Raw genomic sequence first — 144,179 nt, 5'->3', positions numbered from 1 at the left:
TCCTGTTTTCTCCTAACAGTTTCATAGTTTCAGGCCTTTACCTTCAGGTCTGTGATCCATTTTGAGTTGATTTTCATATATGGTGAGAGAGAGTGATCAAGAGCGTGTAGTTATACAATTTTCCCAGCGCCATTTATTAAAAGGCTGCCCTTGGAAAAATGTATGTTTGTCACAATTCTCTTGAGAATCTGATGGCTGTAGGTATGTGGATTTTTTTTTCTAGATTCTCCATCCTGTTCACTGGTCTATGTGTTCACTTTTTGCCAGCTTTACACTCTGGCTTCTGTACACTTACAGTGTATCTCTAGATCAAGTATTGTGATACCTCCAGCTTGCTGCTTTTGCTCAAGGTTGCCTTGACTATTTAAGGTCTTTTGTGGTTCCATGCAAATTTTAAGATCTTTTTCTCTTGTTTCTGTGAAGGGTGGGATCACTCTTACTCTTTATGACAACTTGCTTACAAGAACTAACCAGGTACTTACAAGAACTACAATAATCCCTCTTGAGAATTAGGTCTTGAGGCCCTCCAAGACCTAATTACCTTGCACTAGGATCCACCTCTTAAAAATTCCACACCATCTCACACTGGAAACCAAACCTCCAATCCATGCCTTAGAACACGCTCAAACTGTATCTTAGCAGGCATCTTAGCAAGAACAGTAATTTTTGTAGGGAAGTGACAAAACAAAGGAAAAGGACTAAGAGCTTCCAGGAGGACATTATGGAAAGGCAAACATATGGGAAACTAGTGGGAGAGAAGGACTAGTTTTAGCAAAGGTCATTATGTAGATCACTCTGGGGTAAGGGTCTAGAGTTGTCTCCAGTATTATCTTCCATCCCTTCTAGCAGAGAAGGGAGAGGGGAAATCTTCACAAATATATATGTTGTCTTTAGGCGAATAGGGCAGGGTAGAGAGATTTTCTTGTATCTGCTTCTTTTTGATTGTCTTCAGCTGAAAGAAATCCTTATGCCAAAGTGGCATATTTTAGAGTGGCGTGTTCTGCTGCCCTTCACAGCCATAATGCCATCAGTGTAGACTGCAGCAGGGTTTTCAACCCCCACATTCTAGATATTACACACCTACTAATACCATGCTTTTAAGGATGAGCGTGTGCACAATGTCAGAAGCAATTATTGACTGATGCCAAATGTAGGTACTGGAAGGAAAAAAAGAAGAGGAAATTAGTTGTCTTTAAAAAAGCAAAAGCTATTACAACCATTTTTGTGAAATGTTTATTATTGATGCCTGGTTGTCATGCAGCACAATAACAATTGATGTCAAAACCTGAAGGGCTGCCAAACAAATGAGGGATTTGTCAGATTACATTTGCCATGCGTTTGATTTGACAGCAGCAGTTAACTCTGGATAAGTGGTCTCAGTCTTCATAGTGTGTGGGCTCATTGTGTTAGTAACAGATAAACTCTGAAGGCTCAGTGATTTAACACAATGAAAGTTTATTTCTTGTCTCTTTCTATCCAATGTGAGACTCCTGCCTGGGTGGCTGTCTCCTAAGCAGAGTTTTGGGAATCCAGCCTCCTTCTCTGCCATTGTCAACAGGCAGTTCCCAAGGTTTCCCTGGGGTGAGGATTGGCCCTGGGGCCCACTCTCCATAACCAGCCAGAGGGAGACAGAACATGGCCAATCACCCATGGGAGGATTTCAGGGTCAGGTGTAGCTGTGAAAGATATCCTACCTATAATGTATTGGCCAGTAATCAGTAACAGGGCCAACCTAACCACAGGGAAACTAGGAAATGTAGGTGTTTGAGCTTAGAAAATTATACCCCAAAGTATGTCGTTTTGACAAGCTGAGTGATTTGAATTAAAGGTAATTTGAAGGCCTCATAACTGCCTTAGAATCAAGGTCTCTGGCTTTTCCCTGTTTCTACCTCCAAAGCATGGGGGTCAGTGGGGAGTTCTCTCTGAAGTTCCCTTATCTGACTAAAGGAAATTCTTCTATTAAAAAAAAATGCAATTATCTTGAACTTCCTAGATTCCTAAAATCTCATTAACCACAAAAGATTAACTCAGAAAAGAAGACTAAAAGTTCTCCACCTTCTATAGAAAATACATTATCTATCCTTTTAAGTACTGCCACCTGAGAGACTTCATCTGCATAAGACAACCCTTGTTTGTAGCAGGTAACTTGTCACCACCTCCCCAGAGCCCTGAGGAACTGTGTTCCTGGCTATCATCTGTTCTCCAGTCCCATTCTTTCTCCTGAAAATTATTTACTACCCTTCTAAAATTGCCTACAGTCTCCACGTCTCTCTCTTAAATACAAGGTATTTAAGCTTCAGGCATCTCCCCCTTTGAGTTTTATATTTTGAAACTCATTTCATATCCAAGTATGGCGCCTGTGCACATGTGCCAGTTAACAAATTTATTTGCCTTTTCTCCTGTTAATCTATTTTCAGATTATTACAGCAGAATCAAACCTTCAGAGAAGGAGAGGAAATTCTTTTCATTCCTATGTAGTCTATGTATGCAGTCAAGAAAAAGAACCTATTTCTTGGCTCTTAATAACCCAAGGAGGAAGTTCTTATGTGGGAAGCAAAATTAACATTTTAATATTATTGTGAAAATGACTTCAACCTCATGTTTTAAATCTGAAAAGGACCGAGGGACATCCAGGGGTCTCTGGACCACACTTTGAGACCATCACTCCAGAACATCGGACGACCTTGGGTGAGCCTAAATCACAACACTCCAGTTTGACATTAAAAGAACATTTTTGTCTTCTAAATATTTTCCATTCGGGGTTAAAATGCCCTTCTTCAGTTATCTTCCTTCCCTAGGCTCCATCCTAAATTCTAAGGGATGTGGATAACTGCCTCTTCTCCATGTTGGGGACTCTAGAGCTGGCAGTGAAGAAAGGTAGGCCTGCTTCTCAGTCCTGGGTCCTCCTCCCTGCTGTGCTTATCTGTGGAATGTGGTCTCTTTCCACCTATTTCTTTCAGCTCAAATTTATGCCCCTCTCTGGGTCATTTCTCAGCTCCCTGTCCCCCCTTGACCATGACAACCCAAAAAGAAGCAGCTATGTTCTTCTCTGACTCCTAGCAGGAAGTCCACCCACCACCCCTTAGTCCAGCATCCCTTCTCCTGGGATTTTCTGAAAAGTACTGCCCTTCTGCTCAGTCCCAACAAATTATGGCAGTCCCCTCCCTCACCATTCAGTGGCCTGGGAAGTTACATGCCTCCTAGTCCATGTAGCCCTTTCTACCCCTCCTCATGCCCAGATGTACATACGTCTTACAACTTCCAAACAGGAAACTCCCTGGTGCCAAGTCCATTCCATGTCCCTCTAACTCCTTCTGTTGGGGGAATAAAGATAGGGATGGTAGTCACTATAGCTCTTGTACTGTTCTTAGAACTCACAGAACTCTCTTCCTGCATCCTCTGCCAATGCTTTCTCTAGGTCCATGTCTGCGCTGAAGAGAAAACCTGTTCTAGAGAGACATCTGTTCTGTTGGTTTGGACTTCCTTTCAAATCTCTTCTGTCTCACTAGATGTGATGCCTCTTGAATTCTGAAGTCAAGAATTCAGGGCAAATTCTTCACAGGTTTAGTCCTTGCCCCAAACTCTCCCCTCCCCCAGGGAAAATGGCAGCTTCATCTCTTCATGTTCAGGAGCCAATGATGGTGGAAGACAAAACTAAAACACCCTAGTTAAAGTCTCAAATTATTAGTCTGCTATGTACTAAAATGAGTGTAAAAGGGTTAAGGCAACAATTATACCTTAAGGCACTTTTGAAAGAGAAAAACTTTTTCCAAAGGACAGCTTTAATGTGGGTATTTTTGGATGGCTGTACCATTTGGGGGCAGTCCATGGAGCTGGTAGGCATTGTATTTGGAGAAGACTAGGGGAGAAGTAAGCAGTACCTAAACATGTCCTGTGAAGGGAGATAAGAAGAGATAAGCCACTGCCAGGCCCCTTTTACCTGGAAAGGTATTTTCTTCCAGTCCTCGCTCCTGCCCTCAGCTTCCCATTTTGCTAAGCAGTGCTCTGTCTCTGGGTTCGTCTCTCATCTTGACAGTACTATCAGGTGGAAGAAACCCAGGCAGCAGGAACAGCTAGTGTAAAAGTAGGAAAAAGTTCCACTCTGCCTTCTGAAGGGTCACTGAAGTTAATCAACAATAAGTAGACTAACAGGAGAAAAAGACACACAAATTAATTAACATGCATGGGCTCATCACCAGTGATAATTACCCAGTCAGATTCAGAAATGAGAGATTTTAGACAATTTTGAGGAGTAGTTCATGATTTTTAGAGAATTAAATGGACTCAAGAACAGACAATGATCTTGGATAAGATTCCTCTCATACTAGGGGAAACAGTGGCAAGCTAAAGGAATATGAGGAACAGACTTTGACTCTTAGGTAGCTGTGAAGTCCTTCCAATTTCCTTTAATTCTCATTGCTCAGCATGTTAAAGTGTCATACTAGGAAGGAGAGATGAGGCCTGATTTCCTCTTTGCTCAACCAGCATCTCTGTTAGTCACAAGGACTTAGGTCAATGACCAGCAGAAATGACAGGTCATGTTTTGTGTGATATCCTGATTTCTGAACACTTGTTGATATCTTCTACCAAATCCAAAGGCTCCCACATAGGAATGCTGAGCCTGGGAGGCTTCTAAGGACTCCCAGGGAACATGTAGGTTAGCTCAATATCAACTGTGTCTGAGGAAGCAGGTTGACCAGCATCACCTCTCCAGGATACAGGTAACTCTTCTGTATCTAATGGAAAATTTCAACCCTGTCCACAAGGGAGGACATTGGCATTGCCTTGCAAGCCCCAGGGCCAGTGCAGAGCACAGCCACAGGAAACAGTCTAACAGTCTATGGAGAGGCAGGCAGTCACAAAAATTGGCAGAAAATATACAGAGTAGAACATGTGGACACCATTGCTGTGTGATCTACACAGAAGCAGATTTTAAACAAGGAGGACAGAAATTTCTACCCCTAGGCCAAAGACCCTGGGGTTCCACATACCCTTGACAGCTGTATCATCAAATGCAGATCAGTGTGTACATCTTGGTTCTGAAACCATCAATGACATGTTCTGTAATAAGAGTCAGGAGGCCTGTTGAACTGAGCATGCAGTGGTGTGAAGCATAGTTGAACCACAATTTGCTGCAAAAATAGGAGGAGGGAAATGCTGGAAAAAGCATTTCTTCTTTTGACTAGAACAATAGAGAATATTACCTCCTAGGGATATGAGTGTACAGCCAAGGCAGGAAACAGTTGTATTCAAATAGTGACCCATGAGTAAAAGACATCCAAAAGACCAGGGAGTGATAGTTGATATAATTGAATTTCCTTCTATGTGCCAATAAAAATTCTAGTGTTTAAAAGTGTGCCAAGATTGCTGACTTGATATTAAAATATTGAAATAATACAGATAAGATAATTATGGACACTGAAACAGATGGCTTGCAACTCCATGAAGTACTCCATATTTGGGAGCAGTTTTGCATAATTGAATAATTTATAATAAATACATAATATTTTTCAGTTTTTCATAAGCAATCAACAGAGTGGTTTTAAGAAAAAGAGACTGGGCATAAATAAGTCTAGACATTAATGCGGCAATTCCCTGTTGTAAGAATGTGAAAGATTGTTCTTTTATTTTTTATACTTTATATTTTTTAAGTTTCTAAAAATAGAATGAAAATGCATACAAGTTACTCAGGAGACATGAGGAATGGCCAGGGCTTGTCCATGAACTTGGGGAATCCATAGATCAGAGCTAAGGAGTTGGCCCTATTTTTAATTCTCCTCTGCAGATTACCTATAAACCATGGGTCTGCCCATAATCTTGATTTGTCACCTGTGTAAGAAAGGCTTTTGTGAACTTTATTCTAATTATTATTGCTGAAGTACAAATTAGCACAAAACTTAACACCTTAAAACAACCATATCAGTTAACTCATGATTTTATGAGTCCACAGTTGAAGAAGGGCATGGCTGTTCTCACGTTGGGTCTTTCTTGTGTTAACAGACAGAAGTTAGCTGGAGCTGGAGTTATCTGAAGGCTCAACTGGGCTGAATGTTCCAGAATGTCCCATTCACATGATTGGCAGCTGATGTGGGATGAATACACTGTCAACTAGGAACCCAGCCATGGCTCTCTAGAGAGTTGAACTTGGATCCATACCTAGGATCTAGCTTCCTCAGGAAAAGCATCTCAAAGGAACCAGGCAGTAGCTGCAGACCTGTCCCAACCTGCCTGGCTTGTCACATGTCTCTCTTCTATTGTATATCACACAGTCTAGATTCAAGGGAAAGGGGTTTAGCCTACATCTCCTGATAGAGAAGTGCCATGGTCACATTGTAAAAGAGCACATGGGGTGAGGAACATTGTTTCAGTCACCTCTGGAAGATAAAATCTATCTCTAGCATCCATCCCAATGCTTCTCAACCTTTGTGATCTCACTGCACTCACTGAAAGCATTAATGTGTCCAGCTCATGACACACCAATTGGGAAACTCTGACAGGTTAACTATGATCAAGAAAGCTTCCTTTCTTTCCTTTTCTCTACAGCTAGGGTGCATTCAAGAGTGAGAGTTCTCGATTTTACTTCTTGCACTTTAGGAGTCTTGTTGAGCAAGTCAGTTCCTAAGCTGACATGATGGAGAGTTGGGTCTACTTTTTCTTCTAGTAGGCGTAGGGTCTCTGGTCTAATGCCTCTGGTCTAATGTCCTTGATTCACTTTGAGTGGAGTTTTGTGCAGGGTGAGAGATGCAAGTTCAATTTCATTTTGCTGCATATGGATTTCCAATTTTCCCAGCACCATTTGTTGAAAAAGCTATCTTTTCTTCAATGTATATTTTGAGCACCTTTGTCTAGTATGAGATAACTGTATTTATGTGGGTTTGTCTTTGTGACTTCTATTCTATAGAAGTCTTTGTGTGGTCTTTGTGTCTGTTTTGGTGCCAATACCATGCTATTTTTGTTACTATAGTTCTGTAGTATAGTTTAAGGTCTGGTACTTTGATGCCTCCTGCTTCATTTTTCTCACTAAAGATTGCTTTGGCTATTGTGTGAGCCCTATTTTTACAACTTAATTTGAAGTAAAATCAAGAATCAATAAAAGGCGTGATATTAAACTAAAAAGCTTCTTCGCAGCAAAGGAAACAATCAAGAAGGTGAAGAGAGAGTCTACAGAATGGGAGAAAAATCTTTGCTACCTAAATCTCAGCTATAACTAAAGTTAAGGATATATAAAGAACTCAAAAAACCTAACACCAAAAAAACCAACCAAACAAACAAATAACCCAATCAATAAATGGGCAAAGGAACTGAACAGGCACTTCACTGAATAAGAAATATGAACAGTCAACAAATATATGAAAAAATGTTCAAAATCTCTAGCAATTAGAAAAATGCAAATTAAAACTACACTGAGATTCCATCTCACTCCACTCAGAATGGCAATTATCAGGAATACAAGTAACAATAAATGTTGGTAAGGATGTGGGAAAAAAGTACACTCATACATTGCTAGTGGGACTGCAAGTTGGTACAACCACTCTGGAAAGCAGTATGTCAATTCCTCAGAAAATTTGGAATGGAACCACCATTTGATCCAGTTATCCTACCCATTCCTCAGCATATATCCAAAGACTTAAAATCAGCATACTACAGTGATGTAGCCACATCAATCTTTATAGCAGCTCAATTCATAATGGAACCAATCTAGGTGCCCTACAACAGATGAATGGATAAACAAAATGTGGTATATACACATAATGGAATATTACTCAGCCATAAAGAAGAATGAAATTATGGCATTTGCTGGTAAATGGTTGGAGTTGGAGACTACCATGCTAAGTGAAATAAACCAGTTTCCCAAAACCAAAGGCTGAATGATCTCTCTGATTTGTATTATTTATAATAAGGATCGGGGAGGGAAGAATAGAAGTTCATTGGAGTAGACAAAGGGGAAGCAGGGAAGGGACAGGGATGGGAATAGAAAAAAACAGTAGAATGAATTAGACATAACTTTCCTACATTCACATGTGAATACACTCACCAATGTAACTCCACATCATGTACAACCACAAGAATGGGAAGTTATATTCCATGTACATATAATTTGTAAAAATACAATCTACTGTCATGTGTATCTAAAAAGGATAAAAAATATTTTAAAAAGAGAAAGATATCTCATATTCCAGGGTAATTCTTGAGTCAACAGAAAAGAACTCACCAGTTCTGGATCCCTCTGTGCTTTAGATATCTCTGCTATAAGGACTTTTGTGTCCAAAAGTTTCTAGGTAGTTTTTCATCTTATCTCCCCTAAACATTAAAGCAGAGAAAACATGCATTCTTCATGCATTGGATCAGAACAAAATATATGTTACCAATCAAACAGAATAATAACTGCAATGAATTGAACATTTCAAATATGTTAAAATTCATGAGTTCATAATGACTTCAAAACAACAATGACAAGAGAAATCATTATAGTAATCTTTGGAGATTTCCAGGGCACTAACTCATTCAGAAAACTGAAATATAAAAGGAAAGGACCAAGCATTTATCCTGCTTTTCCTATATGCACCACACTTCATGGTATTCCAATTATCAATGTGTTGCTCTTGGCTCCAAATCCACCCTTTTTTGCTCTACTTTGTGATTCTGGTGCTGGGTCTTGTAAACATTTCTCTGATGGCCAGCTGGCATAACATTAAACTTTTGTCAGCAAAAGGTGCTGGTGAACATTTCAGGAGGGAGTTGCTCTTTCTGGCTCCAGTGTGCTTTTCCTCCTTGATCCTGAGGTACACAGTGGCCAAGAGCATGGAGGATGTCCCAGTGAGTTGGAGCAGCACTCTTGGGAGCAGCTTTCTATCAAGCTGTGTCCGACTCCTACGGTGGGTAGTTTCCTGCCTGCCAGCCCTAGCCTAAAGTACTTCAGTGAACTTCTACACTGTCCAAGTACACTCTGTCCATCCTTGAGATTGGCGAGACCCTCTTCCTGTTGGTCATTTCCTTGAGTGCTCTGACTCAGCTCTAGAAGTAGAAACTGTTACTTCCACAGTAGAGCTGTTAAGTAGAGGCCAATATCTATGATTCCTACATCTTCTAGAGTTTCTTATTCTCTAGTTAATAATTTCTCACATTAAAATTGTCCTATTCTGTGTTCCTATTCAGTATTCTGTCTCCTGTTTGAACATTGACTGATTCATATAATAACTGAATGAGTCTATTTTTCCTTGCTATAATAAAATTAGTGAGACCAGATAGTGTATGAAGAAAGTTAGTTTATTTAACTGAAACTTTTTAGAGGCTGAAAATCCAAAATCAGTTGTCTCCCTTTGTTTGGCCTCTGATAAGGACTTCATGGTGGATGGCATCATGATGGCATGAGTGGATGGTGAGACAGAAAGTGGGAGGATAAAAAGGGGCTGCCTTATTCTTTCCTAACAACCTTCTCAAGGTCCCATGAGAACTGCATAAATTCCTTCCAAGGGCACTTCCCCTAATGACCTAATTACTTCTCACTAGGCCCATCCCTTAAAGTTTCCATCACCTCCTGCATTCACAATGAGGACCAAGCTTCCAACAGGTAAACCTTTGGGAGACATAGTTACACCATATCCAAACCAACATTGAATGTGATTGATGGGGGGATGGTATACAAGAACACCAGATAAAATGTGCAGGAATGAATTAAAATTTTTACAGGGGAAGAAAAATAAATTAAGGCAAAGATCACCAACGGACACTAAAGCAGTTAGTCAAAGGACTGATGGAGAATGTGATAATGGATGCATCAGACTTGATTCACCTGCATCCAGAGGCAGATTTGCCATGAGCTGAACCAGTGTAATCTTCAGTGCCACTCATTCATGTGGACCCCTTCCAAGGCCTAGAACCTAGTTTGATGTTTGCATTTTGATTTCTCTTTTAAAGAAAACCTCTCAAAATTGCGTAAACTTTAGTCTCCATGAAACCTGCAATGCCACCTGAACCCCCTTATAAGTATGAAGATCATAAAAGAGAGAAAACTACAAGTCTCTTGATATCATGCAATAGAAATTAGCCCCAGTTTTTTCAAGATGGCGGACTAGAGGGTGGCTGCATGTCATGTTGCTCCAGGACTCAGGACTCAAAAGAGGAGATAGTGAGAGACTTGGGATCAACTCAAAGCCGCCGGGTGAGTCTCTCCCATTGGGGAGGCGTCCCGGATGGGGCGGTAGTCCCGGAACGCAGGGAACTTTGTGAAGTAGAGTTGCCCGGTGAGACGCCCCTCCCCCTGCTGGAGCAGTGAACTCGGACAACTGGGAGCACCATAAAGGAGGCCGCTCAGCACAATGCTTGGACTCGGAGCAACCACTGGGGCTCTGGGTGGCTGCCCAGAGGAGGAGCTGTGTGGCGAGCTGTTTGGACTCAGAGTGACCACTCCTGAACACCGGGGGGCTGCCTGGAGGAGGAGTGCGGTGGGTCGCTTGGTCTCAGAGCGACCACTCCTGAACACTTGGGGGCTACCTGGAGGAGGAGGAGGAATGGGGCGGGTCACTTGGACTCGGAGTGACTTCCTAGGGCTACGGGAGGTTGGCGGGAGGAGGAGATGCGAAGTGAGTTGCTTGGACTCCTAGTGACTGTGTCGGAACACCGGGCGGCTGTCCGGAGGAAGAGGTGTGTGGCGGGTCTCTGGGACTCCAAGCGATTGTACGGGGCTCCAGGTGGCGGCTCAGAGGAGGGGCAGCATAACCAGGTGATTAGGTGCAGAGCAGGGTCCCAGGACATAGGCGGCTTCTTGGTGGAAGAGTAGCACAGAGACACGCTTAGGGCGGAGCGAAGTTTCCAGGACTGCGGGCAGATTCTCTGAGGAGAGGCAGCCTAAGGAGACTCGTCTGCGAAGGGTGAGGCTCCCAGACCCAGGAGGTAGGTCCGGGCCCCTGGGAACGTTGCAGAGGAAGGCAGCCCAGCCCAGGTGGTAGTTGTGTATTGAGGGGAACCTCTAGGAGGGGAACTGACCAGCGAGACCTCCCCACCAGGTGAGTCTTCCCTGCCGGGTGAGGTTTTCCAACAAGGACGGTAAAACCAGAGACACAGGCACAAACAGGCCTTGCCTCAGCCCGCAGCCTAGTTCCCCTTTGGATGACCATTGGTCAACACGTGGAGGCACCTCTGCCCACTAGCAGGGAATATACCCCACCTGAGGGTCACCAACCCTAGAGAGGCAGCTTCCTTGTGGAGCACCGCATTATCAACTTCCTCCAAGACTTCAGGCTACTGAAGGATAAGAGGGGATATACTAGCAATCTTCAGGGACATTATAAGTCAATAGAGGAAATCTGCAATATCTTAAGGACCCACTGATTCCTGAACAATATGAGAAAACAAGGGAAGAAAATGCCCCCAAACAAATCTAGATGTTACATCAATAAAATCCAACGACAGTATGGCAGAAGAAATGACAGAAAGGAAGTTCAGAATGTACATAATTAAAATGATCAGGGAAGCAAACGATGAGATGAAAGTGCAAATGCAGGCATTGAATGATGAGATGAAAGAGCAAATGCAGGCATTGAATGATCACACCAATCAACAGTTAAAAGAGCAAATACAGGAAGCAAAAGACCATTTCAATAAAGAGTTAGAGATATTGAAAAAAAAAAAAAAAAACAAACAGAAATCCTTGAAATGAAGGAAACAATAAACCAAATTAAGAACTCCATAGAAAGCATAACCAATAGGATAGAACACCTGGAAGACAGAACTTCAGATATTGAAGACAAAATATTTAACCTTGAAAACAAAGTTGAACAAACAGAGAAGATGGTAAGAAATCATGAACAGAATCTCCAAGAACTATGGGATATCATGAAAAGGCCAAATTTAAGAATTATTGGGATTGAGGAAGGCTTAGAGAAATAAAGCAAAGGAATGAACAATCTATTCAATGAAATAATATCAGAAAATTTCCCAAATCTGAAGAATGAAATGGAAAATCAAGTTCAAGAGGCTTATAGGACTCCAAATACACAAAATTACAACAGACCCACACCAAGGCACATTATAATGAAAATAGCGAACATACAAAATAAAGACAGAATTTTAAAGGCTGTGAGAGAAAAGAACCAAATTACATTCAGAGGGAAACCAATATGGATATCAGCAGATTTTTCAATCCAGACCCTAAAAGCTAGAAGGGCCTAGAACAACATTTTTCAAGCCCTGAAAGAAAATGGATGCCAACCAAGAATCTTATATCCAGCAAAACTTACCTTCAAATTTGACGAAGAAATAAAATCCTTCCATGATAAACAAAAGCTAAAAGAATTTACAAAAAGAAACCCAGCATTACAGAACATTCTCAGCAAAATATTCCATGAGGAAGAGATGAAAAACAAAGAAGCAAATCAGCAAAGGGAGGAATTATCCTAAAGGAATTGTCAAATAAAGGAGGAACCAAGTCGTGTCAAAAATAAATAAATAAATAAAACAAAATAAATGAACCAAATGACCAGGAATACAAATCATATCTCACTAATAACCCTGAATGTTAATGGCCTGAATTCATCAATCAAAAGACATAGACTGGCAGATTGGATTAAAAAGAAAGATCCAACAATATGTTGCCTGCAAGAGACTCACCTCATAGAAAGAGATACCCATAGACTAAAGGTGAAAGGATGGGGAAAAACATACCATGCACATGGACTCAGCAATCATTTCAGATAATTTGGACTTCAAGTACCCATCCTCATTTCAGATAATTTGGACTTCAAGCCAAAGTTAGTCAGAAGGGATAAAGAAGGACATTTCATAATGCTTAAGAGAAGCATAAATCAGCAAGATATAACAATCATAAACATCTATGCCCCAAACAGTGCCTCATCTGTGTATGTCAAAATTTCAAAAACCAAATAGACCATAACACAATAATTTTAACACACCTCTCTCACCACTGGACAGATCTTCCAAACAAAAATTGAACAAAGAAACCATAGATCTCAATAACACAATCAATAATTTAGACTTAACAGACATTTATAGAATATACCATCCAACCAAGAGCGAATACACTTTCTTCTCAGCAGCACATGAATCCTTCTCTAAAATAGACCATATATTATGCCACAAAGCTAATGTTAGCAAATACAAGAAGATAGAGACACTACCTTGTATTCTATCAGATCATAATGAATTGAAGTTAGAAATAAATGAAAGAGTAAAAAACAGAAACTACTCCAACACCTGGAGATTAAACAATATGCTATTATATGATGAATGGATAACAGAAGATATTAGGAAGGAAATTAAAAAATTCTTAGAGGTAAATGAGAACAAAGAAACATCATATCAAAATCTCTGGGACACTATGAAAGCAGTACTTAGAGGAAGATTTATTTCATGGGGCGCATTCAACAAAAGAAGTAAAAATCAACAAATAAATGACTTAATACAGCTCAAAGCCCTAGTAAAAGAAGAGCAGACCAACACCAAAAGTAGTAGAAGACAGGAAATAGTTAAACTCAGAGCTGAAATCAACGAAATTGAAACAAAAGAAAAAATACAAAAAATTGACAAAATAAGTAGTTGGTTCTTCGAAAAAATAAACAAAATTGATAAACCTTTAGCCACACTAACAAAGAGAAGATGAGAGAAAACCCAAATCACTAAAATTCGGAATGAACAAGGAAATATCACAAAAGACATGAGTGAAATACAAAACATAATTAGAAGCTATTTTGAAAATCTATACTCCAACAAAATAGAAAATTTCGAAGACATCAAGAGGTTTCTAGAGACATATGAATTGCCTAAACTGAACGAGGAGGACATAGACAATTTAAATAGACCAATTTCAAGTAATGAAATAGAAGAAGTCATCAAAAGCCTACCAATAAAGAAAAGTCCGGGACCAGATGGGTTCTCAGCCGAGTTCTACAAAACCTTTAAAGAAGAGCTCATTCCAATACTTCTCAAAGTATTCCATAAAATAGAAGAGGAGAGAACCCTCTCAAACTCATTCTATGAAGTCAATATTACCCTGATACCTAAACCAGACAGAGACACATCGAGGAAAGAAAATTTCAGACCAATATCCTTAATGAACATTGATGCAAAAATTCTCAACAAAATTTTAGCAAATTGCATACAAAAACATATTAAAAAGATAGTGCACCACGATCAAGTGGGTTTCATCCCAGGGATGCAAGGTTGGTTCAACATCAGGAAATCAATAAATGTCATTCACCATATCAATAGACTTAAAGTTAAGAATCACATGAGTATTTTGATAGATACAGAAAAAGTATTTGATAAAATTCAGCATCCCTTCATGCTCAAAACACTAGAAAAAATTGGGATAGTGGGAACATTCCTTAACATTGTAAAGGCCATCTATGCTAAGCCCATGGCTAATATCATTCTAAATGGTGAAAAACTGAAAGCATTCCCCCTAAAAACTGGAACAAGGCAGGGATGCCCTCTTTCACTACTTCTATTCAATATCGTCCTTGAAACTCTAGCCAGAGCAATTAGACAGACCAAAGAAATTAAAGGGATACGAATAGGAAAAGAAGAACTCAAACTATCCCTATTTGCTGATGATATGATTATATTCATAGAGGAACTAGGAAATTCCACCAGAAAACTTTTAGAACTCATAAATGAATTCAGTAAAGTAGCAGGATATAAGATCAATGCACATAAATCTAATGCATTTTTATACATAAGTGATGAATCTTCAGAAAGAGAAATTAGGAAAACTACCCCATTCACAATAGCATTGAAAAAAATAAAATACTTGGGAATCAATCTCACAAAAGAGGTGAAAGACCTCTACAATAAGAACTACAGAACACTAAAGAAAGAAATTAAAGAAAACCTTAGAAGATGGAAAGATCTCCCATGTTCTTGGATAGGAAGAATTAATATTGTCAAAATGAGCATACTACCAAAAGTGCTTTGCGGATTCAATGCAATTCCAATTAAAATCCCAATGATGTACCTTACAGAAATAGAGCAAGCAATTATGAAATTCATCTGGAAGAATAAGAAACCCAGAATAGCTAAAGCAATCCTTAGCAGAAAGAGTGAAGCAGTGGGTATCGCAATACCAGATCTTCAACTCTACTACAAAGCAATAGTAACAAAAACGGCATGGTATTGGTACCAAAATAGAAAGGTGGATCAATGGTACAGAATAGAGGACACGGACACAAACCAAATAAATACAATTTTCTCATACTAGACAAAGGGTCCAAAAATATGCAATGGAGAAAAGATAGCCTCTTCAACAAATGGTGCTGGGAGAATTGGAAATCCATATGCAACAGAATGAAACTAAACCCATATCTCTCACCATGCATGAAACTAAACTCAAAATGGATTAAGGACCTCGGAATCAGACCAGAGACTTTGCATTATAGAAGAAAAAGTAGGTACAGATCTTCAACATGTCGGCTTAGGACCAGAGTTCCTCAACAGGACTCCCATAGCACAAAAAATAAAAGCAAGAATCAGTAACTGGGATAGATTCAAACTAAAAAGCCTTCTCTCAGCAAAGGAAACTATCAGCAATGCAAAGAAAGAGCCTACAGAGTGGGAGAAAATCTTTGCCAATCATACTTCAGATAGAGCACTAATCTCCAGAATCTATAAAGAACTCAAAAAAACTCTACACCAAGAATGCAAATAATCCAATCGACAAATGGGCTAAGGAAATGAATAGACACTTCACAGAAGAAAATCTACGAGCAATCAACAAACATATGGAAAAATGTTCAACATCTCTAGTAATAAGAGAAATGCAAATCAAAACTACCCTAAGATTCCATCTCACCCCAATTAGAATGGCGATTATCAAGAATACAAGCAACAACAGGTGTTGAAGAGGATGTGGGGAGAAAGGTACACTCATACATTGCTCGTGGGGTTGCATTAGTGCAGTCACTCTGGAAAGCAGTGTTGAGATTCCTTAGAAAACTTGGAATGGAACCACCACTTGACCCAGCTATCCCACTCCTTGGCCTATACCCAAAGGACTTAAAATCAGCATACTATAGAGATATAGCCACATCAATGTTCATAGCTGCTCAATTCACAATAGCCAGTTTGTGGAACCAACCCAGATGTCCTTCAATTGATGAATGGATAAAGAAACTGTGGTATATATATACAATGGAATATTACTCAGCCATAAAGAATGATAAAATTATGGCATTTGCAGGCAAATGGATGAAATTGGAGAATATCCTGCTAGGTGAGATAAGCCAATCTCAAAAAACCAAAGGACAAATGATATCGCTGATAAGTGGATGATGACACATAATGGGGGGTGGGAGGGGTTAGTGTTAGGGTTAGAGTTAGGGTTAGGGAGGGGGGCAAGAATGGAGGAAGGAAGGACTGTATAGAGGGAAAAGAGTGATGGGAGGGGTGGGGGGAAGGGAAAAAATAACAGAATGAATCCAACAACATTACCCTATGTAAATTTATGATTACACAAATGGTATGCCTTTATGCCATGTACAGAGAAACAACATGTATCCCATTTGTATACAATAATAAAAAAAAAGAAAAAGAAATTAGCCCCAGTCATGAAATACTTTTGCTCAAAGTTTCATCTCAAATCCATCTAGTTTCTAGATATAATCACTGGTTCACATAGACCTTGGGGATAGAACATGTTAAAGATATTGCCAGAGTGTAGTAGCCAAGTCCAAAAGATGGGAGACGTGTAGAACAAATTACCCAGTGTTTTCAACAAATAAAGAACAAGTAAAACAACAACACAAAGGGCAGGGCAGGGAACTATCATGCAAATGTTGAGACTTGAGAAGCATCACCACAAGCAGCACGTGTACCATATTTGGATCTGACTCAGGTAAAAGAAGTGTTTATGTGATAATTTGAATTCTAACACTGACTGGATACTAAATGGAATTAGTGTTAATTTCTTTTAGATATAATAACTGGTATTGTGAATGCACTTTTTAAAGAGTCCTTATTTCTTAGAGATCTATATTTAAGTACTTTGGAATGAAACAAAATATAAAGTTTGGAATTTTAGGTGGGTCTACTTTCTAATCTCTTCATGTGACCTTGGGCCAGTATCTGAGGTAGGTTTAGTGGGATCGGAGCCAGAATCACAGCTCTGGGGAACTGGTGGTTCTGCTTTCATAGGCACCCATTAAATGGTACACATGTCAAAAATAATAATAATGTAGCAAAGGCTGAGTACTATGGTTTGGATATGAGGTGCGCCCTGGAAAGCTCATGATTAGATTGCAGACCTGTAACCTAGTCAGTGGATTAATGCATTTGATGAATTCATAATTTGAAAGGGTTACTGTACTGGGTGATAACTAAAGGCAGGTAGGATGTGGCTAGAGGAAGTAGGTCATTCAGGCATGCCTTTTAGGCTTTTATTTTGTCCCTGGCACCTCACTCTCTGTTTCCCAGCTGCCATGACCTGACCAGTTTTCCTCTGCCAACCCCTTTGGCCATGATGTTCTGCCTTTCCTCAGGCCCAGAGGGATGGAGTCGATTGATCATGGACCGAAAGCCTGAAACCATTAGTCAAAATAAACTCTTCCTCCTCTAAGTTGTTCTTGTCAGGTATTTTGGTCACAGTTATGAAAAGCTAACTAACACATTTGGGTGGTAAGGGTTATAGGTCAAGTGAGATTGGCATAAGGTTGATAGGTAGTGAAGCTGAGCAATGGGTACACAGGGGATCATTGTAAATAAATTCATTGTATTCATGTACACTTTGGTGCACGTTTAAAATGTAACAACAAAAAGTTTAATGAAATAAAATATATGCTACCACAGGTAGCATATTGTCTGCATATTAATAACCACCAAATTCATATATTATATTGCATTTTACAGAGCACTTTTCATATATAATTTAATGTAATTCTAACCTCAAGCCTACAAGGTAGATTTTATTATCTTCATTTCACAGGGAACAATTTCAGAGTGGTTAAGTCAGTGGCTCAGAGGCCAGGCACCAGGAGGAGGCCAGCATAGGAATCAGATCCAAGTCTTTGATTTCCAAATCCCATGCTGCACCTGGTGAGATAGAAGAAAAGATGGATGATGCTGGTAAAGTCATTTAACTTCTCAGCCTCAGACACAGAAGAGTAAGAACACTTAGCCTGCCTTCTTCTTAGTTGTGGAGAAACTCATTTCTAGAAAAGTTCTTAGCAAATTGTAAAGTGCCTTCTGAATTTAGATCCATGTGCATAGACTAATTTTCCAGTAAGGGAGGCTACAAAAATGGGAGAGGGTGGAGAGCTCTGGAGGCCGGGGTCGGGAGAGCAACCTTTGTATCTTCTTCCTGTAGAGCTCCTCACCTTCCAAGCTCCATCCCTTACATCAACACCAACTGATAATGCTTAAGACGTTTTCCTATGGTATCTGAACACTTGCCACGGTCCCCGGTGCACTCCATTGTTATGGAGTGTGTGAGAACAGTGGCTCCACAACAGCTGTTGATACCAGGAAGTTTCATGGCTTGTTTTCAGGGTGATAAAATGAGTATGAAACGGCATGGTATGTTCTATTGTTGTCCAGAATTCTCTATTAGATTATTTATACCAAGTCATTGGTACTCATGAATTTTCATCAAGCAACTCAGGAAAACAAATGAGACACTTTTGATTCTCTGGGGGATGGGGAGCTGTGAAGTGGTACAGTTAAAATGACTGATATTAAACAATTACTAACAAAAACAAAAGCTGAAACCTCTTTGGGGACTGGGGATATGACATCTAAAAAGCCGTGTCAAAATGGCAGCATTCCCAACAACCCCGCCCAACACCTTGTTCAGAAGCATGTGTTCCAGGAGGGCAATAGAATTCTGTCAGTGTAAATTTAAATACTAACTGAAATAGAACGATCTATTTTGTTTTAAGATGTCTCATTTGTAATTATTTCTTTCATAGTAATAGTCTTAGCCATGAATGACTTTGGAAGTTGCTTTACCTGAGTCTCAATCTTCTTAACCATTAGTTGGTAACAGTAATAATAACTATCTCATAGATTAAAAATTAAATAAGATCATATATGTAAAAGTATTGTGCCTTGCTTAGGGCCTGGCTCAAAGCAGATAGAAAATATTAATCTCTTTGAACATAAGTACAGTTAGCCCCTTGTCATCTGTAGAGGATTGATTTCGGGACCCCTACAGATACCAAAATCAGCAGATACTCAACTCCTTTATATAAAGTGGCATACTGGGTTGTGGGAAGGGAGCTTGCCTAGCAGGTGTGATGCCCTAGATTTGATCCCCAGCACCACAAAAAAAACAAACACCAATAAAATAAAATGGCATACTATTTACAATACATATAACCTACACACATACTTCCATATTCTTTAAATCATCTCTAGATTACTTGTAATACCCAATACAATGTAATGCTGCATGAATAGTTGTTACATTCTTTCGTTTAGGGAATAATGACAAGGAAAAAGTCTGTACATGTTCAGTACCAGTGCAATATTTTGTTGTTGTTATTATTCAATCTGCAGTTGGTTGAGTCCACTATGTAGACCCCAAGGTATGGAAGGCCAAGGGTGGGCTATACTTATTAAATTGTGCATTTAAGTCTGTAATTGCCATAGACACCCAGAGGAAGGGACTGGCAAAGCTGATGAAGTAGGGGGAGTTTTGTGGATTCTGCAGAACCGTGATGTAGTTTTTGAGCACCCAAGACACTGGAAAGAAGAGGCTTCACGACAGTGCCTGGGATGAGACAGAGCAGAACATCAGCTTGAGAATCTTGGAACTGAGTATGTATATGAGTATTTATTGCACATTTTTCAACTTTTCTGAATGTTTGGTATTTGTTATCATAAAGTGTTATGATAAATAAAGTTGAAAATAAATCTTGTGGCCTTTTGAGCTGCATGGCCCTGGTTAGTCTCTCCAGAAGAGATGGAAATCAACAAAACAGATCTATGAATGTGTTTAATGGGCACTGGGCACTGGGGAGGCAGAAATGAAGTGGGTGTGCTGGCAGGGACAGGGACAGACACCCTCTCCTCACGTGGTGGGCACGGGACTGGAAGCCTGCTTAGAGAGAACCACTCTGTGGCCAGGAAAGTGTGCTTCTCTCGGAACACGGGTGCAGACAGGCAGTGATCATTTCCAGTTCTGCTTCCAGGTTGCCTGGGGGAGCAGCCTTACTCTTGCTTTGCTCCCAAACTGAAAAATTTTCAGCCCTAGGATTTCAAAGGACCTTCTAGATTTTGTGACAGATCCCTCACTCCTTGAGAGAGTAGAATTAAATGATACAATTTCAGAATTACTCTAAAAGTGAATGTCCTGAAACTCGCATGTCTGTGACTACTAAGAGTTGTGTGGGTGGCTCATTGGAATGTGCCTGTTTTGATTTAACGGTTCACTCAGGGCATGGGATAAAAGGGAATGGTGCATTACTTACCTCCGACACAGAGTAGCCTCTTGCTATATACAGGAGCAGATCACAGTTAATCAAGCGACAGTTCCCTTAAAATTTAGTCAAATGAGAGCGTACATGGATAGCTGAACTCTGGACAAAGGTTTACTTGCCTCCTCTCCTCACTACTGGGGTTTGAGCCCAGGGATGCTCCACCAGAGTTACATCACTGACCTTTTATTTTTTTATTTTGAGACAGGGTCTTGCTAAGTTGTCCAGGCTGTTCTCAAACTTGCCAACCTCCTGCCTCAGCCTCCTGAGTAACTAGGGTTTACATACTTTAAATATTACTGAAACCAATACATATCTATATTGAGTACCAACTATCTACAATGTGAATACATAGAAGTACATATAGCAGTTAATACTTTACTGTAATGAGTGAATTATGTAATTCCAGAAACATATCCTATCTAAACCTTTGGCAAGCACAATCTCTTCTCCTAGACCTCTCTTCAAGAATCATTGTCACTAGGCTGTTTGTACATACCTACAATCCCAGCTACTTGGGAGGCTGGGGCAGGAGGATTGCAAGTTTGAGACCAGCATCAGCAACTTAGTGAGACACCCGCCCCCCATCTCTAAATAAAAATTTGGAAAGGGTTGGAGATATAGTGTAGTTTGGTAGTGGAGTGCTTGCCCAGCATGTACAAGGCTTTGGATTCAATTTCCTCCCCACCCCATAAAAGAATCAATGCAGCCTTCATAGCCATGTGAGTATCAAATCTGGGCTAAAGTTAGGAGTCATCACTATTCTCCAAGTATATTGTCTGTAGCATGTAATTTTAAAAAAAATAGTTTCAAAAGTAAAATTGTCAATGGTTTGCAAGGTATAAACTAAAAAACCAAAGTCCACCTCTATGCAACACCCCTAGTTCTTACCCAGAGGCAACCCTGCTAATAGATTTTCACATTCTCTTCAAGAGAATTTTTATGCATACACCAGCATATGTGACCCAGATGTTGGCTGTCCATCTCATCTGCTTGGATGACTTTCTTTTGGCCCCATACCAAGCTTGACACAAAACTCAGACCCTTGACCAGCACTTACAAGAAATCCAATCACACTAAATATATCCTGATTTTTAAAATATTATTAAAGATTGATGGAGTTGGAAAGGTCACATTGCACAGCATCAACATCTATCTCAAACAAAACAAAACATAACAAAACTGTGTTGAACATGTCTTTCCCTAGTGTTTTTTCCAGCCCACACCAAAAACTGGGCATGCTCCTTCCTGGCTTCTGTTTAGCCACTTTTGATATACACAGCCCTAGTCATTACTGTCACACCTGTTCCAAGTCCCCTACATCTCCATTGCAGCCCCTACTCTCTCCCAACCACCCTGCTTGGAAAGATGCCAATAGTTTATTTTAACAGTCCTCTTTTGGTGGACATTTAGATTGCTTCTGGTTTTCTTTTGCAATGTTAAACCATGTTCTATAGCATTTAGAGGATACAGACATCTTTGTACTTTTGTGAGGTTATCACTGGGCAAATTCTTAGGAGTGCAAAATCTGGATCAAGAACATATGCATTCCCGATATGAATATATTGTGACAATTTGATCTGTACGAAAAGGCATAAATGTACATTTCAATAAGGCATGGGAGTGAACATGAGCTTCCTCCACATTTTGACCAACGTTGGATATTACTAGACTTGGTCATCTTTATCAAACTAATGGTGAAAGGTAGTAAGTGCCTCATTGTTATTTTAATTTGCATTTCAAATTTTAATTTGAGGAAGATTTAGTATCTTTTCATCAATTTATTTGTCATCCGTGTGTGTGTGTGTGTGTGTGTGTGTGTGTGTGTATGTGTTGCTTTGAACGTAGGGCCTTGTAAATGCTAAGCAAATGCTCTACCACTGAGCTACATCCCCAGCCCACTATTCATATTTCTTTCTCAGTAAGAATCTTATCTTTTCCTAGTTCTTTTTCTCAGTGTTGATACCAGCAAACACCCTCTGTTCTAGAATGATCATTCCCCTTGGCCTCCAGGACACTTCATCTTCTGATTCTCTGGCACCTCTTTCTTGTCCCTTTGCTGTCTTCTTTTTATCTGCTTCTAGAATAACTCTGTTCCCCAGGGTTCCAGCCTCAATCTCCTTCCTTTCCCCATACACACTCCCTAGCAGTGATCTCATCCACTTGCCTGACAACAGTTCCATCTTATTGACCACTTTAATGTTCTAGAATTCTACTGGGTGTTCTAAATGCTTATTATGATAATTAATGAGGTCAGTATTATCATCCCCAATTTTCCAAATGAGGAAAATGAGGTCACAGAGTAGTCTGCCTACGGTTGCACCATTAGTAAATGGCAGAGTTGGGATTTTACATGAGGGTTGTACCTCTCCAATGTCTAAATTCTTTCTATTATTGTCAGGTCCTCATTCACCACTTAAGGAGAGAGAACTCCAAATCTGTAAGGCCACCCTAGGCCTTTCCTCTGGCCTCCATACCTATATATTCAGTACTTCCATGAAAATTGCTGCCTGGACATCTGCAGGAATCTCCATGTAGCATGCTTCCCATGAGTCTACCTTAACCTGTCCCTCCAGAGAAGTCCCCAAGCCTCAACCAGTCAGCCACCAATTCCCATAGAAACAGCTCAGGCATCTGAGCCCTCTCTCTTCTCTGCTACTCCATTGGCACAGAGCCTGGTCATTTCTTGCCCAGAACATCACGCACCTCTGTACTGTTCTCTCTACCATCAGTCTCTGTATCCTCTAGTTCATCCCCAACTCTGCTGCCAGAGGTAGCTTCTCCAATAAATGTAATAATCCCAAAGACTTTATCTTATAAAGGTTTTATCTTTAAGGCTCTTAAAGGAATAAGCAAAATAATCTATGTAAAATAGTCAGCTCACACTAATTCCTCAATAAATGTTAGGGCTCTTATCTTCCTCCTAAAAAGTCAGTCTGTAACCTAAGTCCCTACAACCTGCACAGTATCGTCTACAGTTCCAACGGCTTCCAAGGCCCTCACCTGCTTGCTGGTTCTTGCCTCACCCCCTTGGCTCTGCCAGCCAGATTCCTCCCTGTGTTTGCACAGACTCTGCTCTGCTTGGACTTCCCCTCCCCTACTTATCCCACCAGTGATCACCTTTAACTCCTTTAAGAGCTAACTCAAATGGCACTTTCCCCATGGTGCTGACCCTGAATTCCTCTGTTCAAGTTCCCAGGCCCCTTTTCTGACCTCCTTTGTTTATTCTTACAACATCGTATTGCAATTCTTTGTTTACTTGCCTATCTCTACAAGGCTGGGAACAGGGACTATTTTTCATCCATCATCATACCCTCAACTTGTGGCACTCATAAAGTACTCTACAAATGTGTGTGGAATTAGCGTGTTCTATGAGCTAACAATTACCCATCATGCCCTCACCTCTTCCTTACCGATAGCCATGGAGAGAAGGAATGAAGGCCCTCCAGCACAGTGGCGGTGCATGCAGCCTCAAGGGCCTATTCCCCATCTTTGCATTCTGGCCTGAATTGGGAAGTTAGCTTAGTCACTTAGACCCTGCAAAGTTGGTCCCAGTCATCTCGTGGACAATTAAGATCAAAAGATAATGTGAGCATCTAAAACACAGCCAAGATGCAAACAGGTATTAAATTGTTCTGTTAACTGTGGGGGCAGAAAAGTGTGAAATCTTTCCTCAGTCATCATAAGGATCATGGCTGACCCCTCTATAACAAAGGCAGGTTAACGAGAGAAAAACATAACAAATTTAATCAAAGCTTTATGCAACTTGAGTCTTCAGAAATGAAAACTCAAAGACGCTGAGAAAGCTGTCTTTTTCTTTTAGGTTTGATGAAGAGTGGACAGCTGTGCAGAAATGTGGACAAAATGTTATGATCTAATGTAACAGATTCAGGTGGTCCCTGTCTGCTCAGATTCCTCTTGGCTTCTGTATAGCCTTCCTCCTTCCCAGGTATAGGGCAGGAACCTCTGGAAGGAGGTCTCCAAGGAAGAAGGGAAAGCATGAACTTTCTAGGTGTCACAACTGACTTTGTGGAGAGAGGGACTCTAATTTCTAGGACGCACCATGGGAAGGAAGCATGAAGGTTTCCGATTCACTTTGGGGGAGAAAAGGGGGAAGGAGACAGGAGGACAGGTCAGAGAGAGACTTTGTTTCTGGAGACTTACTGTGTCCTTTAGTTCAAAGTACTTAGCAAGACAAAGCATCATACTTTAGAGTATCATTTTCCAAACTCCAACATAGTCAGGGCCAAAGGAGGAATAATCATTTTCAGGAAGTGGAGTGATAATTGGAAAGAATTCAGGTTTTAGAGTCAAGTTTAAATTCACCATGTTGTGCTGTCCTAACAAATTAACCCTGAAATATCATTGACGTGCCATCAAAAAGGGGGCTAGTTTCGATCACAGGACATGCCCATCATGGGAGATATGGATCTTACCCTACTTGGTACTCAGGGACTCACATCTATGGACTGTGGCAGATTGAGGTCTCTGATAAGCAGACTCTGAAAGGAAATTAACATGCAGAATGTTAGTTTAGGAGTACCCTTGGGATCAGCACCTGTGAAAAAGAGCTGTAGGAAACTAAAATGTACAGAGCTGGGCTGACATACCCACCCAGCAACAGCCTTGGCCCAACCCCTGGGTCTCTGGAGCCTGGATAACCATATGAATCTGTCCTGACTTGGGCCAAGAGACTATGCCCTTATACCTCCTTGTCAATCAGAGCAGACCTTGGGTGGGGAGGCTCTCTGCAGCTGAGGCTGCCCTGCAGACATTGACAGCTGAAGACTATCTGCATACAATACTCCTGGTCCCTAAGGCCACACATCTTTCATGGAAAGGGACAAGAGCCCACACGTGGAGATACCTTATCATGTAGCATCTGCATCCCGGGAACACATGCCAAACATCTTAGCTTGGGTGCTCCCAGAGGTCAACTCTGAGGCTGGAATGTGAGCCCAAGTCATCTATTTGGGAATGTGGAAGTGAGATGGGAAGGAAAGGCAATCAGCATAGAGCTCTTTAAAGAACAGGAAACTGCTGGAGACTGAGACAGAGCAGAACATGCCCCAGAGTGGTCCCATTCAAGGGGTCAAGAAGAAGTGGTATTTATCACCAAATCCTGTGGGACATTACTCATGGCCACTCCCAGAGGGAGTCATTCTCTGGCAGTTCTGATCTGCCTTGACCACTTGAACAAAAAGGCACAGGTGACTGGAGAAACATGCCATTGATGTGAAGGGGCACTAGGGGCACCAAGGGGACATGCTGAGCACTAACAGTGTCTGCCACACCAGAGGGACAGAGCCTGCACCAGCTTTAGTGACATTATGACACCTCAAGCCAGAAGTGATATGTTCACATGTGACAAACCTGTCTCAATACTGGGCTGGGACAAAGAACTAGCCTTGCCTCCAGAGGGGAATGAGAAAGGATGCTGCTGAGTACTGATGTCTACCACAGCTCCTCTCCCACCTACTAACTGTGTGAGGGAGAGGAGCTGCTTAGCTTTATGAGCCTCAAGCTACCAATCTGTAAAGTGGGAAAAATAGCACATCTCACATGTGAGAGATGGGAATAATGAATCTACCATCATGACACAGAACTGGTGACATTCTGGTTCTAACCTTGAGTCAAATGGATGAAAAGGACCTATTATGGTTCATCTTATTGTTATACTTTATAACCTGAATGTGTTACATACATATATATATATATATATATATATATATATATATATATATGTTATTTTTCTTTTGTGGTACTGTGGATTGAACTACTTAGGGGCACTTTACCACTGAGTTACATCCTCAGCCTTTTCTTTATGTCTTTTTTCTTTAATTTTTAAATTTTGAAAGAGAGTCTCACTAAATTGACCAGGTTGGCCTTAAACTTGTGATCCTGGTGCCTCAACCTCCTCAGTAGCTGGGATTACAGGTGTACACTACCATGCCCAGGCTTATTATCTATATTACTTTTGTGTATCAAATATAACATTAAAATAATAAATAAGCGATGCTCATTTGAAATGAGTTGTTCTTGACTTTGTAAGACTGATTCAAATATGTAAATAAATCAAACTATGAAGACATTTTTAAATAGTCTACCTCGGTGCCTAGCATACCATGGATGCTCAGTAAATGGTAACCATCACTATTATTGTGGTACTAGTAAACATCGATCTCACTAATCACAGTCCAAAGTGGATTTGGAATGCGAGTTGCTCAGATAGATGATCAGCTGCAGGGTCTACTTGGGGAGAAGGAACTGACCTAGGTCTGTGGCACGCCATGTAAACACAAGTCGTGGTAATTTACTAACAGCAAGACCTATTTCCTGCTGAGTACTTCCAGTCCAGCCTCCAGAGCTAGACACAGGGGAAGAGGTCACATACATTCACGAGGAACCAGTTTTCTTTCCCACCAACTTCTGAAGGCTGCCCTGTTGCAATGTCATCAGAATGACATGTGGAAATTCCTCACCTGCCATAAACTAGACAGAGCTTTCCAGATGCCAACCATATCCGTACTCAGAGGAGAGGATGGAAACTGAAGAGAAAAGTCACTTTCAAAGCAGCATCCCCCTCCCCCTGCCCTGCCTCCCCTCCTGCTTCTATACACACGCTAAGCACACATTGCTCTTCAATCTGCTACGAAAACAGAATTTTAAAATAAACCCTAGTCTACTCTCTCAAGTCAGAATTTAGAAGAGGATGGATTTATGTAAGTTGAATTTGTTCTCTCAAATTAGTTCCAATCACACACATGTGCACACACACCCCAACCACACATACATACCCATAAAACGCAGCTCTCATTATCAGGCCAGATATAAGCCCTCAGCGAGAGAGAGACATAGGATAATTTTGAGGACAGGCTTGAAGCTGCATAAAAATAAAACACACAAAAGCCAGCAGATGGCACTTAATCATAATTTTTCCTATGATTTCCATTAATTGTCAAAGATTCTTCATTCTGTCTTCCCAATAAGACAAATCATATGCTAATATGGCATAGTAAGTAATATTTTCCCTTTGAGATATTAAATAAGCTTGTTACATAAAACTTCCCCACCTACAGAACTAGCCCAAGACCTATTTTCTCATGCATATATTTATCATATCACACCATGCATATGCATGCCCATATATCTGTGTGCTTCCGAGCATGCAGCACACTTGATAAATGCACAAAGTAAAAGCTAACACCTTCATTTATCTCCAGAAGCAAGTCCAAATCAAGGAACTGTTGTTCCTAAAACAGTTACAAAAAACCATTTAAACCACATTGTCTGCCAGAAATAGAAATGCAGAAATACCTTAGGGAGGCTACTCTGGCAATTTCCTTCAAGGCTCCTATTACAAGCATTAACAAGGTGCATGACCCCTTCCAGGCTGTTCTGCCTCACCTGCCAATTCCTTTACTTTCTCCCCCTGCATTCCTCTCTCCTTCTCCCCACACTTCCACAAGGCCTCAGCCTTTTCTGTTTTCTAACTCCTTTTCTTTATTCCACTCATTTTCTTTCATCTCCCATTCTCCCTCTTAAGCACTGGCCTCGGTTACCTAAGTCTTGAAGGGACAGATGCTGTACTAGGCAGGACTCCTGGTTTCTGACACCAGAAATTGACTCTGTTAAGCAGAAAAAAAAATTACTGGAAAGTATTCAAATAGTTCACAGAATCGACAGGAAGCCTGGAAAATCTGGCCCAGTGAGCAGGCAAGAACCAAAGGAGTTGGCACCAAAGAGCACAGCCAAGGTCACACTGCTGAAAACCACTCGGCTGAGACAGTCACCAGCGGCCCATGCACCAGCCACTGACAGCCACCGTTGCCTCTTGCTTCTACTGAATAATCATGCACTTGCTTCATGTCCTCCACATTTCCAGGGCAGGCTGGAAGCCCAGTGCCAGGCTACCAGGGCGGGCCTCATGAGTTGCTCTCCAAAAGCAGAGCTGTGGTTCCAGCTCACACCACAGCAGGGTGGAGGCACAGAGCCGAGGTGCTGAGCAGGTCTGGCGAGAACACAGGAGAAAGTGGATCTCAAGGAACTCTGCAGATTAGGCAGCACCAGATGTCACAGTCACTACCCTTTTAAAACTGGTCCTTTCCTATGCATGGATGAAGAGGGCCCGACTTCCCAGGGGAGTGGGAACAACTTTGGGGAAAGGAAAGATATTGGATGGTTTACAGATCAATGATGCCAGTTCTGGAAAGGTAAACTACGAAGTGAAATTCGGCTGAAGCTGTTGCCCTGCACAGTTCCCTCAATTATTTCTTTCATTTTGTCCCAAACTGAGCGAGGGGCTGTCGTTGCTGATGTGAATACTCTTTGTTTCCAGGTTCTATTTAGCCAGTTTACATTCCAGTTCCTAAGCACTATTCCTTTGACCTCCCACATCTTAACCCTTAATGGAGACTACTCTTTCTAGGGACGAAATTTGTAATCTGATTCCTAGCCCAGTGCAGGGGCCTTCCTCTCTCCTGCCAGCTGGTCCCAATTATGAGCTGGTTTGGGTAATTTGAGAGTGTGCTGGTGCCTGTGTAGTAGGAGGAGCACTTCCTAAGCTCTTAGTTTCCCTTAGGATTCAGCTGAGAACTAATGGATCCTTGAACATCCTGAATTACGAGGTGAGTTTTGCTGGTTTTTCAAGAAAAGGAAATAAAATATATAAATAAAATCCCTCAGTGGCATGCCTGATAACCTCTACCAATGCAGAGTAAGACATTGAAGGCAGCTCTATGATTCTGGCCAAATTTCGACTTTGCCTACATTTCTTGGGCAACTACCTCAATTTTCCTATGTTTAACAGAGGGGCTCTGTGTTGCTGCAAGTTTCCTTTTTGATAAGTGACAACCAGGAAGGTCTTTCAGGGAGCCCCAGCACAGATTTAAAGGGCTGCACATATACCTGTGTTCAATTCTACAGTTTTTCCAACTTCAGGTTTATTGAGCATCTAGTGTATAGAAGACCCTGCATGGTCTGGGAATGCAAAACTGGATAAAGTCCACAATTTAGGAAGATGGATCTCTTCCAACCAGTGACATTCTGAAGTGGGTAAAGGGTGGAAGAGTTAGCCCTTGGCTGGGAGGAGCATTTTCTCACTGACATTGTTTAGAATTGCCAAGACGCATGGTGATTATACAAACCAGATGGCCTTTCATTGGTTTTATTATTATTTTTAAACTCTCTATAGACTAACACACCCCTTATTGCCTGCACCTGGGCTGACTTCTCCCACTGGCTCCCACCCCATGCTCCACTTCCTCCAATCACTCCTCCCAGTTTATGTCATCATATACACTCTGGGTAAGAGAGGGAGAAAAACTAAGTTGCATTTGAAGACATAAATGTCACTGGAAGACAAGTACTCATAGTTAAGTGGGTGTGTTTTCCTTGGTTGTTAATGCCACTCTTAGTTACTTAGACTGTTTTATTTTTGGTGGGAGGTATGATGGGGGCTATCTGAGACTCTCTCCACCCATATAAACTGTTCCCCTTAATAAGGTTCAGATTGACACTCTGGAGACAGTGCATTGTCCTGGAGACACTCACATGTCCTGTATCACATTATCTTTGTAAGCCAATTCCTTTTTCTCATTCAGTTATTTAGTATCTTTGGACCTAAGCATCTTTATTGGTAGAGGAAATGTAGGAACAGGCTTTCCTGCAAGAATTGTTGCATGGATTAAATGAGAGAATACACATAAAAGCACCTGGCATATGGCAAGTGCTCAATGAATGTTAACTGTTACTATATCATTATTCTATTAAAAGATATTATAATACCATGCTTCATTTCAAGGAGTTGCTTTAAAACCCTTTCTGTAAAATTCTATTCACACTCATGAATTATCTCAGGAGCAATAATGAGACAGAACCTGAGAGATGGACAGGGTCGGGCACCCAGGTCAGCTATGAGGGCAACAGGTACAATCTGAGGGACATCTCCCATGCTGATGTGGAAATGCCGGGAAGGTGGGACCAGTGGGCCTGGGCCTCATTGGTCCACGTCCGCCATCATTCACTGGCCTCATCATTCTTGCCTGAATTGATTACTGCAATGAGGGCTGCTGAATGGGGGTTTTCTCCTACCCCTGTTTATTCTGTATTTGTTAGTTGACTTTCTGCTATAAGAAATAACCTTTGCATTTATTAATTCAGTTGTCTAACTGTATCTACATGAATATCTGGGCTTTTGTTTTGTTCAGTGGATCAGTATTATTCGTATCAATTCTCACGTTGTTCCACATTTGGTCAGTAGACATTCCTGCAAGCTGGCTTCACTGTCTTTTGACAGTCCCCATCATTTTTTTTTCTAGCACTGGGGAGTGAAACCAGGGGTGCTCTACCACTGAGCTACATCCCCAGCCCCTTTTTATTTTTAATTTTTTTTAAATTTTGAGATGGGGTCTTGCAAACTTTCCCAGGTTGGCCTCAAATTTGTGATCCTCCTATCTCAGTCCCCTGAATCCCTGGGATTACAGGCATGCACCATGGTGCCCAACAAGTCCTCACCATTCTTGGAAAAATTCCTTACAATCTGGTATGATAAGACATTCCAGGCTTGGGCTGAGGGTGTAGCTCAGTGGTAGGGCGCTTCTCTAGCATGCATGAGGTTCTGGGTTTTATCACCAGTACCCCCCCAAAAAATCTGGGCTCATAATATTGTTTCCTTCCTGGTTCCAGCCCTGCAATCAGTCATTTAAAAAATATATATATATATATTCCTTGTAATACAGAACAGTACTGGGAACCAAGATCTGTATGATCGCCCACCGCCCCCGGGGACAATCACAACACGTACGCTCTTGAGCACAGGAACCAAAAAGCCCAAAGCCCTTTATTCCACAAGTCTCAGACTTATATTGAGAACATCAGCCAATCAGAGAGTAGACTACCAGGAAAGTCAACCTATCAAGGAACAGCCTCCAGGCAGATACCAGGATCGCCTCACGTACAACAGCCAATCAGAGTTACTTCCTAAAACTTGTTTACGAGTGCAGCTATGTTTGGCAAGCTGCCAGGCGCCATCTTAGAGATCAGGCCACAGTGCGGCTCTGGGGCCCTCAGAGCCCGCCCCTGACAATCTGAGTACTACATGTGTACTCAGTACTCATTGCTTTTGGGGTTCTCATTTCTTTTTCTGAAAAGAACCATAAAACACATATGTGTATATGTACACAGGCACAAATACATTTCTTTGCATTTCTGTATCTATCCATCTCCATTTCTTTCCATCTATCATCTAGCTATCTATCTCTTAGTTTATACTAGTAGTTCCAGGTTCAATCCAACACTACAAGGTTTATTTTGGCTCCTCCTTCCATATTTTTCCCTTCCAATGGTGGGAACCCTAGCTCTCTCATCTTACTCTACTTGTTTTAGCTAATCTCCCAACACCACTGGGCCACACCCCCTGGCTTACCCCTTTGCAAGCAGCATCCTCACAACTGGCTACCTACTTTGTTCAGGTTTTTTGAAGAAGAAAGCAAGCTAATAAGTACATTTTAAAGACATGAAAAGAAGGGAAGGGAACAGAAGGGAATGAGAGGGAAGAGCATAGAGGGAAAGACAAAGAAAAGGAGGAGGGGAGAATAGACTTACATTTTAATTTGTGTTTTTAAGGAGCACCCAGGTGGAATTGTAGGGAAGGAATTGAAGGGGAACAAGAGTGAATTCACCTTTTACTTATCTAGACATTCCTAGAACTTGTGTTGCATGTTTTAAAGAAGGCACATTATAAATGTTTAGAGAAGGAAGAAAGAAAGGGGTATTGCAGGAAGGAGGGAAGCCAGAGGGTTCCTCAGATAAATGTATTTAGAGTACACTTATGCTTTGCTTTTCTGTAGTGGGAGTTCCTTTTCTCTATAGTCAAGAACAGAAACCACACAGAATTGTCTCCTTGCTCTGTGGAGAGGCTTCCTGTTGCTTATATAAATGGAGTCGAATTGGATCTATTGTCCTGTATAAGGATACATCATCCTGAAGCAGATACTCCTTGTCAGTGACACATCAATCACAGTCCCTTTCAGTTATATAAATGTAGGTCAAGTAGGACCTTTGTCCTGGGAGAAGTTGTGACCAGAGGTTTTCCCCCTTTTCTTCCTCTCTCTCAATCCATTCCCAATTAAAACTTTTCCCATGATTTCATATGCAGATCTGGATATTCTGAAAGTGCAGGACCTATTTTTCCAAGAGCCCAGAGACTCCTTGGAGGGAAGGGATTGAAGTTCAAGTCCCTGCTCCCTGAATTCAAAGTGAGAAGTAGATAACATGGTAGCCTGACTCATTCTGAGGTTAGAGAGCAGCTGAACCAGTGGGCCAGGTCCTCATTGAGTCAAATGGGCCAACCAGGTGGCAAAGGCTGGCATAGTTCCTGAACCCACCGTTCTGGGCCACCCTGAGATCAGAAATGTGACTTTGTGTGTAGATCAAAGATATGACTACTAAGATCTATAAACCAACAGTGCTCTGGAGTTGACTAATACTGGCTGGCAAGATCTGATGGTTAATTTTTAGGAATTCTTCTACCCAGTTGTTAAACATAGCCATTAATAAATATTCAATTATGTAAAGTTTTGGTTAAATAATTATATTTTAAACAAATGCGATAATTTATTCATTAGACATCACTTACTAATTATTTTACCACTTTTGATTATCTTTTTTTTTTTTTTTTTTTGCGGTGCTGGGGGTTGAACCCAGGGTTTTGTGCTTGCAAGGCAAGCACTCTACCAACTGAGCTATCTCTCCAGCCCTTGACTATCTTATCAATGCTCTTGAAGTTATTTGCATCTTTTATGACTGGTGGAAATTGCATATGCAGTGGTGAGCTATGGTGCATTCTCAACTCTGCATGCAGCAATGCCACATTGGTAGCTTGAAGTCAGTCATGGTGGGATTATACACAGCAAGACAATTGGAAAACTCCTTCAGTCAGAGGTCCCCACCCATCTCCCAAGGGGGCCAGTTGTTAGACATTCATCAGTACCTTTCTAGTGGTTACCCTAAAGATTTAGTCAATCATTCAGTATTTTACTGACTGAGACCAGCTAGGCTGTGAGGGCCTCATAACTGCATATTAAAAGTGCAAAACACAGAAGGATTCCCTTGAAGATCTAGTGGGAGGTGATGGGCTCAGGTCACTTACGTGCTGCCTCTATCCTCCAGGATTGAATGATTTTGAAATCGTTTCAACTTCCTAAAATTTTTCCTTCTATCAGAAAGCCTCAGTGACTTGGAAATTTCTGATCCAACTTGTCTTCCACCAAGTTTCTAAATCATCTTGTTAAAAATATTGCTCCTCAACCCAAATCTTTGCTGCTGTGTGTCCATGAGATAGTTGACATTCCTTGGGGAAAAAACAGAATGCAGGAATCCAGGGATCTTTTTCTCCTGAATAGTCCTGGGAATGTGGTTGAGAGTATTTGTCACTGAGCATGACTGGTGAGTGGGCCAGCCCTCAGAAGGAAGCTCCACCAAGGCAAGGCACATCACACTAGTATCAGAGGCTCTTACCAAAGGAGCAGAATTCCACACTTTTCATGTTTTGAACTTGACCCATGTTGGCCAACTTCTATTCAGGATCCAGCATCTCTGCCCAGTGAGTATACTAAGATAGGAACAGACTGGATAAACATTTTGTTTGCACTCTGCAATCACTGACATAATGGTGGTTATGGAATGGGTGCAGGACAGTCTGGCTTCCCTCTTTGAACTTCTTATTAATAATATGTGGAGTCCTGAATAATGTGCTCTGGAAACTGACTGAGAAGATGGAGATCCCATTTCAATGGGAGGAAAAGCGGGAAGCAAGGAGGAATGGGGAAAAGGGACGGGGCGGGGAGACAAATTAGAAAATGAGGAATGAGCACCAGCTATTCTGCCTCAGACCACTGCTTCCACCTGGTCTCCATCTAGATTAATGTCATCTTCATTTTCTCGTTGCTCAGATCTTGGTATTATTCTCTGCTTCCCTCTCTTCTAACCCACATTCAGTCCACCTTCACAATGTACCCAGAATGTAACCTCTCCCTTACCACTTACCCGTCACCACCCAGACCCAATCACCATCATCTCTCCCCTGCACTGTTACAAAGCTCCTGAGGAGCACCTGCTTCTGCCCTCTCCTCCTCTTGCTTCAGCAGACCAATCAGATGGATCTTGTTATATCATCAGTCAAATGACATCACTCCTCAGCCTAAAGTCTTCTAGTGCCTCTGATCTCACCCAGAACAAAGGTCATGGTCCTTCCTCAGATTTGCTGATCTGCATCCCCAAACATTGTATCCTCACTGCCAATGACCTCACTCTCTCGACCCCTGCTGGGCTGGCCTCTTGGTTGTCCTTGTCTACACCAGACCTGCTCCAACAGGAACTTTGAGTGACAGTTTGCTCCCCTGAGACCCTCTTTCCCAGACAGTCATGTGACTAACTTCCCACTTCTCTTAGCCCTTCCCTGACTGCCCAACCCCAACGACCCATCTCTCTCACCATATTTCATATTCCCTACTTTATCTTCATTTTCTCTCCTCGACTTTCATTGTGTGTGCCTGTGTGCACGTACGTGCGCATGCCATGTGCGTGCACACACACACACTATATGTACACAAACATTTTATATGTATACACACAGCATATTAAACACACACACATATTGACTGTCTCTCCCCCTAGCGTGTGGGTTCATTAGGACACTGGCGGGTGTTGGTTTTGCTCGCTCTCCGGGTTCTAGAACAGCTCTGTCTCATAGTAAGTGTGCCTTTCAATCGTGAACCATCCTAAAACAGTGACTTAAAACAATAGCTTTCCATGATCTCATAACTCTACAGTTGGACTAGGATCCCCCGGGGAATTGTTCCTTGAAAATCTCCATGTGGATGGAGGCCAACAGTAGCTGGGATTGAGTCACCTGGAGGACAAGACTGGCACAGGATGCTGGACTGCTGGCTAGAGTCCTTCTGGGGCCATGGTCTGCAGGGCCTGAATGTAACCCCAAGTTCATGGGGGCACCATCTCTAAAGACTAGCTACCTCAATACTCATTAAGTATTTGTGGGAGGAAAGAAGGAAGGAAGGGAGGGAAGGGATATGGAAGGAAAGAAGGACTTGGAAAATTTAGAAAGAAGGAAAAGAGGAAGGGAAGTAGGGGTCCTGAAAGAAGGGAGAAATGGATAGTGGGTACAAGAGGAGGTGATAGTGCTGGAATAAAACTCACCCTTTTCCTGCCTGATTCTCCTTTCCCATCTCTCTGGAGTTGCACAATGACCTGGCTTCAAAGGAGAAATTCATCTAATGCTGCACATATCAGAACTGGAGTACTCTTGGCAGAATCTTTTACAATTTATACCCCAAGTTCAAATCTGAGCCAAGGCATAATTCCAAGGGAAGAACAACACAGCACTTTATCTTGATGTTGCTATTTCCCCTTGGTAATTTCAAAGCAGTTTTATAAACAAGTGTTATCATTGTACAAGAGAGGAAACGGAAGAGAACTAGCAATATTTAGGTAACCAATAACAAAATCTTTGAGCCAATATTATACTGATGTGATTGAAGTAATTATGTGGAATTGGAGGCAGACTGCAACTGCATCAAATTAATAAAATGTAATTTGGAAGAAATAAAATGTAAAAATTTCCGCATAAAAACTGAAGCCAGTGAGGGATGGAAGGAGCTAGAAAGTAAAAATAGACTTATACCAAACTAGGTAGAATAAAACTTAAACAGTTGCTGGGATATTAAAAATGGATTAACTTTTAAAACAGTTTGGAATAGTTTAGTCATTTTCCAGAGCCTCAGCTATGCTGTGCCAGTTGGGCACTTCTTCCTAAACCAACCTGGCAGACGGTTGTCTAAAAAGGGTTTGCAGGCCAGCTTCTTGGCTAGAACCCAGAGAAGTAAATGCACTTGATTTTCTGAAGTTCCAGAGTCTCAATACAAAAAGGGATAGGGACATGATTTTTCTTAGGGACACTGATGATGATATAAATTGTGTTGTAGCAGATATTAATTCTCTCAGCTTGGGATTCTCCTCCTCTGAATGATGTATCATAAGGTGGCATTATGTTTGCTTCAATTTGTGGCCTTTCCAAACCACCTTTTGTCCTAAGTTTTCCAAATATGCTCATTTTAGGGAAACTGGTGTACCCAACTTCTCAAGTGTTAGGATTAGATTTAGCAGCATGAAATTGAACTCCCCCTACCCCCAACCCATTCCCCCACAAAACACCAGTGGATTAAACATCGAGGAAGTTTATTTCTCTTTCACAGAAACCTGGATAGGTAGTTCACAGATTGCAAAGGGTTTCACTGTGTCAAGAACTCAGAATTTTTTTTTTTTTGTATTTTTCTGCCAATAACTGCATAATCTCCATTTCCTAAATCATCTCATGGTCAAAATAACTGCTTTAGCTCCAGCCTTCATGTCCCCATTCAATGCAAGAGAAAGAAGGAAAAGGCAAAGAGAAGGGAATACATCCTCCCTTTAGGAACACTTCTTAAAGTTGCTCACACTATTTTTACTTACACCCAGCTGACCAAACCTTAATCACATAAACATACCTGACTGGAAAGGGGTCTAAGCGGAGCTTTTCTGATTGCATGTGCCTGGCTAAACATTGAGGATTCTAATTCTATAGAACAGAGAAAAGTGAAAGCTATTGGACAATTTAACAGTCTCTGTCTTAGTTTACCCCCTTTGATCTCCCAAAAATATTTGTGCTCTTCTCCTTCCTATAGGACACATACCTCCCCAAGGGAAGAAACCATAAAATCTTATCAAGGGACAGTCTCCAACTCAAATTCAAGATTTCTAGATCAAAGTGCCAACCAATTTGGTGTCTGGTGAGGGCTCTCTGCTTCAACAATGGCACCTCTCGCTATGTCCTCACATGGCAGAAGGAGGAAAAAATGCCCAGACTCACTGGAGATCTTTTATAAAGGTCCTGATCCCATGCATGAGGGTAGTGTTCTCATGACATCATTACCTCCTAAATGACCCCTGCCCTTAATACTATTGCATTGAGAATTGAATTCCATCATGAATTTTGGAGAAGACACTGTCAAACCCTAGCCCACACCATAAACTAGAAGACGGGTTATCTTCCACCCAGCCTACTCTGTGTGCTGTGATGGTGTAAGAACAGGAAAACCACAATTAAAACTACCCGGTAGAAAATGTGAAACCCCCAGAAGTCACAGCCTCTAGTAATGATCAAAACGTGTTAAATAAGAATACAGGGAACTCTCCTCCAACAGAAAGGATCAGAGGACTGTTCTATAGAAGATGCTTCCTCAGTGGCCATGTCCAAGGCAGGATGCAGTGAATAAATCCTTTGAAGGACTGCAAAACTTTCAGAGCTTGATTCCTGATAGTGCAGATCTGCAGGCACAGGGCTGATTTAAGTATTGGAAAGTCAGAGGCTGTGGCTGGTTAGACACATGGAATTGGGGCAATGCAATTTCCTCAAAACTCAGTAGACATCTCTTCTATTTGCTTATTATCCATTCCATGAATAAATGACAGCAGGCAAAAGTCTTGTCTAGAAAACAGTTTTTAAACTTAGAGACTCAGGTCTTATAAACCTTTGCCCTTGGTCCACTCCTTCCCCTGATTTAATAGCAGGTAGTTGGTACTATCTGAAACAATGGTTTTGGAAGGGAAGCAATAGACTGATTTGGATAATAATCATCCACTGTCACCAGAAAGCTTTTAATGGCACTTGAACAAAACTTACTCAACTTTGGAGCCACTGAATGGGTTAGAACATTTGTTTGTTTGTTTTTACTTTTAAGCTCCCAGATTACTAAACTGTTAGTCAATCTAAATGGAAGACCAAACAAAGGCACAGAGTATAGCCTGTGTAACTCCCCTAATATCTTAAAAAATGGATAAACTTAGCTTTAGTTTGCTACTCTCCTGCTGATGGTGGATTTTGGATTTTACAAATGGTGCTTGTCCACCCTACTCCTAGTACCACTTTCTGTTTATTCGGGGTAGGCTACATTGCTACCAATAACAGAACTAGGAATGAAGTCACTCTACCACAATAGAATAGCATTTCCCGTTCATGTAACTGTCAAGAACAGGTGCTCCCTTCCCAGACTGCCTGAGTCAATGTCCTCATAAGCACATCACCCACCCTAGTAGCTAGTGGGATGAAGGCTTCCTCTCTTAGCCTTTTGTCTGTTGAGGTGTAGAGCCATGATCTGCACAGCAGGCAAATTTTGCTAGGTAGTCCAAACTCAGAGTTTTTGACAAATAGTTTTGTGTATGTGACAATAGGGCAACTGTTTTAGAGAATGCCCATTTAAGGTTTTTCTCAGTCCCCCAATCTGAGCCTACAGCAATGTGGCAGTCCTATGAACTTTGCACAGACCCGAATTCAAATATCCCCCACTGCACCACTCGCTGACTATCACTTTGGGCAAGTTACTTGATGATTGTGAACCTTAGTTCTTAACTAAGGCAGAATGCATATTTAAAAACAAATCTACTCACTGTGTAGATTTGGCATAATATATATCAAATAGATATGTAATGCTTAGCATTTCATAAGCGTATAATGAATGGTAGCTACACTCATTCAGGAACCTCATAGTTAGGATAATAGCACTTGAATTTGAATTTGCACAGATCTGTTTGGATCCTTGCTAGGTGGGCGGCTGTGAACAAACTCTGTCCTTGTCAGTTGCCTCCTGTGTTAAATGGGGATCCTGCTACCTATCTCGGAGAGCAGTTGTGACGATTATATATAAAGCTCTCCTAGCATAGCAATGAGCACATAATAGTAACTCAGTGGGAGATTTTTGCTCCAGTTTTTATTTTTTTATTATGTTCTTTCCTGATTAAGAAGAAAATATATGCTCAATTAAGTTTAGAAAACATGCAAAGTTATGATGGAGAAAAAATGTACCGAAAATGCACTACTTGGATGACACAGTTGGTACTATATTTTGATGGCTTCATTCTAGTTTTTCTATTATGCTATTATTTTTAAAGCTGAGGACCATGGGATACTCTTTAGTTCTAGGCACAGGGAGTTCCTCACTGTGTTATAAATGAGAAGTCAGAAGTCTCTGCCAACGTGAAAATAAGAACCAAAGGCTCCAGTTAATATACACTGAGTTTCAAGAGAAGAGAGAATAGCCCTTCTTCAGTGAGTTTGGATTTGCTGCCATTTTAAAGAAAAAGGAACTAGATCCTGTTTCTTTTTAAGTTTAGAAAACATACAAACATTCCCTCCTGGGAAGAGGAGGCACTGGAAAGATCCGGGGCGTGTTGTGAGTCTGGGGCTCCTAAAGCCAGACACTTGGCCAATGTACAGCCTTGCCTTGGGCTAGTTCTGCTAGGGGAACATCTAGTGCTCATTCCAGTCAATAGGGTATTCTAGTCACAGAGGGATTGTGAGATTTGGCAAAGATTACAAAGGAAGAAATACAGACAAGTATACTTAAAAATTGCCACTTGGGATGGGGCAAAAATAAAACTCACAATTCTGATTCACTTATTCTGCCATTCCCAATCTGGAGTAAAGATCAAAAATTTAAATTGGACAGTTACCAGTCAGGACTTATTTCTTCCCCAATGGGCTATGTAGTATTGGTACTCAAGGAATATTTTTGTAATAATCAGTGATAATCTGATAACAGAATAGCAAATGAGTTTGTCATTTTCATTTCTATACCTCCCTTACCATTATCAGGCCCTCGACATTTTGCATTAGTCTTTAAAATGTAAATTTACCTACAGCTACTCATTCTGCCTATTCTAATGCCTGTCAAACCAAGATGAAAGAAAGCTGTGCCAACGCAAGTCTGAGATCTTCATCTCAATCAGTTAAATCTTCGGTGGAACCTTGCATTACTCAAGCAAGGCAGATCTGCACTCCTGATACAGTAAGAAGATGTGACCTACTTTAAAACCCAGCAGTGTGTGTGTGTGATGAAATGAAAGTGAATTGTTTTGCTGAAATCTGACACTAAAAATAGGGCACTGGATCCTTCCCCTGCTGGAAAAAAAAAAAAAAAAGGCATTAAAATGAGTGTGTCTGTATGTCTGGGAATATGTCTCCATAGCAACCATTGTCCCACCTCCTCCATCAACAGCGTTACCCCTCTCTATGGAAAGAGGGCACATGAACGCCTTTCCCAGCACCCCTCCCAATCCCTTACTCCATGAAATCTAATTAAAGAGTGAAATGAATTTTAGTGATGGTTCTAGAGGCTGGGAGAAGTCCAAGGTTGTGGGGAGGGGGTGAAGAGAGGAGAGCTGGGGGGAGGGACAGGGAGACCTGCCCTTCCATGTTGGAGCAGCAGCACACAACTCTGTTCTCATTTTTAAAGAGAGCCACAGCTCCCAGGCTGAGGAGCTGCAAGGGAGTGATAAACCCGCCATGCACTGATGTTATTACTTTAATGGATACAGGACTGGTTGAACACTTTATTTCCACCAGGGCTTTTTACTTTGCATCTTCTTCCCTTTTTACAACATCCAGTTTTCCTCAGACCCACCTCCCCTTTGTTAATGAACGTTGTCCCCATTTCTCATCTGGCTCGTGGTGGCGGGGAGGGAGTGTCATAGCAGATAATAGGTCTGTCTCTAGGGTGAGGTGAGTCCCTCACACTTATGGAACCACCCCACCCCACAACCTCAACGCCCTTTTTTCTGTAGTTTAGAAGAATGGAGTGTCGTGATGAGGAAGACACTCTGGGGAGTAGAAGCTGATTTGGGGAATGAGCTCCAGGGTTTTTTTAGTATCTGCTGGGGACCTTCCTTTTGCCTTTGCAGCAGCTGCCTCTACCCCTCCCTGCTTCCCGAACCTTCAGTGTCTAGTCAGCAACAGCCTCAGGCCCTCCCTCTCTCTCTTGTCTGGCCATCCCTGCCATAGCTCTCTGGGCATCTGCTCCTCATTCCTGCATCCAAATGTTTTCTCCAGGTTGGCCATCAATCTGGTTTTGTGCTGCATGGGGTCCCAGTGGGAGCAGAATTGCCCTCACGTGAGCATTCGGTCAGGTCTGGGCTTGTGCCTCTGACAAGCAGAAGGTGGTGGCAGGAAGGCAGTGGGGTCTCCTGGGAAAGAGGGAAGAGTTAGTGATACGCAGTCTCCAAGCTGGCAAGTTTCAGTGGCAGAGGAGGGCAGTATGAAGAGCAACTGGGTGTGTGCCACTCGGCTTCATCTTCTGTCCTGGTGGACTGAGTGGGGTGGGCTGCTCCCCAGTGAAAAGTCAAAAATGTGCTCTCACCAGGGACAAGGTGGCAGAACCCAGAGTCAATTGGCACAGGCCAGTCAGCATGTGACTCTGGACATCCACAGGAGGCCAAGCCAGCTGTGGCATCTGCAGTAGCAGCCTCTCGCCTGCCAGCCATGCAGCTGCAGCAGCAGACGCCTCTGTGTCCTTGGAAGGAATAACCAGCCTCCCTGCTGTGACTGGTGAGTCTCCAGGAGGCGGGCAGGCCTCCCTCATTGCCAGCTAGCTAAGTTAGTGAAAGTTACTGGCTTCCCAGGTATCCAGCCCTGCTGCCTCCTGGAAAAAAATCACAGAAGACTCACAAGAATGGGGTCACTATCCAGCCAGAGAGATTCCTAGGACTTGAGTGTTTTTACCCAGGCTGATGTGGCATAAGGCACCTGGCTTATCCACAGTGTAATCACAAGAACTAATATTGACTGAGTGCTCACTCTGGGCCAGGAGTTTTTCTAAGCACTGTATGCATACTAACTCACCTAGGTGTATAAAGCCTAGGAAATAGGTATTCTTATCTTTGATTGGCAAGGTCAGTCTGTTCTCAAGGTCATATAACTTAAAAAGTGGCAAAATCAGGATCTTAACCTACACAGTTGGAACCCAGAGCCCCCATGCTGGGATCTGGGCATTCACTGGACAGCAAGAAATCTTCAGTCTTCATCAGAACTCCATTTTTCTTTTTTTTAAGTGCCTAGGAACTTTTTAAACACAAAAAAATTCATTATATAATCATTATGTAAATAACATAATTAAAGGAGTGTTTAAATGAGAAAAAGAAGTCGCTGCTAAGTTCATCACCCCAAAGCAATGGGTTTTATATATGCATGGTTTTTTTGGTCCATGCACTCATATGTTTCATGTAGTGAAATAAAATTCTGTATTCTGGCTTTTTTTTCCTGATTTTATAACATTATATTATAAGCATACTTTCATAAGGTTATTTTCTTACTTGCTTTAATTGTTGCAGAGCATTCCTTCAAGTTGATGTACCATAATGGGCTTAGCTAGTCCTCTATTTTAGACATTTAGATTGTTTCCAGGTTGACACCACTTAAAAAGTAGGAAAAACAAAATCTTTACTTCCATTTTTCTCTTTTATGGACTCTTTCCAGACAGAAAAGAGTCACTTAACCTGTGCATTCAGAAGGCTCTTTTGATAACCTTTGACCTACAGTCAAGGTTTACTCAAAGGTTAGGAGTGTGTGAGCTGGAGGGGTTTCATTAGGTGCTATTCATTGCTGAAGGACTTGGAAGGAAGGGAGGGAGAATGGAATTACGCTCAACATTTGACTGCCAATGTGCTAGAAATGGCCACGAACAAGACTGACCCTGGGGGCTGAGCAGCAAACTTGCAGAGCAATATTCAACTTGGTAATAGATGACCCACCAGCCAGAGCTCGAAAGGTCAGGGCTCCTTAAACCAATAGGACACGGTATATGATTCAGATCCTCTCAACAGCCAGAGGAACTGCCATTATCCACTTGCCAAGGGCTGTGATGACGTGTGAATCTGCAAGGGATGGTGAGTTATTTCTCCTCCCCTAACCTCTACTGTATCTTTTTCCAAACCTCAGAGAGAGGCTTTTAAAACTCTGAATCACCACTGACTGCATCTCAACTCCATCTGGGCTCAGCCTCCCTGGCCTAATGGAAAACCTCAGAATTTGGTATATGCTTAGATCAGATGAGTTTCAGCTTCAACCCTGGTAAAAAGAATCCATCTCCTTATATCCTGACATCTCAGTCCAGGGCACTAAGTCAATCTAGAGAGGCAAAGAGGGTCAGGCAAAGCCAGGACCGGGGGGAGGTAAGTGAGATCTCTGGAGGGCAAAATTTAAAGAGACCTCATCCTCAGATGCTGACCCTACTCTTGGTCAGGTGACCTGGGGAAGACCTCCTTAAGTGTTGTGTCCTCAGCAACGTCCTTGCCTCACCCTAGTTCTGGCCCTGTCCAAAGTGACAGCAAGGTTCTGACTTGATGGCTGCTGCCCCCAGGAAGTCCCTGTTGTATTAGATTCTCGAATAACCAGTTAAACCTGGGTTCCTGACATAAGTGGGTGAAAAATAAAAATGGACCATGTCCTATAAAAGGTAGCAGTAATGCAAAGGGAGAGGCTGACCTTCCTCCCAGGACCAGTTGGTAAAGGAAACCTGTGTGCTCTACTCAAGCGCCAGCCCAGGCTTATTGACAAAAGGCCCAGACGACCCAAAGCATGACTTCAGTACAGACTGGCACTTGTGTTCTTAAGCCTGCCGAGAGAATTAACATTCAACAGCTGTGCGTATTCACACTTGCTGAATGCGTATTACACAATATTATCAGACATTCTCCTACGCAGAGCAGCAGTGTTGGCCCATCGGGTGATTCACGGGGTTCCAACACAAACCGCCAGAGAAAGGGAGCTATCAAGATTTAGGTGATGAGAGAAATTGTAGCACAAGGTAACAGAGGAAGGCAGACCAGATATCCTTTCAGGCTGGATCAAGAAAAAGCTTTGACAGAATGAGACATGATTTTCCTTTATTTGAAGTGTTGCGGGTCTACAGATCTGCAATTTGTTCAGAGTGTGGAACAATGCAAGGAGTATTCCTACCCTCCATGACTGGGAAAGGAGAGAGATGTGAAAAGCAAGGAGGGAGCCAGGTGAGTTCATGCTTGAATAATAAATTCTCTTGGTAACAAAACCACAGAGAGGACTGCAGACTGCCCCAGTTACCACTAGCTCAGATTTCCTTACAGGCCACCATTGGTAAGGCTGTTACAGGGGCTAGGCCCCTCAAAGTCTTCCAGGTGTCCCAGCCAGTGGCCTTCAAAGTGGGATGTGTGCACAAACCTACTGTAACACAGAAAAACAATTAGGATTATCTTATCAATTATTTGTCTTCTTCTGCCTTAATTTCTATCCTTGAATAAATTTTATAGTATATGTCATATATATTATTAGTATAGCAGGGAAAAGAATTCATTTTGACAGGAAGTACTCAAACAACTCCAGACACTGGTTGCCAGATCAAAAGTGTTTGGAAGACGTGGGTTTAAGTAGAAAGAAAAATCCTGAAAAATAAAATAAAATAATAAAGTATAAGAAAACCTGATAGTGAAAGTCCTTTACAATTTACCTATTCAATCTCCTCTCTCTTTTACCTGTTGGATCACCCACTGCAATAAAATGGATCTGGTTATTCTTCAATCTCTCTCTCTCTCTCTCTCTCTCTCTCTCTCTCTCTCTCTCTCTCTGTGCGTGTGTGTGTGTGTCTTGGCTAGTGTTCCACCAGCAAATGAGGAGAGAAAATGAGGTCACATCTACTGGGATACAGAGAACCTCCAACCACTTGCAGATATTCCTATCCTGCCTGGGATGCCCCTTCTCAGATAAGCTCTCCATGGGTAACACCATGTTCTCATGAAACACAGTCTACTGTTGTCTGCTAGGGAGAGGTGGTGACTGTCATGTAATCAACTGCAATTCACAAACATCACAACTACTGCCTCCCCCACTAGCAGCTGCCCTACTGCTCAGTAGACTGGAGGCCATCAATGCCATTAAATTAATACTAACTGTGCATCCAACTACACCAGCATTGGTGTAAAGACCTTGACAATACAAGGTAAAAATGATTCCAGCAAATACAGTATGGGAATCTAGAAAACAGTCCCTGCATCTATAATTCATTCAGGCATCTCCCAAAGCAAAATTACTGGGGCCGGAGTGCTGTGTGTTTCTGCAGTTTGTGCTGTACACAAAGGTGCCCAGGAAGGCAGCGCATCAAGCCTTCTATCTATTGGCCTTTCCCCAAGGTCCCTGAAGGCAGACTACACTTTCCAAAGATGGCATCCACAATATTTCCCATCCCTCAAGCTCTTCTGACAATGTGACCTTGACACTCCTCCCATGGAGTGATGAGTTCAAATATCCCTTCTCTTTCAACTTGTGAGGATCTTGGTGACTTCTTTCATCAACAGAATTTGGCAGAAATGAAGGCCTGTGACTTCTGAGTCTAGGTCACAAAAATGTCATGACTTCTACAAGAATGTCCTGTGGATGCTTCATTATCTGCAGCGTGTAGCACAATGTGCACTGAATGAGCCATGTGACTGTGTGTAAGCTGCCTAAGTTCTTGGACCCTCCTCCATTTCCTCATCTATGGATGAGTTATGACCCAGGGATAATGTTGATCCCTACTTCACAAGGATTAAATAAAGCAATCCATGCCAGTGTGTATCGTAATGCCTGGCATAAGGTAAGCACTTGATGTTAGCAATTATCATTAGTATTATCACCCGGCATTTGGTAGGTGACTAATTAATATTTGTCCTTTGGGCAAATTATGTGCACATAGACTGAAAAGAAGATGAAGATCCAATCTGTACCCAACAGCGTAGAAGGCTCTTTATGTCCAGGCTTGGTTCAGATCTCCCATCTCAAGCCTGTGTGTACCAGCTACCCTGCATGACCCCCGCAAAGGATGCCTCTCACCCTTGGCATCTCTGTGTTTCCGCTCTAACTCTTGGCATTCGCTTTTGCAATTTCCTCTCCCCAGTGGTTCCTTTCAACTCTTGATTTCCCTTTCAAGTAATTTTCCCCGGGCTTCAGTCCTCAGTCTGGAGGGCACCCTCTGGAAGCATTTCCAGACCTCAAGATTAGACAGAATGTCTCTCAGTTTACCCTATCACAGCAGTAACTCACCATAAGGGGAATTGCCTGCTAATCTCTCTGTCTTCCCCACCATCTGGAAGCTCCTAGAGGGAAGGATTTACAAAATTTTCACCATAGTTAGAAATATACTGCCAATAATAGTTACTAAATAAATATATGTTGAACAAATGGTTGCAAATCAACAGTTACCCTGTAACATTAAAGAAAAGTAAGATTGTATGGAACTCTCCCTTTAAGAAACAGAAAACTGTGTAATACATTTTGAAAAGATTTCCATCTATACCGATTCAAATATGATCTTGGCACTTAATGGAGTAAACTTTAGTTATCTGGAAAAATAATTTGCTTGCAATGCTTTAGCAGAAGATGTTAAATGAATGAAAATGTTGTTCTTTAGGTTTTTCATGGCCTTTCAGATAGGCTCTTGGGAGGACAGGGACAGGGAGAAAAAACTGTGTTTCCTTCATGTGCCAAGGATTGTGCCTTGAATCTTTAGTAGCTTGATGAATATTTGATGACAGTCTCATGAATTTAGAGCTGAAAGGAACCTTGATGACTGACTGAAGATTGATTGAAAACTGAACCATTGGTACCCTGGGGAATGGGCCACAAAACAGCTCTCACGGGCCTGCAGAAGGGGGAATATCTCCCGCTACTCCAAGGAGCTGGCCCCAGGTGTCTACACTGGATGACTTTCCAGGAACCCAGCAGTCCCTGCCAAGATCACATTTTCTGGTTTAACTCCTAAGGCTTTCTTATGGAACAAAAAAATATCTGCAATGCTTTTTGCCCAAATGTGTTTAGCATAGCATCCCTTTCCAAGGGAATCACATCACAGTGCAGCTGGGAAAACACCCAAAATTTCCATTGTGATAGGATCCACCAGGATGAGGCTAACAGCAATTTTGAACATAACCAAGATGACTTTAATTGCCCACTGAAGGGTTTCTGGCACCCAAAGCTCCACCTTGGTTTGTGTGGTCAGAACCAGTTGGAGCACCGCATGCTGTAACCTGTGCTTCCTGCTTGTTCTATTAACGAAAATCCCAAGGCTATGACATAATGGCAATAACCTTCAGAATGAAGAGTGGGTTTTCTCCCTTCCTGGGAAAGCCCTGTTCTTGATAGGATATGGAAACCTGGTCTGGGAGAGCTTAGGTTAGATACTTTTTCTGCCACTACTAAGGGTATTATGGAGGCTAGAATGTATACTTGCAGACAATGCCTGTCATTTCTAAACCTTCCTTTCCCAAGTCAGTACCTCCAATGAGTCTCACCCAATGCAGTCTAGCACAGGTGATTCAACCACATAATCAAGCTTGAGTACAATGTAAACAGATGTGAGGTTCCAAAGGACCTGAGCTGCTGTGATCCACAAGTCCAGGGGCACCATCCACACATGGCTGGTCTGCAAGTAACCTAGAGTTGGTTGGCTCACATGGTTTCCTGGTTCTCTTGGCACAAACACTAGACCCTGAACATCAATCAGATTCCTAATGATCTTTCTCAATTTAGCCTACAGCCCTTTCTAGAATCTGACCCTGGGCGTGGACATTTCTTCTGGTTAAAATAACATTATCTTATTTTCACTTATAGTTAACAAAAAGTTTTCAAGTTCTTTATATCATATGAAACTCAACAATCTTGTGAAGGGCTGGGGATATAGCTCAGTTGGTAGAGTGTTTGCCTTGCATGCACAAGGCCCTGGGTTCAAGCCCCAGCACCAATAATAATAATAATAATAATCTTGTGAAGAGGAGGGCAGTTATGGCTACTCTATTTTATCAAGGAGGGAACCAATGTCCAGAGAGATCACTGATTTGCCAGTGGTCATCCAACTAGTAGCCAGCTGTGGTCCTGAGTTCTGATGTCCTGTTTATTCCATCAGAAAACATGAGCTTCAGGATATAAACAGAATAACCTTAATAGTGCTTTGCTGGCTCTCCCTCAGCCCCAGTCTCTCCTACTCATTTCCAAGCCCCCAGGAAGTCCCATGTGTACTCATGAACAAGACCTTGCAGCTGCCACATCACATGCTCCATTCTCCTCCTCTTCTTCTCTGGTCCCCATCAGTCTCCTGATGTCCTGCTGCTGGCACCTGCAGCCAGGAAAATGGAGCTACCTCTAGAGCCAGAGCCACTTCTAGGTGAAGCCAACTGTGTTAGAGGACGAAGGGGAAGGGGAGGAAGCCGGGAAATCCCCCAATTCCTCCTGTTGGTGGAGGGCAGGTAGAGGTGCTACTAAAGAATGGGAGGTAAGTGCTGAGACAAGTGCTGACTCTCTCTCTAGGAATACTCCTTTTCTAGAAGCTTCTTCCACAATTTTCCTTGGTCCTTCGTGTAAATAGTCTCCTAGTGGTCTTGCCATTTAATCCTCCAGATATGCCTGGAGGCACCTGAATTTCAATCAGAGCTTAATCAGAGATTAAGAGACTCAGCTATGTAACTGCTCAGGGTACAAGAACACCACTGATGTAAACAGAATAACTGCCACTTAATTCAGGTTTCCTCTGAGTCATATGAATATTGGTTTCTTTTCCAGTAGTACACAGTACACTTGAGTGATAATTTAACAACACTCTTTGCCAGGCTTGATCTATCTTTGTGGGTTATACGCAGGGTGCCATATACCTATGCAAGTAACTTGCTACAACCATACCTGAAGCTGATATTACAATTAGACACATTTTGATACTGAATAGGGACCACATACTGTTACTTAGTGAGATCAAATAATTTAATCTTTTTGTTTGCATTTTAAGCCCTTTATATATTCATGAAGTTATCTTATTTAGAAAATTGTAAAAGAAAACTGAATCAAGAACATCAGAAAAGAGGACATTATTTTGACAAGTTTCAACATACCCGGACTATTTGGGCCAGTGAATGTAAATTAATAGAGGACTCTCTTTCTTTTTTTTTTTTTTTTTTTTTTTTTCTTCTTTTTCTCGAGGACTCTCTTTCTAGATAGAAATTTTATTAATAGAAAATTAGTTTATACCTGGAATCACTGAATAAATATTGAACAAATTTTTTAAAAAATATCAGTTTGAAGAAGTATCAATCCTTTAGCCTTCCAGGGTGCTTACAATTTTGATCCACTCCTGACCTTGGAGGACAAATCAGAGTAGGTTTTTGCTTTGTTCTTCTATGAAATGAAAGAATGAAAGTGGAAGCTTAACAAACATTTGTTAACTGAGTACCTTTAAAATTATATGAATCACTGAAGTTCTTCATGAAAGAAGACAGTCAGCTGGAACTTGGAAACCTGTTATTCGGGGGATTTTGCCATGGCAATGTTGCTGTGGTAATAAGATTTGATCTGAGGAAGCAGCAACTATTCCATTGCCCCACCCAGGCAAGCTGGAATCCTCTCTTTATTCCAGCTCATTTTCCTCACTTCTTACATAAGTCTAGTTCAGCCACTGTTTTGGAGGAAAGCTGTGGTCAAGACACGAGCCAAAGTAAGTGATCAGAGAGGATGTTGCCAAAGGTTGCCATTTCAGGCCTCCTCTGGGGGTGGTCAGACTTTATAAAAAGCAAGCATGACTATGTATACCTAAACACATGCTCATCATCCACCTGAACAAGTCTCAAACCCAGGGCTTCTCAAATTGTAATGGGTACCCAGATTGGCTGGTTAAAATAAAAAGATTCTCATCAAATAGGACTAGGAGAGAGTCTGAAAGTCTGCATTGCAAATAAGCTTCCAGGTGAGGCTAGTGCTGCTTGTCTCAGAACATACTTTGAGTAAAGAGGCTCTTTTCTGCATGTTCCATCTGACACAGGAACACACCATTCATAGTATTAGAGTCTAGGGATAGGGTGAATCAGGAAGATCAGAATCTAGAAGGAGATAAATACAGAGCCCAGTGATTATAATGTTCTAAGTGTTCATTAAGGTACACAAATATGTGTACATCTGGGGAGAAAGGGATCAAGTAGAGGGTCCAGGGATAAAAATGAAAAAAAAACAAAAAAACAAAAAAACAAGAGGTCTGGTAAAAGTCATGGGATTTCCATCTATGAATCCTCTTGACAGAAACTAGAAATAAAATGATGGAAGTTGGACAAGGCTATATTTAGCACTTTGGATAATGTGTTAGTCAGCTTGCTGTCCCTATAACAAAATAACTGAGGTAATCAACTTATAAAAGGAAAGGTTTATGGCTTATAATTTTGGACATTACAGTTTATGTTTGATTAACTTCATTAATTATGGACCCGTGGAAAGATGGCATACCATGGTGGGGGCACATGGTGGACCTAAACTGTTTATCTCATGAACAGGAAGCAAGAGACAGTGAGGAAGGGCTGGAGTCTTCAAGGGCAAGTTCCCCATGACCTAAAGACCTCATACTAGTCCTCACCTCTTAAAAGTTCCACTACTTCCCAGTATTGCCACTCTGGAGACCAAGACGTTGGGTCAGCACAGGAGCCTTTGGAGAGTATTTGAGACTCAAACAATAGCAGATGGCAACCTCCCTGGGAGCAGTAATATTGTTTACTCACTTTTTTTATTCTCTACCTAGTATAGTGCTGGCATGTAAGTTCTCCATAAATGAGTATTGACTGCACTAATCAATTACTTATTACATTTCATTTAATGTTTTATTGTGGTAAAATATACATAACATAAATTTATTATTTTAAACATTTTAAATTGGATAATTCAGTGGCATTAAGTATATTCACATTGTATAGCCAACACTACATCTACCCTCAGAACTTCATCATCCCAAGCTGATGCTCTGAACTCATTAAACAATAGCTCCTATTCTCCACTACTCCCAGTCCCTAGTAATCATTATTCTATTTTCTGTCTCCATAAATCTGACTATTCCAGGTACATGATACAAGTTGATTCATACAATATTTGTTCTTTTTTATGTTTGGCACACTCCACCTGGCATGTCTTCAGGTTTCATCTGTGCTATAGCATGCATCAGAATTTCATTCCTTTTTCAGGTTGAATACTCTTCCACCGTATGTATGCACCACATTATCTATTCATCCACTGAATTCTTGAGTTGCTTCTACCTTTTGACTATTGTGAAGTAAGCCACTATGAACATGGATGTATGTATATTTACTCAGGTCCTTGGTTTTAGGCCTTTCAATTGTAATCCTGGAGCTGGAACTACTGGATCATGTGGTAATTATATCTTTAATTTTCCTTAATTTTAAATTTGAAAAGGTCAATCATGTGGGCTGGGGTTGTGGCTCAGTGGTAGAGCACTTGCCTAGCTTGTGTGGGGCACTGGGTTTGATCCTCAGCATATAAATAAATGAATAAAATAAAATGAATAAATGAATAAAATAAATGAATAAAATAAAGGTCCATCAACAACAAAAAAAATTTTTTTTAAAAGTCAATCACATGAGTAGTACAGGAGAGAAGAAGACTCTTAGCACCTAGGCTCTCCTGGCTTGGAGGACAGGGGAGTGACCTTGGAGTCTAGTGATTTATCCAATGTGTTATCCTTGCTGTAATTCCCTTTGAGATGCCGTGATGCTGAAGAGGAGGGAGGCTGCACATTGCATCATTTTGTCCATGCTGGATGAGCCATAGACAGGATTGTCATCAAATATCTGGGCAGACCAGGCCAGCCTCTCAGTAAAGTCTCTCCACTGAGCTGCAGCTGCAGAAGCCCCCACCCCCATGCCCCAGCCAGTGTTGTATGGGTATTCTCCCCACAGAACACCGGTAAAGCAAAGCCAGCAAAGCTCCCTGTGCCAAAGGCAGAATGGTTTCTGCAAATGGTGATACTGGCAGTAACATTTTCCAGGGGGCTGATCTAACTCAGAGTCAGCCAAACCTCGGGAAGCACAGACTGCCCCAAAGCAGAGCGCTGGGAGGGTGTGGCTAAGGTTCTGGGAGGGAAGGGCTGGTCCACAGCTGGAGGCCATTAAAATGTGGCCAAGTCTCCCTTCTTTGTTCTCAGGATCAGTTTAAAATGCTACCAGCCTGTAGGGCAAGGACTGAGATTCCAGGAATGGGAGACTCAGGAATATTCAGACAGGATCTGGACTTAGAATATCATTTAAAAAACAAAACAAAACAAAAAAGCTATTTATTGAAATAACAGACATTTAAAATATACACAATCCCATCCCACTAGCAAATTTACAATTTTCTTTTTTCCATGTTCTGGTTCATTGCCTTGTTTTCTCCCCCAGTGCTGAGGGTTGGACCCAGTGCTTCAAGCAGGCTAGGCAAGTGTTCTACCACTGAACCACCCCACTAGCCCCTATTGCTCTTTTCACTCCATCAGTAGTGTTTACATTTCTCTTGCCTTTTCCTCACTTCTGAAGGTTGCTATACTCAAATTAATGTCATTTTCAGATTTCTGGGATTGGAGGCAGGAAGTGTGTATCCTTTCTAATCTACACCCCTGGGACACACACACACACACACACACACACACACACACACACCCTCCTGGTGCCTTTCTCTTGGTTGGCAAGGTGGTTTCACTCACCCAATCACTCCACTTTATTGCCAAACGACTATGGGAAAGGCACCAGGTAAGAATGGAAAGTGCCTGTTTGGTCTTCTGCCTGTTCTGGCCTTGAGCTTGACTTGAGTCAATTGCAAAAGGAGGCATAGGTGATGTTTCCTGATAGAGCTCTGACCCTGCGCAGTTGGTCCTTCCTCAGTATAGCCCTCCTCTTCCTGCTCCTGAGTTCTCTCCCTCCCTTCCTCTCCACTGGTAATAGCTCTCAGAAGATTCATTTATACTGAGTGACAAAGATTTTAATAGATGTATAGTGTTTGTACACCATAATGTGTTCCATACCCTGTGTTTTTCAAAGTCTTACAACTATGTTTTTGGCATTCCTAGCAGAAACAGGATAAGATTTAGGGACCATGGATTCTTTCTAGAACCAGCATCATGTAGGTTTTGGCCCATAATGGAACCAGAACATGGATCTTGGGTCTTTCCTCCATCTCCTGTATCACTGACTCTGACCTGAAAACATCCTCGGTCAGGTGGCACAGGACAAGTCCCTGGCTACAAGTCTCACCCAATCATGCATCCAGATGCCTTGTTTTGGGAACTTAACTCCAGTTCCCAGTTACCTGCTAGTTCAGGTTTTCTGTTAACCTGCTCTGTAGGATTAGGCTCACTGCCCTGACTTAGCAGAAAGCACACAGACCTGTCACCTCAGAAACAGGCAGGCAGGAGAAGTTACGGCACAGAGCCCAGCTTAGAACTTTCTCTTTTCTGTTAACTCTAGGCTGACATTCTGGTGTCCTCGACCCCCACTCATGAGATACCTTTTCCATGGATCAGCTTCTTCTTTAAAGTGAAAAACAAAACAAAACTGGCCTTTAGCCAGTTCTGGGTTTTGAAAACCATTATTAGGAAAACTAAATGATAGTATAATTGTGAAGGTAGCGAGGCCTGGAATTGGATCCTGGCTGCGCCATACTTCTTAACAATTACTGAGTAACCATTGTTATTATATTAGCCCATGAATTTATATTAATTAGGTTGATTTTGATTACAAATAACAAAAACCCAACCCAGTTGGCTTAAAGCTTTAGCAGACCTTTTTCTCACGCAGTGTGATTTTCCAAGGTGGGATGCCTCCAGGATTGGCTAACACAGTGACTCCTCAGTGTCTTTAAGGACGCAGGAAATCTCTATCTTTGTTTCCTGCCCTGTTTGTCATAGTGATTGGTCTACAGGCTGGTTCCCTTCTTGTCTATAATTTGGCCTACACACAACCAACATCACAACCACATCCAGAAAGAAGAGACTGATATGTAAGCATCTCTCTTAAGAAGAGACTTCCATTTCTGACCATGAAAGAGTAACTGGTATCAAACGTGCCCTCTTGCCAAAAGCAACGAAGAAACTAGACAAAATATACGAGACAACTGTTTTCTGACCTTGTTCACAGGCAGTGCAGGGTAAGCCCCGAGTGAAGGACAACAAATTAGATGAGCTCTACAACCACAGGCATTTTCAGGACCACAGAGCAGTAGGGAGACCCAAGCAGAGCACAGTGGGTTCTCTGAGTTTAAGAGACAGTGATCAGAGTTTGGGGAGGTAGAGGTTGGAATCTGTAGGGTAGAGTACTGGAGAAGAGAAAGCAACACAGAGAAAGAACCTCTAGAAATAGATATTAAGGGAAACTTGGAGTGTTTAGGTGACTACAAAGATTTAAAGACTGGGATTAAACCCACAAAAGGTCAAACAACAAAACAACTCTTGAAGATCTGTGAGCCAAGCAATTCCCACCATTCACACAGGAATGGGAATCTTTTATATTTTGGCCAGAAAGACCTGGGCATTCAGCACAGTCCCCAGAAGGGTCATGCCTAGTAGTAGGATTGAGTTAAACCTGGAGTAAAGACTGTCGACCTCCACAACCCTTAAAACACCATCCTGAAAAGAATCAAGCTGACCTGCAGGTAACATAACTGCCCACTCATACAAAGTCCATCACACTTTAAAGGAAGACAACAAAATTTAGATATTCAACAATATAACAGTTGCAACACTTAGCATCTATATATGCAAAGAAGCAGAAAAATGTGATCCATGCCAGGGGAAAAATTAGTCAACAGAAACAGACTTAAAAGTGACAAGTCAGTCAGGTGTGGTGGCACACTCCTATAATCCCAGTGGCTCAGGAGGCTGAGGAAGGAGGATTTCAAGTTCCAAGCCAGCCTCAGCCACGTAGTGAGGCACTGAGCAACTTAGTGAGACCCTGCTTCAAAATAAAAAGTAAAAAAGGGCTGGGTATGTAACTTGGTGGTCAAATGCTGCTGGGTTCAATCTCTGTTATTAAAAACAAATGAACAAAAAGTAACAGTCATGGTAGAATTTCCCTGAAAGGAATTTAAAAAGTTATTATAAATATGTTCAAGAGTTCATCATAAAGGTAGTGAAGATAGAAATGGAAATTATAAGAAATATGAAACAGAACCTGTAGTTCTGAAGGTAGATGCAATATCTGAAATGAAAATGTCACTGGGTGAGCTTAACAGCATCATCCACATTGCAGAAGAGAGGATCGATGAACTTGAAGACGTAGCAATAAAAGTTGTCCAAATGGAAGCACAAAAGGAAACCTTCTGAAAAACAACAGAGTTGTAGTGATCTATAGGATAATATCAAGTGACTAATGCACATAATTGAAGTCTAGGAAGAGAAGAGGTTGTTTTCAACCTCCAAGAAACAACCACCAAGAAAAGTTGAAGAAATAATTGCCACTTTTTCTCATAAGTTGATGAAAACTACAAACAAAGATCTTAAAATACTAGCCCAGACAGGATAAACACACAACCATAGCAAAATGTACCATAATAAAGTAGATGAAAACCAGTGATAGGGAGGAAACCTGAAAAGTAGCGAGAGAAGAGAAACACTGTACACAGAAGAACAAAGGTGAGAATAATGACTGCCTTATAGAAAAAACTGCAAGTCCTAAGACAATGAAATGATGCCTTTAATGTCCTGAAGGGAAAAGAAAGAAAGAAAAAAAGAAAAAAGAAACCTTCCATGCTACAGTTCTAGGTTCAGGGGAAGTAGTCTCTTTTAAAAATAAAGACAAAATAATGACATACTCAGGCAAACAAAAGCTGAGAGAATTTATCACCGCGAACATACCAAGAAATGTTAAGGAAGTTCTTCAAGTGGGAAGAAAATATTGCCAGATTGAATTCGGGAACTAAACAAAGAAATAAAGAGCTCTGCAAATGTACACAAGTGAATTAATATTAAAAGACTTTTCCCTGTTTAAAAAAAAAATTTCTTTAAAACCTAATTGACTATTTAAAACAAAAATAACAACAATGAGGTCAGATTTATAACATATGTAGAAGAAAACTGGTTGAAAACAATAGCTCCAAGAAGGGGAAGGAGAAATGGAAGCAGAGCCTGTGAGGCTGGCATTACCCATGGCCCAGTAGGATCTGAGGCAGAGGTAGACCTTGGGAAGTTAAAGCTCACGTGGCAAACACAGAAACCACTTTAAAAAATAGCAAAGATACAGCTAAAAGCCAAAGGGAGAGAGAAAACAAAATGGAGTGCTAAGACATAAAACAAAACTCAATCCAGATAAAGGCAGAAGAAGAAAGAAGAGATGAGACAAATAGAAAATAAATAGTAGAATCATAGACCTAAACATTCAATCATATTAAAATAACATTAAATGTAAATACTTCAAACACCTTAACTGTAAATCAGATATTGTTAGGGGGAAAAAAAGCAAAATTCAACTCTATGTTGTCTACTAAAATTGCATTTTAAATATAAAGTCACAGATAGGTAAAGGCAAAGGTAGTCATGCAAACATAAATCTAATAAAAATATCTGCAAAACCTGCATCTGATAAATGGTGTGTTTTGTTTTGCTGTGCTAGGGATGGAACCCTAGGCCTTACAGACACTAGGTATAAACTCTACCAAAGAGCTATACTTCCTGCCCCCTGGTAAATTAAAAATATATATTGAATTCTTATCACTCTCATAAGTTAAAAGTGGTAAACATTCTAATAGACATTTCACACAAGAAATTACATGGATGGCAAATAAGCACATGAAAAAATGCTATACGTAATTACTCACTGGGGAGATGCAAATAAAAACCACAAGGAGATACCACAACCCACCCAGCAGGATATCTTAAATCAAAGACATCTGACAATAGCAAGTATTGACAGGGTGTAGAGGGACAGAAACTTTCATCTATTTCTGATGAAATTGCCAAGTAATATATTCCAAACTGCTCCTTTGAAGAACAGTTGGGCAATTTCTTATAAAACATAAACCTGCTATATGGTCCAATAATCCAATTCCTAAAGAATTTTCCTAAGAGAAAGACAATGTAGGCTGGGCACAGTTTCACGTGCCTGCAATCCCAGTGACTCCAGAGGCTAATGCAGGAGGACTGAGAGTTTGAGGCCAGACTCAGCAACCTAGTGAAGCCCTAAGCAACATAGTGAGATCCTGTCTCAAAATAAGAAATAAAAAGGGCTGGGGTTAAGTGCCCTGGGTTCCATCACCAGTACCCTCCCACAAAACCCTCCAAAAATACATATTTATCCACACAAAAACTTGCTTGCAAGTGTTCACAGTATTTTGATTTATAATAAGCTATAACTAGAAAGAACCTAAGTATGCATCAGCTGGTGAATGGATAAACAAACTGTGTTATAGTTACACCATAGAATGCTGCTCAGCACTGAACAGGAATGACCTACGGCCACATACAACAACACACGCGAATCTCAAGGGCATTGTGGTATGTGGAAAGAGTCATATATAATATGAGTTAATTTACACGAGATATTAGAAGAGGCAAAACCGTAGCTATAGAGAGCAGATCAGGGGTTGACAGGGCCTGGGTGTGGAGGGAGGGATCAACTATGAATGGACACAAGGGATTTGGGGGGGAAATGAAAATATTCTTTATCACTATTATGGTGGAGGGTGTATGACTATCTGCATTTGTCAAAATTCATCATACTGTACACTTAAATTGATGACTTTCATTATATGTAAATTATACTCTGATAAAGATCAAAAATAAAAAAGAAAAGAAACAAAAATACCCACCCCCCCCATCAGTAATCCTAAGAAAACTGAAGTGGGTATGATAATATAAGATAAAGAAGACATTTCTATGATCCTTTAAGACTTCTCAAATTCTATTGGCCAGAATTTCCTCATATGTCCATGCTTAAACCAATCATTGACACAGAATGAAATTTAGGAAGATCAGAGTTTTAGGATTAGGTTACTCAGAACCATCAGGGATCCCCTGCAGGGACTGGGGATGGAGCCAGTCTCCCTCAAAGGATATGTATGGCTTAATGGAGATGAGGGGACTCCTCAAAACGTGGAGGTTCTGTTATAAAAGAAGGAGGTGTGTCACTTAAGGCAACCACAGTAAGACCCCACATTTCAGTTCCTAACACCATCGGAACTTATTTATCCCCAGTAACAGAACAATGTGGGTGTTTCTGATAGGCAGCAGCTTTCCTCCAGGAGGATACTGGGGACTCATTTATCTTCCTTCTTGTGGTCCTGTCACCTCAGGTCTCTATTCCACCAAGTAGACAGTGGGAAGAGAGTAAGAAGAAGCCACACAACTGCTTCTTCACCAGCCCCTCTTGAAGTTAATCCTGGCAGGCGAGCCGATGTCCAGCAGCAACTGCACACTGAGGAACGGGATGCAGATTTTGGGGGACAGTTTGTCTGCCATGCAATGAGTGATTCTGGAAGCTGGAAGTGACAGTCCACAGCTCCTATTACTGACTCTTTCCTTTCTCGATTATCCCCAAACAGTCCTTTGACATATATGTTATATGTCATATATGTTATATGTCCTGATTTTACAGATGTGGGGCCTGAGACCCAGAAAAACTAAGTAACTTATTCCAGGTCAGATAGATTTTGCAATTTATAGAACTGGAATGTTCCCTACACTGAGTGACTCCACATCTGATTCTCTTAACCTCTACTCTATATTGCTTGATGGAAAACTCCACCATTTCTCTTCATCATCTGACTTCACCATTTGGCTCACACAAATGCCAGAAGGGAAACTTCTTTCTTCTTTGTGGTACTGGGGATTAAACCTAGACCTTTACCACTGAGTTACATCCCCGCCCTTTTTTGTTTTATTTCGAGACAAGGTCTTGCTAAGCAGCTGAGAATCTTGCTAAGTTGCTGAGGCTAGCCTCAAACTTTCAATCCTCCTGCCTCAGCCTCCTGAGTCACTGACATTACAGGCGTGCCACCCAGAAGGAAAACTTTTGAGAATGGGCCACATGGATGAGGGGGTAGGTGTCTGCCTCACACTCACCAAGTACTTTTCCCTCCTGGTATCATGGACTGTGGAAATGCTACACCAGTCCCTCTTTTCTACAGTAACGTTGACCCATGTCTGGGCAAATAACAAAAGTTCAGTATGTGTATGTCTGTTCAAATAAATCCTAACTCTCTCACTTGGCAGGAATGAACGGTTCCCATGACTCACAGAACCCCTTCCCCCAAATAGCAAGTGTTTTGCTGCCTTTTTGTGCTAGCGTGCAGTGAGACATTGCAACTCTTGTTTTTTGTCATAATCCTTGACTGTCCCTGGAATGCTGTAACTCACTCATGTGCCAGAGGCTGCAGCAGAAGGCCTGTATGGAGGTAGGAAGGGAGCACAGGAAAAGTGGAGTGCTGGCAGGGGGTTTTTACAATTTACTGAGATGGTGGCGTAATCCAGACCTCATATTTTGCTTTGTTTTTGGTTTTGGTGTCAGGGCCTCTCACAACCTAGGTAGTGCTGTACCACAGAGCCACGTCTCCAGCCCCAGACTTCATTTATTTATTACAAACAAAAATGCCATTCTCTCTGTAGTTGTCATTGTCAGCTGGAGGAAAAGAAAGCTAAATGAATTCACTCTGACTCAAAGTTCTTGGTACATTATCTGAAATGTGTTTACAGAGGGTGAATTTCTTTCCCTGGAAGAGAAAGCATCACTCAAACCATTCACCTCTTTAATCAGAGCTCAGGAACTTTCCAAGTTAATTTATTTTAAGCAATTTCCTGTTGGAAATCCAGCACAGAAGTGGTCGTACCCTGCATTGGAAGTGCTAATAATTCACATTGTAATTCCAGGTGTCTCCCTTGTCTGCATTTGGGGTACTTTGTGGAATCATTTTAATATTCCATAATCACTTTAATGTACTGTGTAATCTTGGACAAGTAACTTAGGTTCTCTGAGTCTCAGTTGCCTCATCTGTAACATGAAGAGGTTCGGCTAGATCAGTGGTTTGAGATTATTTTCTCCCCAAATAAAGTTTTGCATGGCATTCCAACATATAAAAAGAGATGAAAGCAGAATAACCCCTAATTGGGGCTGAAGCATTTACTGAGCAGATCTACTGTGTGCTGTGCTGGGTGCCTGGAATAGAAGGTTGAGCAGAACAGGTCTCTTCTCTCACTCTAAGAGACAGGCTTGTCTGCCTCAGTGTTCTGGGCTCGGATGGGTGCCCACTAGAGACCGGAGGAGTTAACACCCCTAGGGGCCAACCCCAGGTGTTGGGGAGGAGAACCAGGGAACAAATACCTGAACTCCTGTCCCTGAGGGACAACTCTAAGCTGGTTCTATGCACAGAAGTACTCACCTCAACAACACCACTGCATTGACTTTCTCTTGTCCCCTGATTTGCTGTTCCTATGACCTCATTGCTGCTTTCTGAGATCATTTCCCACATAAAGGACTCACTGCCAAATCAGTGTCTCAAACTCTGCTTTTTGTGGAACCTCACCTAATGGAGTGGCCACGTGAAGAAGTGCAAAAAGCATTTCCAAGGGAGACAGCAGAGGGGACAGGGGAGCAGTAAGCCCCTCAGTGCTGACTGGACCACTCTGATTCAATGCAGTCAATAGTAAAATCAGGGTTGACCACTATCCATCTGTCCTAGACACACTCAGACCACTCCAGCCCTCAACCACTATGTGCTTAGAGAGAGCAAATTAATATTTGTTTAACCAGTGCAGACAGATGAACAGGGCACATTCCTAGTGTTGAGGAGAGGAGAGTCCACTGTCTGCTGCTCCTGGAAACAACGCCCTTTGTCAGGAGCTCCTGGGCCTCTGTGGTCACTGTGCTCTCCCTCCTCACATGGGTCCCTTCACATTGAAACCTGTCCCAAGAGCAGAGCTCATGGTGATTATTACTTCATTGTATTTAATCTGCAAATGAGGAGTTCAAATTTAAAAACATCTCTTGTAGGGCAGGAGATGTGGACTAGAATCTCACAATAAGGAGAATAGGAAAACGGCACCAATACAAGAAAGGACATGAAAATGAGAAAAAGTGAAATGAGTGAAAGGGAAAATAATGGTGACAAGGTAAGAAGGAACTGAAGAGAGGTTATACAAAATTCATAACAAAAGTCCTATTTGCATGCTATAGGAAGCCAAGACTTCAACCATAAACTTTCTAACCCTGCACCCTGAGAAGGAAAATACCAACAACTACAATGTTTACAGGGTCCATCAGGTGAAAAGAAACGGTCCCTAAGGAAAAGCGTAACTATTCGTGGCACTGAGATCAGAATAAAATCTCTCCATGGGTCTTAAGCAGAGAGGCTGCTGCCTGACGTAATGGAGAGCGTCTGTAAACCTGTCCTGCGGGAAACACAATGACAAAGTGCACTGGGCTGTTTCTGAGGACATCCTTCAATACCGGCTGATGGCATCGTGACAAAATGCAATTCAGTAAAAGCAACTTTATGGGGTGCCAACGTGATATATCCAGGTATTAAGCTCACTGACGGTCTACTTAATTCATAACTCGAGGTGGATCTTAGGGTTTCTAGAAGAATGTACAGGCTGCATTTTCTTCAGGTAATCTTCCATAAATATTGTTTTCTCAGTTGAGCTTTTAAAAAATATTGAGAGACAGTATGTTTGAAATCATCTGGATGGTGGCTGTTCTCGTGGTTGGTTGAGCACAAAATCACCTGCTCTGCCCATCCATCAGCCAACTGGGGCAAACCTGATGTCCTCTAGTGAAGATGTGGGGGCCACCCCAGGACAGCCTGCCTTAGCTCAGAAGTGAAACTCCCGTGTTTCCGGGGAGAGGGCATCCAAGAGTCTCCTCAGAAAGTAACCTTGCACTCTAATGCAGAGGTCAATGGATGATCAAGACCTCGGAAGCTCTGTGTCATAAAGCAGAGATCCAATAATTTTAGGCTGGCAAAAATATGAGGGCTGGGACAATTCTGATGCTTCTGCTGGGGATGAAAACCTGTTCAGTCAAGTATCCATGAAGTAGATGATGGTGAAAAATGGCATCCTTTTTCATCCTTTAAGATAAAGTTGCCGGGGGGTCAGCGCTACCAAAAAGAAAAAGGATAAAGTTGCAAAATATGTCAGGCAGGATGGCATACACCAGTAATCCCAGCTACTTTGGAAGTTAGGCAGGTGGATCACAAGTTCAAGGCCAACCTCAGCAACTGACACCCAGAGCAACTTAAGGAGACTTTGTCTGGGGATGTGGTTCAGTGGAAGAAAGCTTGCCTAGCATTTCAGCCCCCAGTACTGAAATGATATATAAGCTGAAGCTAAGTGACTTGAAGAAGGGTTATGGGCTACAAAGTGGATAAAAATGGGAAGATGCTACTGAAAATGATGGTTTGGTTTTAGAATAGTAGTTGATCTGTGAGTTCTCTCCAGTAGAGAGGAGATAGGTTTACAGGGTAGTAAGCCTAGTTTTCCACAATGAAACAGGGACATCTACACATGAGCTTCTCTGTCCTCTAATGCTGCAGAGCCAACTTCCAACCCAGCCCTAAGGGGAAAAGGACATGTAACAAGGTCAAAGACAATGTGAGGACAAAATCAGTTGGTTGTAGCTGGATGAAGGGCACAGTCTTGAGGTTGGAAAGGATACCCCCCAGGTTAACTTGTCTGTGGCCTCGCTTAATGCAGTTACCCCTAAATGCTCCCCTTATCAGTAGGTATTTAACCTGTGACTGAATGGGTTTTAGGGAAAAGAAGATACCACCATATACTACAGCTCCCTTCAGGATTGAGCTAGCTCTGCTTATTACAAACTAGGCCAAACTCTCTCTTGTGGCAATTTTTACCCAATGACTCAACAGAATATCCCTTAGCAAAGTTTGTTCCTTCTTTCAAATGCAAACTTCGAAACAATCTGACAATAGCTTACTCAGAGTTCCATATTGTCTTCTCCAGAGTCTTCCAGAAAAACCTATTTCCATATAAGACCAGTCTTCTCTGGATAAGGGTTGCTAGGTTTAGCAAATAAAAATATAGGATGCTCAGTTGAATTTGAGTTTCAGACAAGCAAGGAATATCTTTTTCACTATAAGTATACCCCATGGAATATTTGGGACACATACTAAGAAAGTACTCCTTGTTTATCTGAAATTTAAATTTTACTAGGCATTCTGTATTTTAGCCAGCAACCCTACTCACAGTGCTCTTTAGTTAATAGATATCATTTTTAAAATGCAGGACTTAGAACTTATAGTTCCAGGTGAACTGAGAAGTATGGTTCAAATGTGATGAGAAGGAATGGGGTGGGAGGTAAAGGGAAGAGCAGAGGACAGGCCTACACTCCCCCCGCACCCCACTCTTCTGTGTGAAGGCTAAGGCCAAGACTTTCCCAAAAGGAGAAAAAGTCCCCTCCCTGGCACACCAGCTGGGCTCAGGGCACAAGGCAGGCTAGACTGGACACAGTACGGCACCACCATGCTTGGCAGCCATGGCCTTGGGTAAAGAATCTGTTCCAACATCGGGCAGTTCCCTACAGTTATGTCTAACTTCCTGGATGTGGCAGTACTTTCTTTTCACCATTGATTCTACTACCTCTGTTCATTCTAGGAGCGACTTCAATCCTGATGATAGCATATGTGCAGAATATTCCACAATATGGCATGCACCTCTTTTATCTACCTAACTTCCTTTCGATTTCCTTTGCTCTTCCTGTACCATTATTCTTCCATCCTTAGCAGCATCCCAGGTCTTTTGACACATTAAATGAGATGAGAAGATCTGCCAGGGCCAGGACCCTGTGTACTCTTAATAACATACTTTTGTTGCAAAAGGATCCTCTCATTCCATTTCCTCGTTTTCTCCTCATTCTTCCACCCCAGTGTCCCAGTGGGACTAACACTATGTGGGCAAGTGTTTGCTCTGGGGGTGGTGCTTGGGAGACATTTTTGGCTTGGCGGAGGTGGAATCAGGGGCAGTTCTAAGTCACCTAAGAACATTTTCTCTATCTCTCCCACTTCAGTCTTTTAGAACTGAAGAAAGGATGGCAAGGATGGATAGTTGGGAGGGGACACAGAGCAAGATCAGCCCGGGAGAACTATGCTTACCCTATTCTCTTGCTGTTTTGAAGGTTGTCTCAGATGACATTCCACACTTCCTACACGGTTTGCCAAAATCCAAAATCAAATGATACTCATCATCAGGAAATGAAGGCTTCCTATCCCCGCCCCTCCCTTTTAAATTCTTATTTCCGTTCTCTAATTCTATAATTAAATCTTATATTTCTTTTAATTAGTAGTCCCTGTTTAACTTCAATTGGGGAAATACACACCTGGACACAGAACAAGAACTATTTTGAATGAAAATAATGGGTAGAATGAAAAGGAGCCATGGAACACACTCCTTCCCCTGAGACCCTGCTGAAGTAGGGGTCAGATCATTAGGAGACTGAGTGTGGGTTGGTGGCAGCAGTAGGGTTAACGTACCAAGACTGGGTGAATCTTCGAACAATCGGGAAATTCCTTCCTTGGGAATTTTTAACATTTCATTTTCAAAGTTAAATAATATAGTGCTTTTGCCTGATCTCAACAGGGAAACCTGTTTGAGGGGAGAGAGTATGAGGATTCTTGTGAGGTTTCCAGGGACAATACCTGCAGACAGATAGGAGTAATCAAGAGAGAATACTGGCTGGTTGTGGCCAGTGTCCCAAGGGTCAGTGTAATGGGACAAAGGACACCCAAGTTAGGATTCATCCTCATTGGTGGTGGGAATGGGTTAGTTAGAATTAGTGGGTATGAGCCCTCCTACCCCTGGCAAGTCTATGCACTAATCAAACTGAGAACAATTGGTTGGGGCAAAAGATTTACCTGTACAGAAGATTACTCACTAAGGCAAATAAATGTCTGCCATAATAACAGTATCATCAGATTCCAGAGTCATGAATTAACAGATTGTGCTTGTCTGCTGTAGGTGCTGCACTTCTTTAGTTGGTAACACTTTATCTGCGTGCGGTCAGGGTCATGCAAACAGTGTGGTGGTTGTGACCAAATGTCTGGAGGTATTAATTTGTGCTCATTTTCTGCTACCAAAATGGCTCTTTGGTTGATTCTTGTGACACAGTTGACTGCCTGTCACCTAGGGGCTGTCTACTTAGTCCCCATTCTACTTTCCTTACCTGGACAGTCTAATGTATTCTTCACATTTCAACTGTTCACTATGGTTATTTCGTGATTGTAAGATGCACCATTAATTTCCTAACACCTGGGGTAGAATGGGAGGAGAGAAGAATCCCTACCGCATTAAGAATACAACATCTATTGTAGGTTCATCCCCTCAAGGACCTCACAACTGAATACCTACTGATACTTCAAGACTCACTGCACAGTCACCCCATATGTGAATTTTTTTTTTCCCTGCAAATCTTCCCCAGGACAGGCCACTCCCTGATTGTGTCATGACTGAACTTTGTACACACTGCCGCACCTACAGTCCATCATGCATGAACCATAAGCACTGCTAGGACAGGAACTGTCTGACTCATTCCTGTAGTTTCAGGATCTAGTTGGCATTCACTCACTCTATCAATACATATTGAGGACTTGCTATGTTGTAGGCCACTCCAGACTTGCATTTGTTTGTTAAACAAGAGGAATTTATTTATTTTCATTTTTTTAGCAAAAATCGATTCTGCAGTAATGTGGGGGACACAAGATGAGGATGTGCCAGTCTTTTAGGTTCTTGTATTATTAGACAGAGATGGGAGCAGTACACATGTTGTGCTAAACTGAACGTGATCAAGTGCTAAAATGTGCAGTCCAGACGTTAAGCATTCTGGGTGGTAAAGAAGGGAAAAGATTGATGCGTAGAAATCTGAGCTTCTGGAGGAGCCAGGCCTTACACTTCTCTGTAGTTTCAACATCTTCAAGACTTAAACATTAGGCTTGTTTTCAAGGTTGATTGAATGAAATAATAATAATAAACTGCCCCTAGAATTACCAGGGAAGGATTGAGATGGGGAGGGAGAGGAGTAAGAGGGTGGGCAAACAATATGGGAAAGGATCAGTTGTAGGAAGAAAGTAAAAAAAATTTTTACAGTGGTAAAATAGACATAACACCAAAATAACCATTTTAATCATGTTTAAATGGACTGTTCAGAGGCATTAAATACATTCATATTATTGCATCACCAGGAATGAATTTGTCAGTCTCTTTTGAAGGGATCATACCTGGCTAATCACACATTGGTTAATGGAAATAAGAAACGCTTGTTGATGGAAATAATAATGTATCAGAATAAAAGCAGTTTTCTTCCCCAGCTTGGGCAGTTTCCCCAAGAACATCTGTGATTTGTTTTGCATATATTAATGAAAGGCTGTGGTGAGGGGGCAGTGGGTTACCAGTGCTGCTCCTTGTATGTCTGAATCATCCTTGTGAAGTTTCAAACAGGGAACACGAAAAATATTCCCAGTAGGAAAAGTAGAGCCTTTTGTATTCAAATCAGAAGCACAGGAACTCTATTGTGGGGTGAAAAAAGAGTCTTTATTGATAACCAGTTGTGTTCACTTACAGCAATGAATATTAAGTCTTACGAGTACATTCCATATGAGTACTCTAGCTATTAATACGCTTTTTTTTTTTTTTTTTTAAGCGGGTATCTTTGTGGAAAGTTGTTCTGGTCAATGCCGTGGGCACTCAGGAGAGGAGGGAGGGGTCAGGAGGAAGGCAAGCAACAGGATAGTTGTCAAAGTTCGGTTCTGATCTTGCCCCTTTGCTTGAGTCATTGGATAAGTCAAACACTGCACGTCTCTATTCCATAGAGTTTGGATTCCATGGCCCTTAAAGTCCTTACAACTCTTTCAGTCTTATGTGAATAATGTTATCTAAGGGCCAAGCAGTAGGCTGGTGGGGTGCTTAGCTCCGGAGGAGGGTAAACGTAAGCGTCGTTGGCTGAGGGAATAGCAGGCACGCGTGGGTGACTCCTAAGTGGAGAAACTCGGGGCGTCCCGGGATAGGGCTAAACCGATGGAATTTCCAGATGAGTCTTCCCAGTCCAACTTTAAAAGGTCGGAGGAAAGTTTCTCATGAGGAGGGGGCCCGAGGGGAGGGCTGGGTGGGCTCCGCCATCGCCTCCCCTTTAAGCGGGTGGCCCCGGCGCCTCCTCCGTTACCTGGAGCGGGGAGGGGCTTGGGAAAGTTTGTGTTTGTTGCTGGCAAAGGGCCGGGTGGGAGGCGCGGGCGGGCGCTGCGGTCCTTCCCTTTTGCTTTCGGGAAGCGGTCGGGGCTGCACACTGGGATCGGCGGGGCCAGCTCCCGGGGCCGGCCGTCTGGCGGAGGGAGGGAAGGAAGGAGGCGGGAGGGAGCGAGCGGAGCCCGGGGCGCACGTACGCCCCAGCGCTGGGATTTCTCGGCTCGCGAGGAGAGCAGAGCAGGCGCGCGGCCCAGCGGAGGAGCGCTGACTCTGGAGCAGCCGGAGCTGGAGGAGGAGGAGGAGGAGAGGCGGCGGGGAAGGAGGAGGAGGGGGAGAGTCTCTCCCGCCCTGCGAGCATGGGGCGCCTGGCGCCGAGGCCGCTGCTGCTGGCGCTCCTGTCGCTGGGTAAGTGCGCGTGGGGCTCCGCGGGACGCGGGGCACCGGCGGAGCCCCGTGGGGCTCGGCGGGGCGCGGCTGCAGCGCGCGGCCTGGGGCGCGGAGGGTGCCCTGGTGGCTCCCGGGAGACCCGGCCCTGGTGCACGGGCGGCCCGGCCGGGCGGGGAGCGGCTGCCGGGCCGCCCCGAGCCCGGTGCAAAGCGGCTCGGCCCCGCGCGGGGTGCAAGTAGCCTCTCCGCCAGGCCGAGCCTCGCCCCCAACATGTGCCGGGGGAGTGGCCGGTGGCCCGCTTTCCCCCAGCTCTCTCTACCTGTTGGCCGCCGGGAGCCGGTCTCACCTTGAACTCCCGGCCCCGGAAGGTGCCTGCGGTCCCGGCCTTAGCTTGAGAGCGGAAATATGAGCCTTTGATACGCCCCGCCATAGCCGCCACCGGCCGATCGCTCTTCGCACACGCGTGCCCTCGCTGGGTCGCCTTTCCAGGGAAGCGAGAGAATCCAGCAACTTCCTTCCACGAAGGTCACGGGATGGCCCAGAGCGTTATAATGACAATCGGTGTACCGTCCCTTCCGTCATTTTTGTCTTGGCTAGATCTCCTGCCTCAGTCTTGTCTTTTAGCTTTTCTTCAAGCAGCCTAGCCTCACATTTATACACAAAGACCCAAGTGCCAAGCATTTCCAACTTTTTCTACCTGTTACTTTCCCCCCCTTACTGTCCCTTGCCTTTCACCCTCTGGAAACCTGGGGTTCTCTTGATGGACCAGCGCCCTCCCCCAACTCAAGGAATCATTCATGGATTTTTTTTTTCTCTCCATTTTCCATTCACTCCATACACAGTCACCATCTCCACATAGATACACACGATGATCTTAATCAGCTAAGGAAATATGTTTGTTAAATGCCCACCATGGTACTGGAGGACTGATCCTTAAATGCTTTGATATTTTGGGCTCCCTGTAATAAGTGTCAACCATGACAAGCTGAATCCTGAGACCTGGTCACAGGTTCTCTTCCAATCCCCTAGAGAAGTCAGATCTGAATCTTGGCAGAGCACGTGGTGCTATGGTGTCTATCCCAGCCAGGCCCCAGCTGCACCGCAGGGTAAATAACTACTGTGTATTTTATGCCAAAGGGTCCCAGTGATGGCCTTCCACACGACTTCCCTTCTGCCTGCCCCAGGGCCACACTGTCCCAGCCCCCTGACTTCTGCAACCAGCAAGCCAGCCTTTCTAGCTGCCTTACTGTGTTCTTCCTCCACTGGGAGGTGATGTCTGAAACTCATTCCCTTAGAGAGCTCATCCAGCTACATTGCTTCAGATGCAGCCCACGTGCAGAAAGCTTCTGGATCTTCCTCTTAGTTTTGTAGCATCTCCCCTGTGGTTTACCATCCTAGTGCTTTTAATCTTTCCCTTACACTCTGAGTCCCTTGTAAATTCTGTATTTGCTGCACATTGCTGGCCGTAGTTCACACAGTTTAATTGACTTATGTGTCTGTTGTCAAGCAGGGCCGTGACCCATGGTTGCACGTACGATGCACTGCACAACTCTAGGAGCTGCTGTTCATCGTAGTTTATGTGAATGACTCTCTCTAGAGTCGGGCAGTTCAGAGCCTGTACATCAGTCAAAAGGGTGCGGTGAGAAAGTTTGAAAAGAATGCCTTTGAGTAACTAGGGTCTGGGAGAAAAAGGGAGCGGGGGGCAGAAAGAGACTGGTAAAAATGAAATGTAAGTGGGAAAGCACAGCTTGGGGAAATCTTGAGTGTACACCAGTGTATCCTGCCCTGCCTAGGTGTCTCATGTTAACTACAGCAAGAATTTATGGTGTCTCCAGCCAATGCCTTTTCACCAATGGTTCTCTGAAGTGTTGCTGTTCCACCTGTCAGCTCTGACTCCCAGTATCTCCTGTGCTTTGGTTTCAGCTTGACCTCTGGAAAGGCCTCCCTGTTTTTACACCTTTCTAGCCCTTTACTGATTCCTCAAACTTAATACATTGATAAGCACAATCATCTTTCCTCCAGTGTTGCAGCCTTCATAGAATCTTGTGTCACTGCTCTCTGTGACCTTCACCTTCACACAGTCTCTCTTTATTTGACTTTTCCTGTAGCACAGGCTCAAGTTGCTTCCCATCCTTCTGGTTTCTACAGCTACTGTTTTAGCCCAGGTCCTGGAGGTTCCCACATAGGTAACTTCTGACATCTTTATCTTTTCCTCCAGCCTCCCTTTTAAGCTCATCCTTTTCCTAAAGGATCATTTTTGATCCACTTTTTCCTCTTCGTTTCCTTATGATTTTCCTCTAGGGAGGTGCTCACCCTTGTGTTCTCTCCCCTCCAGTCTTATTTCTGGTTCAGACATGTTATTCCAAGTGACTCATTTGCTCTTCTTTACATAGGATATATAGATATCTTGCTTGTGTATCTCCTTTTTTTTTCTAAAACTCACTTTCTCCATGAAGCTTTCCCAGCTAAGCCTACCTTACCAGAATCTCACCAGCACCACTCAGCTTCCTGTGGCAGCTGTTCACTTCTCTTGACTGTGTCTGACTTGTCTTGTCCATCCATCCAGCTTGGCATCTCTTGAGTGCTCCCTTTGTCCATAACAGTGAGTTCAGTTCTGGGTGTTCCAGACAAATAACCAAGACAGCTTCTCACTGAGTGGTTGGTGGGGGCGAGTGGACAGATGATAAAACAACTAACTACCAGACAGAATGAGATTCCCCAGTAGAAACCAAGTGCTGGTAGGAAGCAAGGAAGAGGATGATTAATTTTGACTTGGGGGTTGGGGTTGCTTTTGCTGAAGAGGTGACATTTGAGCTGAGCCTTGAGGATAATTAGAATTTTGAAAGAAAGAGTAGAAGAGCATTCTGGGCTCTGGGGAAAAGCCTAAAGTGTGGATGAGTGAAAGTGCATGATTCACTCAGAAATGGCACATGAGTTCCATGTAATGAGGTTCTGGAGGAGGAGGAAATAAAGGGGGAGTAAACCGAAATGTGGGTTTGGGGTAGATGCTGGAGGCTTTGCTTGCTATGCTGAGAAGTCTGGGTTGTGATGGGTGGATTTGTTGGCTTCTGGGTGCTGCCAGGCAACCTGTGCTTCTCTTATCATGGCACCTATTTATTTCACTGGGTGTAACTGTCTGTCCCCTCGTCTAAATCCCTACCCTAATTATATGGGGGCAGGGCCCTTGTGGTCTTGCTCACTATTCTATCCTATTAATAATAGGACATATAACACATAGTGGGTTCTTGATAAATGTTGACCAACTGAATATATATGAATAGATATGTCTTTTTATCTGTGGATATGAGTAGCCATTAAAAGTTTGCAGGACGAGATTAACACGACAGGGGGATGGTGTTTGAGGAGGATAAATCCTCAAGTAGTGTACAGTGTGAATCGGAGGGTGGAAGGCCTGGCGATTGTGGAGAGGGATTAACACATTCTCTTCATGTCTATTTAAATTTTCTTTTTGTTTCCAGCAAATCCATTGAAATAGTTTTTAAATGACAAAGCATTACATCTATATTTTAAAATTCAAACACTACAAAAGGGTATTATATTAATTAGGGAGGCTAAACTACTCTAACAAATAGACTCAAAGAATAGAGGCTCAAACAGTGAAGTGTCTTCTCTAACAGTGTCCTCGGGATGCTTCAGGGGGAAGGCTTAGGTGGGACCCTGTTCTACACAGTTGTTCTGGCTCCCAGGCTGGTGGCAGTTCTGCTATCTTCAGTCCATGATTTCATCGCTACTCTAGTCCCACAAAGGAAACAACATGTAGTAGTAGAATATGTGGATACTTCCTGGGCCAAGCTTGGAAGAGACACCATCATTTCTGCATATACTCTGTGGGAAGGAATTTGGTTCCATCTCACACTAGCTGCAAGGGAAGCTGGGAGATGCAGAGAAACCTGGCAGCCATGTGCCAGCTCCTGTGGGAGAAAGGAAGAACGAACTTGGGGAGATAGCTAGCTCTCTGTGTCAGTTATAAGGGATATAAAATGAAAAATGCATCACCCACCTGCCTAGCCATAGAACTCCTTTATAATGTGTGTATCTTATGTCTGTACACTGATTTTTTTTTTTTTTCAGTACTGAGGATTGAACCCAGGCCCTTGTACATGCTATGCAAGCACTCTACTATTGAGCCACATCCCCAACCTTTTTCTTCTCACATAGCTTCTGTTTAGGACTGAACCTAGGAGGCCCCAAATCATAATAGATAAGTTATAAATTACATGTCAAATGTCAGGCTTATACATACATTCTGTCATTTATTTTTTCACGGCAACATTTTGTAAAAGGTGACCATTACTTTCTCCCTATTATAGATGATGAAACCAATTAAATAACTTGGCCAATTGTATAAAACTGTATGGCAGAGCCAGAATTTGATCTCAGGACTCTATTCTATCTTAAGGAGAAGCTGACTGATGTTCACATAACCTGTGTTGTGTACTGCTACAGATTAATTTCAGCAAAAAAGGATGATAGTGGTTTGCAAGCAACTAAAAATAAGATCTGGGGTGAGTGTGGCCCAGGCACAGTTCCTGAAGGAAGTGGCAGGGCCAGCATGCACCTCTCGGATGCCCCAACCTGCAACCTCTGCAGGTTACTACACCTGCCCTGAGGGAAGGAAGCATGGAAGGAGGAAAAGGACTAGCAGGAGAACCCTAGTGAATGCATACAGCTTTCTCAGTCTTTGAAGTGCTGTGGCCTTCAGAGATTCCTTGGCACTCATTTTAGCCTTGTTAACAGAATTCCTGTATCTGCCAAGCTGATTAATGCCTGCCCTGGCTATAATTATTCTTTTTAGCCTGCTGAATAGGATCTCTGGTTGTCAGTGATCATTCCTTACAAGGCAGTTGGGCTAGTCGGCGTTTATATGGCTATTTTGTTTTAGTGATGAGCTGCTGGGCTGATTTCCCCCCGTAGATTGAATGTACATTTTCATATTGGCGCTGTGTCTGGCAGTTAAATAAGGTGTGGGCTTGTCTGTTGGTGTGTGTCTGTGTCTCACTTTATCAAATGAAGTTGGGGGGAAGCTGTCAGGGGCAGTTCATAGCTATTCAGTTTAATTGCATTGGTTTCTTAAGGCAGGGTTGCAAGGCCATTTGACTCTGCTTTGGGAAAATAACTTGCACTGGCAAAAATATCTTCATAATTTATCTTCTGGAAAAGGCAAAGTGCTGCAGTTGGCACAGTCAGTGGTTTTTTAGATTTTGGAATATTTCTCTCCATACCAACTGTAGTCTTTGGGAAGCAACAAAATTAGACCCAGTGGTTAATGCTGTCGCCTACCAGCAGTGTGATTTCCAATAGATGGGAGATAATGGCACAGTGTATGTATTTGTTCTTTGAATGCTGATTTCTCCAAGTGTTTGTGATAGATTGTAGAGTTACTAAATGGCATGATTCAAGTTTAAGTATGACATTCTGGGCTTTAACTGCATCCGGTTTCACACCTTTTTAAGCAATTAGTTTACAAGAGCGTTTTCATCACTTGAAATATTTCAGGGGAGTAGAAAGGGATAGTGTAGCTATTGCTGTTCTGTCCTGGACAAATTTGGTTTCAAACAGTGAGAAGCAGAATTGTGCTTAAGAGTTCAGGGCCCATTTCAGAATGTGTGTTACCTTTGAATCCTAATGAAATAGAGGCAGTTTTCAGACAGACGGGTTTCTTCTTAGACCTTAAAAGTGACACCAAGCCAAGGACGTTCTAGGAATGGCTCTTCCTTGTTCTTATTTAGAGCTGGCCTCAGCCAGCACTTCCCTGCTTGTTGGCCATGGTAAAGGATGCTGCATAGGTTTCACGGAGGTTGCAGGTGTAGCATTATACTCTACCCTCAGCCCCCAGGCCCAAGAGTCAGAGGCAGCCTCTAAATCTGAAAGCCAGTTACCTGGCAGCTGTACAGGTATTATCACTTCCTGCATGTGCTGTGATTGACAAAGGTTGGCAGTTATCTCTTTCACTTGGAGAACCAGAGCCTTTCACCCCTACCTTGGGATGAACTGTTTGAAGGTAGAAACTGAGAAGCTTGGTGGCATGGTATCCATTCAGCAGATACTGGGCCGGCCAGTGCCTACTGTTATGGGCCAAGCATTGTTCTGAGTGCTGGGAATTCTTCAGTGAACACAGCAGAGCAGAGCAGACTCAGATCTGAAGGGTGCTAGATGTGTACTGGGGGCCATCTCCAGAAAGAGGATGATTGAAACCAGGTTTCAGGGTAGAGTGTTAGGAATGCCTGTCATTAGGAGACAGGAACTGGGTGGGAAAGTTCTACAAGGAGTAGTCACTGGGGTGGGAAGAGAGTTAGGAGAGCACCCTGTAGGAGGCCACACAGATGGGAGAGAGTGGACTTCCTAAAGAGAGACTGGCTAAATGCTGCTGAAAAACCGAAGGATAAAGACAAAGAAGACCACTTGAATTTGGGCACTGAAGTTTGACCAAACAGTACAGAAGGAAGGAAATCACACAAGTTGAGGAATAAGTGAGGTGGGGATGGAACTCTGAGTCAGACTGTTGCCCACTTCTCAAGTGCTGCAAGTAGAAGACTATGGCGAGGGTGGTAGCTTGGAGCAGGAGCAGACTGACTTGACAGGGTCCAAGAGACTCCAGCATGAGGAAAGGCCACACAGGTGGAGTGGGAGACTGTAGTGGAAGGACAGGCTGGGTGACTGCTGGACATGGGTGCACTCCAGAGAAAGGGGACAGTGGGACGGGGCTTTGGCCTTGGAAGATCTGAGAAGAGGGAAGGGAGAGGTAGAGGGGTAACTCGGGAGCAGTATGGTATGGAATGCCCATCCCTCAGTGCTGTCAGCCCTGTGGCCCCACAGTCCTTCAACATGCTTGGTAGTGGTCATCTGTATGTCTACTTTCCTCTTGGCACGTCTTTAAAGTTTACCCCATGACCTTCCTGGATGTCATCTTCCATGTGGATTAGTGGAATTAACTTACTCCCTGATAGCTGCTTTTAGTTCTCCACTGTTGGGTCAAGTCTCTAGCACCAGGACTCTGTCCTATTTTATAATCCATCTTCTTCCCATTCACATCAGCTAGGAAGATTTATTAATTTGTATTACAGATAAATGATTATATGTGTGTTTAAAAAAAATTTCTGTTCTTTTTTCAAAAAGTGTTTGTGCTCTTTATGTCCTTCCCACCCCCATCCCAGCTCTTCAATGAAATATATAAAGAAAAAATAGGGCTTAGGTTCTGGAATCAGCCCTCTGCTTGAATCGTGCCTCTCAGCAGTGTGAACCTTGGACCAGTTTCTTCACCTCTTTGAACCTCACTTACTACCTCTGTGAAATCTCTTGCAGGACTGTCATGAAGATTAAAAATAATATTTCTAGACAAATACAAACATTAAACAATGTATGTAAATTCCTAGTGTGATCTGGGGACCAACAGCATCACAGTCCCTAGGGGGTTCAAATGCATGCTAAAGTTTAAGGCTCCCCAGATGTACTGGGGAGCAGCTGTGCTGGGAGGAACCATATATACAAACCTAATCTGCAATGGTGCTTGGCACACAGATTACTTGGTGGCCTCGGCTTTCTCAGTAAGTGTGGATGCAAAGGCCATGGTACAGGCAGAGCTAGAGGGGAGTGGACTAGGGCTGGGCTCCATGGGAATGTGGCAGACTTTCACTTAGCAGTGAAGGATGGGTAGTGTAGGTCTGTGGTAGAGACCATCAGCTGGTTTCATGGCTTTATCTGTCAACAGTTTAGCACCTAGGAGGGATGACATTATGTCTTTCCATGGAAGACAGTAGAGAGATAAGGGATGAAGGAATCTAGGTTGCTGATGAGATAACACAGAAGATTGACCAAGGAGTACAGATGGGACCAGGAGCTTAGTGAGACTTCAAGACTTTGTGCATCTGTAGGTTTAGAAGACTGGAGCACATGATGAGGGTCAAGAAGCAGATTCAGAGGCTCAAGGGAGGGGGTGGTCTAGGAAGGTAGGAGGTGGGGTCAAAAGAGCTAACATGTAAATTCAGTGTTTGGAAGTAAGAGTCTAGAGTCATAGGCAGGGTGGCCTGTAGTCAAATAGCACTTTAATTAGGGTCTTTCTGCTATTTTGGCCAGCTTAGCTCTGGCAGACTGAGTTTAGCCTAAATGAATTAGGAGACAGAGGTGTGACTTTTTAGAAGCATTAGTCCCAGGTGTTGCAGAGAAAAGTGGTAACCTATGACTAAGATGAATTGGGGGGTGGGGAGCAGGTATGCTGGGGAGCAGGTGTGCTAGGGAGGAACCATATAAAATTATTTCTTTCCTTAAAAAATAACTTTTTACCTTTTATATAGCATTTATTTTGTGCCAGGCACTGCACTTTCTTTTTCTTGGGGGGGTGGGGTACCGGGAATTGAACTCAGGGGTACTCGGCCACTGAGCACATCCCCAGCCCTATTTTGTATTTTATTTAGAGACAGGGCCTCACCGAGTTGCTTGGCGCCTTGCTCTTGGTGAGTCTGGCTTAGAACTCGCGATCCTCCTGTCTCAGCCTTGTGAGCTGCTGGGATTACAGACATGTGCCACAGCACCTGGCCTGCACTTTCCATGTTTTAACTCATTTAGTAGGTTTCATAATCCCAAGAGGTAGGTACTGTTTTTACCTCTGCTTGATAGTGAGGGAATTGAGGCACAGTGAAATAACCTGGTCAAGGTCACATGGTAAGTGGCAGAGCTGCCAGGACTAAAACAGACAGTCTGACTCCAGTCTGGGCACATACCCACAGTAGACTCTTCTGTCCAAAGTGTTAGTCTGAATCACTCAGAGTCAAAATGTATCTTTGAAAACATAGGAAGGAATTGATACAATTAGCTAAGGTGTGATAACTTCTGTTTCCTTGAGGTTTAAGATGTGAGGCTTGGATTTTGGCGCTAGTTCTTCCACTCAACTCAGCACTTGCCTGACCTTGAAGAAGGTGCTGACTAACTCTTAGCCCCTATAAAATAAGGACTAGTCTAGCCATCCTAAAGATCTCCCGTTCCTTCTCCAGAATTCTGTGAGCCATGCTGACCCCTGCTGTTGGCCATATGGGCCTCTTGGTGGGGCCTGGCTTCCCTGGCTCTGAGCCCATCTTCCCAAGCACTCCTCAGGTCTGCAGCCTGTGCCTGTTGTCTCTCACCTGCCTGGCTCCTCTCCACACCGGGCTTGCAGTGCCTCCAAGGGCTCTGGGAAGTGCGTGCTATTCTGTCCTTGTGTCAGCAATAGCTTCCTCATTCCAGCCCATTTCCTGTGCTGAGAAACTGGGCATCTTTCTCTGTGGTTCTCCAGAGTATGAGGTGTCATCACCACCAAGCTAACTGGGCTTCCAGATAGACTTCTGGGAAAGTCACAGAATCAGTAAAACCAATAAAGCATTTCTAGATGACAGTTTTTTACAGTTACTGATCTTTTGTGTGTGCAAGTTGTATTTGAGGATGTCAGTCCTGCATAAATTGGGGTTGCGTAATCAAGTTCTGTCCTCAGAAATATAACTTGTGTTTTTTTTCCACCTTTAGCCTTTAAGTCTAGGAAGGAGCCTGGTTGATGGCTGTGCTCCACAGGTTGTCCTTTCCATTGAGAAGAGACACAGACATCTTCAGATGTGTCTAAATATTGACACTGCTTTGGATTTTATACTCTTCCTAAAGTACTTTTCAGGAGAGCTGAAGTCCAGACATCTCCAATCAATAGCTTTAATTAGCTAAGAAATAGGTCCTAGCATTTGGGACCTCTTTCTTTTCTTTGGTCTGAATGTGAACATTCAAAATGATGCTGAATACCATCCCAGCTAGCAGGATAACTTCTAGAAAACCAAGATATTTGGTGATAGGGACCTCTGTTTCTGACCTAGTCCTCACTGCATCAAGGCTGCTGTCCAGCCCTCCCTGGCTACTTTGAGGTGTTATTATTGGTGCTGCTGTTAATCCCAGTGATGCCATGTCATTTGTCTTACATGTAGATATTTTTGAGACTTACCAAGAGCTCTCTAGGAGTGAATTCTGGGCTGAGTTTTAAGTAGCTTGCTATTGTGTGCTATTCCAGAGGTGAAGGGGTACATGGTGCTTGATAAATGTGTTGCCCCTGCACTGTACCAAGAACAGCATATTATCTGACTTGATGTCTATCAAGGGTGCTGCCAGTTTGCTTTTGTTGCAGTGAGGAATTTAAAAAAAAAAATGCTTTTGGCACAGCTATTCCTTTTTCCATTTTCTGAAAGCTGGCACATCCAAATGTTTTCTTATTTATTAGAAGACATTACAGTCCATCATCTTTGGTTGAGAAATCTATACAGTAAATTCCAAGTTAAGTCCATAATGCCTAAACCAGAGCCTGGTACATGGTGGGCACTTAGGATACAGTCGATGTGAACATGCTTGTGATCCGTGCAGGAGCAAGTCTATGCCCAACTATTACTCTGCTCTGAAATATGAGATGTTCCCACTTTTCCTTGTGGTCTTATCTTATAGTACTTAAGCAGCACTTGGGGAATATTTACCATGCTTCTGACACTGGGAGATTACAAAGGAATTAGGAAATAGAGTCCAAAATAGAAACAGAACAGTTCCATCTGGACAGAATAGATCATAGGTGCTTTTTAAGAGTCTGAGTGAGTTATAAGATCACTGTGCGTATGGGGCTGTCAAACTAGGAATGAAACTGAGGCCAGGGACTGTTACTATGGAAAAGCTCCATGGAGGAGGTGGGCTCCATGGTAGAGAGCCAGGAGCAGGAAAGGCATTTCAGTTATGAAAATGACCAGTTTCTCAGGGGGTAGGAGTAGATAAAAGTGTCCATGTTGGTGTCCCCTCTGGGAATCAGGTGACTTAAGCTGAAAAAATAAGAGAGACCTCAGGGAATGTGGATATTAGATTCTGGGGAGAGGAGCTGGTGGAGAGGAAGAATGTGGAGAAAGTCACCCTGAAAGGTGTTGGCAGCCTTGTCAGTACCCACAAAGCAGCTCAGAGCTGCATGCACACCACTGGTGAGGTCTGCCGGGGCTTGCAGGAAGCAAGGCTGCTAAATTAAGGTGATAAGTCAGGCCATAATCCTATTTTTGGTTGTTTCTTCCAAGGAAAACAGCTCGCAAAACAATTACTGATGTTCCCCTTAGGTAGTTTATCAGAGCATTTCTTCAAAGGACTATCACCTGATAATAGACACAGACAAGTTTCAGAGGAAGGATAGGGAATTTTAGTTGGTTTTCTACGGAAACAAGGTTTATGTAATCATGTGGTTTATTCATCAGAGTCCCACTTTAATAACCATTTATCCCACAAACAAGTTTCATCTGAAACATCAGTATGAGTCCCAGAAAGCTTAGTGTGGTACCTAGCACATAAGTAACTGGGAAAGCTACCTCTATTAGGCCATCTCTGGAGTGTCACAGAGGCAGCAGGGTGGCATATGCTGCCCAGGGGACTCTGGGGACCCCACATATCAGCACTAAGCTAATTTACACCTCCGACACAAAGGTAATCAGCATGTGCTAGGATCTGAACTGAGTCCTAAGAAAACCACAATGATAAGGCAGGCTCTGTTCTGCTCAGTAGATTCCTTTTCCTCAAACAAGTATGAAAACTCAACATATAATCAAGTTTTGGTGAGTCCTCTTGCAATTTTCCCCAAGCCTCCCTCACCCCATACTCTTAGAAACTACTATAAAATATACCTATGCATTGCCCTTCTTTGATTTATGTTTGTCTTCAATTTCTGGTTGGTTCTTTGGATCTCAAGGGAAGTCTTGCTTCACCTCTGAGATGAAAACACATTTGGACCCTGGAGTGAAATGCACAGACCAGCCTGTGTCAGGCCTCTGTCGTGGCTCTCATTGAGCCACATGCCTTCAGAGCCCAGTTTATGATGACCAGAGTCTTAGGATGAGTGTCTGTCTCATCCTGGATGGCTATAAGAACTATGTCTGGTATCACTGATCCTGAATCTTTGAATATGGTTAGAAAACAACTGAAGCCAGACATGGTGGCACATGCCTATAGTCCCAGCAGTTCAGGACGATCTCCCAGATTGAGCAACTTAGCCCCTGTCTCAAAATAAAACTTAAAAGGGAATTGAAAAGGTAGCTTAGCGTCAGAGCACTTTTGTAGCATGCGTAAGGCTAAGTTCAAAAAAGAAGAAGAAGAAAAAGAAAAACACCCCATGAGCTATATAGTATATATTATACATAAAATACATATGTAATATATGACATATAATACATATATGAAATTGTATGCCTTAACTCAGAAATTATCTGTGTGTCCTTACTACCCTCTGTATGTGTGCTTTTTAATCTATTTTTGTGACTACCAGAATATTTCAGAAAGAATTGCCCATGATTTCATTTCTAAGAGACATTTGTATAGTAGAGTAGGAGAACATGGAATCCACACGTGAAAAAAAAGGAAAGAAGAGATGAAATCCTCAGTGCCATGAGAAAGAAGAAAAAAAGAGAAAAAGGGATGAGAAAGTCTCCATTCTCCCTCCTGTGGAATTTGTTTTTCCTTTGGCAGCTCGTGTGTAAGACGAAGGACTTGTGGGTTGTTATTGTCTCTTCTCTCCCTCCACTCATTCCTCCCTTTGTGGGATTGTTCATTCCAAAATGGCATCTGCTCTCTTCCTGGGCTTGGTCCTGATATTCACTGTACAGAGAATCAGACCTCTTTAGTCCCAGTGCTTGCTCCAAGTGCCTTGTGGCTGGCTGGGTCCAGACCACAGACTGCTTGCTTGTCATCGCTGTTGCAGAAGCAGCCTACTGAGTCCTGGCCCAGGCAGGGATAGCGGCGCTGCTCCTGCAGCATATGCCTTGTCTCACTGTCAGCCTACTTTACCACTGTTTATTCTCTACACTGTGCCAGGCCTTATTCTATAACTGGGGGCACATAAAACCATAGATTCGGTCCTTGACTCCTTAGCTGTCAGTTTAGATGTGGAGGAATGGCATAGACACAGGAAGTGAGGTGGCATTAGAGAAGTGTTTAAGGATTGCTGGATCAAAAAAACTGAAAATTTAGAGAAAAGAAAGAGCATTCTGGGTCATTTCAGACAGAGGTGCTTTTGCAGAAGAGGTAAAACAATAGGTGTGTTCCTGTGCACCTGTTTGTGTCTGTACTGGTCCATGTGTTTTTAAAGACTTTAGTGCCATATCTGGATTGAGACCCTTTCAAAGGGATCTGAGTCACCCAGGTATTTTGGCTTTTGCTTGCCCTAAAGAGGAGTGTTAATAAAATTGATGTGGCAAAATTTGGGATTTGGAATATTGAGATTATGTGACTTTCTGAGGTGCTGAGAACTTCCTGAGGTGACTGTGCCATATGTCATAATTGCTCCAAACATGCCCTTCACTTTCTGGAGAGCTTGGCAAAGAGCTTTTTTGAAAATTTATTAATGAGGGACTATTTCTGAAATTAATAAGATTAAGTAACTCCTGTTAACCCACCTGGATGATGATCCAGAGGTCAATTCTGACTAAAATTCCAGAAGCTCACTGAGATAGGAGTGATCATAGTCATTATGTCTCTGCCCAGAGCTGGACTGGCAATGTGATGATCAGGGAGCCGTCTGCCTTTTCCAGAGGCCCACAGCCCTGCAAGGGAGGAAGGCAAGCAAACGAGCTCAGGTGATGGTGGGTGAGAAGGCTCTCTGAACTCTGCCTGGGCTGGGGCTGAGGCTGGGGCTGGGGCTGAAGGATCAGGGACATTTTAGTGCTATGGACTCATTTGAGTTTATGAACTCTTGACTATCAGTAGTAATTTTGTCTGGTGAGAAGGAGAGGGTAATTTGTTTATTTTTTGTTGGGGATTGAACCCAGGGCTTCTAGCATGCTAGGCAAGTGCTCTACCACTGAGCTACACCCCTAACCCTTTTTTATTCATTTTGAAACAGGGTCTCTGAATTGCTGGGCTGGCCTAGAACTTGGGATCTTCCTGCCCCAGCCTTCAGAGTAGCTGAGATTGTAGGCATGATTACAAGTACATACCTCTGTGCTGGGAAGGTAGTTTGTTTTAGGCAGAGGGAAGGGTGCAGAGAAAGACATACTCCAATTTATACGTGCATGTTGATTTTTAATTTATGAAGAAAACTTTTTTTTTTTTTTTTTTTGCCTTGGAGAGGAGGGTTAAGTGGTAGGGTCTTTACAGGGAAAACAGTGGAACTGAAGAAAATGCCATGTGATTTTGAAGTGCCTCACATATGACATAAAGTCATATGTAGTTGGACATGACACTGAAGGTGATTGTCTATAAAGTGACCACTGTCTTATGGACACCAACTGACACTCAGCTGCATGTTGGCTCACCAACTTCATGTGAGGATGTGGCTGTGTACACAGTAGGTGTGAGTAAAGAATGGCTCAATAAGGAATTTTCATTCCTATCAGATTGATGTAGTCTTTCTAAAAGACATGTGAACCCAGAACCCAGAGTCTTTTCCTATTCAGTTCCTTGCAAGCCAAGCTATGACACTACTCCTTACTGAACTTCATCAGCGAAGCTGAGCACAGATCCCACACTACCACAGCATATGGCAAGGTCTCTAAATGTCAGGGGCAGGTTTCAGGTGTTGTTGGAGATGAGGGATGGACAAGACAAAGGAAGAGCAGGAAAGGGGGATGAGACAAAGCTGTCCAAGGTGGGGGGGGGTGGTGTAGAATTTCACCAGCAGTTATCTCAGGTACCTTTCATGTCCAGATGCAAGTTTAAACCTGGTGCAAATCCCCTCTCTTTCAACTAGAGGCTCAGAGGAGGACCAGGTGTTCACACAGAATTTGGCAGGCTGAGTTGGCCAGTTTGTATAGGGAGAGGATTGAAAATGGCTGAGCAGTGAGGGATAACTGGGCAGTCCTTGGGCCTCTAGCAGCTGTTGATTTTATAGAATGCTCTAAAATAATCCTTATGGATAGATTGTGCTTCAGCCTTTTCTGCCTGTGGTTCTCAGACTGAGAATTGTTTAAATCATTTCATGTTTATTGAGTTATTTTGGTTGCTCATCAGTACTCACTCCCTCCAGGTGGTTTTTACATCTTTTTTTTTTATTATTATCATTATCTTTTGGTCACATAACTTCTCGGAACCTCAGTTTCCTTATTTAATCCTCTCAAGGTTGAGTAGTAAATCATGTGAGCAGAATTTGCAAACTGTAAAGCAGTGCTATAAATGTAAGATGTTTTTTGTCAATTACTGAGTCCTTAAGGGCATAACTCTCTACTCACTACTTTGGTTTACTGTATTAGTTTTGGTTCCATCAGGAAAGCAAAGCCATAGTAAATATTATGCAGTAGGCATTTATTAGAGGATTTTGGAAGGAGCTGGGGAAGTGAAGGCCTGAAAAGGGGAGTTGGAGGATCAGGGAAAAGTCACTAGTCAGGCCTCCTGAAGCACAGTGGGTGGACAAATTGAAACTTGCAGAGGAATCTGGAAACCTGGTAGAGTGGGACCCCAAAAAGGGGCTGGCATAAGGGTCTGAAGAAGGGTAATTGACTTGTCCCTTACTCTTTTTGAGATGTTCACAGCCAAGTATCTGTGATCTTGGGATCTTGTTAGTCCATAAGGATAGCATCTAGAAATAGGAGCAGAAAAAGCCCGGACAAATTGATGCCTACTGGCATCTCTGTGTCTTTCGTTGCCTTTACCTCGAGAACCACCAGAGGGTAATGGCTGCTGCTGTCTTTTCATCTCCCAAATCTCACGTGTTCTATTTTGTCCAACTCTAACTTGGATTTGCAAAGTGAAGGTGACTCTGGGAAATGTAGTATTGGTTTAGCCAAATTGACATAATATAAAACCTTACAACTTCGTCATGTAGAATTAAAGATTTGGCATGACTCCGGCTTCCCAGGATCTCTCAGAGGCCATAGAACTGGAAGTGATGTCATGGTTTCAGTGGTAAAGAGTTCAGTTAGTTAATGATCCAATCTTTAAGAAGTGACTTGCAGTTCTGTTCCCCAGTTGCTGATGGCATTGCATCTGTTTGTCTCCCTTGCCATCCGTGTCTATAGAGCAGGGGGTGATGCTTATCTTGGGAGCAGAGGCTAGGGAAAGTGGCATTGACTGCAAGAGCCCATCAGTTCTGATGGAGTGTATTCTCCTTCCTGTTTCCTCCCTTTTCTTTGTAGGATTCAGGCAACATGTGTATGAAGACTAAAACAAGATTTCTGGGTCTAAATGACTACAGATAACAGAGCCAGAAGCTGTCATGCAAATGTTAAGGAAGAGTAAGGTTTAACTCTCCGGGCCACCCTTCTTCGCCCTATAGCCTGTTAGTCGCCCTGCCCTTTCCTTATGTCTCTGTAGACAGACCCAGGCCAGCAAAAGACTCTGGTGTGCCCTTTATGGTAATCAGCTCTGAGACAATAGAACAGACTGAAAGATTTAATGGCCAGACCTGGGCCTTGCCACCACTTTAATTTGTCACCTTTTTGGTTACTGACTCCAATATTTCTCTCGCCTTTACTCCTTCAGATTCCCTGTGTCTGCTGAAACCACTTTTCATCCTTACTGTAACCCTCTGGTCTTGAACACTCCTTCTTTTCCAGTCCACCATGCCATTCTCACCTTTTCCTGGCTCCTATTCCCAGGTAGATTCTGGTGGCCACCATTTGGCAGTGTGTTTGTGAACATCCTCAGACCCTCGGCCATATTTATTTGCCAGTTCTCATTTTGAGTAATCCACACTAAGCATAGTCTGTAAGCCCAAGCTTTACCATCTTACTGGGGAAAATCTGAAAGCCAGCCCACCTGAATTTCCAACAAAGTCATACCCTCTTTGCTGCAGGCCAGCCCTCTTTCTAGTTTACTTTGTCATGATTTCCTATCATATTCCCTTTGGTCTTTATTCGAAACCTTTTTCATGATCTTTAGCATCTGAACCCCATTCTATTACTTTACTGAGATAATAGTGACCAGTTGAAGGTTTCTCAAACTTTTTGCCTCAAAACTTTGCTGTATTTTTACCCATCTATTTCTCCTTCTGTCTTTGGCTCTTCCCCCCCACCCCCATCTCTGTCTACCTTCTCCCTCTGACCCCATGCAACCTTTGGTTTTAAACACCATCTATGTGCTAATGACTCTCCAGTGAATATCTCCAGTGTGGACTGCCCTTGAGCTCTAGGTCTATATATCCAACTGTTTACTTGGTGTCCAATGGGGATCTCAAATTTGAAATGGCCAGAAGAGAATTCTGACTTTGCTTGGACAGATTTGATTCCTTCCAGTTATTTTGCTGCTTGATAAATGGCATCACCACCTACCTAGACACTCAGGCCAGAAGCATGAATCATCTTTCATTCCTTCATTCTTTCCTCCCTCTCTTGACCATAAGTCTCTTCGTTTATATGTAAGGTATATCCCCAACTGGACTACTCTTGAGCATCCTCACCCGTGGACCTGAGGCCAAGTGTCCATCATCTTTTTCTTGGTCTGCTGTACCTCCTCCCATACTGTTATTCTTGCTTCCAAATTGGCCCCACCTAATCCACCTTTCACATCACAAGCAGTCTGAACTTTTTACAAATAAAGCAGGCTCTTTTATTTCCTAGTTTACAGAAATCCAAGGCCCCTTGGATTTTTTATTATTATTGTTATTTTCATGCATTCATCTGGATCTTTTTTCTGTCCTTGGAGCCTACCAAGCTTGCTCCATAACAGAGCTTTGTTATTTGCTGTTCTTTCGTCTGGAGCAGTTTGCCCTAGAACTCCAACAATGCTCTCCTCATTCTGGTCTGGACTCAATCCTGGCTTTCAGAGAGGTCCTTCCTGACCACACTGTACCCCCACACTGTTGTATTTTGACTTGGTAGACCGTATCTGTGGCTTTGCATCTCACTTTCTCCTCACTAGAATGAAAACTTCTGGCAGTTGGAACTCTTGGCTCTGTGTCCCTTGTGCTTAGAAGGTGCTTAGAAGGTTCTCAGAAGGGCTGATCAGCTGACTTCAGGATGAGCTTCCTGCTTTGATCCCCTGTCTCCTCTTGCCTGTTTCCATGTCTGTTTTCATGGTGGGGCCCTCATTTGCCTGCATCTTTGATTGTTCCTTCACTTCTGGCTCTTCCTCTCCACATCACACACCACATCACTGAATTTGCTCTTTTGTGGAGTTCCCAGTAATTAGTTAGCCATCAATTCAGTTGTCTTCTTGGCACCTATCTTCCTTGACATTTCTGCTTGTTTGCTGTTACTGTTCATCTTTTTTCGAACAAACATATAATAGGGGTTTGCTCTAGAGATTGTGCAGGGTACAGGTGAGAGTTGGGAACAGCACCAGCCTTCTAGGAGCCTGCAGCCTTCCAAATAGATGGTGTGTCTGGGAATGACGCAGTGGGCCTTACATCCTACTTCCTTTTGGAATTCTTGCATCCCTGGGTTGCTAGGATATTAGCCTTTTCTGGTTTCCTTCCTAACTGGATACTATCCCTTTTTGCTTTGCTAACTCTCTCCTGTACTCATATCTTAAATCGAGACGTTCACTTCGGTTTGGGCCCTTTCTCTCTTGGTGACCCACCAGTGACTCCCACATCTTCACCTTTACAAGGATCTTCTCTCTCTGCCCACCTCCTTCTGTGCATGTGACTCCACATTCATGTTAGGCTTGGATATGTTTTAGGGGCTTCCATTCCAACTTGTCTAAATCTTACCAACTCTTTTTCTCCGCCGTGTTGCTACTGTGCTGTAGGAGACGGTTTTCGTCAGCTTCGAGCTTCCCTTTGACTTCTCTCTCATCTCGCAGGTCTACCAGTTGACCCTTCCTCTGCAGGGCTCTCAGAGCTGCTGCCTTCCCATTCCTGCCACTGCCCTTGATTTGACCCTTCATAGTTCTCCCTGTCGTCTGGTGGAGGGGAGGGCTCTTGAGTGACCTTCCGGCCTCCACGTCTTCTCTGCAGACACCACTTTCATCACCCTGCTCTCCACCACCCTGCTTGTGTGTTCCCACATGTCTTCACCCAGGTCTTGGCTTATGCTACTCCCTTTATCTCATCACCTTCCTCCTCCATGTCCCCTGTTCAACCTCCTCCTCACCCAGCCATTCTTCAAAATCCAAGTCAGATAATGACGCTGCATGAAGCTCTTCACTAATCCCTTTGCCCTCTCTTTCTTTAGAACCCTGTGGCCCTGGTTAGCACCTCTGTTTGGTACTTATATCTTTCCTCTATTGTGTGTCCACGTATGCCTGTCGCTCTTGGCACAGCATGTGTGCCTTTCAAGAAGGTCCAGAGGCGGCTATACCTTTCTTCTCACCTGTCGCTAGCACAGGGACTTTCTGCTCAGTAGCTGTTTATTGAATGAGTAATATGGTCTTGCGTTTGTCCGGTGTCTCTCAGAGAGGTCTTAGCTGGACTTGTTTTTAATGATTTTAAGGTTTACTCTAACAGTTCCTGATGTGCTTTTGGGTGGTATTTTGGAGCACTGCCACATGTGACTCCGTTACGTATCCTGACTTGTTTAATGTGTGCATTACTGCACTGTCAGTGCTTAGGGACTATCTAGATGAAACTTGGCATGGTCTCTTCCTGCCACAACTCTCCGAGGCAGACTGGAGGAGACAAAGGTTTTTCATTTGTTGAGTTAGGCTCTCCAAGAAAGGCATCAGAGGGGTGTTCAAGTTTCCCTTCTCTGTGTTCATTTCTTGCTCACATATGGAAATCCATAGGCCCCCAGTCTCTCTCTTAAAGGCCTTATGAGGACCCGGGAAGGGGAGTTAAGCTTCGGTTTACAAGGCAGACTGCAATACCATAAGCTCTTTAGTTCCTGCGTTTCAGCTCTACCTGTCCCACTGTATTCAGTAACTGCTGATACTTATCTTCCAAATGGTTCAGATTGGAAAGTCAGATTGTTTGCTTCCAGGCAGCTCAGTGAGATGATAAAATTTGAGCAATAATAGAAACAATTGCAAGAATCCTTTGCAGATATACCGTACTCTGCAGGCCTTGATTTAGAATAATGTTGATGATAACCTAAGAAATGAAATTATTTCCCATGGATCTCAGGAGGAGGTGGAAAGAGGGAGATAAATAAAGTTTAGCTTTATTGGCTTGTCTTTCTTAATGATTCCTCATGGTTGCCAATAGCACTTACTGAAACAAACATGGAGTAGTTTACCTTGAAAAACTTGCCTGACTTTTCTGCCTGTCCTCATCTATTCCACATGACAGAAGGGAGTTGAAGGCATTGAATTACTGAGGTAGGGGAGTGATAATCTGGAAGCAGTGAGCTCTTGGTTGTTCATTATCTACTGCTGAGCAGCCTGAGCAGAGAGCTTCTAAAAGCCATGACTTTGAATAAAGCTCTCTTCACCTTTTGGGAGTATGACCATGTAGTGTCTGATGTTAGAGTCAATCTCAATTCAAGTAATGAGGGTAGAACATGAAAAAAAATTTTTTTGAAGAAACTGGAAATTAATTCCATTTCTCTATTTCTGTCATCTGTCTACTTCATATTGAGAATATATATTATTTTTTCTCTCAGTGATTCATTTCTTTATTCCATAGGTGCCCACCTGGTTCACATTGCCACTGGAGGATATGAAATGGTTTATGGGGAGTTTCAAGCTGTTTCTTCTTCCTACTCTGCAAAGACAAAGTGAGCAGAAGCAACAAGGTGTAGGCAGTCCAGCCCGTTGTTGCTTGACAGTGCAGTGTTCAGCCAGATAAACCTGGCTTTGAGTCCTCAAGTTATACCTTTTAGGACCCTGAGCAGGTTTTTCAGCTTCTTTGATTTTCAGTTTCCTTATATCTATGATTGGATGATAATACCTACCTTAGGATTTTGTTCTTTGAATTAAGATAACTTATGAGCTGGGCACGGTGGCACATGCCTGTAATCCCAGTGACTTGGGAGGCTGAGGCAGGAGGATCTCAAGTTCAAAACCAGCCTCAGCAACTTAGTGAGGCCCTAAGCAACTTAGCAAGACCCTGTCTCTAAATAAATAAAAAATCAAAACCAAACCAAAACAAAAAAATGGGCTGGGGACTTAGTGGTTAAGTGTCCCTAGCTTCAATCCCCAGTACCAAAAATAAAAAATAAAAAAAAAGAAAGATAATTTATGAACAGGGTCTGGTTTTGAGCATAGCATATAAGAGACATACAGGACAATATTCCTCTTTTCTTGCTTTATCTGGTGTTCTTCTTGGGAGAGACTTGGAGATCTGATAATAAACTGAACACAATATCAATACATGAGAAATGCATATATGATTTTAGCTGAAAGTATTTTTTTTAATTGTTCTATTTAGTTATACATGACAGCAGAATGCATTTTGGTTCATTGTACACAAATGGAGTACAACTTTTCATTTCTCTGGTTGTACATGATGTAGAGTCATACCATTTGTGTAATCATACGAGTACATGGGGTAATGATGTCTGTCTCATTCCACCATCTTTCTTTCCCCTTCCCCTCATTTCCCTCTGCATAATCCAAAATTCCTCCATTCTTCTGTTACTCGCTCACTACCCCTTGTTATGTATCAGCATCCACTTATCAGAGAAAACTTTTGGCCTTTGGTTTTGTGGGATTGGCTTATCTCTCTTAGCATGATATTCTCCAACTCCATCTATGTACCTGCAAATGCCATAATCTTACTCTTCTTTATGACTTTTTTCCCCCCATTGTGTATATATACCACTGTTTCTTTATCAATTCATCTATTGAAGGGCATCTAGGTTGGTTCCACAGTCTAGCTATTGTGAATTAAGCAGCTATGAACATTGATGTGGCTGCATCACTGTAGTATGCTGATTTTAAGTCCTTTGGGTATAGGTCAAGAAGGGGGATAGCTGGGTCAAATGGTGGTTCCATTCCAAGTTTTCTAAGGAATCTCCAAAACTATGGGTTCTTTGATTAATCAAGTATTTATAATTCCATTACTTCACTCAATTAGTTTGTTTTTTGCCCTTTATTCCATTTTTGTGACTGCTATAGAGGTTATAATATGCACTATGACTGGTTAGTGTCTATAGTGGTCTTTTTACCACTTTTAGGATAAGGATCTTTGACATTTAAGCTCCAATTAATTTCACTCCTCCCTTCATTTTATGTATTGTTGATACCATACATTTTAATTATGTATATATTTTGAATTCTAAAAGACATTACTGATGTTATATTACATGGTCAGTTTTCAGTGGATTTACCCACATAGTTATCCTTTCTGGTGCTCTTTGAATTTCTTACATTTTCATAATTCCAAAATGGTATCATTTTCTTCTATCTGAAGAACCTCATGTAGTGTTTCTTTTTGGTGTTACTAATTTCCCTTGTTGAGAATTGGTTAAAAGCACATTTATTTTGCCTTCCTTTTAAAAGGTTTTTTTCTGTCACTTATTTTCTTTTATCACTTTAAGGATGTCATTTCATGGTTTTATGAACATTGTTTCTATTGAAAATTAGCTATCAATTGTATTTTTCTCCTTTTCAATAGTTTTACTATGATGTACTTAGGTGAAGTTTTCTTTGTATTTTTCCTGCTTGAGGTTTTAACACATCTAGCTTCTGTAGCATGATGTCTTTTGTTGGTTTGAGAAAAAGATTAGCTATTATCTCTTTAAGAATTAGTTCTTTCTAATTCTACTTCATTCTTTCTCTTCTCCTGAGACTCTGTTACAAATAAATTTGACCTTTTTGCTGTGTTTCATGTATTTCATAGATTTGTCTATATTTTTTAAACTTTTTTTTATACCTTGGACTTCAGTTTGGATTACTTATATTGACCTTTAAGCTGCATCTAATTGTCTGCCAAACACATTCACTGAGCTCCTAATTTCAGATATTGTTATTGTTCTAGAATTTCAATATGACTCTTTTAATAGATTCCAGTTTAGGATGTGAAATCCTATTTTCTGTTTCTTTAGTAACTTAATCTTAGTTATTTTAATATCTATATCTGATAGCAGCAATACCTGGATCTCTGCAGATCAGTTTTTGTTGTCTCTTTTTTGTTTATAGTCATCTGGTTTTGTCATCTTGAATGTCTGTCTGATAAGTTTTTTTTTTTTTTTTTTAACACTGAAAAAATGTATAGGGTCTATGTGATGTTATCTTCTTCCAAAAAAGATAGACTTTTTCCTAGAAGGTCAGTAGTGCAAGAGAAACTCACATTAATCTAATGAGGAATTGAGATTCTTTTAGATTGGATTTCAGTCTTCACGAGAGCTAATTGTGTTTTCAGCTTTGTTCTTACTCCATGACCATAACCCATCCAGTCTTGATGTTTACTTATAGTCCACGTTCCTTTGTGGACTCAGAATCCCAGTGTATGTTCCCCCGTTTTGTAAGATTCTGATCAACCCTTCAGCCTCTTAGTGTTTACTTTCTGCTTAGCCTCTCAGCCCCTTGCCCACACCCTGCTATCCATCGTTCACGTTATCAGTTGCCTTGAGGGGAGAAGCAATGTAGTCTGTGTCTGGCTCATTTCTCTGCTGTTGTCCCCGCCCTGCATAGGAACTTGGCTCCTCAAACTCTGACTGTCTTAGTGTCCCTGAAGTTCAGAAGTTGTGTTATTTTGGCCCCATAAGTTGCTGGAGACTCTGAGTTACTAAATTCTACTTGGTCTGGCCTACACCACTAAGAAATTGGCAAGTTTCTGAAGAGAATAAGCAGTGGACATTGTTGAGGCCTCCTCACTGTGTGGCCACTTGAACCTGACTGTCTTGATTACTCTTCAATGCATTTAAGTGGCCTTTTCCTGTCTTGTCATTTTTCTTAAGAGGGGAGTTGTCCCTATAAAAGGTATTTTATCATAGCTCAAAGCATAAATCTGGTAAGGGACATCTCAGATATTGGTCCTTTGAAATTTGTACACACTCATTCCCTTCCCTACAATATCCGAGATCTTACAATGAAACACCCATACACATACAAAGAGAATCTTAAAATAAGGGAAAAGGTTCAAAGTACGAGGGCAGCAGGGAAACCAGAGGAAGGTGTAAAGAAGGAGATGATTACTAGAAATGTAAACTATGTATGGTATTCATAGTTGAATATCATATTTAATATTGATTTTCCTTGATGCCAAAATACAAAAAGAAACATGAATTTTGTATTTGTTGGGGAAAGGGAAACTTGCAGGTTGGGACAGAGTAAAGAGATGGAGTTAGCAGTGACAATCGTATTAGATATTTTTTGTTTTGTTGCTTTTAAATGAAGATTAGGAGGCAATTGGTAGGATGGGGGTTCTGAGACTTACCTAAGAGGGTGTGTTAGCCAGCTTTTTGTCACTGTGAACAAAATACCTGATAAGAACAACCTAGAGGAGGAAAAGTGTATTTGGTTTTATGGTTTCAAAAGTCCAGTCTGTGGTTGACCGGCTGTAAGGTAGAAATGTCCTGGCAGGAAGGTGTGGCGCAGGAAGGCTGCTCAGTTCATGGCGGCCAGAAAGCAGAGAGAGAAGAGGGCTGGAGGGGCCAGAGATCAGATAAAGCCCTTCCAGAGCAGGCCTCCAGTGACCTACTTCTTCCAACTAGGTCCCACCTCGTAGTAGTACATTCAGTCATCAGTGGGTTAACCCATATAATGAATCTGTCTATTTGATGAACTAATCCACTGAGGAGGTCAGAGCCTTCATGATCTAATCATTGCCAGAAAGCTCCACCTCTGCTGTGTTGGGGACCATGCTTTTAACACATAAGGTTTTGCGGGGACATTCCAGGTCCAAACCATACAGAGGGTCTAGTCTACTTAGGGCATTACAATGTGATGCTGGGCCCCTTAGTAATTGGGAGCAGTACTGATTGGGGATAGAAGGCTTCATACAGGTTTTAGAAAAGTTGATATTGAAGTACCCTTAGTTAGTCTCGAGCATTACTGTATTCTATTGCATAATTGCCACCACTGCATGACTGTATAGTCACAAGTATTCTATGCATCCTAATCTTGCATTAAAGACAGTTTAGTAATAGATGATGCTTAAGTAATACTAGCACATTTAAAAAAAAAAAGCTTCACATCATGGTTGCACCCTACTTTTTTGCAAAAAAAAAAAAATTGGCATAAAATCTGCAACAGTTATGTGGTGAAATATTGTGAAAGTTCCTTGGGGCTGTGGTAACTTTCTTGCAAGGTAAGAGATACTTGTGTAATTCTTGTTTTCTGGGGAAAGAATATAAAATGGTACTCTAACAGTTATTTTTTTCTGCTACTAAATTTTAATGGATTTTTATCAGGTGAATCCTTGTGATATGACACAATGGTATCCTCAGTAGTACTTTTAAAACTGATGAAGAAATGGTTTTCTTATGAAGGTGTCTTATTTTGGCTCCTGCAAACAAATGAAGCCATAATTTTAATTTGTTAATTATTAAAGAAATTTTTTGGGAAGCTACATTAATACAGTTCAAGTACAGACAGATTTGGAACTCTTCATTTGAAACATGCTGGTAGAACTTGAGAAACCAGAGGAAATTTTTCTTTTCCTTTTTTGCTCAAGTTATCAGCTGTTACAAAAGGTTCTGATGAAAACTGGCAGTGTGTGGCTATGTAGATATTCTTTTTGACTTGAGAAAAGCCATATGCTTTACTTTTTACAAATTGTATTTGTTTTTATGTATCATTAGCTGTTATTTAACAATATTAATGGAAATCTGTACTAAATACCAGATTGTTGGTGGCAAGTTGAAATTCTGTTCCCAAAATTTTAAAGTCTTGATTTGCATGAATGAGGGGACATCGCAGTTCTGCATGGAAGACATGGCTCAGGTTTATGTCTTTTCAGATTAGAATTTGATCTTTCAAGCATCTGTTCGTATCTGCTTTATTTTTCCCAGTGGCACTCTAACATTGCTGTTGTCGAAGGTACTTTTGCAGGGTGAGTTGGAACGAGGAGGAGGGAGCACCTCAGTGATTCTGGAGAGTGTGTGTGTTGTCAGGGGTGGGGGTGGGGTGGGAGTTCACCAAGGAAGTGGTGCTGGAGCTGCCTCTTGCCAGATGATTGCTGGAAGGCCAGGTGGAAGAGGCACAGAGGCAGAGGCCTTGGAGCAATGGAGAGTATGACATTTTCAGAAAGTGAAAGTGGTTTGTTTCATTGAAGGGTGAGTGTTAGGGAATGAAGAATGGTGGCCATGGGCCACCTTGTGAATGCTCTTGTATGTCTTATTCATTCCTTTATTTAGCAAAGATTTATTGACAACTACTTTGTCTCAGGTTCTGTTCTAGACACTAGCATTCAGCAATGAGCAAGCGAAACAGAGAGCTCTGCTCATGGAATTACATTCTGATGGGAAGAGACAGCAGCATCTAATGGTATAAATATCTAAGTGCATATAAAGGTATATTAGTGATAACTGATGAGAAATTTTGGCAAAAGCAAGAATGGAGGGAGGGCTGCTATTTTAGGGGGTCAGGAAAGACCTCATTAAGAAGGTGATATTGAAATAAAGATCTGAAGCTGGTAAAGGAGCCACTGGAGTGAATGTCTGAAAGTGTTCGAAGCTGAAGAAATCTGCAACGTCCCTGAGGTTGGAGTGGATCTGGCTTGTTTAGGAGAAAGCATGACTGGGTATTGGGAAGGGAGAGAAACAAGATGTATGGTCAAGAAACTGTGAAGGCCAGGTCTTGTGAGGCCTTGATGGCCGCAGTAAGCATTTTCAGCTTTTATCTTGGTAAAACTGGGAATGATTAGAACATTTTGAGCAGAGTAAGATATAACACAACTTGAGTTTTTAAAAAGATCCCTTTGTAAAAGCCAGGAGTTCAGCCAGGGCACTATTGCAGTAGTGCAAGTGAGGAGAGCAGTGGCTTGGACCCGGGTGGTTGCAGCGCAGTGGCGGGGGGAGAGGCTTTGACCTAAGTGTGGTATTCGGCCCCTGAAGACTTCTGATCATGGAGTGATGCAGGATGTGTGTGTGAAAAAGACGATTTTGGCAACCACATGTAAGAAGGATTGGAGAGTTGAGATAAGGAGCTGGATTAGTTTCCATTGCTGTAATAATTAGGAATAAAGAGACCTCACAAGTGATGTAGTCTTAACCTGAAGGCCCTGTGAGCCAACTCCTTCGTAAAAAATGGGAAGAGAAAAGATTTACACATTGGAAATTCCTTTGTAAACTTTGCCAAGGAAGTAAGGTGAGTGGTTATGGTCAAGGTTATTGTAGAGGTGGCCCACCTTGCAGATCACCACGGACCCCTGCCAAATGGAGGGTACTGTTCAAGTCCTGCTGAGTGCGTTTGCTCACTTAATCTTACCACAGCCCATAGCAGGTGTGCTGGCAGCAGTCTCCATGGCAGGAAGCTGAGTTGCCTCAGAAGGGTCTCTGCCATGGTGCATCCTTCTGACAGGTCTCTTTGAGAGATTCAGAATTGTCTGGTCCTCTCTAAAACTGAATGTAAAAAAGTGACCACCTCTTTGTGAGCCATGATCATGATAACTTCAAAGAGAGTTAGTCACTGCCAGGTAGAAATATGTATTATTTCAATGTTCTTTGAGTTCCCACTGACAGAAATTAGTTTATGAAACATAAGCGGAGGTGAGTGGAATTGCTAGAAACTGAAACATCCAGAGGAAGAAAGGTGTATGTGTGCATGCACTTGTATCTAAACACCTGGGAAATGGTCTAGAAGGCGTGGCTGGGCGCAGTGGCCCAATACTGCCTTCAGGTCACTGGGCATGTTCTCTCCACCTCTGGGTCCAGGTGTTGGCAAGGGTCTCTTTTTCTGTTGATGGCTTCCTCGCATGTTCAGGAGGACTGCCTGTGTGCGGCTTCAGGGTAAACCATCTTTATATAGTACTTTGATTCTATTGGGAACAATTGTCTTTCTGAGAAGCTTCAGGAGAAAAGAACCAGGAGAATTCTGAGTTAACTAGTCTTACCTCCAGTGCCCATCCCAGGGGTAAAGGGGTAGGACCAGCCCCATCCAAGGGGCAGGTAAGTAACAGTAAGCAGCTGCCACAGGTCTGCTACGTATTTGCCAGAAGAAAGAGGTGTGAGGTCACAGCATTATCCAGTAGGCACTAAGTTGCTTTAAGAAGAAAGTAGCCTGTCCCAGCACTACTCAGCAGTATTTGGGCTTGGTGCAACTATTCTCCATGGGAAGATATATGACCCATAGCTCCTCTGAGTTGCCAGCCCCAGTAACATTATTTTATTTTTAAGGAGAATGGTGGGATCTAGGGTTCAGCTGCTTTTCTTCATACAGGGGTTCAGTCTGGACCTATCCCAGCTGGGCTGAGGGTTGCAGGGAGGCAGCCAGCCCCCTGCTAACACACACTGTCCTCCTTCACTAGTTCTCTTATATGGACACTTTCTTTTTCCCTTCTCAAAGGAATTGATAGCAGGTGGAGAAAACAAGAGCTGGCTTTAAAAACAAGTGTTCAATTTTCTTTAACCTTGACCCAAATTTAGATACTAGTTTTTTGTCATAATCTGGTACACACATACCTTTGTTTACTTAACAAAATACTGTATAATAAAGCAGTATTTATCCCTTGCTAAATGCAATGCACTCTTAATAGTTTTTGTTCATTTAAAATTCCATTTAAAAAAGCACACACCTCTGGTTGCAACCACTCTAAATTCATTTTACAACTCACTAATAGGTAGCAACTTGTAGGTTGAAAATCATGAATTAAACCTGAAAAACAGGCAGCATGGTGTATTAGTTTATGAGAGCTTCTGCAGCAAAGAACTACACACTAGGTGGCTTTAACAACAGAAAGTCTTTCTCTCACAATTCCGGCAGCTGGAAATCCAAGATCAAGGTATTGGCAGAATTGGTTCTTTCTGAGGGCTGTGTGAGAGAAATGTGTCCCATATGTCTCTCCTAACTTCTCCTGGCTTGATGGCATTTTGTGTGTGTGTGTGTGTGTCCGTGTCCTGGCTTATTAGACCTATCACCCTATCTCTGCATTATCATGGGATGTTCCCCCTGTGTCTGTCTGTATCCAGATTTCTCCCTTTTTTTCTTTCTTTGAACTGAGGGGTACTTAACCACTGAGCAACATCCCCAGCCCCTTTTATCTTTATTTTGAGATTGGGTCTTACTAAGTTGCTAAGGCTTATGATCCTCCTGCCTCAGACTCCCAAGTTGCTGGGATTTCAGGCACGTGCCAACATGTCCAGCTTCAGATTTCTTCCTTTTTAAGGATACCTGTCATACTAGGTTAGGGTCCCACCATACTCCAGGGCGATTTCATGACAAATAATGACATCTGCAGTGACCCTCTTCTCAAATAAGACCACATTCTCAAGTACTAGATGCTGAGACTTTAATATGAATTTTGGGTGGGGGACACAGTTCAACCCATTGCCTGTTATACCTGCTTATAGAACATTAAGAAGGAGCCATGCATAGCCATTTGGTCTGAATCGAAATGCAGGGAGTAAACACACTAAGGTAAAATCATGCTTACGTGTATTGCAAAGAAGTCTTCTGAGTGGACTCACAGGTGCCAGTCCCAGAGGGTCCTGCCATAGGTCTGTGGGTCACATGCTCTCTGGGAAGGGAATGCCTGTGAACCTAGGGCTTTGTGCACTGGGCTTGTCCCCTGCGGCAAGCTACTGCATGCCTGACACCAGCAGCTGGCCGGACTCCCTCCTCTTTGTGCTTCCCCATCCTCATTCTGAATTTAGATCAGGGTAAAGAGTAGAGAGAAGGAAATGAGCCAGAAAATAGAAAATTAATACTTGGTAGAATCGTCATATTTTAAAATTAATTTATAGGCAATGTCAGATAACAGGAGTTAAATCATTTTATCAGCAGGTTGCTCTAGGATTTAAAAATTGGCATCCATCATTGTAAATCAGGTCTCAGGAGCCCCAGGGAATGGTCTCTAGGGACGAGAGTTGACATAGGGTGGGCAGAAATGTAAATACTTGATTAGCTGTGCCCTTTTCTTTCACAGAGAACCTAACGTATTTTTATATTATGAGTGATAACAGTATGTTAAATAGTAACAGGAGGGACATAGTTATTCAGGTTTATGGTTGGCCTTGTTTTAATACTTAATCTTCCTCTCTGTCAGTCCTGGGAAACTGGTTATGTGAGAGGCGCTCATTTTGGGGTTGTATCCGTGGCTCAAAGTTCTAGGGACAGCTGAACATCCTTCTACAGAACCCCTTTTTCCCAGCGGTTAGGATGCCATCTCTCTGCCCTGGGCCTGAGGGCAGGAGCATCCTTGAGTTTGCCATTCATCCTGGGAAGACCTTCCATGATTAAAGACCTGCCTGTCCTCTCCTGTCCTTACAGCTCTTTGTCGCGGCCGTGTGGTGAGAGTCCCTGCAGGAACCCTGGTCCGGGTGGTGGGCACTGAGCTGGTCATCCCCTGCAACGTCAGTGACTACGATGGCCCTAGCGAGCAAAACTTTGACTGGAGCTTCTCATCGTTGGGGAGCAGCTTCGTGGAGCTCGCAAGCACCTGGGAGGTGGGCTTCCCCGCCCAGCTGTACCGGGAGCGCCTGCAGAGGGGCGAGATCCAGTTAAGGCGGACTGCCAATGACGCCGTGGAGCTCCACATAAAGAATGTCCAGCCCTCGGACCAAGGCCACTACAAATGTTCCACCCCCAGCACAGATGCCACTGTCCAGGGCAACTATGAGGACACAGTACAGGTTAAAGGTACAGTCCTCACGTGGGGTCATTGTGCTGGGGTCAGACCTTCCTCTGCCATTCAGCTACGTCAAAAGACAACTCCCCTGTCCAAGGGAATACTAGTGTCTTACCTGGTTAAAAGCAGAGGAGAGACCAGTGACCTCTAAATGCCCTTTTTCTTCTCTCCTCCATGGTTCTGAAGCATCTCATGGCCAGGGAGTTGGAGGCAGCAAGGTGTGGTGGGAGAACCGGCTCTGGTGCTAGGTTACCTATGCTCAGTCCAGTTCTGACTCTGTCACTTGTTAGCTGTATGACTTGTGACATGCCTCCACTTCCTCCTCGGTATGACAGTACCTACCTCAAAGGGTGTGAGACAGGTAAGTTAACATGTGCTAGGCCTTAGAGCAGTGCCACCAGCAAGGTGCATTCAGTGGTTAGTGACAAGAAGGTGTTGGTCACAATGACAATGTTCAGTTGTACAGGAATAGCACATACTTCAAAGTTCATCTTTCTTTGTGACCCTTCACGGTTTAAATACCTGTTTGTAACAGAAGTTGTATGTTTGTATATACACAAAGAATGATCTGATCACTGCTAGTTCATTGACCCAGCTGTGTAAAGAATCACATCTTGTGTTATCTGCAAGGTCTTGGATTTTATTTTATTTTTTCCGTCTTTCAAGACCTTTTCAATTTATTCACACATTCAGTCCTCTAACACCAATGAAAAAGATGAGGTAGGATATTTCTCTAATTGAACAGAAGGAAATGGAAGAGCATAGGTTAATTACTTGCCTAAAATCACACAGCTTATTAGTAAATGAGCAAGAACAAACCATTTTAATTGGAGGCTAACAAAATAGAAACATTATTATTGTTATTATTATTAATTATGCATTCATTTGTACCCTGCCTTGTTCCCCAAAGGATAGAAATGTATATAATTATCAGAAAAGTGAAAAATGTACATGAGGATATAAAAAGAAAGGGTTGTTCCAGGCATTCGTATCCACTATGATTGGTAGAATCTTCCATCTCAGGTACTGTCCCCTGGCTAGAAATTCATGAAGGAATGAAACAGCCATGTCTGTTAAGTAGGTATTAAAGTACCTCTTCCATTTCCTTTTCTTTATTCCTGAGTGTGTTTTTTTAGAAGTCCCATGTCATTTTGCTTTGGAGTTATAATGCAATGTGACATATTTCCTCTCCACTAGGTCATATGCTCCCTTGACTTCCCTTGTGAGTCTCATCTTGAGGACTGGGAGGGCAGCAGGAGAATCCCATCCCCAGTCACCATCCCCAGTGTCTTATTTTTTCTATCTTCTCTAGTCTTTAGAAGACAGGAGAAGCAAGGGAAGGCTTTCCTTGGCCTGGGAAGGCAGATGGATTGCCATGAGAGAGACTGGCTGGCTGCCTAGGAAGACCCTCTGGCAGGTGCTAACTTGTGTTCCAGGGTTTCTCTGGCCTTCAACTTCATGGGTCTTGAAACTATTCATCCATACCCAGAGATAAACTGACATTGAGAACCGAGTCGTGTTAGCCAGACTCACAGATTGATGTATAATTCTAGAAAGTCATGGTATCTGTTTTGTAGAAGGGCTGGACTTTGGGATATGCTCTTCTAAGGACATAATGATTTTTTTGTTTTGTTTTGTTTTTTTTCTGTTATCTAGAGTACTCCCTTCTCAGGGACACTGAATGAGTTTCTGAGAGTAGAACTGAGGGAAAAACAAAAGGGTGATGACTAGGACTAGGCTGATTGGCTAGTCCAGGAGCTCAATAGGAGATTTTCCCTGCCCCTTGTTAGAGGCCCCCTCTCTGGTTACCAGAATACTAACATCTGTTGCTTATCACTTCTCTTCCTAAATAGCACTCACTCATCATTCCTTGACCACTGCCCCCACTCCCAACGCCTTCTAGACCCTGTAGAAGTGCTGTTTCTTCCAGTGAGCCCTATGAGGGCAATAACTGGGCCTTCAGCTTTCCTTGGCCTGGTCCTGTTCTGTGGATACCCTGTTCCCCCTGCTCATCCCAGGCAGTTCCCAGGCCATGAGCCACAGGCAGCTCACGCCATCCTTTCCCCCCCAGGTCTTGCTGCTTTAACTCTGGGAATGCCTCAGGAGATGCACTCTCCTGACTACGGACTCCTTATTCTAGCCCAGAGTTCTAACCAAACAAGTACTTTGACAATCATTACCTGTTATTTTATCCTGATGTCAACCACTCTCCTGGGAGCTTGCCCACTTTAACCTGTTGAACTCTCAGGTAAACTCCAAGAGGAAGGGTCATTTTTAAGAAGCTGGCACAGAAGACTAAAACAACTTGCCTCAGGGTGACATGGGCACATCCCCGAAAGCTCTACTACCCAAGGCTGTTTTCCTTCCCCACCCCAGTTCTAGCAGGGGGTTTACTAGTTTCTTCTTTCTTTTTATTTTATGGTTTTCTTTTCTTTTTTAAGTCAACTGAGATAGATGAGTCAAAATGGGAAAAGTTGCCCATCTGGGTATTAGAACGGGGAAGGAAGAAGGGAATTATGGTAATAGCTGTAGGCATAGTTCAAGACCAGAGTCCTGGAAGGTGGTTGTCCTTTGCCACATGGGGGCCCACATCCGCTGACCCCATCTCTCTCTTTGCAGTGCTGGCAGACGCCCTGCATGTGGGCCCCAGTGCGCGGCCACCACCCAGCCTGAGCCTGCGCGAGGGGGAGCCGTTTGAGCTGCGCTGCGTCGCCTCCACCGCCTCGCCCCTGCACACGCACCTGGCGCTGCTGTGGGAGCTGCACCGAGGGCCCTCGCGCCGGAGCATCCTCGCCCTCACCCACGAGGGCAGGTTCCACCCGGGTCCAGGCTATGAGCAGCGCTACCACGGCGGGGACGTGCGCTTCGACACGGTGGGCAGCGACTCCTACCGCCTCTTGGTGTCTAGGGCGTTGTCTGCGGACCAGGGCTCCTACCGGTGTGTGGTCAGCGAATGGATAGCAGACCAGGGTAACTGGCAAGAAATCCAGGAAAAGGCGGTGGAAGTTGCCACTGTGGTGATCCAGCCAACAGGTGAGCTTCTGGAAATGCTGCATTATTGACTGTATTTTGTGACCCATGAGGGTGTAAAGAACTAAGTCAGGGAGCCCATGGGTTCTGACAAGGATTGTGGCCCTCTTGTGTAAAGCCTTCCGTTGGGGGTGAAGGGAGCAGGGTGGTACTGATGGTTTGGGGAGAGGTGCATTGATTTTGAGCTCTATGCTCTAGTTTTGTGTGGCAGCTGCGTTTATCTGAACTTGTACCCATGGGAAGCTGCAGCATTTTATTCAAGGCACATCACTCAAAGATGAGAACAGCAATCCCTTTCAGAGGGAAGTCCTGCCTAGTGTGCAAGGGGGGCTTGGAGTAGGTCTGCCCACACCTGCTCCCTTGGCTTTAACTCATTTGGTGTTTTCTGAGTCCTTGGATCTACCCATCACCATGGCTTTTGGGATGTGTGTCAGGATCACCCCCAAACTTCTTATCTAACTTTCATCTCTAGGCCTGCCTTGGGGATCCCTTAGCTGCACCAACCCATCTGGTGAGGTGTTCTGGAGGACTGGGCCTCTTGCTTCCTTACCATACATATCCCAGGATCTTCCAACTCTGGGATCTGTACAAGAAGTCCCTTGTCCTGTCATCTGTGAATCAGCCAGTATTTTTTTAACCCCCTATTCCAACTAAGAAAATATACAAAAATAGAAGAAAAACAAATATGAAAAAAAGCCAGTGTTGACTCGCTGTTAATAAGCGTTGATAGAATACCTGTGTGGCTCAGTTCTGTGCTGTACCCTGGGGGCAGAGTGGCATGACACTCGTTCCCAGGACCTGTGGAGCTTATAGCTTCAGCAGAGATGGAGTGCAGAAAGACCATTGTGGGGTAGTGTCATTTCTGGGCCTGGATGGGCAGATTTTGGGTTTTTGGATTCTGACTGCTACAGATCTCAGAGTGCTTTGCTGCTGCTGCTGCTGCTGCTGCTGCCTCCTGTTTTTTACACTGGGAAGACCTTGGCTAGGCTCATTTCCTGAGCAGGAATGTGAGTGTGTGACTGCTCTGTTGCTTGGATGGGAAGGAAAGAAGGAAACAATGTGCACCATGTTTTTCTCTGTAAGACACATTGTCCTGGGCACATTCCTCTGCATTTATGCCACCACCTCAGAACAGAATTCAGTAGAAGTAGATGTGAAAAGCAAGACTGAGCTTCTTGAGTGACTGTGCTATCAAGGAGAGGGGCTACTCATCACAGTTTTAGCTGCAGAAATCACTTTCTAGATGGATTCAAATCACACCCCCACCCCACCCCACCCCCAGTGCTGAGGCTGGAACCCTGGGCCTTGCACATGCTAGTCAAGTGCTCTACCTCTGAGCTGTGTCTCCAGCCCTCGGGTCAGCTTCCTTAGCAGAGTGATCTGTCTAGAAGCTACCCTACAAAACCTCCAGCTACTCAGCCTGCATCAAACAGCTCTTTTAATGAGACAGGAGGGTTAAAAGAGTTTCATCTTTGCAGCAAATTAACCATTTTATCCTGGAATTTCAATTGTAAAGGTGATATTTTTTTTTTTTAATTTCAAATACCACAAAACCCCATAGTATCTTGTAATAAGACTGGAACACCGAGCCTACTAGGCAGGTAATAATATCTAGCTCTCACCTGAGACTGAAGGTTCATAATATTTTTATGCCATGGGCTTCCTTGAGAGTCCTTTGAAGCCCACAGATCCTTTCTCAGAATTAAGATGTCTTAATTCTTAAAACATAATACACCAGATGACAGAGTAAAGCACTTATATTGAAATAGTTATCAAAATACTTTAAGACAAATTTATAATAATATTATGCTTCTTTGTTAACATGTTAATAATAAGATATAATGGCAGACCTAGCAACGATCATAATTTCTAGGTAGCAATATCTGCAACAATTATAAAACTATAATGTGATGTGAAAATAACGGTGATTTCTGTTGGAGCAAAATCCCAGGGGCAGGTAGTACTACCCTGTTCATTTTCACATTGGGAAGAGATACTGTATTTTAGGGAGCATTGATAAAATGGATTTTTTTCCCGTACACATTCACAGACTCCATAAATTCTCTCTGCAGACCCCAGGTTAAAAAGCACTTGAGTTATGATCATTCTCATCTTGTCTAAGTTATGGTCATTCTCTTCTTGTCTTGTACTTTCCATAGCCAGCTGCTTAAATATTCTGATCACATTGTTGTTATAAATGGCACAGAGCCACTTAGACAATGAAGCTGTGTTCCAGATGAGGTAGTTACCTGCCCCCACCTCCCGCCATTGTAGTACCAGGTAGACTGTTTGATGCAAATCTTGGTGCCTAGTTTATGGATGCAGTTATATTGCAAGTGAGAATGCCTGCAGCACAGGCTTTGCCTGGGTCCCCTCTTTTATTGCATATCCCTAGAACTGCTTCTTTATTTCCCTCCAGCCAGCTCTAGCCTGTCTTCCAGTGGTAAAGCCCCAAATCCAGAATGTGTGAGACCTCTGGTTAGTGATATGACAAAATGTTTAGCCACTTGCACAGATAAAATTACAAAGTGAACTATACAGTAGAAAAGACTGTGTCTGCCAACATTTCCAGAACCCAAGGATCCATTTTCTCAATATATACATCCCACAGCTACATGTTGACCTGACACCCTCCTGAGACGGTCTTACCTCCAGGAGCTGTTGGCCCAACAGAGGCTCCCCAGCAGATTTCAGGGTCTCCCACCACAAGCATTGTACTGTAAATGTGGTGGTTCAAACTGCAGAACCTGGTTCAGGGTGGCAGTTTCCGTGAATCTTTCAAAAGATGCCCTCGAGTTACTTTTGGCCTCTTTTAAAGGGATGAGGGAAGAGGAAGAATTTGAAGGGTGAAATTGGACTTCTAAATTGCTTTTTCTAATGCTGTACCCACCTTCTTTTTTGTCATCTGTCAAAGGGAATGTTGAACTTGGCTTGAAAGACTTGTTTGAAATTTTGTGACTCTGGAAATATTTATATGCCATAATGTACACCACAGCATGGGCTTTTGGGTTGGGTCTCTTCTGAACTGGGCACCAGACTTTGTCCCTGAGCCTCCTGGTTACAGTGGTTGATGCAGTGGATCTTGCTAGAAGTCCTGGACTGTGCTTCCATTCCTATCCCTTGGGCGATGTCTGCTATTTACTGTCTAAGTAATTGTTCCCAGAGCATTATCACAAGTTGAATGTTTTTATACTCTGATTACAGATGTTCGACTCCTTTTCAAAAATCCCCTGAATAGAATAAAACGTTTCCATATAAAAGCTTTGACAGGGGAATGTTGAAACTCAAACCCCTCGAATCTGTGACACCAAATACTTGAGTGCTTCATCTAAATATAGTTTTATTTTAATTACCCACACTAATGAGAGAGGGCAGTAGCGTGGATAATCCAAAACTCATTGTGTTCTGGTTATAGAATATGTTTTACATTTGACTTTTAGGTGGGCATTCTAATGAAATAAATGCTGTTCTGAATTGATTCATAAGGAAAATTTTCTGGTTTCACTTCTCTGTCTCGTCTGTTTAGGGTATTTTTTTTTCTGCCATTCTAGAGATGGAACCCAGGGTCTCACGCATGTTCAGCAAGGGCTCTACCCCTAAGCAACACGCCCAGCCAAGGCTTTTTCACTTATTTCTAGAAAATGATTTCACCTTCACCTCCTACCTTCTCTTTCCCAGCTCCAAACTGATTCTGCTGTCCTTTATATAAAAACACCCAAGTTTTATTATGCAAATGGAAAAAGTATAATTTTGGTTTTGTGACTTTCAGCAGACTTCTTATCAAACAATAGAATAATAGTTAAGAACAGAGTTCCTAGAAGCAGGCAGTCTAGATTTGAATTGTAACTGTGTCACATATAAACTAGGTGACTTGGGGCAGGTTACATTTCTATGCTTCTGGTTCCTTACCAGTTAAATGAAGATCATAATAGTATCTACTAATAGAGTTATTTTGAGTATTAATATGTATAAAACACTCAGAACACTGGAATATAGTGAGCAGATGTCAGTATTTGCTATTAACTGTTTTACAAAATAAAGAGAAATGCAGCATATTTCATGAATTTATCCATTAAATATCTCTAAGTACATACAACTGTACAAAGCCTTCCAATTTTAATGCCGTAAATGAGCACTTAAAAGGAGATGATCTGAAGGGAGGCAGGGTAGGGGAGATGATAGGTGGAAGGGGCAAACATAATCCAGATCACTTAGATTTATTTTTTGTTTAATTTTCAAGTTCTGCGAGCAACCGTGGCCAGGAACGTATCTGTGCCTGAAGGAAAGGAACTGGACCTGTCCTGCAACATCACGACAGACCGAGTAGATGAGGTCCGGGCTGAGGTGACATGGTTCTTCAGCAGGACACCTGATGGCTCCTCTCCTGCCCGCCACATGTTGGCACGGCTGGACCGCGATTCCCTGCTGCATGGGTCACCTCATGTGGCCTTGAGTCATGTGGATGCACGCTCCTACCATTTACTGGTCCGAGATGTTAGCAAAGAAAACTCTGGCTACTATTTCTGCCACGTGGCGCTCTGGGTATCTGGACACAACAGGAGCTGGCACAAGGTAGCAGAGACCATGTCTGCACCTGCCAGCGTGGGTGTGACCTGGCTAGGTGAGTGTTGGGAGAAGGGCTTTTAGCCTCTTCGGCTTAATCCCTCCTTTGAGCTGTCTGGAGGAGTCTGGGTGCTGGGTGCTCTGCGTTACTTAGACATTCTTTTTCTTGGGAGAAGTGTACTTTAGATAGATCCCAAGCTGAAGGTAAAAGCAAAACTGGCTGAACTAGAATCTGGCAGGCAAGGGAAATGTTTAGATAATGTGGCCTCAGTTGTCTCAACGCCTTCATTTGAGAGGGCATAGTTTCCTTTTGTGTCGAGATCTGCAGGGTGGGAGCTGTGCTGGACGGCTTTGACATGGACCTTTGTTGGAGGGAGAGTGCTGCCATTTTTCCTCTCCTGTTCCGACACTCCTGAGTGCTCCCTGCCAGGGGCTGCTGCTTTCCAAAGCCCAGTGCAGAAGCCCTTCAGCTAACTGGAGGCTTTTTTTTTTTTTTCCGTTTAAATGCCCTGGAATCCCAAAATGATTTTATCTGCTGTTGCCGATTACACATAGGGGCCTTCCTGCTTCCCTAGGCTCTTCTTGGGGGCTCTCTCCGCCTGGTTTCAGTTTCGTTGGTGGAGGAGCAGAGTGGGTCACCTCACCACCCATTTTTAGCAATGTGTCATATGTGTAAAGATCATCAGTATGTCCTCAACTTGTCATATGTGTGATCACTGGCATGGCCTCATGTTTTCTACCATGCTCATCTTCCCTCTCCATCTCTTGTTTTCCTACATGTTTGCCCACTGAGCAAAATGTGTGCAAACTCTTCCTAATTTTTGTTAATGGCTTATAATTGCAAGTAAACTCAGGAGGGATGGGGTCAAGTGGGGTGTGAAAAGCTTTCCTCTCTCCTGCTTTAGTAAGGAGGGTGGGATGGGCCTACCTGTCAAGCTCTTCGCTGTTTTGAGCTTTGCCTCTCTACTGTCCCATGAGTGCATTGGGCCCTGATGAGGCAGGCAGTAGGTGTTACTCTGATTGTTAGGAGGCAAAACACTTCTTTAAAGGCCAGGGAATGATTTCCTCCTTTGTCTGTTACCAAACATTCTCCTGCCTTGTCAAGCAACTCACTCCTCACTTTTCTCTGCATGGAAATCTGTTGGAGTGCTGCTGTGTTCACTGTCTGTCTGTCCCTCATAAGCCTTTATTTGGCAAAGATGGGAGATTGGCAAGTGGGGACAGAGGGTGCAGGGAGAAAGGTAATAAGAATAAACAGAAAGGACAGTCCAATTGCAATTGTGACTAGGCAGGGTGTTAGTTGTCCCTGTTAGCAAAGTGAGCCTTTGATATCTGAAAAGTAAAAGGAGCAAGGTTTATCTGGTGAGCTTTTATTCCTGCTGTCTGAGCCTTGTGTGAGAGTCTCACTGTGAAGTACTGAACTGGAACAATGTTGGCCCAGCTAGAACTCTCCTTAGCAACCTTCAAAATAAAACAGATGTTGTCAGCACCAAAAGAAGATTTTTCATCTCTGGAGCTGAATTTGTCTCACAGCTCTGATCCTCAGTGCATTGTGTGGCGCTGTCAAATTCCAGCGCCGCCCCTCCCCGTCCCCTCCCCCTCCAACTTCTGAGTCCCAGCTCCAGGATTTTTTTTCCGAAAGTGCTGCTGTGTGCACTCCAATTTGAGGGTTTCTTTGAAGTACTCGTGTATTGATCCCGGCATGCCCTGGGGGAGGTGCAGGGACTGTCAGACATCAGGAAAGGAGCTCTGGGAGAGCGTGAGCTCTTTTAACTGGAAGGGATTTGTTGGTGGCTCTGTTCTCCAGAGAGCAAGAAGAAATAAAGAGACTAAATTGTGGAAAAGGTTCAGTTATTATCCTAAGGATCCTGTCATTTGCTTTCCTGTGGAGTGCCAGCACCATTGTCGTGAAAATCATCAGCGTGCTTTTCCCTGACTGATGCTAATGCATATAGAACCCTGTGCCTTTCCCGATGCTTTACGCAGAATAGGCACTCAATAAATATTGGCTGAATGGGTAAATAAACCAGTACCAGCACATAGATAATGTTAAAATATGTACATAGGAAAACCAGAATTGCAAACAATTTTGTTCAAGTCATAGAATATTCAGAGGTATTTGCACACAGATAAACCTACCAGGAGTGTTAAGAGGTATAAAAACACAACTGCATTCTTTTCCTTTCTTCCTTTTTCTCCTTTTTCCCTGTGCCTATGACTCATACCCTTGCAGCTGCTTGGACACTTGTCAGGAGACGAGTCGGGCATGAGTACAGCAGCAGACATTTAGTCAGGATCTCCACGCTGGGTTCTCTGCCCAGAAACAGATGTGCCTGGCCTCACCCTAAATGGTCGTCTCTAGAAACATAACGTGTATGTATGTGCAAACGCCTTCCGTGCCATGTGCAACTTGGGGCCTGAACGAGGTAACAGGGAAGTGAATCCCCCACCCCAAAAAGCAGGAAGACAGGTGACCTGCCAGGTATATAGGTCACCTTAGGTTATAGGACTATGGAATATTGTCACAGAAGCATTCTTAAGAAAGCTGGATCCCCAGCTTCGTCATGTGGCAAGCTTGAGTTTAATTGATGCATACGCAAAACTCAATTTTGCCACTTGCCAGATTCAGAATACTAATTGCCATTTATTGAGCACATACTGTGGACCAGACACGTACTTAGCCCTGGCACTGGGCTAAGGACTTCTTGTGCATTAAATATTTAATCCCTAACAACCCCATGAGTCAGGTGCCACTCCCTATCCCCATCTGAAAATCACCATTTTTTATTTTGCTTACGAATTTGAGGGTCAGGGATTAGGGAAGGACTCAGTGGAATTCACCTCTAATATACTGATGACAGCTGGGGCATTTAGGACTTGGGACCGCCTTCTAGGTAACTTTCTTGTAGACATGTCACCCTGATCCTGGGCCTCTCTCCTCACACACCTCTCACAACTTGATCTTCTCAGAGTAGTCCCATTTCTAAGAGGCAGGAAATGGAAGTTGCTACTCCACTTAAAAGCAGTGCCTGAAACTAGTACATTACAACTTCTGCTTTTTTCTATGGGTCAGAGTCACCCACAGACCACCCAATATCAAAGGGATATAAGATACCTCCTAAAAGGGAGGGAAATAAAAGAGCCCCTTAGTGGGAGCAGAGACATGTGGCAGAAGGGCAGGTAGGAAGGGAAAGGCTACAGCCATCTTTGGAAAATAGAATCTACCACACTGGAGAACGTGCTTGCTTTTTCCTTTCTTTTCTCTCTCTCTCTCCCTCCCTCTCTCTCGCTCTCTCGCTCTCTCGCTCTCTTTCTCTCTCTTTATTTTCAAAAGAGATGGTTGGTGGGATGGCTTAGAGAGAACTATGGCCCAAGGTCAAGTCTGTTCCAAGTGTGGTCATCTTCTGTGGGAACACCTTTGGCCTTGGGGATCTGCTTCACTTGGAAGCACCAGAGCATTCATTGACTTCTAGAAGCTGGATAGTCCTTGTTCTCATTTGCTCATTTTTGAAGTGCTGAGGTCGGTGATTGGGGCCTTCTCGAGTCCCCATGTGTCAGCTGGGAAGACACCAGGCTCTCGTGTGAATGGCCTGGCAGGTCAAGGAGCACTTGTAGCAGGCAAGAAGATCATGGTAAGAAAGAGCCTCTTTTGCCTAGGATTTATGTCCTACTTCAGAGGGGAAAAAGATTCAAGTTGGCTTGCAAAGTGAAACACAAAGCAGGAGACATAAAAATAAAATCAAGATCAAAAGGGGTGGGAAAAAAATCTGAGAATAGGTATTACAATGTGGTTGGGATGAATTCATTACTGATTTGCTTCTGAAGTCTTGAAGAGTTGAGACAAAAAGAGATGTGATTGTACAGTTCTCTTCTGAGGAAGGAAAACATAAACTCCTTCAGAAAGACAGACTTTTTCTTGGCCCTGAATTTATCATGTGCTTTTTCATTTCAGGGAGTTAACATTATGGACAGTGCTTTCAACTGTTCTTTCACAAGAGGCCCTAAATGATTATTTAAATGGATGGTTCTTATATCCACCCTCTATAAAAGCTGAGGGCATAAATCCTAAGTGTGTGAAGGAGTTTCTCTAAGAAACTGAATTACTGTGGGGGACAAATGTTGCTTTGTGTTGATCCAATTTAGTGTATAGCTGAAACTTAGGGAGCCTAGCGGAATGGCTAGTTAATCTGCACATTAAGCCATCTCTCTCTGCTATCAGATGTCTTAAATGAGCCTTTGGCAGGAGTTGGATACTAATCAGTTCATGGTTGAGCTCTCTGCCCCAAGTACCATGCTTCTGTGGTGTTAATTGGAGAGGGTTCCAGGGCTTTGGATACAAGAGCCAGAGGAGGCAGAGCTGAGTTCTGCTATTCAGTCTTAAGAACCTGATTTGCATTCTTCCCCACTGGAGGACTGGCCCCTATTCCAGCAGTGTGCCAGTGAGGAAGGTAATTATTTTTTCTTTAAAAGGAGCTGTTAATCTGCTAAGTACTTGGTAGAAACTTCAGGGTTCTGGGCCATCTATAAGAGATAATATTTACATCTGCAGTTTTTTAGATTGACTGTTATTAGCTGTCTGCCCAGGATTATCCCTGGTGACAGAAGAGCATGTGGCAAAGTTTTGGAGCCAAGGAGACCTGTTGTCCTACTTAACCATCCTCTAGGTGTGTTGTCTCTGATGTATTGCTTAACACGTCTGAGCTTTGATTTTCTTGGTTTAATGGGATGATGAACTTTAAGTGGGAAGTACAGTAACTATCACTTAAGTGCTTAGTACATTTTCTTGGTTGTAGTGATGATGATTGATTAGTGTTGGAGGGTCTTGCCTACCAAATTCTCAGCCAATTAGGATACAGGAATGTATTTTAGGGCCTAGAGAAGCCCCACCTGAAGGAACTAGGGAGGTATGTGTCCTGGAAGCAGCTGCTTCCAAGAGAAGTTAGGGAACAGGGTTGAGCTGGCCACCCCAGCCCTTTCCTGAATAGTTCTTTGGGCGTGGAACATAAGTGTTCCATTCAAATATTATATTTTTATTGTTCCAAAATGTCTAATGCTAAATGCATCCTCATGATAATAGTGCAGCTAAGCTGCAGTGAAGTCTCCCCTCCACAACAATAGTTTCTTATTTATAGCTGTTTCTGTTTAAATGTTGGAGACTATTTAATTGTTATAAAAGTGGTGATTTTGGTAAGTCTTTGACCTATATGCTTTGCTACCTCTGAAGTACTTCCCAATCCAAGATAGTAAAACCCCATCTCCAGCAGAGACAGGGGATTCTTCCTGTTTTCTCTAACTCATGTATCCAGCCTGGTGGTTTAATTAGCTGTATCAAGATAACAGTGTCAGAGTGGGTATTGGAACATGGCCCCATGGCACACAGGAGTAGAACTCCACTGATACTACACTCCTGCCTTCTGGGAGGTAGCAGGCTTTGAGGAAGCATTGATAACCTCACCCAGGTATGGAATGAACTTGGGCATGTGGTCGTGGGAGCCAGGCCATGCAGCCAAAGCCTCTTGTAATTCTGCTCTCACACACTGTCTTAGCTGTTCCAAGCTTCATCTTTGCTTGTTTTGTTTTTCATTTGAAAGCATATATGAAAATAATTGTCATAGGAAACATGATTATTATAAAGATTAAGTGAAAATGCAACGAAAGCATAAAACATGGTGGCTGGCACATAGAAAGCCCTTGACGATGCCAGATGTTAACAGTATTGTTGTAAAGTGGGGCAAATGACAGAAACTTTCCTTATAGAAACGTGAGAGTAAAGAGAGGAAATCTATGTTAAAAACTTTAGGTCATATTCCTGCACACAGTAGGCACTGAATATTTGATTTACAGATTAATCAATGATTCTGAAAGCTTTTCATTCTTTTGAAAGTCATAACAAAGGAGTTTAATGACTGCCCCCACTCCCACCCCCCACCGACTTTACTTTTCCCCATGTTGGGCATCAAACCTAGGAGCTTGCACATGCTGGGCAAGCACTCTGCCACCACTCTACATCTTCAGCCCTAACCAGCATTTTTTTATAAGTCTTCTGGGCAGGATCACCATGGAATCTGTAGCTTCAGGGATGGTGTGTATATGGGCACACACCATCCTGGTACCCAGATAAGCAAACAGATTCCCATCTTGGGATGCTGGTGACATCACTCTTGGATTGGCCTCAGTATTCTTCAAAAGGTCTGACTGTGTGGATTGTTGTTTGTTTTTAACTTTTAAAAACAGAAATTTATAAATATTCACACTGGGAGTAATAACCACCAGCTTGAAAAGCTATCAATATTTTGCTAATCTTATTTCATCTGTCTTCCCTCCCATGGATACACACACACACACACACACACACACACACACACACACACACACTCACACACTAATTTTTTTTAATCTGAAAGAGCAGAAAACATATCCCAGACATCATATCATTTTACTGTTAAATACCTCCGTATGCATCTTAACTGATAAGCATTTTTTAAACATAACCACCATTGCGTTCTGTGCTGATTTCTTGATGAAATAAAGCAGAATGTGGCAGTAATCAGTGGTGAAATGCTTGTGCCCAGAATGAGCATTTTTATGCAAAATATTAAAATTAGTTCAATTCAGCAAGTATGTTAATACCTTTGATGTACAAGGCACAGCACACATAGCACGTGCAGATGAATAACGTGGGTTGTCCCTGGGAAGAGTCCTACAGAAGGTTCATGAGACGCCCATACAAATGACTGAAGTTCAAGGTAGTGTTGAAGTAAAATCCTTGGAGAGCAGGGAGCCTGGCAGGTGGCAGGATCTGTGTGAACACTTGCTGAATAAGAAGTAGAGGTGTGATGTGCTAAGCTAGTTCAAAGGAGGCACCCTGTTAGGGAGGAGGGGCTGCACAGAGAGGCTTGTGCTTTAGGGGCCTTGGGAAAGGCACAGTCTTGGCAAGCTGATTTTAAAACTGTAAAACGGCCTAAAAGAACAGTTTCTACACATGCACCAAAACAATAAAAGAAATAAGAAGCCACCCATACTGCTACCAGTCTGACATGGTGGGTAGAGTCCTACGTTCTGTAGCAGTGTTGGCCTAAAGTTACCTGCAAGCCTGGTACCTTTGCGTTAAAGCTAAGACCTTTGGGGAGGAGAGTGAGGAGACCAGCCATTGAAGTCAATGAGGAGATTTTTCTGTGTTGCCAAGATGAGGTTGCTCTAAGCAGATGCACACATTCTGATGCTCCCCTGTGCTCTCATTTTCTTTACTTGGGTTTGTAGGATTTAAACAGGTCCATTTCAGGGCAGAAGATGGAGTTGAATGGGAGAATCCATTCAGTCATTTCTTCAACAACTTACTGAGCAGGTGTTCCAGGTACCGAGGCAGAGGCAACAGTGGGAGGGAAAGCAGAGAAACTGGAAGCATCAGACTGATCTGGGAACAGTAGGAGGTGCTGTCAGACTGGAGTTGTGAAGGCTGTATGCTGTGGGTTTGGGTTCAAGGGTTCACATGGTGAAGGGCTTTGAGTGCCAGGCCAGGACAGAGTTCTCGACCGTATGGGTGAGAGGAAAAGCCCTGGAGGGATCTGGCAAGCAAGTCAGCCTGGAGGCTATTAATAGTCTGGACTGGAGGCAGCGAAGACCTGGATCAGGGTATCCATAGTGAGGCTTTTGCTTCTATTAAGAACTTGGTGCTTGCTGCCATGCATCAGGCCTGGGAATGGGAGAAATGGAAGAGGCACCAAGGAGGCAGAATGTGTAAGACTTAGGAACCCTCAAAGCAGAGAGTGGAAGGGAAGAGGGAGACATGTCTTTCATGTTGGAGATGGCACATATTTCAAGCTAGAGGGAGCTGAAGAATGAATGAGAGGAATGTAGTAGTGGGAACAGTCATTGGAAGGTTGGAGGCAGGAGCTGGCTATGTTTGGAGTAAGGCTTTCACTGTGTGTTTGTGTATGGACAGAGGAGGATGAGGAGGGAGGCAGTTTAGGTTGTGGATGTGCTACACTTGTGATAGCCCTCAGAATGCCTGGAACTGAGCTCTGAGCTCTGTGCCAGTGTTTGAAGAACTGGGGCCAGAGCCAGGGGCCAACTGGGTTCTAATACCTGGGTGAGCGAGCTTTGGGGAATAGGGGATGGAGGAGGAGGAGAGAACAGACCTGGTGGAGCTTGTCCACATGTTCCTATTCTGACCATTAACAGCTCAATCATGTCACTGCTTCTCTACCATCCTTCTATAAATTGACAAACTGAAGTTGTTTATGTTTATGGTATACAAATGGTTGTTTTAATATACATTTCTGTTGTAGAATGACTAAGTTAAGCTAATTAACATATCTATTACCTGACATACCTTTTTTGTGGTGAAAATATTTAAGATCTATTCCCTTAGCGATTTTCAAGTTCCTACATACAGTACAGTGTTAACTGTAGTTAACATGTTATACAATCCATCTCCTGGATAATTCTCCTTATTTAAAAGAAATTTTGTGTCCTTTGACCAACATCACCCCTCCTGACGCCAGCCTCTGGTTACCACAGTTTTATTCTTTGCGTCTATGAATTTGACTTTTTTTAGGTTCCGCATAAAGTGAGATCATGCAGCACTTGTCTGTCTGTGCCTGGCTTACACCACTTAATGTGGTGTCTTCCAGATTTGTCCATGTTGTTGCACACAACAGAATTTCCTACTTTTTTATGACTGAATAGTATTCTGATGTGTGTAGGTATGCAGCATTTTCTTTATCTACTCCTCTAGTGAGTGATGGACCCTTAGGGTGATTCCACACCTTGGCCCTTGTGAATAGTGCCTCAGTGAACATCTGCTGTCTTTCATCATAATTTTAGCAGCCTTCAAAAAGGTGTCACTTTGGAAGAATATGCCCAGGGCTGGAAACCCACCATGAAAAATGGAAGGGCTTATTATTAAAGAGTGCATTATCTACTAGGGGACAGAAGAGAAGCCTCCAGGTGGCATCTTGGCATTTTAAGCTCATGGATCACTGAGGCTGAGGCAAGAAGTCCGTGGGAAGCTGTCTTCTGGGCCACATTCCCCGTGGCGGTGATTTATCAGTGCCCTTGCTGGCACGGCATTTAGTATTCCTCAAAATCACGGTGTCAGTTAGTGGAACTTAGAAAACACAGTTGGAAGATAGTAAGTTTGGTTCATTGAGAGATGAGGGTTTTCTTGGAATGTGGTAGGAAGGGTATAGTGCTGGGTCCAGATCTACCCTCTTTGAGCTAGGTGGGCAAGTTAACTTTTTAAAAGTTTCATCTTCTCAGATATGGAATGGAAATCATGCCTAACAGTTCACAAATACCTATGTGTGTATGCATATGTACGTGTATGGACATGTATCTGTGTGGACATACCTATACCTTCCACACACACACCAGGCATCAGTCTAAGCAATTTTATGACTATTTCAACTCTTAATCCTCAGATTAAGATTATGAGGTATTATTATTGTTGTTATTCCCATTTGCACAGGTGAAGGACCAGAGAAGTTAAGTAATCTGCCCAAGGCGACACTCCACTTCAGTGGCAGAGCTAGGATTTGAACAGTCTGCCTCCAGACCCTAACCCTCACCACTGCTCTGTACTGCCTTAGTGTAGTCAGGTGACATCCATGAGGGTCTTCCTTGTGGTACTTGAAATGGACCATTTGAGGTTCCCTAAGCAGTAGCTGCAGTCTGTCATTTGCAGATAGTTGATATGGCAGGGTCCCAGGTCCACCTTGACACGCCTGAGAGGGTGCAGTCTTTCTGTATGCACAGCAGTTTGAATCAGCCCTTTTCACAGTAGATGAACTGGGTTGACCTGGTCTGCATTGGGTCTGTATCCGGAACTCAACATGAGCAAAGGTCTGAGGCCTTGAAATGGGCGGAGGATTGGGGGAGATCAAACATTCCTCGTCCTTGCATGTGCTGGTGCATACATGGTCAGTCATTGCTAGGGAGGCTGCCATGTGTCCCCCTCCCGGGAACCAGGACACACCCCAGCAAGGTGACCACAGACAGCACTCTCGCCTATGAAGGGAGGAGGCAGGTGGCTGCTCAGGGCCTCTGCAGCGCTGACCTCCTGCAACCTGTGGTATTTCTCCACAGACACCGCCTCACAGTAGGATGTGTTCCCTTGCCGGGCAGGGGCCAAGGACCCTGTTGGTTTAACTTTCTACAGCCGCATCCATCCTCACTTGCAATTAAATGCTTGCAAAGATGACATTTGAAGGAATTAGGATTTTGAGTTCTTTCCATTTCCTGGCCCAGTGAATCATTCTTGGAGAAGTCATGATGTTATAAATTTCATTAGAAGTGTAAATCACAGAAGAACAGTTCCTTGACCTCAGCAGTTTATAATCTGCATGAGTCATAAATAAAAGCAATGTTAAATAAAACTGAACTGATGAAGGCGGGCAAAGGCAGGGTTGGCAAATGGGAAGTTCTGCTCCAGCAGAATGGTCTTTCTCTTAGAGGGCATGGTTCTGCAGAATAAATATTTTTTTTAAAGAAAACTTAGCATTACGGCAGCAAACATATATTGAGTGCCTACTGTATACAAGGCTGTTTTTAGAGCTTGAGAATGAGACTCAGAAGTGAAGAGGAATCATGGTGTGGATAACTGGTATGCCAGTATACATATAGGATCATAGAGAAATTGTCACCCCTGCAGCCTTGGGACCTGGGTGACAGTGAAGAGTGAGTGGAAGTTTGCAGACATCCAAAACAGGGCACCATAGTGGTGTGAGAACCTTGGTGATCAGGGATAACATGGAAGGAGGATGGGGAAGAAAAGAGGCTACAAAGGGGTTCCAGTACCAGGTCCTGAGCAAGCGAGGAGGAGGCTTGGGGCCAATGAGGACAGAAGTGTGGAGGTGCCGAAATGGATGCATTGAGGAAATGGAACATCAGAGGAAGGAGAAGTTCTTTTTATACAAGTGAAAAACAGCAGGCCTGTGGCAGAGTCGGGGGACATGCTAGGAGCACTAGCTTTCCTTCCACCCTCTGTTGGAATCTGGGTCAAGCAGAGAAGCTGTTGGTCACTAGTGAGCCGGTTCACAGTCAGAAGGTTTCAGGGTTGGCAGACTTGTAGGGCAAGTTACTTGTGACAGGGGAAAGAACATCCTGTGGGGAGCTTGAGGATGGGGGTGTCTACTGACTAAATACAGAGTCAGCAGAATTGTCAGAGGAGTGGTAGAGGGAGGACGGGAATGTGCAGAGGATGGCGACCTGAGCGCCTTGCATTCGGGCCCTGGCTGAGGATGGCAGGGCCTGACCGTGGTGGGCCTCGGATTCTGGAACTTGTCTGGGACAGTTTGTCAGTACTGCTCCAGGGGGGACTTTGGAGGGCTGTGGGCTTGCCCAGCATTCCCCAGACAGTCTTGGTCGAGTGTGGTCACTGGGCTTCTTATGAGATCCTTGAGATTTTAACCTCCTGGAGAAACTGGCAGCTGACCCTGGTCCTATGGAAAGGACTTTGACTTCTTGGTCTTGGGAGTTTTCTTGGGGGGATATAGGAAGAAGTGTTTTGCAAATTTTGTAGAAATACTCACACAGGCACCTACTCATCCAATGCCCAGACCAGTTTCTATCCCCATAGCCAGTAGGAGACACAATTTAATTTTCTTATTCTGAGTACTTGTCTCATTCCTTTTGCTAATACTTGGTATGTTGCCCTAATTTTTCCCTCCCCTGGCCTCTCTCCTATTCAGAACCAGAGTATCAGGTATATCTGAATGCTTCAAAGGTCCCCGGGTTTTCAGATGAGCCCACGGAACTGGAATGCCGGGTCGTGGACGTGAAGAGCGCGGAGGCGAGCGTTCGTTTTACGGTGTCGTGGTACTACAGAATGAATCGGCGCAGTGATGACGTGGTGACCAGTGAGCTGCTTGCCGTCATGGATGGGGACTGGACGCTGCGATATGGAGAGAGAAGCAGGCAGCGGGCCCAAGACGGAGAGTTCATTTTTTCTAAGGAGCACACAGACACGTTCAATTTCCGAATCCAAAGGACTACAGAGGAAGACAGAGGCAATTATTACTGTGTTGTGTCTGCCTGGACCAAACAGCGGAATAACAGCTGGGTGAAGAGCAAGGACATCTTCTCCAAACCTGTCAATATATTTTGGGCATCAGAAGGTAGAGCTTTATTCTGTTTATCATTCATTTTTGTTTCGTTTCTGTTTAAGTAGTGCATTTTCAGATGCAGTCACCCAGGTTATATATACTAGGACTCTGTGCTTGTCCACTGGGGATCCATAATCACCATGTGATCCTCTGCAACCTCTTTGAACTCACTGCTGCCCCAAAGAGGGCCCTCTGCAACTTTATTTAGCAAAATCTGATCCTCAGGCTGAGTGTTCCCTTCCCCTTCTTTCATTTAGCATTCCCAGCTCACTCTCTGAGGACACTGTTCCCTCCGGAGCCCTCCTAAGGTGGCATTTCTTTCCACACTCCTCAGATCCCTGAACCTAGAGGTGGGGCAGGTAGGCACCCTCCTCACTCCTCCCTGTAGCTTCCAGACTATTTTCTCTCAGCCCTTAGAATATCTGGTCTTGTCTCTCATGGCAAGGTTTTCTGTTCTTTTGTTGGAAATGCTAACTTCAGTTTCACAGATGCCCTATTACTGCTCCTATCAGGAGAACTTCACTGCAATCACCCTTGTGGCTTTAAAGAAAATACTGAGCATGGGCCCCACCAGAAACCCTGCTTTGATTGGTGAGAGATGAATGCAGTCTAGATGCTGGAATTTGCTTTTTGTGTGTGGCAAGGTTGAGAAGCCTAATGTGGGTTCTAATGTGGATTTCGTTCTTAGCCCCTCATTTGCCTCTCTAAAGACATGTCTCCTGTCCTGTTTTGGTCCTTCCCTCCCTGTATGCCCATTAGGCTGGCTTGTCTCTGATAACTGAAACCCTTCCATCATCTCAATCTCAAGCATCCTGTTCTCTAAACATGTCTTCTCTTATTCCTAGATCATTCCTGCTGGTACTCCAAAAACAGCCCTTCAACCTACTGGGACCAATGATCTGATCCTACACCTTCTCTTGTCCTTCACTCCTCCTATGTCTTCACTTCCCTCGTAGCTAGGATGACCATTTACTTAGGGTAGTCCAGAGTACGCCTATTGTGCTGGTGTGGTTACTTTAGCCCCCTCTTTCATTCTTAGATGTGTCTGCGGCAGCAGGTGGGGATAAGTCACATGACCACTTACTGGCCTAAAGTCTCAGTCAGTCATATCACTCCCTTGTGTACAGCCTTAACTCTGTTTCCCCTCTCTGGGTCTGCCTTATCCTCTGACTAAACCGTAACCCAGTTCAAGGCCAACACTCTGCTGCTTGTCCACCTATGTCTGCAGAGTTAAATGTGAGTAGAGAAAAACATTCAAACAATGTTGACTGGTCTGACTTTAAATCTGTGATCACTTATGTCAAGTGGGTCCTCAACACTGCCTGGGAATCATTCTGCATTTCCTTAATCTGTTTACTTCCCCACTCTCCCAAATGATTATTGCATTCCACCTCTCTCTCTGAAAACTTCCTTCTCTACCTCTCTATTAGCTGTTGGTTTTGCTTCTTCTTTCTCTAAAGCAAAAAATGTTTTTTAAATCAAGAAAATCCCCCACACTCTACCTCAGCAGCTGAGCTCATGATATTCAGCCTTATACTCTCCTATGACTTTTAATATTTCTTTCTCCTCTGGAGCTCTCCTATTAACATGCTGTCAGATCTCCTTCAAGGTGAGCAGGGAGCTAAGCTAGTCCTGATCCCTCTTCTCCCTCCATCTTTCTGTTCCCTATAACCCTTGCCCACCTATTACTCTCTTTCCTTCTATAGCCACAGCATCCAATGTTTCTGTTTTAGATGTTTCCAGCTTCTCTCCTTCCATTCTCTTTGGTATCTATTCTAATCAGACTTTTCCCTTTATTGCACATATAAGATTACCAGGGATCCACATATTGCACAATCCACCTGTCAGTTACACTGCTAAAGTTGGCAGGATTTAACACAAGTGATCACTCCTTCAACCTTCCTAAATGCTTCCTCAGCCTTCTTTGTTGGCTACTGTTCATTTTTCCAATCTCCGAACATTATACGACTTCAGGATGTAGTCCTCAGACTTCTATTTAATGTGCTCCCTTGATAGTCGCTTCTCATCTCATGAATTCTAATAGACACCAGTGACTTCCAATTTTACACTTCTACCCAGAGCTCTTTCCAGAACTCCCGATTCAATATTATGTTGCCTTCTTTACACCTCTAGTTGTCTAATGGATATCTCAAACCTGTGTTCAGAATGGTGCTCTGGTATCAGCCAATTCTTTTCTCTCAACCTTCTCTAAACTATTAGAGCTAGCTGGCACCATTATTCTAATTGTTCCATCCAAAACCTTCATCCTTCACTCCTTGCTCTTTTTTGGGGGGGGGGGGGACTGCTGGGGATTGAACTAAGGGCATTGTGCATGCTGGGTAAGTGCTGTACTACTGACTGTACCCCCCAAACCCCAACTCTTCATTCTCAAAATTGACTTAGGATCTAACCACTATTCTGCTCCACTTACACCCAGGAGCCATCTTCTCTTTCTGTGTTTCATCACCAGCTCCCTAACTGGTCTCCACCCTCTGCCCTTAACCACGCCCTTAAAATGCAAGTCAGATCATGAAACTTTCCAGCTCTAAACCATCAAAGGCTTCCGATCCCAGAGTAAAACCCAGAATCCTTTCACTGGTCTTCGGTGCCATGTGCCAACCAATGCCATCTCCATTGGCTTCACGCAGCTCCCCAGCCCACTGCACGCCAGCCACTCTGCCCTCCTATGGCTCCTCACAGTGCCAGCCAGGCCCCCCGCCTCCTAGCTTCCCACTTGCTCTTCCTCTGCCTAGAAAGCTTTTCCTCAGGTGGATACGAGGCTCATTGCCTCACCTCCTCAGGTCCTTACTCAAATGTTGCCTTTTCTGTGAATGTGCTGGCTGCTGTATAATTGTGACACATGCACCCCCATATGCAAAACTACCCTTTTCTCTTCTGTGTCTGTTTTTTGTCCTTAAATTATCACCATCTAAATAGACCATATATTCTACTTATTTGTTTTGTTTGTCTCCTTCCTCCAGCACAGAGGGAAGAATTTATGTTCTAGGCACTGTTGTCTTCCCAGTGCCTGGAATATGGAAGTGTCTCAATAAGTGCTTGTTTACTGAATGATCAAACAGACAGGACAGTCAAGAGTGCGATGGCTCCACTCGGCAGAACCTCAGAAATCAGAGACTCTGGAGAGACAATGTAGCGTTTAGGTTCTGCTCTCTTAACAGAGGAACAAGTGTTCCAAAGAACCCAACCTAAAGTCGAAGAACCAGACAAATAATAGGATTAATAATTGCGTTAAAGGATAAAAAGAATGGGTCTAATTCATCTATTCACCCATTCAGCAAATATTTAAGTTCCTTCCAAGTGCCTGACGCTGTGCCATTATGATAGATGAATTCTAATGTGTATATGCGTAGGGATTATTGTTTTGACACAGAAGCAGAGAGAACACTCTTAAACCTAACATTAGTATAGCCATAGACACTGGCTCAGAATGTTAAAATAGCACCTCTGAAATTAAGGTGTAAACCAGGTGGAAGTGATTAGATCTACAAGTGCTTATGCTCCTGTCATTTAGTAATCTATCTGTTCTATAATGTTACCTTCGTAGGAATAAACAGAGAGAAGTCATTTCTCCCTGCTGTGCTGCTCCACACAGGCTAGCTCAGCTAGGGGGACTTCTCTGTACTCAGCAGATGCTCAGGGGAGGAAAGGGGAATGGTGTGGCCAGCAGCCTGGCCTGGGTTTCTAATCCACCCATGTTCTCCTCCCCAGCTCACTAAGAGCGAACTTTTCTCTTTTGGTAAACATCGTCAGGGCTTGAAGTTCCTCCAAACCAAATTCTCACTGTCCATTAACCCTGTACACTTGCACCCATTCAATCATTTCTAACTGCTGCTTCCCCTGTGCTGGTTTTCAGCCTGCTCATGGATACACATGATTATCTTTGTGAGTTTCCAGATTTTCTTAAGTGTCTTTGTGTGGCGATTTGCAAATAAATTCCCATTTTCTTGACATTTTGCTTTTAGGTGCATATCCACTTTAACTGATCCTGTTGGAAATCACCTTCTTCTGGTGCTTCATTCCAGATTCTGTGCTCGTGGTGAAGGCAAGGCAGCCAAAGCCTTTCTTTGCTGCAGGAAATACGTTTGAAATGACTTGCAAAGTGTCGTCCAAGAATATTAAGTCTCCACGCTACTCTGTACTCATCACGGCTGAGAAGCCTGTTGGAGACCTCTCCAGTCCCAACGAAACCAAGTACATCATCTCCCTGGACCAGGATTCTGTAGTGAAACTGGAGAATTGGACAGATGCATCGCGGGTGGATGGAGTTGTGTTAGAGAAAGTGCAAGAGGATGAATTTCGCTATCGAATGTACCAAACTCAGGTCTCAGATGCAGGGCTGTACCGCTGCATGGTGACAGCCTGGTCTCCTGTTGGAGGCAGCCTATGGCGAGAAGCAGCCACCAGTCTCTCCAATCCTATTGAGATAGACTTCCAAACCTCAGGTGAGCAGGGAATTCTGTTGAGTCATAGATTGAACTGGAAATGGTTTTGATCAAATGTCCTTTTTTTTAGCCAGCTTTATTGAAATAGAATTCATATACTGTACAATTTACCCATTTAAAGTGCATAACTCAGTGGCCCTTCATGTGTTCACAGGGTTGTGCAGCCATCACCACGATCAATTTTAGAATGTTTTCATGACACTCAAAAGAAACCATGACCCTTAACCAGCACCCTCCCATCCTGCCTTCCTCTTCCCATGTCACATCCTGTAGCAACCACTAATCCCCTTTCTGTCTCTATAGATTTGTCTATTCTGGACATCTCACACAGTGGAATATCATATGTGACCTCCATGTCTCTGAGCATCTTTTCAAGGGTCATGCACATTGTCACATGTATCATTACTCTTATTCTTTGGTACTGGGGATTGAACCCAGGGGCACTTTTCCACTGAGCTACATCCCCAGCCCTTTTTTTTTTTTTTTTTTTTGCTTTGAGACAGGGTCTTGCTAAGTTGCTTAGGGCCTCACTAAGTTGCTGAGGCTGGCCTCAAATTTGCAATCCTCCTGCCTCAGCCTCCCAAGCCGCTGGGATCTCAGGTGTGCACCATTGTGCCCAGCTCAGTACTTCATTTTTATGACTGAATATTGCATTGTATGGACATGCCACCTTTTATTTATCCTTTCATCACCTGATGAATGACATTTGGCTGTGTCCAGTTCCTGACTATTATAAACAATGCTTCTATGAATATTCACATACAAGATTTTTTGTGAATGTGTGCTTCTATTTCTGTTCTCATTAAAAAATAAAAACAAAACAACAACAACAACAACAACAACAAAAAACCACAGCTACTTGATATTCCTTTTTTTTTTTTTTTTGCGGTGCTGGGGATCAAACTCAGGTCCTTGTGCTTGAGAGGCAAGCACTCTACCGACTGAGCTATCTCCCCAGCCCTACTTGATATTCTTTCGGGAACCTGGTGGAGTATAAAGAGAAGGGACTGAGCCTCCAGGGATGTTAAATGACATGCTGAAAGTGGAAGATCCAGAGCTGAGACCCCAGTGTTAACAAGTTGCATGGCTTTCTGTGCCTAAGGCCCTTTTGGTATGAAGGCTGTGACTTCTTTTCTCAGTCCAACTAATCAGAACAGTGTTTCCATACAGGGGTTGATTCTCCATCTTATTCTTCACCTTGCTTTTGGATTGGAGAAAAGATTTCCTGCAGTTAGTCAAGTCATCAGAGCTGCTGTGGTATGGGTGAATATGTCTGTCCACTTGATTTGTTGAGAACAATTGTTAAGGGTATTTATCTGTGGGAAAGTTAATTCAAACAAGAACATTTTCACTTCTAAATTAATTTTTAGTAATTGGAATATTGTTATGCAATAATAGAAGGATCCGCTTTTGTTGAGAGATTTCTTCCTCATCTAACTAATTCATGAAGATCCTCTGACAAATCTGTGTGTGTGTGTTTCCGCAGGGAGGTGATTTAAAAGTTTTAAAGCCCCAGTTTTATTTAGAGTATCAATGTGAAGGATTATCATTTGTGAGTTTAAACATTTTTATTAACTCTGCTCTGGGTTCCAGTTAGAAATTTCTGGATGTGTTAATTCATGTTCACCCATAAAAATTCGGGCATTTAAGTGAATCACTATGACAAATGCAAGATGTTTGTTGAATTAAATTATTTGCATTTACTTTACAGGTAAACTACACTCTCGTAAAGTGTTTTCTTTATTATTTTGTATTATTTTAACCTTTTATAGTTATAGAGAAATAATCACCTAGCATCTCTTAACCTTTAAATTAATAAAATATAAATATTGATTTAAGCCCTAAGACTTGGAAGGAACAGTTAAGGCACAAGCCTCTCTTTATCGTGTATTTGCTTGTTTGTTTACAATAATCACTTTATTAAGATGCAGTTCACATACTGTGAAAGTCACCCATTTAAAGAATACTGTCCAATAGTTTTTAATATATTTAGAGTTGTGCAACTATCACCCTCTCTAATTCCAGAACACTTTGGTTTCTCCAAAAGGAAACCCCATTCTCCTTAGTAGTCTGCCCATCTGCCACACTCCCCTCCACTTGGAAACCTCTAATTTCCTTTCAGTCTCTATAGATTTGCTTCTTGTGAACATTTCCTCTGAGTCGAATCATAGAAGTGTGTGGACTTTTGTGATTGGCCGTTTTCACTTAAGCATACCATTTTCAAGGTCAGCCCATGTATCAGTATTTCATTTCTTTTTGTGACTGAAGAATACTCCATCGTATGGATACTACATTTTTTTATTCATTCATTCATGGATGGACATTTAGATTGTTTTGACTTTTTTTGGCTATTATGAATAATGCTGCCATAAACATTATTTTTTGAAAATACTGTCTCCCATTCCGTGTGGGTTGTCTTTTACTTTCTTATTGGTGTCCCTTGGAAAACTCAAATGTGTAATGTTGATGAAGTCCAGCGTATGTTTTTCCTTTTGTTGCTTACATTTTTGGTGTCCTATCTGAGAAACGGTTGCCTGTTTCGAGGTCATGAAGATGTACGCATGTTTCCTTCTAGGAGTATTTAAATTTTAGCTCTTACGCTTACAGCTATAATCTGTTTTGAGTTCATTTTTGTATATGGTATAAGGAATGGGTTCATATACTGTACAATTTACCCATTTAAAGTGCATAACTCAGTGGCCCTTCATGTGTTCACAGGGTTGTGCAGCCATCACCACTATCAATTTTAGAATGTTTTCATGACACTCAAAAGAAACCATGAACCTAACCAGCACCCTCCCATCCTGCCTTCCTCTTCCCATGTCACACCCTGTAGCAACCACTAATCCCCTTTCTGTCTCTATAGATTTGCCTATTCTGGACATCTCACACAGTGGAATATCATATGTGACCTCCATGTCTCTGAGCATCATTTCAAGGGTCATACATATGTCACATGTATCATTTCTTGGAAAATCTGTGCTTTTTCCCTTATCACAAATTATTTAATCAAAAACCTAAGTGTGTATTACTAGACTTTCAGTTCTGTTCCAGAGATCTTGTATTTCTGTCCTTAAACCAGTGTCATATTATTTGGTTATTATAGCTTTGTAGTTAGTTTCGAAATCAAGAAATGTGAATGTTCCAACTGTTCTTTTTCAGAAACCATTTTGGCTATTCTAAATCCTTTGCATTTCCATGTGACTTTTAGGATCAGTCTGTTAATTTCTATAAAAATATGGATTGTGTAGAACAAGTTGGAGAGTACTGCTATTTAATAATATTGCCTTCCAGTTCATTAATGTGAAATGTCTTTTCATTTAGTTGTGTCTTCTTTAATTTCTTTGGGTGGTATTTTGTTGTCAGTGTACAAAGCTTCGAAGTTCTTTTGTTAAATTCTTTCTAATTTTGTAAACTTTTTTGTTACTGTTGGAAATGGAACCACTTTCTTAATTTACTTTTCAGTTTGCACATTGCAATTGTAAGAAACACAACTGATTTTTATACATTGATCTTGTATCCTGCAACCTTGTTGAACTTAATTAGTTCCAATAGTTTTTTTATGGATTCCTTACAATTAATTTTTTCTTTACAATTTTTAAAATATGAGATCATGTTTTCTGTAAATAGAGAAAGTTTTACATCTTCCTTCCTGAGGCAAATACCTTCTATTTCTTTTCTTGCCTGATTTCCTTGGCTAGAGCCTCCAGTACAATGTTGAATGGAAATAGCACAAGTGGACATTCTTGTCTTATTCCTGATCCTAGGGGGGAAGCATTCGGCCTTTCACTTTAAGTATCATGTTAGAGCTGGGATTTTTTTTTTTTTTTTTTTTTTTTTTTTTTTTTGGTTGGGGCAGGCAGGTAACCGGGGATTGAACTCAGGGGCACTCAACCACTGAACCACATCCCCAGCCCTATTTTGTATTTTATTTAGAGTCAGGGTCTCTGAGTTGCTTAGTGCCTCGCTTTTACTGAGGCTGGCTTTGAACTTGCGATCCTCCTCCCTCAGCCTCCCCAGCAGCTGGGATTATAGGCATGTGCCACCGTGCCTGGCTAGATCTGGGTTTTTCCTAGATACCCATTATCAGGTTGAGGAAGTTTCTTCCATTCTAGTTTGTTGAGTGCTTTTTATCAGGGAATGGGTGTTGGGTGTTATCAAATGCTTTTTCTGTGTCTGTTGAGATGATCATGTGGTTTTTGTCCTTTATTTGTGTATGTTTTGCTATCTGTAGGAGTCAATTCCATCATGTTTGACATTTGTTATTTGATCTTTCTTGTAAACTGTTCTGTAGAAGAGGGGAGACATAAAATCTTTTGTATGTATTTCTGGGTAAGGAATGGATATTGAATCTATTTCTCAATTTTTTAAAACTAAATATAACAGATAAATTCACTGTGCTTCCAGGTTGAATAGACTGCCTGAGGTTTTTCTTTTTAATCTGTGGAGTTGTCATGGCCAGTTCACATTTTAATTAGAAGAGTCTGCCATCAAATTCAGTACCCAGCACAACAATGTAGCCCTAAATAGCCCCCAGCAGACATTGATCTGAAACTGGAGCCTTTGCTTCCTAAAAATCAGCAGTACTCCTTCCTACACACAACACAGAGTGCTTCCAGTGTTCACCTTCCTGGCCTCTGATGGCAGAGGCCTGGCCTCTTATTATTGAGACCTGTTTCTCAAGGTGACCTACTAAGTCATGGCTTTTCCTGACTCAAGTGTCAAGGGGGAAAAGTAAGATTTAAAGGTGATGCTATAGACTTTGACCTTTTAAAAGAATATTAGTAATTTTTTTCTCTTTAATATGGAAAATTTAAAAATACAATAAAGGAATAGAAAAAAGAATCCTGTCATGCTACTAGAGACTAATTTGTATTCTTTGTCTTCCTAGAATTTTTCCCGTTTGTGTTTTTTTCATGACTTTGAGATCAGGCTGTGTATATAATTTCATGACCTGCTTTCTTACCCCTTTAGTGTTATAAGATAAGCATTTTTCCTGATGCAATAAATTCTAGGTAAACACTAACTTTAATGATTATATATAGTAGAATTTGCTTACCCATGACCCCTTTGATGGACATGCAGATGGTCTGCAATTTTTGCTTTCACAAAAACACTGCCATTAATAGCCTTTTTCTAGGGCTGGGGTTAGAATATGGTTTGCCTGAGTGTCTGTATTTAAAAGCTAAGTGGTTCCCGTACTCTCTGCAGACTGGGAATCAAGGGACCCCTAGTGACTCTGGTTGTTCACTTAAATTCTCTGTGCCAGTCTGTCATCTGTGAAGTTGACCAGACAAATCCCCTCACAAAAACAGCATTACCACAGAAATTGACCATAATGAAAATATTTCTAAGCCTGGGATAATGACCCATATTAACAGTGAGCTGTTATTTCGTTAGAAGGAAATCTACTTCTGTGCCTCCTTTACCACAATGAAGGCCTTCTTCGCCATCCTTGTCTGTATTGTGAGCCGTGGCACAAACCCCCTCTTGATTCCCACAGCCGCCACCAATAGGGGAAACGAGAACTGTAACTTGTGACCTAAAAGGCATTTGGGGTTTTCTTTGGAAATATAAAGGAAAAGTGACATTTGTCCAAACTAGATAAGTCTTTTTTGCTACTTCAAATTAAATGGAAACATAAATCCATTATGAGTATTTTTTAGCTTTTTTGACATTTTGTGTTCTCTTAAAAGGGGCCCAAATACTTTTCAGAAAGCCCTTTATTATAGTTCCATTTATTACAGTGAAATTCTTATCTGAGAGAAAAATGTAATACCCGTTGTTCACCATGGCTACAACCACCCTGAACTCAGCAATGGCCACCTGTGGCATCAGGCACCCCAGTCATCACCTCAGAGCTGGCTCAGAGGCGTCAGCCCCGTCCTGTCCCTCCTCACTGCATGGGCAGAGCAAGCCCAGGGTGGCGGGACCTGAAGGAGCAGGAACTGAGAGCTGAGTAACTGAGCAGTTGATGTCCAGAAAGCAGCCAAGCCCTTGTCCTCTTGGCTTTCATCCCTTTCCCGCTTTGCTGGGCCATCATATTCTCTGTCCCTCTGGAGTTATGTGCCCCTCCCGCCACTGCTCTCTGGCTAATGGGAACTCAGTGGTTCCCATCCAGGGTTTCCTAAACCCCACTAGTGTTCCGTATAACCATCCTTTACCTTTCTCCCAAGAAAACACAAACTATTTATATACTTAGTGTTAGGAAAGAGTCTAAAGATTTTGTCTTAGTAGTTATCAAGTTGAAATGAAAATATAACATGTCAATTAATTGCCTCATGAGATGGTATGACCTTTTGCACTCTCTCTTTCTCTTTTTCTCTCTCCATGGTCATTTCTTCGGGATATATATATTTTTTAATGTATTTTCAGGTAGTTTTTCCTTTCTGGTAATCTGAACAAGAAAATAGTAACACCTGTGTTCTTCTAATGAGATTTGGAATCTGCATCTAGGGCCATCTATCGTTATTTTGTGGGAAGTCTAAGAGGAGTCACCTAGCACTGATGTTCTGGAACCTTCTTTCAAATCTGCCTGTTCCTGGATTTTAGGAGTTGTGATGATAAGGTTTTAACATTGACTTGTTAGGATCAGTTTGGCTTAAAGTTGTGAAATGCTCTCACCTAAAAGGGATTCTTAGATAGGTTAAAAGTAATGGTCACGCCTACAGTGTTCTCAGGAAGGTATGTGAGACAATCCTGCCCACGTCCACGGCTTCATGTTTGTTTATTTGTTTCTTAATGGGCTTTATTTAGAGCAACATTGGGTTCACAGCAAAACTGAGCAGAAAGAAGAGTTCCCGTGTACACCCTGACTTGGATAGTCTTTTGAAGGACTATCCAGGCTGCCTCGATTTCCCCTGGCAGCTTGGAGCCCCACTTCAGCACTTTACAGAGACATCATTGTTGGCATATCTGAATTCTTACTGTATTTCAGCATTTTAACAGCAGGACCCCTGTCCCCAGCACCCAGCACAGTGCAATGAGGTCTCTCATAACATCGGGACCAAAAGCATCTGTGGTTCTGATCCTGTCCCTCTGCTCTCCAAGCCACCCTGGCCTAGAGTGAATCACAGTGAACAGAAACAACCCAGGCTGTATCAGGATGAGAGGTGGGGATGACCTTCAAATGAGATTTCATCAGAAAAAAAGGAAAGGCAAAGCCAGAAGCAAAAGCAGCTCTCTAGGAAGAGTTGTATTTTGGCTTCATCGTGAGACAGAGTTCATTTGGATGTGCCTGCTACACACATTGCTTCATACAGAGGAAAAAGACTCTTAGAACACTTGTCTTGTGAGTTGGCAGACCAGTTCCCAGGAAAGGGAACCACATTTAGATGCCACCAAGAATGGAATTGAAAAAGTATGAAAGAGAATAATAGGGCTGACCTTATTTTCTTCCAGGTCCCATATTTAATGCCTCTGTGCATTCGGATACACCATCAGTCATCCGGGGAGATTTGATCAAATTATTCTGTATCATCACTGTCGAAGGAGCAGTGCTGGATCCAGGTACATCCTACCAACCTTTCCCCTTCCCCTTTCCCAGGTTGCCTTTTGAAGATATTTTTCATATCAGTCCCCACTGTATTACACAGATATGGAGGGCTTGGGATTAGATTGACTATTTATCCCCACTGCCTGCTGGGTACTGGCTTGGTTGAATGGATGCATGTATCTGTTGGATGATTTGAAAACACGTTCAGATATCTGAACCTGAGTCATGAGGGCAGTTAGTGGGTCCCCTCCAGACTTGGTTCAGACTGGTGCGAAACATACTCCCAGAGTTCTATTCCTTCTCTGCGTCTTTCATTCATTTATTTATTCATGTATTACTGAGCTCCTTCAATGCATAAGTGTTGCTGGAGATGCTGGGAATAGAGCAGTAGACAAAATGTTCTAAGTCTACCCCTCTGGAACTTGCAACCTAGTTAAGGACAGAGGCCTGAAGACAGCAATTAATGTTTTGAAGAAATATAAAGGAGTAAGGGAATGTAGTAAGTGACCAGATGGTGCTGTTATAGAACTTTTAGGAAATCTTTGTAAATCTTTTCTTTACAGAAAATATTAGCATTACCAACAGGATTCTTAAGAGTTGTGGGACTCATCCATTTCACACCCTTTATCCTTGGATTCACTCTTGCTTCTGGATCCTTAGGGCCTGAAAGAACCTTAAATGCAGGGTCTCTCTGTTGCTGAGCATGATTATACCTACCTCTGCCTTTTCCCAAAGACTTCATGAAGAACCAGCTCACAAAGACCTGCCCTTATCTCCTCTGCCCACTTTGACCCCGGACACTGATTGTCTTTCTCCACACCATCACATGCAAAGCCGTGACTTTGGGCAGATTGGCACCTTGAGAACGCCAAATTGCAGGGTTCTCACGTTTATGTGTAGAAACAGCTGGAGATGTGGTCCTGGGGGAAAACAAGAACCAGGTTTTCGAAATTTCTGTATGAAGGGGACATGCTAATGCAAACCAAGAGTGACCTGTAGTGAAGCCCAAGTGAGCACCCTGGTCTGGGCACTGGGCCCCTCTGGCATCTGAGAGCAGAGGCCTGGGTGTCTGCCACCATCTAGGTGGATGTCTGGCTCCTGCAGGACCTCCAGTTGAAGGTTCAGGTGGCAACTAGTTCAGGATTTTCTGTAAATGACCCAATAGGAAGTATTTTTGGCTCTGTGGGCCAGATGGTCTCCGCAGCAGCTCCTCAACTCTACCACTATAGCAGGAAGGCGGCTGTAGATAATAATGTAAACAAATGGGCATGGCTGTGTTCCAGCAGAACTTTATTTACCAAAACAGGTGTGGACTGAATTTGACCTGAAGGCTGCAGTTTACTGATTGTTGCCAACAGTGGCTCTCTTAGGAAAGCTGAATATGGATGAGCTTTAGAGATAGGAAAAAGAAGTTTGTGGGCAATGTGAGAAAAGGAAATCTATGGATTTGCTTAGCTTTTTTCATGGGAGTAAGGAAAGAGGAAACTGGGCCTTAAGTAAACAGTCTCTACTGTGCTGAGAAGCCATTTTACCCTTAAAGCTCATAATATACACAAAAAAATTCTTTAAATGTTCTTTTTCAGTAAATTAGTGGGGTCACCAATTGTAGACTTAATATAAAAATCTTTTCCTCCAGTATAATTGCAAAAGCTATACATAACTGATATCTCGCAGGTCACAATTTTCCAGAACTTTGCACTCTTGGACTGTGTGGGTGTAGGATTCTGAATAATTAAACACACGTTGTAATTTAGTATTTTTTCAAGCATCCTATGGGCCGCAAGTGAATTCCCTTTGGGAAAGGACGGTTGCATAAGTGGACTAAGAACCAAGGCACTCCTGTGTCAAGGTGGGGTGGGAGCAGCAGAGCACAGCCCTCCTGAAGTGGTACCTCAGCTCAGGTCCTCCAGAAGCAAAGCTAAAACAAACATGCAGTGATTCATTGAGGGAGCACTTTCCGGAGAACACTGCTGGAGAGAGCAATCCAGATAGAATAGGGAAGGAAGCAGGTGGAGATGTGAATTCAGAACAAATCTACGCCCATGGGGGCTCTCATGAGTGACCAGTGTATTGCCCAGCTTGAACCCAGGGATCTGGTCCTTTATAACCCCGCAGTGGTCAGCTGTTGTCCGGTACAAGTGCTCAGCATCTAACACCTACAGCAGCAGGCGCTCAGGGCGCCAGCAGCATCTCTATAAATCACAAGGCTAGTGAGTGCTGGTGCCCAGATTCCAGCCCACATAGCCCACCCTGCAAAACACAGTGGGGAGTCAGGAGCTAGAGTCTGGCACAAGCAATGTGAACACTGTTGTGCCTTTCGCCGTTGGTAACCACCCAGCCAGCACCTGTAGGTGACAGCAGCCTCGAGCTAAAGTTTTCACTGAGTATATGAACCTCACCGGGTGGCCTGCTGTGCACTGTGAGGTAGGAGGCAGTTCGTGGTACTTGCTGTACACCTACAGAGCTGGTCTTATTGAATAGACACAAATTCACGCTCCGGAAACAAGAAAATCGTATGCTCCAGTACCACAGTGGCTCCTTGGGGAGAGAAAAGGAGATATTATGTTTTCAGAGGGAGTCGAAAAGCAATTATTATTTGGATGATCCTGGAGAAATTCTTGCTTTTAGTTTGATTTACAATCTTTTTAAATGTGTAATCATCTGAACATCACTTATTTGCCTTACACTATGCTTTTTGAAGTTATTAGTATACTTTTACTAAATGAACAAATGTTACTTTTCATTTAGCAAAAATTATCTTATTATAAATTTACATAAAAGTCTTGTCAAGTGGATTTGAGATGGAATGGTGTTTGTGGCTTATGGTCCTTACTTGGCTGCTGGATGATCTCAGAACTGACCCAACTAATATTAGTTGATATCAGTCAAGAGAAGAGATCACGTGCTTGGTTTTCACATCTATGACAATTACCACTGTGCCATAGTCTTCTTTCCCTTATACCCGTATTAATTTATTTGAAGCTGTTAGAGCCTTAATTTTTCAGAGTACTCTGCAATCCAGCAGCATTACTCCCTGGGACTGTTAAACTGTGTTCAATTTTCTCAGCTTGACATCGTTTTCCTCTTGTTTTGAACTTAAGCACTTCTGCAAAGAGGAAGGGGGAAAAAAAACCACAGTGAACAATAAAATCTAAACTGTTTACAACTCTAAATTTTGTGCAATTCATTTTGTGTACATTTTGTTCTTTATGACTTCAGTGTCTTTCTACTCTTGTGTTCTTCTGCCTGAAGTACCAAAGGACCCTGCTTTCTTTGGGAGACATTGTGTGATGTCACTGCATACCAGTGCTTTGGCCCTGACTTGTCTTCCCATGATTCCTTAGGCTGGGTGGTGGCAGCAGAAAGGGTAAGAGACTGGATCATGGAGCTGGACTCCCTGGGTTGAACACATGCTTCTCCCTCTCACTGTGTGATCTTGAATAAGGTGGTCTCAGGATAGAGGGCAAATACGATGGTACCTTTATCACAGGGCAGCAGTGAGTTTTTGTAGAGCAGAGCAGGCCTGTAATAAGGGTTATGTATATGGTGGCTACTTGCATTAGTTCTGCTCATTGCACTGACCCCAGGGTTTTGGCTTGGTAATCCACAGATGACATGGCCTTTGATGTGTCCTGGTTTGCTGTACACTCCTTTGGCTTGGACAAGGCTCCTGTCCTCCTGTCCTCCTTGGATCGGAAGGGGATTGTAACCACAGCCCGGAGGGACTGGAAGAGTGACCTCAGCCTGGAGCGCGTGAGCGTGTTGGAATTCTTGCTGCAAGTACATGGCTCTGAGGACCAGGACTTTGGCAACTACTATTGTTCCGTGACTCCATGGGTGAAGTCACCAACAGGTTCCTGGCAGAGAGAAGCAGAGATCCACTCCAAGCCCATCTTTATAACTGTGAAGATGGATGGTAAGAGTGACACACAGATCTTTCTCTCTGTTTGGGGAATGTCTTCTCTCTGTGCCATGCCACAGCTGACAGAAGCCAGGCTTCCAGGGTTTGAGGAATGTGCCATAACATGTCCAGCCTGCTTCCCTCTAGGCCTGGCCTGGGCCTATAGCCTGAAAGCACAAGCAGCCCTTGCCAGTTCCTAACTTGGCTGTCCCTTGCTGGTGGCGCCAGCAGGAAATGGTTTTCAAGACTCACTGGAAAGATTTCCAAGGCTTTGCCATAAATTTTGTGGAAACTACTATTCCCTGAGGTTGGCGTGGATTCTGCTAAGGAGTGGCAGAGACCAGTGTTGAGAAAGAGGGTCCCAGTCTCCAGGTGAAGCTGTGGATCAGGTGCCCGTGCCACCCTACTTGCCCTCCGTGGAAAAGGGAGGCTCCCTCTGGTGTCACAGGCACACAGTGACTTCACAGAGTGCAGAGGGAGGAGGGTGATTCCCAGCTTACCCACCCTGGCGTCAGCCTACTCAACAGACAGACTTCTGTTCCCCGAGCATGCCAGGGCAGTTGTTCCTTTGTTCCCAAGAAATACGTTTCCCCTGCAAAAAGCTTCAGAAAGTCAATGTCAATATGAAAAACACCTTGGAGAGAATTAAAGTCCGAGTGCTTTCATGGATCAGGAGAAGCCTCAAGAGTTTGTTTTCCTAGTCTGTTGGGGAAGGTGGCCTGGGAACTCCAGCTTTTCCAAAACAGCCTTTCTGATCCTTTTCCTCTCTTGTACAATGGGATAGTAGTCTCTCTCTCATGGGGCTGTTGTGAAATCCAAACCATGCTAAAAGTAAGGCACTTAGTTCAGTGGCAGTATCCACTCAAGGTACCTAGCGAGGAGCCAAGATGGGGCTTCTAGGGTGGAATCTAAGCAATGCTTGTGCATATATAAAACTTCTGTCATCTGTGCCAATTTGCATCTTAGATATTCCTTGCTTGAAGAAACTCCACATGAAAACCCAGATTTACCAAACAAGGAGGGGAGTGATTATTCACTTTGCTGGATAATTTACTATAGTGTTACTTAAAATAGCTCCTTTAGTACACTTCAGTTATTTGATGCATGGAATTGATTTATGCACAGTTTTTTTAGGATGCATCTGCTGCTGAACGTGCGGTGCCCTTATAGTGACTTTTAAAAATCAATCTCCTGCCAAAACCCTAAAAAGCCAGCTGACATTCAGATGCATTGAATGGAATCTTTTTGTTGTTGTTGCACGACCCCCCAGAACTGGGTGGGGGAAGACACATGTACATTTTTTCAGCTAACGTAGCCGAGCTGCTCCTGTTGCGCGCTGTGCTAGGTGCTGGGTTTATGACACCTGATCCCCGAGGGAGAGCCCGTGCAGTGGATCAGGGAGGGAGGCAGAGGTCCCCAGGGGCCTCCCCTGCAGCACTAACGGCTTCCCCTTTTGATCTTTCCTCCCAGTGCTGAACGCCTTCAAGTACCCTCTGCTGATCGGTGTGGGTCTGTCCACCGTCATCGGGCTCCTGTCCTGCCTCATCGGGTACTGCAGCTCCCACTGGTGCTGTAAGAAGGAGGTGCAGGAGACGAGGCGGGAGCGCCGGCGGCTCATGTCGATGGAGATGGACTAGACAGCCGGACGGGGAGTGACAGAGGGACAGTGGGGGTGAGAAGAGGACAGTGAGATTTTAAAAACCAAGTGTGTTACACTAAAACCAGTCCTCTCTAATCTCAGGTGGGACTTGGCGCTCTTGCTCTCTTGTGCATGTCAAGTTCTGAGCGCGGACATGTCTACCAGCACACGGCTCTTCTTCCCACGGCACTTTCTGATATATAACAATCGAGTGTGTGTTTTCCCAGCTGCAGTTTTTTAATGGTTAACCATCGTCTAATTTTTTTCTCCTACTGGCTTATCGATCCTCTGACTTGTGTGTGTCGATCGCTTTCGTGGCGAGGGGCTGCGGTGAGGAAGGGGTGATGGCATTCAGAGTTCTTTACCTTGGGCGAGAATGTGCCCGCCACCTGAGCGCCCGGGTCCTCGGTGGGGGCTCCCATGAGGACAGCTGCTGTGACCCTCTACCCCGGCCTAGAGATGACACAGGCCTGTGCCCAGGGCTCCTCTGTGGCTTTTCCTACTCTAACCCATCCCCTATTTTCAGGGGTGTAGACTACATTTGAAATCTAAACTCAGAGTATGTAACTTCTCACTGAGCCCAGGTGCGTTTTTTTTTCTTCTCTGCCCCGCTTCCTTTTCTGTTGTATTTGCTTTCTGTGAGCGTGCTGAAATGGCAGCCCTGGAATCTGCATTTGGCTTTCCACCAAGCACCTTATCTTGCCACCTTAGCCTTAAGAATGAATATGAAGAAAAATACACAGCCACCTCTGTCCAGGGCAGTCAGGAAGTCTGCGAGGAAGAGAAGGTTGGGGACAAGGAGAGGAACAGACGCTTTTTCCAATAGTTGCAAGGCCTCTGTGCCTCGAGGAATCCTAGGAAGTTAGATTCACATAGCCCGAGCCAGGAGGGCCAGGGCACCAGGGCCTTGCTAGGCCGAGGAAGCCCCGCCATTCCCCGCTCCTGCCTTTCCTGAGAGGCAAAGGCATTGGCCACCAGGGGGCTTACAGGGACCCACAGATACCCTGTCCTTCACACCCCACTTGGGCTCCTTCATGTGAAGGCAAATTGCTGCTTGAAGACCGGCTGACTTCAAGGAATCTGAAATTGCCCAGAGGAAACGTATTTTCCATGACCTTTAGAGTCCTTCAAGACTTTTTAAGATCCCCTGCAGGGGGTCAGTGAGAAAGGGTATACTTTGTGGTATGTTTGCTTTCCTATTAGGAACACGGAGGAAACCCAGCAATTTACTGTCATGTGAACAGCCTATAAAGTAGGATTGAGAGCAGTCGCTTTGCCTGACTGCTTCTATCAGGAATAGGACAGCTGAGAGAAAGAGATCTTCCGGGTCCCTGACTTCTTCATTCATAGTGCACCCTTTGGAGCCTTGGCTCCCTGAAGTGTCTGGCCCCCTGCATGGCACTGGCCTTCCAGAAGCTTCCAGTAGGGTTTTCTGAGGCTCACTGGTGACTCATGTCCTAATTGCAATCCTCTGTGCTTTTATCCTGGCTCTGAAGGATCTAACACTGCTCTGTCTTCCCAAGGGGAAAAAAAAGATTCATTTGTTTTGAGCAATAAAGTAATACAAAATGATGGCCATTCATGTGCAGCTCTTTGTCACTGTGGGCCGGGTGACTGAGCTTCTCCCAGCTCATCAGCTCCCCTTCCCCTCTCCGTGGCTCTCGATTGGTTCTGTGCTTGTCACCAAGTTGCCCCCGGAAGCAGATTTCTACCCAGTTTTCCCTTTTTGTTCTGTGCACCACAGGGATCGCTCCTGTAGTGGACGCTCGAGGCTGTGTCACGGTTGCAGCACAGATGTCCCGGGCCTAGACCCTGTGGTGGAAAGACAGGCAGCAGGTATGCCTCACCTGAGCGGGAGAGACTAGAGGAAGAGGAGGGTCCTGATGGCACTGGATTCGGGTGTTTTCTACATGTCATTTCCCAACTGTGCTGTTGTGGAGGAAGAGGGACACAGCTGATTATACGAGCAGGAACTGAGGGAAAACAACTATCAACTGGTGCTGTAGTAGGAAGAGCCAGTGCCCCTTGAGCCCTTGTAGTTATCATAGGAAGGTTCACTGTCAGCGCAGGCTCTGTACTAGGAATAGGACACATAACTTTGGACAAGACCAGGTGGCCCCAGGTGTGTGTAAAACCAGGGACCGGTCACACCAGGCACTTAGTGGTAGTAAAAGGGACATGTGGTCTCAGGATGGACCTTTCCCTTTCAAACTGATGTCGCGGTCCAAGGCTGAGTTAAGGCACTGAGGTCCCCCCTCTACCCATGTCCATTGGGCCAGTAAAACCACAAGTCCCCTGGGGACTGGGCAAGGGGCCAGAAATTCCAGAACACTGCACCAAGGACCTGGTTCCTTCCAAGGACATAAACTTGCCTGGGATGTGTGTCCTTTTCGAAGTGTGAGATATACTCTGGTACCAAATAGGACTCCCATGCCACCAAGTGCTCTTCCGGGAGGGGCTCCTGCCAGCAGCACTGTGTGAGTGAAGAGGGACCCAGCCAGGCCTCGACAGGCAAAATTGCACTTCTTAACACAAAGGAACTTTATAGAGGGTTGGGCTTTTTTTTTTTTTTTCTAATCACAAAAATATCCCCCCAAAGAGCCTGAGCTATGTTCAGATAGAAGCCTCAAAATTACTTTTAAATGGTTTACTTTATGATGTTTACAGACACGTTTCACTTTTTTAAAAGGAGAAAAATGCAAACTCTGGCTTCCTAACAACTTTTCAAATTTTTCATGGGACGACGGAACTCTGACTCACCAGCTGGATTAAATCTTAATTTAGAAATATATTTATGTGTGTGTGTCCCCCCTCCTAGCCACGTGGCTCCCTCCTGCCCAGACCTCTGTCTGTTTCCCTGGGGGCTCTTGCCTCCCGCTTTGCAGACTGCCTGCAGCCATGATTTTGTCACTGACATCTGTGAGCCAAAGACTGAGCCTTTTTTGGCAGGAACAATAAGCAATACTGCACAACTTGCTACTTTCAGAAAACTTTTTTTTAGCTTCACCGATGACAACAGAGGAAGAAGGGAACTGGGATTTGGGTAAGTTCTCCTCCGCTGTTTGACCAAATTCTCAGTTGATAAATCCACGTGCAGATCACTAGGAGAACAAGGTTGACTTGACTTTCTTTTTTAGCGTGGCACATAAGGATCTGCAGAATTTTCGGTAGAAAAAGAAAGGGTCTCGTGTATTTTTGTCCATATCCAATGTTATATGAACTAATTGTATTGTTTTATACTGTGACCACAAATATTATGCAATGCACCATTTGTTTTTTATTTCATTAAAGGAAGTTTAATTTAAATTGAAGTTGTGTGAGGAACTTGGTATTAGCCTCTGTTATCTTTTCATCTCTCCAGCGTGAGGGATGGTGACTGAATTCCAGCTGCAACCTTAGCACTTTCCCATCTCTCTGAACCCTCTGAAGCATCATGGATTTTCACAAACTAGAAGAGAAGAACTGGATCTCACGGGGTCTGTGTAGAGGTTCCTGCCAATTGGAAAGTTGAGGGCAAGGGTCCTGTTACTTAGGGAAGGTCTCTTGGTCTTTTGGTGGATTTTCATGACCTTATAGGCCTCCTCTCAGGAAAGAGAAGTTCCATATTGTTCCTCTCTGCAGATGAGGAAACAAACACCAAAGCTCTGTGATCATATTGTGACTGAACACGGTGGTTTTTCTGTCTCATGATACAGTCTGGAGCCAAACAGGGCTATAAGGTACCAACCCCCTAAAGTGTACAAACAGTCCTCTTCCCAGGCCACTGGCTTCAGCAGACCTGGGCAGGAGCCAGTGCCAAGAGCTCCAGGTCCAGGATGGAGCAGCCACCACCCTGGGCTGGCCTCTGGGACCACCTCATGCTGTGAGTTATTCAAGGGCTGGGTGTGTGTCCTTGTCACTCACTGCCCAGTGATTGGCCTCGTTCCAGTCATGAAGGAGGTACTCGAACTTCATAAACACACAGTTAAATGGTCTGCTGTCGAGAATGACCTGTCATTACCTGCCTGTCAGTGAACCAGGAGGATTCACTCGTGTCAAAATTCTGATGCAGTCAGAGCTGGCCTTTGGCAAGGCCCTACCCTATTACTAAACCCTTTCCTTCCTCGATGTAAATGAAAGCAAAAACTTGACCTTTATACCTACCATGTGCCTGGGCCTTGGCCACACTTGCCTGTGGCCTTGGCCCATCCCATGTGCTGGCCTGCCAACCTCTTTCCACCTGTTCAGTCTGGGCTGCCTCAGGCCCCAACGTGCCTCTCCTGCCCTTCCAGGCTAAATGAATATCCCCTCGCCAGAGGGTCTGGTGGTCTGAAAGTGTCTGAGGATTGGGACCCTTCAACACTGTGGCCCCAGTACCGAACTGTGATAATAACTAACACGGGACGCTTAAAATGTGCCCAGGATCTTGTAGATGTGGTCACAGTCTCAGAAGTTCTCAAATGAAAACCACCCCGTTGCCTTTAACCTGCAGGCCAGCGTGCATGGTACACTCTTAAAATATAAATCTTATTATTATTTGGTATGGCAGGGCCAACAGCTCAGGAGCCATGCCACACTGTGGCAGGTTGGGGGGCACCTGGGGAAGCAATAGGGTCAATTAGGAGGAAAAGATAGTCAAGAGCCTTTGTGGTTCTTTTCCCAGGAAGGAACTGGAAAGTCCAAGTAAGCAGACTTAGGATTAGCTAAGTTGAATGTTCTGGGACCCAGGAACTGTCCCTGTCTGGTACATGACCTTGGGGTGATTAAAGCAGGAAGATCGGGGTCCTGAGTGTGATAGAGGAGGTGGTGGGTGTGAGCTCTGGATTGGTTGGTTTGCATAGCAAAGGCATGTCTCAGTTGAGTCCTTTACTCCCTGAGTAATTGGCTAGCCCTGGGAGAGACAGTCTCTCCAGAATTAGCAAAACCTCAAATGTTAAAGCACCAAAAAGCTGGATTAAATGACACGGTTAATACACACTTACTGTTCAGGGCTTGTGGGCTGCTGAGATCCGCCGAGGCAGCTCAGCTGCACCACAGAGGTACTGCTCCTGCGTCCTCTCTGTTCTCTGTGTTCCTAAATCTATGTGTGCCAACAGTACTGGTTACCATGATTATATAAATCCATTGAATAGCATGTAAACCACTGAAATGAGAACATCAAAGAAAAGGTCATCAAGAAATGCTCTTGCCAGGTACAATGGTGCACACCTGTAATCCCAGTGACTTGGAAGATCTGAGGCAGGAGGATTGCAAGTTCAAGGCCAGCCTGGGAAACATAGTGTGACCCTCTGCAACTTTATGAGACCCTGGCTCAAAAAATAAAACACACTGGGGTGTAGCTCAGTGGTAAAGTGCCCCTGGGTTCAGTCCTACCTACCTGTAGGTAGGAAGGAAGGAGGGAGGGACGGAGAGAGGGAGGAAAGGACTGTTGGTAAAACTGGATATCTATATGCAAAAGATTGAAGTTGGACCCTTTACACCATACATAAAAATCAACACAAAGAGGATTAAAAACTAAATGTAAAACTACAGCTATAAAAATCCTAGCGGAAAACAAGGGGAAACTTCAGAACATTGCATTTGGCAATGATTTATTGGATATAATACCAAAAGCATAAGCAACAAAACCAAAAATAGATAAATAGGACTATATCAAACTTAAAAACTTTTGCATGTCAAAGGAAACAATTGACAGAGTGAAACTGACCAGTGGCATGGGAGAAAATATTTACAAACATATCTGATAAGGGGTTAATACCCAGACTATATAAGGAACTTCATTGTGCAGTCATAAAACAACCCAATTAAAAATTGGTCTAAGAACTCGAGCAGAAAACTCTCCAAAGAATATCTACAAATGGCCAACAAGCACACATGAAAAGATGCTAAGCATCACTAATCATAAGAGAAATGCAAATCAAAACCGCAATGAGCTATCACCTGATGTGCATTAAGATGGCCCACTCTAAAGAATAGAAAAGTGTTATTCTTGTGCAAGAATGCAGGGAAATTGGAATGTGTATTGTAGTTAAGAATGTAAAATGGTGCAGCCATTATAGAAAAAAGTAGGAGGAATTCTTCAAGAAATTAAAAATAGAATTACCAGATGATTCAGTAATCACACTTTTAGATACATATATCCAAAAGAAACCAAAGTGATATATCAGACATCACATGTCCATGTCCATGACGGCTTTCACATTAGCCAGAAGGTGGAAGCAACCTCAATTGCCATCCACAGAGGAATAGGTAAAGAACATGTAGTATGTACATGTAATGGAATATTATACAACTTTCAAAAAAGATAATTTTTCTTACATATACTACCACATGAATGAATTATGATGACATTGTTAGTGAAATAAACCAAGTCACAGGAACAAATATGTATGGTTCCTTTCATATAAAGTATCTAAAGTAGAAAGTATAGCACAGAAGGTAGAAATGGGGTTGCCAAGAGCTGGGGAGGGAAAATCCATGGGTATAGAGTTTCAGTGTAGCCAGATGAAAAAGTTCTTGAGATCTGTTGCACAATAATGTATATAGTTAATACTAAACAGTGTATTTAAAAAGGATTAAGATGATACATTTAATGTTATGTGCTTTTTTAACCTAATAATTTTAAAAAGAGGTAGCAATAAAAAAGAGTCTCTGGAAAGACTCAGACAAATTGCTTCTTAAAAAAACATGCTACCAAATTAGGTATGGGCAAAACAACTATAAAAGATTGAGGGTGGCCAGGCATGGTGGCACACCTGTAATTCCAGCAGCTCAGGAGGCTGAGGCAGGAGGATTGCAAGTTGGAGACCAGCCTTGGCAACTTAGCAAGACCCTAAGCAAATAAGCAAGCCCTTGTCTCAAAAAATTAAAAGGGGCAGGGGATATAGCTCAGTGGTTAAGCACCCCTGGGTTCAGTCCCCAGTACCCAAAAAAAAGAAAAGACTGAGGGTGGAAGTAGATTACAAAAACATGAAGAATTCTGTACTTCATTGACTTAACGATTTTTAAGTTCTTCCTCCACTTAAAAAAAATCAAACCTGGAAGTTGTAGAGAAGACAACAACATAGGTTTTGTCTGTGCGAGAAAGTGGTAAGACACCCTGGGCTCTAGACCCAAGTTCAAAGGAAAGGCTTGGGTCAGTGTCAAGAAATTGGTGAATAAATGTGCGTGTGTATGGTTTTAGGTGGCAATAAATGTCTGAGAGACATGGCCTTGATTTTACTTGCATGTTCTTCTAATTGATCAACTGGCAGTCCTTTGGCCTGAAGATGAAGCTCAGTGGTAGAGGCATTCATGGGACCCTGGATTAGTCCCCAGCACCACACACGCACGCGCACACACACACGCACACACAGCCCCTAAGTAATCTGACTCCAAAGTCTTTGCACGTTGAAGATCACTGTATCAGCCTCGGTGCCTGATATTCCAGACATTCAGTAAGTATTTGTTGAAAAGCTAGAAAGATGAATAAGAATTAGAAACTACCTTTAGGAAATTCATGGTCTGAGGAGACAGAGTCATGTGAATAATTGATTACTATATAAAAGTGAGATTATATAAGTTCACCGACAGCACAGAGGGAGTGGTGAGCCCTATCCAAGGAGTCAAGAAAGGGTTCGCAAAGGAGATGCAGACCCAGATGCTTAAATTTTTAAACAAAAAGATATTTACCAGGTAAGGAGGGGGCAAGGTTTTAAGCAGAAGGAAGAGTGTTGGCAAAGTTAAAGAGGGAAATCCTGGTAAGACAGGTCCAGAGAAATACAGGTGGCTCTTTACTTCTGAAGGTGAAAGTCAAAGGGCAGGTAGCTTGTAAAGTTCTCATCAGGGAGTTTGGACTCTAGCAATATTTGGGGAGCCACTGGAAAAGCCTAGTCTGAAAAGTGCATAACTGTGTTTGTGTTTTAGATCTCTGGCAGCAGGGGAAGGGGGAGGACACGCTGGAAAACCAAGTGTTCTGCATTAGTCCAGATTAAAAAAAAAAAAGTCAAGGCCTCCAATTGTGACAGCAAAAGACAGAATCAATTTACAAAAGACTTAAGGCTGGGCACGGTGACAAATGCCTATTACCTCCCTACTTGGGAGGCTGAGGTAGGAGGATCACGTGAACCCCAGAATTTGAGGCCAACCTGGGTAACATAGTAAAACCACATCTGAAAAGTAAACAAATGAAACAAAAATATTTTAAAGGGAACTGATAGGACTTTATCACTGGATGTGGAGCATGGTGGCCAAATTGGAACCAGGTGTCTGAGTGGACACTGGTATACTCAACCACCATGGATAACGCCAGTGAAAGAGAAGAACAGTGAGTTCAATTTTAGACTCACAGTTGCGTTTCCTAAAGACCCTCAAGTGGAGCCGTTGGGCATCAGCTCAATTACTGGCCTGGAGCTCAAGGGAGAGCTTGGGGTGGGAAGCCTCTGTGTGCATGAGGAATGGGAGGCAGCAGCGGGTGCACAGAAGGGCCGAGTCAGAACCCTGGAGGCCACAGTGTCAGAGGTACCTGGAGAAGAGGACCCAGTGAGAAGGAGCTTCCGAAGGGGTGAGGGAAGATCCTGGAGGGAGTGGAATCAGAGAGGTGAGGAAAGCATTCAAGCAGGTTTGCGGATGACCAGTTGTCTCTCACGCCACAGAAAGACCAAGTCGGTGAGCAGTGTGCAGCCGTGTGACCCTGGAAGTTTGCATGAATCCAAGCCCAGATTTTAGTGGACTGAAGTACCAGTGAGAGAAATCAAAATGGACACTATACCTGGAAACTGCCAAGTTTGAAGAGAGGGCTAAGAGGCACTGGGGGGTGGGGGCGGGGTTGGAACTAGGGTAAGTTG

At 43.1% G+C, this 144,179-nt stretch overlaps 1 protein-coding gene across 1 annotated transcript; it reads left to right on the top strand.

Moving 5' to 3' along the window:
- The first annotated feature begins 67,398 nt into the window (after window positions 1-67,398).
- Ptgfrn (prostaglandin F2 receptor inhibitor) lies at window positions 67,399-136,953 on the top strand. Its single transcript, XM_047520145.1, has 9 exons — window positions 67,399-67,681; window positions 97,823-98,191; window positions 100,800-101,213; window positions 105,451-105,831; window positions 117,464-117,889; window positions 121,921-122,340; window positions 129,742-129,849; window positions 133,446-133,751; window positions 135,207-136,953. The coding sequence occupies exons 1-9, from the start codon at window positions 67,633-67,635 to the stop codon at window positions 135,371-135,373; spliced, it is 2,640 nt and encodes an 879-aa protein (XP_047376101.1). The 5' UTR covers window positions 67,399-67,632; the 3' UTR covers window positions 135,374-136,953.
- Window positions 136,954-144,179: the final 7,226 nt, after the last annotated feature.

The sequence above is a fragment of the Sciurus carolinensis genome, chromosome 1 (assembly GCF_902686445.1).
Source record: "Sciurus carolinensis chromosome 1, mSciCar1.2, whole genome shotgun sequence".
NCBI lineage: Eukaryota > Metazoa > Chordata > Mammalia > Rodentia > Sciuridae > Sciurus > Sciurus carolinensis.
Note: the sequence above shows the minus strand (reverse complement) of the source record. Positions and strands in the feature narration are given on the sequence as shown.

What these genes read in the sequence shown, in the direction of transcription:
- Ptgfrn (XM_047520145.1), top strand. Translation starts at nt 67,633, where the DNA reads ATGGGGCGCCTGGCGCCGAGGCCGCTGCTGCTGGCGCTCCTGTCGCTG. An exon ending in GCTGGCGCTCCTGTCGCTGG is followed by an intron (nt 67,682 to 97,822) that starts GTAAGTGCGCGT and finishes CTGTCCTTACAG; the next exon opens with CTCTTTGTCGCGGCCGTGTG. An exon ending in TGTGGTGATCCAGCCAACAG is followed by an intron (nt 101,214 to 105,450) that starts GTGAGCTTCTGG and finishes TTAATTTTCAAG; the next exon opens with TTCTGCGAGCAACCGTGGCC.